General features: G+C 43.4%; 2 long non-coding RNA genes and 1 other non-coding gene across 3 annotated transcripts; all 3 read left to right on the top strand.

The window, feature by feature from the left end:
* The first annotated feature begins 37363 nt into the window (after positions 1 to 37363).
* On the top strand, positions 37364 to 94846 carry LOC144332814 (uncharacterized). The gene is made up of 3 exons (XR_013400952.1): positions 37364 to 37499; positions 38224 to 38282; positions 94708 to 94846. It is a non-coding gene; the product is annotated as an uncharacterized LOC144332814 (long non-coding RNA).
* Positions 87210 to 87315, top strand: LOC114671162 (U6 spliceosomal RNA). Its single transcript, XR_003721051.2, has one exon. It is a non-coding gene; the product is annotated as a U6 spliceosomal RNA (small nuclear RNA).
* A 14565-nt stretch (positions 94847 to 109411) lies between the features above and the next one.
* On the top strand, positions 109412 to 120916 carry LOC114671049 (uncharacterized). Its single transcript, XR_003720946.2, has 5 exons — positions 109412 to 110495; positions 110587 to 110781; positions 117890 to 118064; positions 119151 to 119314; positions 120775 to 120916. It is a non-coding gene; the product is annotated as an uncharacterized LOC114671049 (long non-coding RNA).
* The last annotated feature ends 23263 nt before the right edge of the window (positions 120917 to 144179 follow it).

The raw sequence follows: 144179 nt of genomic DNA, 5'->3' as shown, positions 1-144179 counted from the left end.
TGGTGCGGTTTTACAGAGTGCTGATTGGTGCGTTTACAATCCTTTAGCTACACACAGAACACTGATTGGTGCATTTTTACAGAGTGCTGATTGGTGCATTTACAATCCTTTAGCTAGACACAGAGCACTGATTGGTGCGTTTACAATCCTCTAACTAAACAGAAAGGTTCTCCAAGTCCCCACTTGACCCAGGAAGTCCAGCTGGCTTCATCTCTCACCAGGAGTTCAAGACCAGCCTGGGCAACATGGCAAGACCTGGTTCTACAAAATTAAAAAAATTAGCCAGGCATGGTGGTGCATGCTTGTGGTCCTAGCTACTTGGGAGGCTGAAAGAAGAGAATTATTTGAGTCTGGGAGGTCGAGGTTGCAGTGAGCCGTGTTCATGCCACTGTTCTCCAGCTGGGGCAACAGAGTGAGCTGGGGCAAAAAATAAATAAATAAAATAAAAATTTTAAAAACATACATGCATACATACGTGCTTTAAAAAATAGTGGCTAAAAAACACCCTGGAGATAGACAGCCTGGGATTACATCTCAGTTTCACTACTTGATAACTTGTTGGGCAATTTACTTGAGTTCTCTGTTTCTGTATCTATCCCTAGTTCCTTATCTGTAAAATAGTGATAATAAGCCTCATAAGGTTTTTTTGACTATTACATGAGTATAACTCAAGAGTTGGCAAACTACTAGCCACAGGCCAAATCTGGCTGCTACTTTTTTGTTGTTGTTGTTTAATTGAGATGGGGTCTCTCTCTGTCACCAGGCTGGAGTGCAGTGGCCCAATCTCAGCTCACTGCAACCTCCGCCTCCAGGATTCAAGTGATTCTCCTGACTCAGCCTCCCGAGTAGCTGGGACTTAAGGCGTCCGCCACCACCCCAGCTAATTTTTGTATTTTTAGTAGAGACGGGATTTCACTATGTTGGCCAGGACAGTCTCCATCTCCTGACCTCGTGATCTGCCTGCCTCAGCCTCCTGAAGTGCTAGGATTACAGGCATGAGCCACTGCACCCGGCCCTGTAGCTTGTTTTTATAAATAAAGTTTTATTGGAACATAGCTGCATCCATAGTTTACATATATTCCCTATAGCTGCTTTCATACTACAACAAAGTGTTGAGTAGTTGCAACAGAGACCAAATGCTCCACAAAGGCTAAAATATTTACTATCTAACTTTTACATAAAAAATTTGCTGTCCACTGAATTAACGCATATAAAGTGTTTAGGAGAGTACTTGACACATAGTAAATGTTCAATGTTTATGATGCTTATTATATAAACATGGAAAATTTCTGCAAGGATTCCTACTTGGGAGTCTGGGACACCATAATTGACACCATTTGACTTTTTCTTTTTGTCATATACCTTTTTTTTTTTTTTGAGACGGAGTCTCGCTCTGTCGCTCAGGCTGGAGTGCAGTGGCCGGATCTCAGCTCACTGCAAGCTCCGCCTCCCGGGTTTATGCCATTCTCCTGCCTCAGCCTCCCGAGTAGCTGGGACTACAGGCACCCGCCACCTCGCCCGGCTAGTTTTTTGTGTTTTTTAGTAGTAACGGGGTTTCACCATGTTCGTGAGGATGGTCTCGATCTCCTGATCTCGTAATCTGCCCGTCTCGGCCTCCCAAAGTGCTGAGATTACAGGCTTGAGCCACTGCACCCGGCCCTGTCTTATACCTTTTTATGTTTGATTCTCCATAACTGATTTCTTTAGTTAAAAAACCAATTAGCAGGCCGGGCGCGGTGGCTCAAGCCTGTAATCCCAGCACTTTGGGAGGCCGAGGTGGGCGGATCACCTAAGACCAGGGGTTCAAGACCAGCTTGGCCAACATGGTGAAACCCGGCCTCTACTAAAAATACAAAAATTAGCAGGCTTGGTGGCGCTCGCCTGTAATCCCAGCTAGTCAGCAGGCTGAGGCAGGACAATCGCTTGAACCCAGGAGGCAGAGGTTACAGTGAGCCGAGATCGTGCCACTGCCCTCCAGCCTGGGTGATAGAGTGAGACTCAGTCTCAAAAAAAAAAAAAAAAAAAAAAGAATTAAAAATAATTTTAATTGTCATTAATTATAGAATTTATATTTAATGTCCTTTTACATTAAGATAAGCAGAACTGGGAGGGATCTCGTGGTTTGGCACACTATAAACCCTAAACTGGGCCATGAGCAGTGGCTCATGCCTATAATCCCAACACTTTGGGAGGCCAAGGCAGGTGGATCACCTGAGGTCAGGAGTTCAAGACCAGCCTGGCCAACATGGTGAAACCCTGTCTCTACTAAAAATACAAAAAATTAGCACGTGCCTGTAATCCCAGCTATTTGGAAGGTTGAGGCAGGAGAATCCTTTGAACCCAGGAGGCAGAGGTTGCAGTGAGCCAAGATCAAGCCATTGCACTCCAGCCTGGGCAATAAGAGCGAAACTCTGTCTAAAACAAACAAACAAAAGAACAAAAAAACCTAAACTGTAGATTCTAAGATTTATGTGGTTTTGAAAGATACAAAGCTATCTGCGATCTTTAAGGGTCCATCTGGGATGGTTTGTCATATCCAGAGCAACATTTGAGGGCTGGTTCATTTGCAAGTTCACTGGAAGGCAGAGAGAACATGAACTGGTATTTTCCACAGCAACTTGTAAAGAGCTTTATCTTTTGTCCCATCTGTCTGGATTGGATACTTACAGCTCTACAGCTGCTCTTTGGAAGAATCTTACAAATTCTGAGGAGAGAGCACTTTGTCTGGAAATCATGCTAAAGTGATCTTTGTAGCTACTTCAGTTATCTATTGCTAGATAATGAACCACTCCAAACTGCTCCTGTTTCTGTAGGTCTGGGCAGCAGGCAGGGCTTGGCTGGATGATTCTTTTAGTTCATGTGGTGACAGCCATGGTCACTCACTAGGAGGGCTTCAGTGAGAGGCTGGACTGGGCTTCTGACAAGAAAATCCACAATGGAGATGGTTATGTTGGAGGTATCTAACTGTTGAGTTGAGTTGAGAAGGCATAAAGAGTTGGACCCCCAGATGAAATTTGACTGGAACTGGACCAAATTGTAAAACCAGCTGCATTTGATTTGAACTGTTTATGCTTTGCCTGATCATCAACCTGAAGAGTGTAAACCAAAAATTACATCCTAAGCCCCCAACCAACTGAAGAGATGGCTGTCTAGGCCGAGGGGACCCCAGAGCAAGCTGAAAAACTAAATTCCAGGCCATGATGGGAAGGAAGGGTTGTACGTACCTCATTATACTCTCTCCCTTTTAAAGTTAGGTACAACAGAGCAGCATTAACCTTAAAATAGAGATCATAAGACTGACAAAACAGACCCTTTGGTAATAAGATACCAAATTCTAACCTGACTCTGGTATAATATCACATGACAGATAACAGACCTTGAAGAAAATTAAAATATTTTGCCCCAAAATATATTTCTTTGGCATATTTTGAAATGGTCCTGAAAAGCCATCTTTTGAGGAAGAAATTTTGCATTGTAGAGGATCTTTATGAATGCAGCTAGGCTTTTCCCAGATCTAGCAGAGATTAACTAAGAGTCTGACACCTGTTAAATTCCAAAAGAGACGTTTACCATCTATTCTCTCTGAAGCCTGCTATCTGAAGGCTTCATCTATATAACAAGAACCACAGCCCACCCCCCTTATCTCAACCCAAGCATTTCTTTCTACTGACTTTAAGTCTTTAGCTTAACTCTTTTGACCAATTCCAAATCAGAAAATCTTTGAATCCACCTATGACCTGTAATGCTCCTTCCTTAAGATGTCCTGCCTTTCCTGGCCAAACCAACGTATACCTTAGATGTATTGACTTGTCTTTGCCTGTAACTTCTGTCTCCCTACAATGTATAAAACCAAGCTGTAATTCAACCACCTCAGGCACACTTTCTCAGGACCTCTTTTAGACTGTTCCCTGGGCCATGGTCACTCATATGGGCTCAGAATAAACCTCTTTAAATATTTTGCAGAGATTGGCTTTTTTTTTTTTTTTTTTTTTTACTGACAAGAGACAGCTATGCTGAACTAGATTGATCATCAAAGACGTCCTAAATTGTTAACCAGTCATCATCCATCATGAACTGTGCTAAAACCTTCCAGATGTGTAAACTCACAGTAGCCCTTCTAAGCCTCTGCCTAATCTCACCAAGATGGAAGATGACGTTCCTATTTGCTGGATCTGTGTCTCCCAAATTGCAATTCCTGAGACCTAGATTAAAATGCATTTTCTTTTGTTTGTCACTCCATAGTGTTGGTTTTATTTGTTATTAGTTGGCTGGCTCGAAAGTCCAAAGAGGCTTCACTCACATGCGTGCAGCCCCAGTGGTCCTCCATGTGGCCTTTCTCTCTCCATGTAGTCTCTTCTCTTTTAGTTGTCTTAGCTGAGCTTCTTTACATCATAGCATGTAGCTTCCTGAAACAAAAATGGAAGCTTCCTGGCCCCTGGAAAGCTAAGCCTAGAACAGGCACATAAAACAAAACTATGTTGGGAGTAAAACCTTTCCATTACTAACTTAGGTTCAAGTGGTGGTAGCGGGCCTGCAAATTTCCTGACATTAGACAGATTAACTAGAGGGAAAAAAAAACATGCTTTATATTCATACATGTGACAGCATTTGAAAGAAGCAGCTTTCTGAAGAGCTAGGGGTAAGGGTATATTACAACAACAACTTAATAGGGAGAAGGACCGGGAAAGCTAGAGCTTCTGTGGGAAGTATAAATGGCCTTCTGGGAAACCAATGGCAGGTATTACAGTTTACGATAATGTTTGTCTATGCAATTTCTCACCCAGGTGCTAACAGTTAGGCTCCTTCCTGGCTGAAAGTTCCCCCAGAGAGGGGATTTATGGCAGCTTCATTCTCCAAAGGCCCTGCCTATAGTCAGATTAAGGGAAGCTCAGAAGAGGCTTCTTTAGGCGTCTATAACTCGAATGTCTTAAAAGAATCATTGTACCATAGGGTGGATTGTGATTCCCTATAACTTCCACCTCATTCTATTTGTTAGTCAAGGGAAGTCACAAAACCAGACGGAATTCAAGGGAAGGAAACCGATTCCACCTCTAATGGCTGCAACAGTATGCACATTCAGGGAGGAAAGGAATTAGTAGTGGTCAGTCATCTTTCTGGACTATCGACCACAGTGGCTAAAGTTAACACCTAGAGAGGAAGGTCCTGTTTGCAGCTTCCTTGACTGCTGCTCCAGGTGCCAAACCCTGAAGGATGAGCTGACACTAAAGCCTGAGTGGTTATTTTCTCCACAGGAGAAGAAAGATATTGAAAATGTGGCCGGCCAATTCTCCCTGATGATCACACAGACAGACCTGCATGACAGTCACACAGACAGGCCTGCATAGCACCCCAGTTACACAGACGAATTTCCCCAGAGCTGTCTTAACATTGAGCAAATAGTTAAACCTAGTGAAATTGGTGCCCAGACAGCAAAGCTAGACATGAAACATGTGATCAGTAGGAGCCTTGCATGGGCTTCTCCCTAACCTGGAGCAAACCAAAATAATAGACACAGCCTTACATTCCTAGTGCCAGGACCCGTCTCGGGTCAATGAAATCTGAGACAGTCAAGGTAACAGAGGCAGCTGTTTGAATAGATTCATTGGAGAGTCTAAGGCAGCTCTCTGGACCAAGCTGTAAAGGAGATAAGATAGAAATAATCACTCGGGTACCACAGTAGACCTAAGGCCTTGAAGGTACTGGGTCCCTCACAGCTTAATCCGACTTAGCAAGCATTTTTGCCTCTGACCTTCTAGTTGAAACAAAATTAGTTACCAGTAGACTTAGGCGAATGCTACACTGCACATAGGCACATAACCCCAACCTTTATAAGCACTACGAAAATCGTAACACTTTGAGTTGGCCTGGTGGGATTATCTCCGGCCTTCTCCCTGTATCTGGTTATAGCAATAAATTCCCTTCTTTCCTAGTCTGTCTGCTTCTCGTTATTGGGCCTCAAGAAAATGCAGCCGGACCCGGCTTGGTTCCGGAAACAAAAATGCATATTTTAGGTAGGATGTAATTACCGGGATTGGCAATCAAACACATACAATGTACTGAAACCATGGACTATGTGTAGCATTAGGCAGAAACAGGAAGCACCTAGGATAGGGAAATGGCTGCTTCCTGGAGTCTCTCCACTGCCACTCACCACCGCCACACTGTCTGCTCAGATATGTGGTAAAGAAGCCAAAGCTCACGTGCCCAAGAGTGTCCTGCCCAGGAGGGGAAAAATTCTTTTTCCTTCTACCCATCTTAGATTTATTGGCCGGGCCCTGTAAATTACATTAACAAAGGACAGATTAACAAGATAAAAAGTTTATTTTAATTTTATTTTATTTATTTTTAAATTATTATTACTATTATTATTATTATTATTATTATTTGAGACGGAGTTTTGTTCTTGTTGCCCAGGCTGGAGTGCAATGGTGCGATCTCGGCTCACCACAGCCTCCGCCTCTCGGGTTCAAGTGATTCTCCTGAGTAGCTAGAATTACAGGAGCCTGCCACCACGCCCGGCTAATTTTGTATTTTTAGTAGAGATGGGGTTTCTCCACGTTGGTCAGACTGGTCTCGAACTCCCGACCTCAGATGATCCACCCGCCTTGGCTTCCCAAAGTGCTGGGATTACAGGCGTGAGCCACCGCACCAAGCAGAGAAAAAGTTTATTAACATGTGCCACCTGTAAACACATGGGAGCACTCAGTGATGAGTAACTAAAAAGGGTGGCTAGAACTGGGGATTGTCTAGCATCTTAATAAAATGATGAAGGGAAACAGTGACGGGTTAGTCAAAGCACGTAAAATGGAGTTGGGAGGACATTTCGGTTTGAGCCTCAGGTCTGTCTTTTTAAAAAATTTTTAAAAATTGATTATTTATTTATAGAGACAAAGTCCTACTACGTTGCCCAGGCTGGTTTAGAACTCCTGGGCTCAAGCAATCCTCCTGCTTCCACCTCCCAAAGTGCCAGGATTACAGGCGTGAGTCACGACGCCCAGCCACCTCATGCATGTCTTAAGCAGAGAATACTAGAGGTCACAACTTCCTGGCTAAACAACTGCCAAAACATCTGTGACTGCTTCCTGCTGAGCTGGGAAGTCCCCAGGCACAGGCCACGTTTTAAACAATTACAGCTTATCTCCTGACTCCAAGACTGCTTTAGATACCATCACACTGATCACAATAATTGAAAAGCAACTTTTTTTTTCCCTTCCCTTTCCTCCTTGCCTTTCCTCACCTCTTCCTTCCTCTCTTTCCCACCACCTCCCCACCCTCTCCCCACGTTCTCACCCCCTCCCTACCTCATCTCCCATTGTCTTTCAGTACTGATGGAGTTGACATCTGACGGTGTGGGAGGCCTATGTGGATTCCAAGCCCTTGGTCCCTTGAAAAGTACAGCCTGAATCTTCATCCTGCCCCCCAGTGCAGCCCAGCCTGCAATCTCATTTATAAAGCAAGTTCAACCTTGGTGTCTCCTTCTCTTGTAACTGTCACCAAAGGTCTTGATCCAACAGGCCCTTTTGGCATCTGGTGGGCAGGGGAGGAGCCAATTGACTTCAAGAAGGTGTGTGACCCACTGTCCACCTCCAGCATCCAGTCTCAGTCCGTGGAAGTCCTTAAGTTCTTTTTCTTTCCAGACCCTGGGCTGAGGTGGTGAGTGAAGGAGCAACCGGAGAGAGAGCAATTGCTTTGCCCTCGCCTCCCCTTCCCTTGCCAGGTCCCACTGTGCTTTCACTCACCCAGTACCTGGTACTCTAGTGCCTGCCTTTCCAACCTCCTAGCTGGCCCCAGGCCTGTTTATCTGCAGGACGAGAACGCTCCCACCTGCCCTGCATCTCCTGTGCTTCTTGGAAGATTTAGAAGAGCTTGGAAATGTTAGGTGCCATGTACTTTTAAAGTTCCATTTTGCAAATGCGAAACCTACCTCCCCAAAGCCCCAGACCTAGCGAAAAACAATTTTTGTAGTCGTCCCTTTCCTGATTCATCCTTTTTTCTTTGAAAGCTGGAGTGTCTTTTTTTGATCTTTGGAGCACTTCTCAAGGTAACTTGGAAGTGTTTTCAGATTGCAGTCACTCACATTTGGCTCAGATAAATTATTTGAAGTTTAAATCATGCCTCAGTTTTTTCTAGGTTCATAAGGAAGAACAAGACATTTGTAGAGAAATGATAACACAAAGGAAAATGACTTTTAAGTTTCTAGGGTGATAAATTGTGGGAAAGTAAATATGTTTAAATGGAGGAACTAATAGATGATAAGAGCTAGTTAATGAAGTTTGAAATGCAGATTCCTCTGGTGTCATCTCTGGGCTGATAAGGATCTACAGTTGTCTCCAGTGATTAACTTTGGTCCTTCCTGGTAGAAAGGGAAGGGCAAACACCTTTAAAAATTTTTGTCCGGGCGAACCAGACGCGGTGGCTCACGCCTGTAATCCCAGCACTTTGGGAGGCTGAGGTGGGTGGATCACAAGGTCAGGAGATCGAGACCATCCTGGCTAACATGGTGAAACCCCATCTCTACTAAAAATACAAAAACAAAATTAGTTGGGCATGGTCGTGGGTGCCTGTAGTCCCAGGTACTCTGGAGGCTGAGGCAGGAGAATGGCGTGAACCCGGGAGGCGGAGGTTACAGTGAGCCGAGATCGCACCACTGCACTCCAGCCTGGGTGACAGAGCGAGACTCTGTCTCAAAAAAAAAAAAAAAAAAAAAAATTTGTGTCCTGACTTGCTGGCGTGGTGGCTCATGCCTGTAATCCTAGCACTTTGGGAGGCAGAGTCAGGAGTATTGCTTGAGCTCAGGAGGTTGAGGCTGCAGGGAGCCATGTTTATACCACTGTACTCCAGCCTGGTGACAGTGCGAGACCCTGTGTCAACAACAAAAAAGAAAATTATGTCCTGCTTTTAGGCAAATATGGAGGGCAGGTAGAGAAGTTTTCTTGTATCTGCATCTGCTTCTGATATGGACAGGAGACAGGGAAATACTGGGTAGAAGAGGGTGAATCCCTGGCAAAGACCCCACCCTCAAGCCTGAAGACCGGCGGCCCTAAATGAGTACAGATATTCCTGTTTTCACCCCAAAGAAGTTGCCTTTTCACCCGCCACACCCTCTATCCTGCCCCCATGTAAACCGCAAACCCCAAGCTCCACAGCAGAGCAGCCCGTGAGGAGAGGAGGAGACCAGCAGACGGATGGCGGAACAGCACAGCAGGGAAAGAGAGAAGAGGAGGGACATCTGGATGCCAAGAGGAGTTCAGCTGGGGGTGGTAGGAGAGGAGTCCAGCCACTGGGCAGCCTGACTCCAGGGGAAGATCACCTTCCCACTCCATCCACCCACCATCTGGCTCTCCATTCATCCCTCTGAAAGTCACCTCCACCACTCAATAAAACCTCGCATTCATCCTTTGAGTCCATGTGTGACCTGATTTTTCCAGGACGCTGAACAAGAGCTCGGGATACAGCAAGCTATCCTGCTGGCCCTCTGCCCTTGTGAAAAGGCAAAGGGTCCATTGAACTGGTTAACATTCAAGCTGTCTTCGGGTGGCCAAGCTGAAAGAGATTTGGGGTTGCAACTCCTAGACAGTACGGCGGGGCCAGACTCCAGCTTCTACACCTGTCCGTCTGCATGCTCTCTGTCTCACAAGGGGATTGAGCAGTGAGGCAGCTGAACAGGTGAGCTACACCTCTGTTGCATGTCCTGCAAGGGGAATCAGGGAAGTCTCCCATTTCCCTTCCTTTCAATTGTCTTCGTCTCAAAATAATCAATATGCCAAAGTGGCATGTTTGGAGTGGCATGTTTTGCTACTCTTCAGTTCACTTGAAGAATTCATTTGTGGGACTTACCCTTTAAGTTGCTTTTCTATTTCCTTTTTTTTCCTTCATTAAACGTCTCAAGAGCAGTATAAAATATAATTTTCCTTCTCTCCACCTCCCTGCCCCATAACCTCCTGTAGTCTAGCCTTTACATTCACCACCCTACTGAGACTCATCAGTTGGGCCTCACAATGGCATTCTAATGAACAAATCCCATGGCTTTCTCTCATTGCTCACAAATCCTCTTATGGCATTTGAGAGTATTGATCACTCCGTACTTGACATATTATCTCTTCCTGGTTTTTCTGGTATTCAAAGCCCTGGTTCTCACCTATCTGACCCTTCTACTTCTCCTTCTGGTATATATGTATATGTATTTTTAGATTAACTTTTTGAAGGCCAGGCATGGTGTCTCACGCCTGTAATCCCAGCATTTTCAAAGGCCAAGGCAGGCAGATCACTTTGAGCTCAGGAGTTCAAGACCAGCCTGTGCAACATGGTGAAGCCCCATCTCTACAAAAAATACAAAAGTTAGCTGAATGTCATGGTGCACACCTGTGGTCCCAGCTACTTGGGAGGCTATTGATATAGGAGTTAAAAAGAAATTATTTAGGCAGATAATGAGGGTAAGAAAGTCCTCAGTAAGGTTTTCCTTTTAATGAAAAGCAGTCCCCAAATCATTTCTTTTCGAACAAAAGTCAGCCTGTAAAATAGAGCTGCAGACATAGATAAGCCAGCTGGAAGCTTGCACGGGTGAATGCCAGCAGCTGTGACAATAGGAAAAGGCTACCCAGGGGCTAGGCTAGGCATGTTCAACATGGCAGCTTCATCTTCCCTTTTCTGTGTCAACTACATGTACAGTAAGGAGCAGGCAACAAGGCTCTGGCTACGTAGAAAACCCATTCGCGTAATAAAAGATTAAGGTGGGGTGGCCAGGTCCTTCGTGAACTATGTAAATATCACACCTGGTCCAACCAATCTTTGGCCCTATGTAAATCAGACACTGCCTACTCAAGCCAGTCTATAAAACCCCGTGCACCTCACCATGGGACTGGAAGACCCACTCGGGCGCCCCTCTCTCTGCAGGAGAGAGAGCTATTCTCTTTTCTTTCTTTTGCCTATTAAGCCTCTGCTCTTAAACTCTTCTCTTGTGTATCCGTGTCTTCGATTTCCTTGGCATGAGACAATGAATCTTGGGTATTTTCCAAGGCAAACGACACTGCTTCACTGTGGTGGAAGATCGCGTGAACCCGGGAAGTGGGGGTGGCAGTGAGCTGAGATCGTGCCGCTGCACTCCAGCCTTTGTGACAGAGTTGAGACCCTGTCTCAAAAAAATAATAATAAATAAAAACTTTTTGAAATATATTACCTTATAGAGCAGTGTTAGGTTCACAGCAAAATTGAGTAGAAGACACGGAGTTTTTTCTATAAATCCTTGCCCCTACATATGCACATCTCCTCATTATCACCATCTCCGGGACATATTTTGAAAATCATTATTTTCTATCTTCTTGGCTAGCTCTTCTTGTTTCTTTTGCCCTACCCTCCATCTCCATTCCATCAGCCCCAGAGACTAAAAGAATTGGAAATAGACCCAGCCAAGTGGGCGCTGGGGGTGAAAGGGTGCTCAGTAAATAGTTTCTGGTCTCTGTTAGCAAGTGCACCTCAGTGTATGTGGAATGATATGAGACCCACTGCAAAGACCTAGCATTGGTCGGGCCTGGTGGCTCACACCTGTAATCCCAGCACTTTGGGAGGCTGAGGCAGGAGGATTACTTGAGGTCAGAAGTTTGAGACCAGCCTTGCCAACATGGTGAAACCCTGTCTCTACTAAAAATACAAAAATTATCTGTGTGTGGTAATGCATGCCTGTAATTCCAGCTACTCGGGGGGCTGAGGCAGAAGAACCACTTGATCCTGGGAGGGAGAGGTTGCTGTGAGCCGAGATCACTCCAGCCTGGGCAACAGAATGAGACTTTGTCTCAAAAAAAAAAAAAAAAAGGGCTGGGTGCAGTGGCTCACACCTGTAATCCCAGCACTTTGGGAGGCCGAGGCGGGCGGATCACAAGGTCAGGAGATCGAGATCATCCTGGCTAACACAGTGAAATCCCATCTCTACTAAAAATGCAAAAATTAGCTGGGCATGATGGCAGGTGCCTGTAGTCCCAGTTACTTGGGAGGCTGAGGCAGGAGAATGGTGTGAACCTGGGAGGCGGAGCTTGCAGTGAGCCGAGATCATGCCACTGCACTCCAGCCTGGGCAACAGAGCAAGACTCCGTCTCAAAAAAAAAAAAAAAAAAAAAAGACGTAGCATTAAGAGCTCTCTTCACCAGACATACCTTCAAGTAAAATTCTCCCAGAAATGGGAGTATCTAAGTCAGGGCTAGGAAATGGGACAGTAGAAGGAATGGTCAATACTGCACAGTCTGTGTTCTGGAGAGGCTGACAATCTTACTGGAAGGAGAAGCTGAACAATGGAATTAGAGACTGTGATATTATGAAATATGTATTTGGCCTTTGTTCTGTTTCCTGGCATAAGAACTCCTACAATCTGTGAAATCTGCAAAGTGAGAAATGTCTTTTTGTATGCGAATAAATTGATTTGTGGCTGGCAGCCGCTAGGCTTCAGAATGGGGGCTGGTCACCTGAAAGACTAAGCTAGGATTTGCTGGTTTGAACTTTTACCCCTACTCCTCAACCTCCTGGGAGGGGACAGGGGCTGAAGGTTAAGTTGATCACCAATAGCCAATGGTTTAATCAATCATGCTTATGTAACAAAGACTCCACAAAAACCCTGAAAGCCAGGGTTCCGAGGTTTTTCGGATGGCTGAACACGTGGAGATTCTTGGAGGGTGGTACATCCAGAGAAGGCCTGGAAGCTCCATGCCCCTTCCCTCCCCCCATGCCCTATGCATCTCTTCATCTGGTGTTCACCAGGATTCTTCGTAATATCCTTTATAACAAACCAGTAAAGGTTAGTTAAGTGTTCTTCTGAGTTCTGTGAGCTGCTGTAGCAAACCAGTCAAACCCAAGGAGGGGTTTGTGGGAAACCCCGTGTATAGCTTGGCAGTCAGAAGCACAGGTAAAAACAACCTGGAGCTTGCAATTGGCATCTGAATGGAAAATGGGGCAGTCTCGGGAATTGAGTCCTCAACCTGTGGAATCTGATGCTATCTCCAGGTGGATAGTATCAGAACTGAGTTGATTTAGAAGAAACGCAACTGGTCAGGATTGATGGATCAGTTGCAGTTGAGGAGAAACCCCTACACATTTTGGTGATCAGAGGTCACGGGGGTCTTCTGCATTGATTTTTAGTGAGAGACTAGGGGAAACTCCCTTCTTTTTTCTTTCCTATATTCTCAGAGATCCCAACCTGAGAGGAGAAATTTGAGTGCTGGAACACAAGGATTGCTACCAGCTGCTCCTGGGCAAATGGCCAAATCAACATGCCGGGGATCTGACTGTGACCTTGCCTCCTCTGTGTGTGTGTGTGTGTGTGTGTGTGTGTGTGTGTGTGTGTGTGTGTGTGTTTCCAAACTACTGGGGTTCCCAAGAGATAACCACCTAGAAAACAAAAGCAAAGCAAGCAAAACCATAAATAATCAGTCTGGTCTGGTGGCTGGAGGGGACTAATGGGCAGTGTTGTAAGAAAGCCATAATGACTGAATCATAGCTATATTTCTAGTTGTATCTTCTTAAATGCTAAAGATTTTACTTAACGTATTAATTAAACGAGAAAAGTAGGAAGATGCTATAACCTGTTCAAAGGAGTCAAAGAAGAAATTTATGTGGAGTAAAGAAATGTAGAAATGGTTGTGCAAACTGGCTTGGGGTGGGGCAGGCGGGTTGGCCTCCCCCTGATAGACCACTGTCATATATACAGATAAGAATTACTTTACATAAATTCTTATATCTTGTTATTGATTATAGTATTAATTACTTTGCATTGCTAATAAACCTGTAGAGTTATAAAGTAACTCTCTTAGAATCAGATAACCAGGAAGGATGTAATTTAGAAAATGCAGTTTTCAATGGAAGCACAAATTTCTCCCTAAAATGTAAAAGTCTGAAAGAATACATAACAAAGTCTTTGCCCTGTACAAAGGTGGAGGGGGCCGGCCGGGCCCAGTGGCTCATGCAGGCAATCCCAGCATTATTAGGAGTCTGAGGTGAGTGGATTGCTTTTAGTTCATGAGTTTGAGACCAGCCTGGGCAACATGGCAAAACCCCATCTCTACAAAAAAAATTAGCCAGGCATGGTGGCATGCACCTCCCAGCTACTCGGGAGGCTGAGGCAGGAGGACCACTTGCATCCAGAGGTCAAGGCTACAGTGAGCCATGATCACACCACTGGACTACAGCCTGGGTGACAAAGTAAGACCCTGCCTCAAAACCAACAACAAAAAATCATTGGGGATATCTAAGTGTTTTCCTTTAAACACTTATGTAAAGTTAAGCGCTTTTACAAGAATATATTCATTGCAAAATTTGCTCTAAAAGAAAGAAACCATGTTTAAAAGTTGACGTGAATTGAGTGCCATATAATCTAAAAGATGAGCACAGCTCTGTAGTCAGTGGCTGGGTTTGCATCCCAGATTCACCCTTTACAGCTGTTTGATCTTAAGTTACATTGCCTAAGTCAGTTTCGTCAGCTGTGAAATGGAATGATATCAATACTGCCCGTTAAAAACATTTTAACTGGGGGCCAGGCATAGTGGCTCATGCCTGTAATCTCAGCACTTTGGGAGGCCAAGGTGGGCAGATCACCTGAAGTCAGGAGTTTGAGACCAGCCTGGCCAACAAGGCGAAATCCCATCTCTACTAAAAATACAAAAATTAGCCACACGTGGTGGCACACACTTGTAATCTCAGCTGCTCAGGAGGCTGAGGCAGGAGAATCACTTGAACTCGGGAGGTGAAGGTTGCAGTGAACTGAGATCGCGGCATTGCACTCCAGCCTGGGTGACAGAGGGAGACTCTGTCTCAAAACAAAACAAAACATTTTAACTGGGAGGCCATTAGGCTGAGATGATCCCAGCTTTTTGGATTCCTATGTAAGCAAACTGAGGCCCAGCGTAAGCAGTAAAACAAAACTAGAGACTTAACCGGAAACTGTCAATTCAGTTCTAATTAGGGGCTTTCCATGGGTTTCTACCCAAATAAGGGCAGTGTCTACTTGTAGCCAATCAGGAGATCTTTCCTCATTTGAAGATCCTGGAACTCTTGTTAAAAATGTTGACCATAAACATGTGAGTTTACTTCTGGATGCTCAATTCCATTCAATTAGACTACAACCACACAGGTTTCAGTACCACAGCTTTTCATTAAGTTTTTTGTTTTTTGTTTTTTTGAGATGGAGTCTCACTGTGTTACCCAAGCTGGAGTGCAGTGGCACAATCTCAGCTCACTGCAACCTCTGCCTCCCGGGTTCAAGCGATTCTACTGCCGAGTAGCTGGGATTACAGGCACCCACCACAATGCCCAGCTAATTTTTGTATTTTTAGTAGAGATGGGGTCTCACCATGTCAGCCAGGCTGGTCTCAAACTCCTTACCTCAGGTGATCTGCGCACTCGGCCTCCCAAAGTGCTGGGATTACTGGCCTGAGCCACCGCTTCCAGCCCTCATTAAGTTTTTACATTGCTTAAGTGTGAGTCCTCCAACTTTGTTCTTGATTGAGCATCTAGGTCCCTTGCAATTCCATATGAATTTTAGATCAGTTTGTCAATTTCTATAAATAGCTGGAATTCTGATCAAATCTTCAAATCTGTATCTGTAGATCAATTTGAGGAGTATTGCTTTTGTTTTGCTTTTGAGACAGGGTCTCACTCGTCACCCAGGCTGGAGTGCAGTGGTGTGATCACAGCTCACACTAGCCTTGGCAACCTTGACTTCCTGAGCTGGCAACCTTGATTTCCTGGGCTGAAGCCATCCTCCAATCTCAGCCTCTTGAGTGGCAGGGACCACAGGTGTGCACCACCACACTTAATTTATTTTTGTTTATTTAATTTAAATTTTTTGAGAGGGAGTCTTTCTCTGTTGCCCAGGCTGGAGTGCAGTGGCATGATCTCAGCTCACCACAACCTCTGCCTCCCGGGTTCAAGTGATTCTTGTGCCTTAGCCTCCTGAGTAGCTGGGACTACACACATGTGCCACCATGCCAGGCTAATTTTTGTATTTTTAGTAGAGATGGGGTTTCACCATGTTGGCCAAGCTGGTCTTGAACTCCTGACCTCAGGTGATCCACCTACCTTGGCCTCCCAAAGTGCTGGGATTACAGGCATGAGCCCCAGTGCCTGACTGGGCTAACTCTTAAATTTTTTGTAGAGATGGGGTCTTCCTATGTTGCCCAGGCTGGTCTTGAACTCCTGGGCTCAAGTGATCATCCTACCTTAGCCTCTCAAAGTGCTGGGATTATAGACATGCACCACTGCGCCTGGCTGAGTATTGCTATCTTAACAATATTGTCTCCCAATCCATGAACATGGAATGTTTTTCCATTTATTTGGATGTTTTTTAGTTTCTCTCAAGAATGGTTTGCAGTTTGGGGAGTATAAGTTTTGCATTTCTTTTGTTCAAGTTATTCCTAAATAATGTATTCTTATTGATACTGTTGTAGATGAAAATGTTTTATTAATTTTATTTTTGAACTGTTCATTGCAAGTGTGTAGAAACATGATTGATTTTTGTGTATTGATCTCATATCTTGCCATCTTGCTAAACTTATTTATTAGTACTAATCTCCCCTCTTAAGGCTTAAACTCTAGTTGGAAATCAAGGTTAGGGGAGGGGTACAGCCAAGGACTTACATTTCTTATTGCTCACACTTCACTTTTTGTTTTTTCATTTTTTATTTCTGTTTTTGTTTGTTTGTTTGTTTTTTCTTTTGAGATAGGAGTCTTGCTATGTTGCTGAGTCTGGTCTCAACCTCCTGGGCTCAAGTGATCCTCCCACCTCAGCCTCCCAAGTAGCTGGGATTACAGGCACATGCCACCATGTCCAGTCACTTTTTGACATATAAAACTATGCACTTGCATTGCTTTCGTAGAGATAAAAATAATATAAAAAGTATCCTGGCACAGTCCCCAGGACAACTCTTTACAGCTGCCACTCATCAGCTTAGTGTCTTGACAGTTAAGGCCAGGCCAAGTCCCACTGTGACCTTTTCTTCTCCCTAAAGCTGCATTAGGGCTCTTTACCCTAAAGGGGTTAAAAAGAGGGAGAAATATTTATAAATTCTAAAAGTAACTTAAGATAATATTTTGAAGTACTTAGCCATTAAAAGTAGGAACTTTTATTTATCAAGATACAATTAGGTATCTGGCAAAGATGGCATGTCAAATCACTGAAGTAAAGAAAAACTTTGAAAAAATGCTAGAACAAGTGGATAGGCACTTGGAAAATATGTATAAATGAATACTTCACACCATATATAAGAATCAACTTCTAATGGATGAGAGATCTATATGTAAAAAATGAAACTGTTCAAGCACCATTAAAAGTAATAGCAGGGCTGGGCACAGTGGCTCATGACTGTGATCCCAGCATTCTGGGAGACTGAGGTGGGTGGATCACCTGAGGTCAAGAGTTCAAGACCAGCCTAGCCAACATGATGAAACCCCATCTCTTCTAAAAATACAAAAAGAAAGAAAAAAAAAAGCTGAGCATGGTGGTGCACACCTGTAATCCCAGCTACTCGGGAGGCTAAGGCAGGAGAATCACTTGAACCTAGGAGGCGGAGGTTGCAGTGAGCCAATCGCGACACTGCACTCTAGCCTGAGCAACAGAGCGAGACTCCATCTCAAAAACAAACAAACAAACAAACAAATACATAAATAAATAAAATGACAAAACCTCAATCACTTTTGCACCAACATATTAGAAAAAATCATGGGTAGATTCCTCTTTAACTTCAGTATAGGGAATGGCTTTTGAACTGGGGCTCAAAATTCAGAGGTAATAAAAGATTGTTAAATGTGATGATATGTAAATGCTTTAATTTGCATGACAAAAGTACCCTAAAGAAGGATAAAGGATAACTGACAAAAATGGGAGAAAATATTCACACATGTGCCAAAGACAAGGAGTGATATCCTTAAAATACAAAAAACGCTTAAAATTTAAGGACAAAAATGGGAGAAAATATTCACACATGTACCACAGACAAGGAGTAATATCCTTAAAATACAAAAAACGCTTAAAATTTAAGGACAAAGTGTTATGCCCAGACCGTTCATTCCCCAAAGAAGACCACCAGAGTCCAGTGTCAAAGCCAAGCGGCAAGGATCTTTACTACAAGTTCGAACCTGGTCCCTCCATTCCACAGTATACAAGAGGGCCCCGAACAATGTGAGCGTTTGCTTTTTATAGCCCGAGAGTTACAGGGGAACAAAGGAATTCTTTTGGTTCCCGCGCTTTCAGTAAAACCTTGAACGGCTGTCTCCTTATTGGAGACTAGGTGGTGTTTGTACTGGGCTCAGGGAGTTTAGGGAGTTTGAGAGATATATGGCGATATGTGGTGGGATGGGAGGATGGGATGTGTTTGTACTGGGCTCAGGGAGTTTTTAGCCGGGGGCTGAGGAATGTGCCCAGCTCCTTTCATTACCCCCTTCCTTTCAGGCATCTCTAGAGCCAATCTTGGGTCTTATAAGTCTGATTCTGTTTCAGCGTTTACAGGTTGGTATTGGGCTCTGAGGACCATGAGTTGTACGGTGTCAAATCTCTCCCTGACAAATTGTAAAATTCTGTTAACAACACAAGGTCCTACGGTAAGCAGAAATAGTAGACTTAGCAGGGGTCCAAGGAAGGGGGCTAACAGAGAAAACATAGAGGAATTCCACCATTGGTCTGCAGCTGAAGCAAACTGCCGTGTTTTTACTTCAGTGCTTAACTTGCGTAACTGTTGGACCCGGTCCTCTACAAGCCCTGATTCATTTATGTAGAAACAACAGTCTTCTTTCAGAAATATACATGTACCACCTTTTTCTGCAGTGAGTAGGTCTAGGGCCCTCCGGTTCTGCAAGGTTACCTGAGCTAGGGACGTGAGCTGCTGCTGAAGGTAGGCAAGGGACTCAGCCGACTCCTCCATAGCAACAGCAAATTGTTGGTACAACTTGTTGCTTTCTATGAGGGTGTGACCTAGGGTTCCCCCGCCAGTCCGGCCGCCATGAGGGATGCGGTGAGGGAGATTCCCGCAATGAGGGGGAGAAATATGGCTCGTGCAGGTCTCGGTCTAGGGACTGGGTGAATAGCAGTACTAGTCCAGTTACCGGTGTACCCTAGGAACTCACCAGCAGTTGGTAGAGTCAAACGGGGAACTAATGTGACAGGAAGACACAGTAGGTTGGTAACAGAGGGACTAGGTAGGTTCTTAGATAATGTTCCATTACACCAGAAGAATATGCCCGGCGGAGCCTTTAGGGTGATATTAGGGGGCATTGCAGTGATGCTGCAGAGGCTGGAATTGGTTCCTGAGAAACAGTAGGGAAACTTCTCCTGACTGGGGTTTAGGTATAAGGGCACGTTTAGGATAGGAGCATATGAGAGGTTTCAGAGGTTGTTAGCTTGGGCAGAGATAGAGGATCCCCATGGCAGAGGGACAGCGGTTAGCAGTGGACGCCCTAGAGTGGCACACAGAAAGCAGCCAGACAGGCTGTGAAGTCCTGTAAGGTTAGCAAGTTCTAGTCCTTCTTGTAATAATTTTAACCAGGAGAAAGGACGTAAGTCTTGTGTTAGTCTGTTTTCCTGTCATTGGATATTCCCGTGGACCAGGGGCAGTACTTGCACTAGGCCTCGCCACAGATAGGGGTGACTGCTAGGCCATGTGGAGGAGGGGGAGTAGTATACAGCCCCATGTTGAGGCGTGGTCCAGCGGGAGTTCCAGGGGTCTCTAACTATCCATGTATATGAAAAGTCTCTATCCCGTCTATGATGGAAGGGCCACTTAGGGTCTAACTGTTTTTTCTCTCCCCAATAACGGGGTCTATGGATGTTACAATAGTTATAAGGACAGCCACGCCGGGTGCGGTGGCTCACGCCTGTAATCCCAGCACTTTGGGAGGCCGAGGCGGGCGGATCACAAGGTCAGGAGATCGAGACCACGGTGAAACCCCGTCTCTACTAAAAATACAAAAAAAAAAATTAGCCGGGCGCGGTTGTGGGAGCCTGTAGTCCCAGCTACTCAGGAGGCTGAGGCAGGAGAATGGCGTGAACCCAGGAGGCGGAGCTTGCAGTGAGCCGAGATCGCGCCACTGCACTCCAGCCTGGGCTGGGCGACAGAACGAGACTCCGTCTCAAAAAAAAAAAAAAAAAAAAAAAAAAAAGGACAGCCGGCATTTTGGTGCCACCAATAGTGTTTACAATTGTATTTAGTCTGATCAAACTCAAAGCATATTATTGGTGTCATAGGTTTGGATATCTGAAAACCAGTAAAATTTAGTAGAATTGGGCTGTTGCACCCTGAGGAGGGGCAATCAGCACTGGCCAATAATTTCCCGGGCTTATGAGGTTGCCTAGGGTGGGTTCGGTTTTCATAAAGCCAGAATCTCCAGACAAAGGGATTAAGAGCTGGTTTTGTGATTTCTCCAGCGGCCACTAGGGCGACTAACGTTAGGGTTAGACTACCTAACTGCATGTTTGCAGTGAGCTATGCTGCCGGCGCAGGGTGAGTTTTAAGGGGTTGTTCCTAGCTCTGTCCACAGTCCACATGTCCGGTGCTTCAGCCGCCGCTGTGATTGGTCCCAGGAGGTCGGAGGTTGGGTCCACCGGCTTGACGTGGGTGTAGTGGATCCATGACGTGATACCTTCTACCTTTAGGGTGGTGGGTGTGGTTAGGAGTACCTGGAGTGGTCCTTTCCACCTGGGTTCTAGGGTCTCTTGTCGGTGTCGCTTGACCAGGACCCAGTCTCCCGGCTGGTATGGATGGGGTGTCGGCGGGGGACCGGTCTCATATAGTTCTTTCAGCTTGGGCCAGATTTCTTGATGAATTTTCTGCAAGGCTTGTAGGGAAAATAAGAGTTCAGAGACATTTTCTGTTTCAGACTTGAGCAGATCATCTTTTAGGCTAGGAACTAAGGGTGGGGGTCTGCCATACATAATTTCATAAGGGGTAAGGCCTAGTCTGTAAGGGGTATTATGGGCCCGGAACAGAGCGTAGGGGAGAAGGACCACCCAATTAGTGCCAGTCTCCATAGTTAATTTAGTTAAGGTCTCCTTTAAGGTCCGATTCATCCTCTCTACCTGTCCTGAACTCTGGGGCCTGTAAGCGCAATGTAGTTTCCAATTTGCCCCAAGGATGGAAGCCAAATCCTGACTTACCTTAGCGACGAAGGCCGGCCCATTATCTGACCCTATCTGGACGGGGAAGCCATACCTGGGGAGGATATCTTCCAGGATTTTCTTTGCTACAACCTGAGCAGTTTCCTTTTTGGTGGGGAATGCTTCAGTCCACCCTGAAAAAGTATCTACAAAGACAAGTAAGTACCGATACCCGTATTTTCTTGGCTTTATCTCAGTAAAATCTACTTCCCAGTAGGTACCGGGCCTGGTTCCCCTGAGCCTTGTTCCCGTTGCAGCCTGGGATTGGGGGTAGGCATTGTTAAGCTGGCAGACTTTGCAACTTGTCACAATGTTGCTGGCCGTCTCGGCTGTATGCCTGAATTTAAGCTTAGAGCGTCTGATCAGGTCTACCATCCGCTGAGCACCCAGGTGGGTGGTTCGGTGGATGTGTTTTAACACTTGTTGTCCTAACTTTTCTGGTAGGATGGTTTGGTCATTGGTATCAGTCCACCACCCATTTTGGATCTGTTTCAGGGGAAGCTTGTCAATCTACTGGAGATCTTGGTCTGAATAATCAGGGAAATATGGCAAGTCCCGGGGGCCCGGGTCAGGGAGCTGGAGTGCAAGGAGTTGGCTGGGAGCCTTCGCCACCTTTCTTGCAGTTTGGTCCGCCAGAAAGTTGCCTTGAGCAGTTGGAGTAGTTAGTTTCTGATGCCCTGGGCAATGCACAATGGCTAACTTTTCTGGCCTCCATAGGGCTGTTAGCAGGGCTAGGATTTCTTGCTTGTTTTTTATCTCTTTTCCTTCAGCTGTAAGTAACCCCCACTCCCTGTAAATGGCCCCATGTATATGCGCCGTTGCAAAAGCATATCGGCTGTCTGTATATACCATCAGCTTTTTTCCCGCCCCTAAGGTAAGAGCTTGGGTGAGTGCTATCAGTTCGGCCTTCTGGGCCGATGTCCCCGGGGGCAGGGGTTCCGCCCAGATTACCTCAGTCTCTGAAGTCACTGCCGCTCCAGTGTACCTCTGGCCTTGATGCATGAAGCTGCTCCCATCAGTGAACCAGACGAGGTCGGCGTCAGGAAGTGGACAGTCCTGCAGGTCTTCTCGAACTCCATGCACCTGAGCTAGTATCTCGGTGCAGTCATGGAGTGGGGCGTCTAGGTCCGGGTTGGGCAGCAGCGAGGCAGGGTTTAAGGTCGTTGGGGGCAGGAAAGTTATCCTGAGAGGATTTAGTAGTAGCCCTTGGTAGTGGGTGAGCCGGGCGTTACTCATCCATTGATTAGGTGGCTGTTTGAGTACCCCTTGGATGGCATGTGGAGTAACAACCCGCAATTCTTGCCCCATGACAAGTTTATCAGCATCCTGCACCATCAGAGCCGTGGCTGCAATCATTAGGAGACAAGGGGGCCACCCGGCAGCCACTGGGTCTAACTTCTTTGACAGGTAGGCAACTGGCCTCCGCCAGGGGCCTAAGTTCTGAGTTGTTACTGCCTTGGCGACACCTTTATTCTCATCTACGTATAAGTGGAAGGGCTTGGTAACATCAGGTAGTCCCAGTGCAGGCGCGGAGAGTAGGGCGGTTTTAATCTGTTGGAAAGCCGACTCGGCTTCGTCTGTCCACTTAAATGGCTGCTGCCCCCGTGTTGCCTGATATAAGGGTTTAGCCAGTTCTGCGAACCCAAGTATCCATAGTCTGCAAAACCCCGCCGACCCCAGGAATTCCCTCACTTGTCAGGTGGATTGCGGCCTGGGGATCTGCAGAACAGTTTGTTTCCAGGCATCTGTTAACCAGCATTGCCCTTCTTTAAGCAGGTACCCTAGATATGTTACCTCTGGCTTGCAGATTTGAGCTTTCTTTGCCGAGGCTCGGTAGCCTAGATTTCCCAGAGCTTGTAAGAGACCCTTGGTCCCTTGGATGCAAGCTTCTTGGGTCTCAGCAGCAATCAGGAGGTCATCAACATACTGTAGTAAGGTTATTTCAGGGTGTTTGAGTCGGTACTCACCCAGGTCTTCATGGAGGGCCTCATCGAACAGGGTAGGAGAGTTTTTGAATCCTTGCGGCAGTCTGGTCCATGTCAGTTGGCCACTTATGCCCCTATTGGGGTCATTCCACTCGAAGGCGAAGAGCTTTTGGCTCTGAGGGGCTAAAGGCAAACTGAAGAAAGCATCTTTCAAATCTAAAACAGTGTACCATTGATGTTTAGGGTTTAGGGTACTCAGGAGGGTATACGGGTTAGGCACAGTTGGATGTATGTCCACAACCCTCTTATTGATTTCTCTTAAGTCTTGTACAGGTCTGTATTCTCCACTATTAGGTTTTCGTACAGGCAATAATGGAGTATTCCAGGGTGAGTGACATGAGCGAAGGACCCCTTGCTCAAGGAGCCGGCGGATATGCGGGGCAATTCCTTTCTTGGCCTCTAGGGGCATCGGGTATTGGCGTACCCGCACGGGGTCTGCCCCAGGCTTAAGTTCAACAAATAAGGCAGGACGGTGTTTTGCTAGACCTAAGCCTCCCGTTTCCACCCAAGCTTCTGGATATTGCTGGAGCCAGGTTGCTATGTCCTGGTCAGGGGCTGTTTGCTCCTGGTGGAGCCGGTACTCATCTTCTAGGGTTATAGTCAGGACGGACACGGGTCGATTGTGGGAGTTGGTCACGATGGGCCCCTTAGGGAGGAAATGGATCTGTGCTCCCATTTTAGTTAGCAGGTCTCTCCCCAATAGGGGACAGGGGCTCTCAGGGATGACCAGGAAAGAATGAGTTACATTCTTGGCTCCGAGGTTTACTGTTCTTTGTGTTGTCCATGGGTATTTCTTAACTACTGTGGCCCCTTGTACCCACGAGGACTTGGAGGATAATTTCCCATTAGTTTCAACTAAGACTGAGTGCTGTGCTCCCGTATCGACCAAGAACTGGACCAGGGACCCCTCCACTTGCAAAGTTACCCTAGGTTCGGGGAGGGGATCTGAACCCCGTCTTCCCTAGTCTTCATCTTGAGTGACTAGTACGGGTGTAGACCTAGGGGGTCCCTGTCCTCGTTGTTTCTTTTTGGGGCAGTCTCTTACCTAGTGGCCAGCCTCCTTGCAGTAGGCACATTGGTCTTTTCTCAGATTATCATGCCTGGGGGGCCGCCTAGGTTGGGTGTACTCTGGCTGTAGATGCTCTTTCTGTACTACTGCTGCCAGGACCTTGGTCATTTTTTCAGTGGCCTTAAATTGCCTTTCCTCTGGAATATCTTTGTTATTATAAACCCACTGGGCTATCTGAAGGAGGTCCTGAATCCGCTTTCCTTCCAAGTCTTCTAATTTCTGGAGTTTTCTTTTAATATCTGGGGCTGCCTGATTTACGAAAGACATTACAACAGCTGCCTGACTTCCTGGAGCCTCTGGATCTATGGGGATGTACTGTCTAAAAGCTTCCATTAATCTTTCTAAGTAGGTAGCTGGGCTCTCTGTCTTTCCCTGTAGAATAGAATATACTTTAGCCAAATTAGTGGGCTTGTGAGCAGCTGCCCGGAGACCTGCCATTAGAGTCTGGCGATAAAGGTGTAGCCGTCCCCTACCTTCTGCCGTGTTGTAGTCCCACGCCGGCCTGGTCAGAGGAAAGGTCGCGTTTATGAGGTCGGGGTTGGCAGTCGGTTGACCGTCGTCCCCCGGGACCAGCTTTCTAGCTTCTACCTGTATTCTCTCTCGCTCTTCCATGGTGAACAAGATTCGGAGGAGCTGCTGACAATCATCCCAAGTGGGCTGGTGGGTGAACATGACACTATCCAGTAAAGCCAGTAAATCTTTGGGGTTGTCTGAAAACTGAGCACTCTGAGTCTTCCAGTTATACAGATCACTGGTGGAGAATGGCCAGTACTGGAGCCTGGGGATTCCTGTGTCATCTGGGGGTCCTATTTCCCGAAGGGGTAAAGTCACCATGGAGTCAGTCGGCTGGGGGGGGCTAGTCCGCGAAGTGCGCCCTCGCGTCCACCCCGCCGGCCCTTCAAAGTTACTTTCCCTTTCAGCAGGCCCGTGTGTGTCGGCCGCCTCCCGTCCGCCTGCTCCCTCCCGCGGCTCAGCCCGGGGGTTTGGGGCCTGGGGCCCGGAGGGGTATGGAGGGGGTTCTGCGAACAGTGGGTCCCCGCTGCCAGGTAGAACAGGATTGGGGGGGGCAGTTGGTTGCTTGGATTTTAGTGGTCAGGCAACCAGTGCCTTACAGGGTTCAGAGGCTAATTGGAAAGGGGACAGCCAAGGAGGCGGGTTTTCAACAAGGTCCTGCCATATGAGGATATATGGGATTTGATCTAAGTGGCCCACACGCCCAGGTAGGAAAATCTTGGATTTTACCCTAGTAATGACAGCAAGCCGGAAGGTCCCTTCGGGTGGCCACCCCACATCAAAGGCAGGCCATTCGGAGTGACACAGAGTAATTAGCTTTCCTTTCCTGATTTCCATATCAAGATCATGGCCCCTTGCTCTAACTTCTTTGAAATTATTTGTAAGGAGAGATAGAGGAGTGCTCTGGGTATTACCCATCCTGTAATGATTTGTAGTCTCTTCCTGTAAAGGAATGTGGGTTAGAATCCCTGTAAAGGAAATCTGATCTGACTTATTAATGATATCTAGTCGCAGGCGCGCTTCGGCAGCCTGGGAACCGGGGCCGCAAGCGCGCACCAGAAGCGCAGTTCAGATCGTGAGCGTGCACCAGAAGCTGGTAGCCCGTGAACCAGGGCCGCAAGTGCACACCGGAAGCGCGGATCAGATTGCGAGCGCACACCGGAAGCCGGTAGCCCGGGAACTGGGGCCGCAAGCGCGCACCGGAAGCCCGGGTCAGAGTTAGCTGCCTGGGTCGCGATAGTGCTGGGGCGGCCCAGACCAAAGACAGCTGCTGCCCCAGGAACCAAGGCAGTTCGGATCGCAATTTAGATCAGAGGAGAGCCAGGGGACGTCTCCCACCAGTCTCCACTGGCTGTCCTATAGCGCGTCCGCCAGGACTGTGCCAGCTCCAGTTTCAGACCTCGCGAGTCACAGATTCAGATTCAGAACAGACACACAGACACAGACAGACAAACGGAGACGAGCCAGCTCACCTATCAGTAGATCGATCCTAGCAGATCCGTTGACCAGGGGTCTGGTGGGCTTGGGGAATCCCGGACGGGCCCCCAGATGTTATGCCCAGACCGTTCGTTCCCCAAAGAAGACCACCAGAGTCCAGTGTCAAAGCCAAGCGGCAAGGATCTTTACTACAAGTTCGAACCTGGTCCCTCCATTCCACAGCATACAAGAGGGCCCCGAACAATGCGAGCGTTTGCTTTTTATAGCCCGAGAGTTACAGGGGAACAAAGGAATTCTTTTGGTTCCCGCGCTTTCAGTAAAACCTTGAACGGCTGTCTCCTTATTGGAGACTTTCCAGGTGGTGTTTGTACTGGGCTCAGGGAGTTTAGGGAGTTTGAGAGATATATGGTGATATGTGGTGGGATGGGAGGATGGGATGTGTTTGTACTGGGCTCAGGGAGTTTTTAGCCTGGGGCTGAGGAATGTGCCCAGCTCCTTTCAAAAGGACCAAAAACTCAACAGAAAAATGGGAAAAGATGTGAACAGACAATTAACACACAAAAAAAGATAGAAAAATGTCTCTCAAATGTATGAAAAAATGTCAGACTCATTCATAATTAGAAAAATGCAGATTAAAACAACACTGAGATACCATTCTTACATGGAAAAATTTAGACTGACAAAAATTTATAAATATAGCCTGACAGTATATTCTGTTGGAGAGACTGTAAGGGAAATACACAGTGTCATTCATTACTGGTGGGAATGAAAATTGATTCAACACTTCTAGAGGGAAATTTGATAATACCTGAATAAACGGCATATGCACTTACATTTTGACCCAGAAATCTCATTTCTAGAAATTTACCCTGAAGATAAACTTCCAACTATATAAACATACATATACACAAGGTTATTGCAGGTTTGATTTTTTTTTTTTTTTTTTTTTAAACGGAGTCTGGCTCTGTCGCCCAGGCTGGAGTGCAGTGGCGCCATCTCTGCTCACTGCAAGCTCTGCCTCCCAGGTTCACGCCATTCTCCCGCCTCAGCCTCCCAAGCAGCTGGGACTACAGGCGCACGCCACCACGCCCGGCTAATTTTTTGTACTTTTAGTAGAGAAGGGGTTTCATCCTGTTAGCCAGGATGGTCTTGATCCACTGACCTCGTGATCCACTGTCCTCAGTCTCCCAAAGTGCTGGGATTACAGGCGTGAGCCACCGCGCCCAGCCGGTTTTTTTTTTTTTTTTAAAGACAGAGTCTTGCCCTGTCACCCAGCCTGTAGTGCAGTGGTGCGGTCTCGGCTCACTGCAGCTCACTGCAACCTCTGCCTCCAGGGTTCAAATGATTCTCCTGCCTCAGCCTCCCAAGTAGCTGGGATTACAGGCATGTGCCACTACGACCAACTAAATTTTGTATTTTAGTAGAGACAAGGTTTCACCACATTTGCCATGCTGGTCTCAAACTGCTGGCTTCAAGTGATCCATCTGCCTCGGCCTTCCAAAGTGCTGGGATTACAGGAGTGAACCACTGGCCTGACAAAGGTTTGATTTTCATTGTGAAATATTGGAAGCAACCCAACTGCCCATACATAGAAGAATAGTTGAATAAATTATGGTGCATTGACACAACAGAGCAGTGTGCATCTGTACAAAAGAATGACACAACAGAGCAGTGTGCATCTGTACAAAAGAATGACACAACGGAGCAGTGTGCATCTGTACAAAAGAATGAGGAAAATCTCTACAAATGGCTATTGAGTGATTTCCAGGACATATAGTTAAGTGGGGGGAAAAAAAGTCCAAAGGAATATCTATAGTATGGTCCTCTTAACATGGCTTCTAAAAGTGTTGGGATTACAGGCGTGAGCCACTGCATCTGGCCTGTATTTTTATCTTGAATACAACTACCATATCATTACTTTTATTGATTCAAGTAGGTTTTTTTTCTGTCTTTTTTTTTTTTTTTTTTTTTTTTTTTAGCTGGAGTCTCACTCTGTCGCCCAGGCTGGAGTGCAGTGGCATAATCTTGGCTCACTGCAAGCTCCGCCTCCTGGGTTCATGCCATTCTCCTGCCTCAGCCTCCCGAGTTGCTGGTACTACAGGTGCCCACCACCACGCCCGGCTAATTTTTTGTATTTTTAGTAGAGATGGGGTTTCACCATGTTAGCCAGGATGGTCTCGAAATCCTGACCTCATGATCCGTCCACCTCGGCCTCCCAAAGTGCTGGGATTACAGGCGGGAACCACCGTGCTGGCCACATAAATCTGATAATTAGCTGAAAGGGATCATTTTATCTTTTCTTGTCCAATATATATACCAGTTGTTTCACTTTTTTGTGTTACGTATTCTTATGTATTTATCATAATATTTTAAATAATATAGTTCCAAGTTCTAAAAGTCCATCATTTAAAACAGGAAAAAGAAGAAAATCATATAAAGGGAAAGATTGATAAATTCTATTATATTAAAATTAAGAAGATACCACAATAAAAATGAAAGTATAAGCTTCAAACTGGGAGACATTTGGCACATAACTGACAGAGAATTATAATTGAGAAAAATATAACTAACTTCTACAAGTAAGAAAGAAATACCAAACAACTCGGCTGGTCACAGTGGCTCACACCTGTAATCCCAGCACTTTGGGAGGCTGAGGTGGGTAGATCATTTGAGGTCAGGAGTTGGAGACCAGCCTGGCCAAGATGGTGAAACCCCGTCTCTACTAAAAAAATACAAAAATTAGCCAGGCGTGGTGGCATGTGCCTGTAATCCCAGCTACTCAGGGGTCTGAGGCATGAGAATCACTTGAGCCCAGGAGGTGGAGGTTGCAGTGAGCCGAGATCACCCCTGCACTCCAGCCTGGGCAGTGCAGTGAGATTCTGTCTCAAAAAAAAAATTAGAAAAAAGAAATACCAGACAACCCATGAGAAAAATGGAAGAAATGCACATACAGACATTTCATGAGTATACAACCCACAGAAACACGAACAGAAGCACAGTCTCACTACTTAACAGAGAAAGGCAAATTCAAACCATAGTGAGATAGTTTTATACCCACCATATTACAAAAAAAAGTAAGAGTTAAGTTTTATGCAATCAAAAGATGGCAAGGATGTGGAGCAATAAGCAACCTTACGCACGGCTGATGGGACTCCAAATTGGTGTATTGATTTTGGAAACCAATTTGCTATTATCTAGAAAACCTGAAATGGATGTGCCCTGTGACTCAGCAATTCCATTTACTGGGCATGTGCTCAGGAGAAACTCTTAAATGTGGGCACAATGAGGCAAACAAGAATGTCCAAAGCTGTATTATGTATCATAACAAAAAACTAGAAAGAGCCCTTATGTTCTCAAGTAGAATGGACAAATAAATCCTGATATAACAATATAATAAAATACTGAAAGCAATGAAAATAAACTGCAGCTACGTGAATTAAAATCTATACATTTCATAGACACAATGTTGAGTAAGAAAAAAGCTTGCTGCCAAAAATATATTTATAATATGGTTTCATTCATATTAAGTTAAACATGTAAAAATAAAACTATATGTTTAAAACTATATGTTTTAAGGATACATGCATATTTGATTAAACTATGATTAAATTAAATTAAACTTGATTAGAGAATGAGGAAAACTAAAATCAGGTTGGAGAAATTTGCAGGCAGGATCAGGGAAGAGTCTACTGCATATTTCTTAAAACTAGATATTTCTTGCCATGACACCTCAGCAAACAAACAAAACTGGGTATTTCTTAAACTGGGTGGTGGGTACATTGGTGTTCATTTGATGGTTATTGTCTGTACTACTTGTTACTAAACTTAGCTGCAAATTGGATCGCTTAAAGGGCTTTAAAAAAATACCAATGCTTCATTCCCACCTCAGAGGTTTTTATTTAATTTCATGAGGTCTGGCAAATATTATCCTAAATGGAAACCCTAAAGATTCCTTAAAATGTATTACTCTAAAGATAAATGGCCTCATTCCTGATGTTTTTTAAACCTTTTCATTTTGAAATAATTTTAGACTTAACACAAAGTTTCCAAAATAGTAGAGTTCCTGTAATATCTTTTACCCAGCTTCCTCTAGTGTTAATACTTTATGCAACCGTAGTGCAATGATCAAAACTGGGAAATTAACATTGCTAAATACTGTTCATCAGCCGTTATTCAAATATTGCCAGTTTTCCCACTAACATTCTTTCTCTGGTCCAAGGTCTAATCCAGGATCCTACATTTTTCTAAGTCATCATGTCTTCTTAGTCTATTCCGATCTGTGACAGTTCCTCAGTCTTTCTTTGTCTTTCATTACCTTGATACTTTTGAGGGCTGCTGATTAGTTATTTTACAGAGAGTAGCTGAATTTGGTGTGTCTGATATTTTCTTATAACTAGATAGAGGTTATGCATTTTTGGCAAGAATTCCACAGCAGGTATGTTGCCCCCTTCTTGGTGCATTATGTAAGGGACTACATTATGTTGATATATCTCATTACTGGTGATGTTAACTCTGATCACTTAGTTAAGGTGGTGTCTATGAATTAATCAAGTTATCAAATCTCTCTTATTTCATTCTCAAAGGAAAGCTCATCAATTATAGAGGACCTTTGACTTTGCCTGACTTTGACTTGCATAAGTAAAGAAGTGTTGGATTAAAATACGTGGGCATACAGATATACATGCACATATGTGCACACACACATTAAAGGCAAGCTATTTTGACCCCGTTATATTCATCAGTGATATGGTTTGGCTGTGTCCCCACCCAAATTTCATTTGGATTGTAGTTCCCATAATTCCCACATGTCGTGGGAGGGGCCTGGTGGGAGGTAATTGAATCATGGGGGTGGATCCCCCGTGCTGTTCTCATGATAGTGAATGAGTTCTCATGAGATCTGATGGTTTTATCAGGGGATGTCCCCTCTTTTGCTCAGCACTTCTCCTTCCTGCTGCCGTGTGAAGAAGGAAGGTTTTGCTTCCCCTTTCACCCTGATTATAAGTTTCCCGAGGCTTCCCCAGCCCTGCAGAACTGTGAGTCAATTAAACCCCTTTCCTTTAAACTACCAAGTCTCGGGCAATTCTTTATAGCAGTGTGAGAATGGACTAATACAGTCAGTTATTACCACAATAATGCTTCGTAACACACCTCCTTATGTCTCAGGCTTACAACAACAAGTTCATGGACCTTTGCATGGGCTGGAGCAACTTTGCTTTAGGCTATAGGTTGCCTGAGTGTGGCTCCAGGCTTCTACTTGGGTTCAGGACTGCTCAATATGTTTCCTCAGTTCTTTGGACCAGCAGCTAACTGGGGCATGTCCTTTAAACTTTTTGTTTTGAAATAATTTTAGACTTACTACAGTGTTTCCAAAATAGTACAGAGTTCCTGTATATCTTTTACACAGTGTTCCCTAGTGTTAATGTCTTACACAATCACAGTACAGCGATCATAACTGGGAAATTAACATTCATACAATACTATTCTTCAGCCATTATTCAAATATCACCAGTTTTCTCACTCAAAGGAAAAACTCATAAATTTTCGCAAAAAAAAAAATCACAGGAACAGCTGTGTGCAGTGGCTCACGCCTGTAATCCCAGCATTTTGGGAGGCCAAGGCAGGTGGATCACGAGGTCAGGAGTTTGAGATCAGCCTGACCAATATGGTGAAACCCTATCTCTACTAAAAATACAAAAATTAGCCAGGCATGGTGGCACGCACCTTTAATCCCAGCTACTCGGGAGGCTGATGCAGGAGAATCGCTTGAACCCAGGAGGTGGAGGTTGCAGTGAGCTGAGATGGTGCCGCTGCACTTTAGCCTGGGCGACAGAGCGAGACTCTATCTCACAAAAAAAAAAAAAAAAATGCATACATACATAAATAAATAATCGCAGTAACATATCTGAAATTATTGTCTCTTGAAGCAAGAACTGCCACACTGTTCCTTTGACTCATAGTTATTTTCTTTTTTTATTATTTTGTTTGTTTGTTTTTTGAGACAGAGTTTCGCTCTTGGTTGCCCAGGCTGGAGTGCAGTGGCGTGATCTCGGCTCACTGCAACCTCCGTCTCCCGGGTTCAAGTGATTTTTCTGTCTCAGCCTCCCAAACAGCTGGGATTACAGGCACCTGCTACCATGCCCGGCTAATTTTTGTATTTTTAGTAGAGACAGGGTTTCACCATGTTGGCCGGGCTGGTCACGAACTCCTGACCTCAGGTGATTCACCCGCCTTGGCCTCCCAAAGTCCTGGGATTACAGGCGTGAGCCACCATGCCAGGCCTCAACTCATATTTCACTAGTCAAAGTAACTCATAGCAGATACATTCCTTCCCTAGTGGGGAGAACTGCAAAGTCACATGGCAAAGGGTGTCAAGGTAAAATTTGGATACAGAGTATGAAAAACTAAGAATCCTCATCCAGTCTACCTAACTGACCTTGTGTTCTTAAAAAAGTGACAAGTTGTGAATAGTGTTGCAATGAAAAGATAAATAAAATCAAGTGACATGATCTTTGACATACCGTAGTAGCCCCTAAAGTAATTGGAGAAAAACATGTGTGTCTTACGGAGTGGATAGATCTAAGGGCTATGGCTAGATTAAAAGCATACCAAAAGAACTCTTAGATAGTCATATAGTTTTACATAATTCAGTCATCCCTTCTCTCTGTTAAACTTAACTTTTTCTCAGTACATCTAAAATAACTTCAAAAAGATATGTTCTTCCTCACCTACTTCTAACTTGTTTTAAAGAACATAATTTCAGACGTAGTGTAAATATTGACCTTTAAACATAGAATTTATATTACTTTGTTTGGCTGGGTGCAGTGGCTCACACCTATAATCCCAGCACTTTGGCCATGAAGTCAGGAGTTCAAGACCAGCCTGGCCAACATGATGAAACCCCGTCTCTACTAAAAATACAAAAAAATAGCCAGGCTTGGCCAGGCGCAGTGGCTCACGGCTGTAATCCCAGCACTTTAGGAGGCCGAGGTGGGCGAATCGCGAGGTCAGGAGATCGAGACCACCCTGGCTAACACCCCGTCTCTACTAAAAATACAAAAATTAGCCAGGCATGGTGGCGAGCACCTGTAGTCCCAGCTACTCAGGAGGCTGAGGCAGAAGAATCGCTTGAACCCAGAAGGCAGAGGTTGCAGTGAGCCGAGATTGTGCCATTGCACTCCAGCCTGGGTGACAGGGTAAGACTCTGTCTAAATAAATAAATAAATACATAAAAATAGAAGGTATATTACTTTTTGAAGTGTATCTACTGGAATCTAAATAGCATAGGGTTTTGGTATATTCCATCATTCATCAAACAACAGAGAAAAATAACACTCTTCTTCAATAGACAGACATTTTATGTAATTTATTTTCTTTGAAAAAATTTTTCATTCCTTTTACCCATAAAATTGGATTTTAATGTGTGTTCAAAAGTCTTTTATTAATCATCTTATATTTCTATCCGCAAAAATATGTCTATGAAATGAAATTATTTTAAATTGTTTTTATTTCCTGTAATCTTAAAGTTCTAAATGGTCAATGTTTCTTCTGGATTAAATGATCACTACAGTTATTAGTAGTAAACAAACAATCACAAAAAGTAAATATACTTAAAAAAAATAATTCTTAAACGTTGTAAGGAAAACAATTATGAGAGAATTGAAACTCTTGGTCCAGGTCCAGGGACACCTGGAAGCTGACCCTGAATTTACTTTCTTGCAAAATTAGTTCTCAAAATGTACTAAGTTACAGTAAGTGTAGAATGTTGTGTGGACCATGCTTTTTGCACCTGAAGTGTATCTGGTTGTCTAGGCTATTTGTTGTATAACCTTTCATTGATGTGGTATAGCTGCCCCCAAATAATGTTATTTATGGCTGGGCGCGATGGCTCATACCTGTAATCCCAGAAACTTGGGAGGCTGAGGCGGGAGGATAATGAGGTCATGAATTCGAGACCATCCTAGCCAACATGGTGAAACCCCGTCTCTACTAGAAATACAAAAATTACCCAGGTGTGGTAGCACGCACTTGTAATCCCAGCTACTCAGGAGGCTGAGGCAGGAGAATCGCTTGAACTTGGGGTGCAGAGGTTGCAGTGAGTCAAGATCAGGCCATTGCACTCCAGCTTGGGCAACAGAGTGAGACTCTGTCTCAAAAAAAAAAAAAAAAAAGTTATTTATTAAGTTATACACACCCTGAGGAACAATATGACTAATAGGTTATAAAAAGTCAAAGAGCAGATAGTTGAAGAGCTTCCCAGTGTCAAGGTGGTCCATCTTGCTTTACCTTCATCTCTTGTAACTGAGCATGACCCATGAAATGACAAGTCTTGGAAGCTATGCTTGGGATATTGTAAGGCCTTTTGCTCAAAACAGTGCTTGCTTGCATGCTGAACTACCTGTCCTGCGTCCTTTGAATAAGATAAGTAAACTGGTATTGAAACTGCATTGTTTGGAGCCAGGTGAGGTGGCTCACATCTGTAATCCCAGCACTTTGGGAGGCTGAGGTAGGTGGATCATCTGAGGTCAGGAGATGGAGACCAGCCTGGCCAACATGGCAAAACCCTGTCTCTACTAAAAATACAAGCCAGGTGTGGTGGCGGATGCCTGTAATCCTAGCTACTTGGGAGACTGAGGCAGGAGAATTGCTTGAACTGCAAAGGTGGAGGTTGCAGTGAGCCGAGTTTGCACCATTGCACTCCAGCCTGGGCAACAAGAGTGAAACTCTGTTGAAAGAAAGACAGAAAGGAGGGGGGGGGGGTGGAGGGTGGAATGGAGGGAAGGAAGGAAGGAAGGAAGGAAGGAAGGAAGGAAGGAAGGAAGGAAGGAAGGAAGGAAGGAACTGCATTGTTTTGTTAGTCTTTCCATCAATCCAGATTTGTATCAAAAGTGGCGATTGATTCCAATGCTTTGGGAGTAATGAAAAAGAAAAGTTAAATTAAAAATAAAGTGGCGATTGATACGAAGACCTCTTACCCCACAGAGGCAAAACTCTCATGTTGTAAGAAGATGAACAGGGAACAGATAATTTTGATGCCTGAAAGATTGCTTAACCATCATGTTGTTTGATATGACTCCATCCAAGAATTGCTCTTATCAGTGAAATTTAAAAAAACTTTGATCTGATTCACTAAGAACTGATTAAATGGGTTGAAAAAAGAGAAGCAAGCGAAGCAGGGAAAAACTAGAAATACTATCCCGTGGTCATTTCTTATGGCTTTGTTGGAAATGAAAGCATTGACAAAGAGAAGGGAAAAGAAAAGCCAAGAGCTCTAAGCCTAGGAAAATCTGATCTTCATAGCGGCCCTAGTACCTGTAAGGGGCAGGGAGGGACAACATAGTTAAATCACACTGCCACCCCACTGAGATCCTTCCCTAATCAAACTAGCCAAGATCCCAATAGGGGCATGCAAGGCATTACAGAAGACCAGCATTACAGTATAAAGAAGCTGAGTAATTTTGTTGAAAAATACCAGCAACTGCTTAAGAAATCCTTGTGATCTTGGATCCTTAGATAAAATGATCAGGATGCCAAAAATGTAATTGTGGACTCTGCATAATGAAGCAGTTTGCATGGAATGAGCATCTATATTATGGAAACAAATTGGATCTAATGAGTCCTTCTGTCATTCCTGAACTTAACACTAGCAGCTGAGTTAGTGGGTACTCCAATATGGAAGTAAAACATTACCAGAAATACTTACCTTAGTGAAATGGATGTTGTGTGGATGCTGATGGCTTTTTAATAAAATGCACAGGGTTCAACATCAAATCCATGTAAACCTTTGGCAATGGGGCCAGTCGCGGTGGTTCATGCCTGTAATCCTAGCACTTTGGGAGGCCGAGGAGGGTGAATCATCTGAGGTTAGGAGTTCGAGACCAGCCTGGCCAGCATGGTGAAACCCCATCTCTACTAAAAATACAAAAAAGTAGCCAGGCATGGTGGCAGATGCCTGTAATCCTATCTACTCAGGAGCCTGAGGCAGGAGAATCACTTGAACCTGGGAGGTAGAGGTTGCAGTGAGCTAAGATGGCACCATTGCACTCCAGCCTGGGTGACAGAGCAAAACTCCATCTCAAAAAAAAAAAAAAAAAAAAAAAAAAAAAAATTTGGCAATGTTGAACTTTACCTGGGCATCATACTCCTGGAAAATAGCAATAGTTTAAAAATCCCTCCACTCTTTTGTGGTCCTGGAAATGGCTAACTGCAAAAATCCACCCTTCCCTAAATGTCTTATTTACCTAAGACAAAGACAATACAGGCTCTCCAAATTATCCCATTATTTTGTCTCATAAATGATTAGATGAACTGTTTGCACTGACCAGTCTGGACAAAATGCCTGCTAATCTGACTTGACCAAACTCTAGTTAGGCTTCTCTTTTCCCCTCAGGCTCCTGAACTTTGGCCTATCGTTGAGTTTAAACAAGCATTAGAATGTGGAACAACTTCCTTAATGACCCTTCCAGAATTAGCTGACTGCAAAGAAAAATTGTCCAATGTGCCACTCTCTGATTCCATTTCCCCCATACTTTGTTCCTTCTAACCTTGTTTGCTCCAGTGGAGTATTCTTTCACAATAGCTTTCCCCCTGCCACCCCCATTACATAAGTCTTTTTGAAAAAGGCCTTTCTTTAAGTATGGATTTGTTCTTATTTGACTCCTTGTAGCAGAAATAGGTAGAATGGAATAGAGGGAGTTTTATTATAGTGATTTCATTCAATTATGTGAACTCTTTCTGAAGTATATGCCAAAACCCACATAGTTACTGATTATCAAAAGTTGATTTTTAATGAAATTTGATGTGTCAACTTTTTCAGCTCTCTTTCAGTTTTGTTGAAAGCAAAGAATTGGAAAACATCTAACTTGCAAAAGATGCATTACTCCATCATCAGAGTCATCCACTTCCTCATTGGCCAACACTAATATTTAGAAATGTATCCCTCCTGGAGCCCTGGAGGTTTCTCCTCCCATAAGCGATGCACCATAGTGGGTGTATATAAGTAGCAGGAGCTTGGATGTAAATGGGAAGCTGAAAGAGTAGGACTGGGTAACATCCGAGAGTTAGCATGATAGAAGATCTCTTTTAAGAAAAAGCATAGACAGAAGTTGAGAATCTAGAAACTCATTTGCTTAAAACTAACTGCCAATGGTCTCCATTCTCTGTCTGCATCAGAGCTGCCATTTTGCTGTTGCCACTGGCTGGTGTTGAAAGAGCCTCCTGCTTCAGGTTCACCATCAGCATGAATCAAGAAAAGGTGGCCAAATTTCAGGCTCAGATCCAGAACGGAGATAAGGATACCTTCTCTTGCAGAAAGAAGATAACGTATAGAATAGCAACAGCTGATGTCAAAAAACCTGTTTTCTTTTTTAAAATAGCGGTAAGTAATTATTACTGGAATGGAATAGATAAACCTAAATAGATAAACTTAAATAGAGGTAAAGGGGTAATCCCAGGACTCAGGTGTGCCTCTCTTATAGCATTATAATTACTCATCATGCAAAAGCCAAAACAGTCTCAGCAGTGCTCCCTGGAATATTAAAGCAGCTGGACACTGACAATGTGACAAGTTCTAGGAAGTTAGACAAATAGTAAGTAATGAATAGCAAAACATGAAAACTAGGAGACTAGTGGCTCTGTCCTCAATTACTGGCTTTGCATTTCCTTTATTATTTTTTGGATTTTAAGCTTGCATACGCTTACTTAATAATTACATGTCAACCTTATCCTGTGTCCTAACTCCTCTTACTAGCACTGCAGAATTGTGTCTTTTCAGCAAGGTTGAAATTGTGAATGCCCTTTTTGCCCCTAACAACTATGTCAAGATATAATTCACATGCAATACAATTAACTCATTTCAATATATTTTGGCTAATTCATTATTCATTTACAAATTGCGGTAAAGTATATATAACACAAAATTTGCCATCTTGGCTATTTTAGGTGTATAGCTTAATTAATGATATTCACAATGTTGAGCAGCCATCACCACTATTTACTTCTGAAGTAAGTGCCCAAAATAAACATGCCCAAAATAAACTCTAATTATTAAGCAATAACTCCCCAACCTCTGATAATCTCTAATCTACTTTTGTTACTGGAAGGGGTCCCGATCCAGACTCCAAGAGAGGATTCTTGGATCTCATGCAAGAAAGAACTCAGGGTGAGTCTAAATTAAAGTGAAAGCAATTTATTAAGAAAGTAAAGGAGTGAAATAATGGCTACTCCATAGGGGCTGCTGGTTGCCCATTTTTATGGTTATTTCTTGATGATATGCTAAACAAGGGGTAGATTATTCATGTCTCTCATTGTTGTACCATATAGAATAACTTTCTGATGTTGTCATAGCATTTATAAGTTGTCACAGCGCTGGTGGGCGTGTACCAGTGAGGATGACTGGAGGTCACTCTTGGTACCATCTTGGTTTTGGTGGGTTTTAGCTGGCTTCATTACCATAACTTGTTTTTTATCAGCAAGGTCTTTATGACCTGTATTTTGTGCTGACCTCCTATCTCATCCTATGAATCAGAATGCCTTAACTGTCTGGGAATGCCACCCAGTAGGTCTCAGCCTTATTTTACCCAGCTCCTTTTCAAGATGGAGTTGCTCTGGTTCCAACGCCTCTGACATTTCCCACCTTCCTTTTGTAAGAGAACCCTTAATCCTAAAGGCTGCAGAGGGACAAAGATCCATTTTCTGTAACTTCTTTATGCTGAATAGGGGCGATCATATTCCTGCCTAACTATTAGGGTCTTTTGTGTTTAGGGTAGAGAGGAGTTTAGTTAGAAAGCATTGGACTGGGCATGGTGGCTCACACCTGTAATCCCAACACTTTGGGAGGCTGAGGCAGGTAGATCACCTGAGGTCAGGAGTTTGAGACCAGCCTGGCCAACATGGTGAAACACTGTTTCTACTGAAAATATAAAAATTAGCCAGGCATGGTGGCAGGTGCCTGTAATCCTAGCTACTCAGGAGGCTGAGGCATGAGAATCGCTCAAACCGGGGAGGCACAGGTTGCAGTGAGTTAATATTGCACCACTGCACTCCAGCCCGTGCAACAGAGTGAGATTTTTGTCTAAAAAAAAAGAAAAAGCAGTGGTATGTTGAGGGCCATTTATAACTTTTGAATTCCAACAAAAGGTGATATTTGGAAGATTAATAAGTGTTTCAGAAAATGTTGAGTAAGCTTATTTTGCATTGCTGTACAAAGAGTACAAGAGCAATATATTTCACAACAGTAAAGCAACATAAGCAAAATTATCCCAAGTAAACTAAGTTAGAAGGCTTTCTATGAACTGGGCAACTGTTAGAACCAAGCTGATATGGGGTTGCTAGATGATTCCAGTATGTGCCCAGAACTAGATATTGATTCAGATTTTGACATTACCCATCCCTCTTGTTTCTTTTGAGAAGCAGTTAGAGATTACTGGTTGATTTTCAGGAATAAGCAGAGTCAGTTTAACTTGCAGGAAAAAAAATTTTAAAGTGACTGATGAGACTAGAACTTAATAACAAATGTACCACAGTTCTTGAAACATAAGTTTTCTTTCTCCAGTTTCCCATTTTTATTAAAGACAAATTATGGTAAGACCGACTTGCTTTATTATACTTGGCCTGATTATTTGTATAAAGTGTAGCAAGAATAATTATTTTTCACATAAGCTTTTTGTAAATTGGCTTTGATGGAAATCTGTTCCATAGAAGGAATCTTAGATAAGAATTTTTTTTTTAGAGCCGAGCCCTGCCATGGGTTTGTATCCTTAAATACCTATGAGTTGGGTAAATTCCTCTCCTCTTGAGGTTCCAGGATAACTTGGGGCTCCTGGGCCTGTTAGAAAGTGACATTCTTCACTTACCACAGGTCAGAAACCCTACAGGGGCTGTGTAGGTAAGGTTTGAGGCCGCTTCTCCCAAGGGATTTTATTGGCTCTATAAGTTAAGTTTAATTCCTTAAAGGAAAACACACCATTCCAGTTAAAGCCTTGGTAAAATAACCAGTTTTTCCAATTGCGTCCTGTTACAAAAGAAAACGGATTTTTATTGCACTTATGCAAATAACTATATTTGTCCCCTATTGCATGCCCCTATTGGGATCTTGGCTAGTTTGATTAGGGAAGGATCTCAGTGGGGTGGCAGTGTGATTTAACTATATATTGCCATAAATTAAGAATACTTACAAATTGTTTCCATATTTTGGAGAAATCAGGTAGAGAGAAACAAATATGCCCCACATTTTGTTTACAGGAGTATACTTAATTGTTAAAAGCTGTAAATAGCTTCTATTAGTTTAGTCTATGCAGTTAATTCCTGTTTGATATTTATGAACATTTCAGCTTTCCATGAGTCCTGAAAGTTTTTTCCTCTATTTTAATATTACAGTATTCACAGTTACTAGAAACCTGAATTTAAGAGCACCTGTTAGAGTCCTATAGCTGATTATAAACCATTTTTTAAAAGAGGAATTAAACAAGACAACAAGTGTCTATGGATGACAAAATGTCTTAGGACAGCCACAGTTAAAAACACAATTGACAGAGAAATTTAGTTACCTCTGTGGCATACAATGATTTTATGTAACAATTATAATTATTAATAATATACGCTAAGTTATATTAGAATTATTTTGGAGCACATACCAATAACAGATTTATACAAATATAGCCCAAAGAAACTAAACATTATTTTATATTTGACAGTGCTTCCTGTATGATTTTTATACAAAATAAGCCAAATGTCACTTTTACATTAGTATACTATTACTGTCAAATCCAGTTTTTAATAAAACCTTATAGACAAATGTATTTAATTTTAGTCAGTTTGATCATAAGGTAAGATTTTTATAAACCTCTTTTATAACCCTTTACAATGTTTGTTAAACAGCAGAGTATAAGCGGGTTTTTGCTTTAAGAGAAACCTGTTGTGCTTTTATTCCAATGTTTAGTTTCCCAAAAAAACTGCATAATATCCCTTTAACTTGAGCCAATATGTTCACACACAGATTTTTTTAATAACTTTTTTAAAATAAAATGTTTACAACTTGTTTAAACCTTTAGAACTTTCCTATTTCACTTAAAACAATCCTTTAAGGCCGGGCGCGGTGGCTCAAGCCTGTAATCCCAGCACTTTGGGAGGCCGAGACGGGCGGATCACAAGGTCAGGAGATCGAGACCAGCCTGGCTAAATACGGTGAAACCCCGTCTCTACTAAAAAATACAAAAAACTAGCTGGGTGAGGTGGCGGGCGCCTGTAGTCCCAGCTACTCGGGAGGCTGAGGCAGGAGAATGGCATAGACCCGGGAGGCGGAGCTTGCAGTGAGCTGAGATGCGGCCACTGCACTCCAGTCTGGGCGACAGAGTGAGACTCCGTCTCAAAAAAAAAAAAAAAAAGAAAAAAGAAAAAACAATCCTTTAACACTTTAGGCAAAAAAAATGTACATGCCCATGTCTTTTAATAAGCTTTTACTAAAAACAAAGTTCACTTTTCTTACACACCTTGCATGTAAAACTGTTTCTTCAGTAGTCACAAATACACATTACACTGTTAACTCTTAGTGACTTTTACTTTTGGTGAAAACTTTGGTAAGTTCAGGCTTTTAATTAGGTATGGAACCTAGGACAGCAGACAGAAGTGCAGATAAGGTCTGATTCTTTTTTTTAGCATTTAATTTTATGTGTCCCAGGCCTTACCTAGCTGTAAAGCAGACAAGTTGTACAGTTACAAGTTATAGTGGCATTTTATGATGCATTTAGGAGGCCTAATTACCTTTAAATTATACAACTTTTTTGCATAAATTATCTTTTATAATTTTTTACAACTTACACAGACCATTTATAACATGCTTGGACTTTCTGACTTGTCCTAAACATTCCTCTTGTCAAACAACCATTTTACTTTAGGATAAGAATTTACCATACAAGATCCTTTGTTATATAAAATCTTTTTCTTTATAACCTTCTTTGCATAGCTGGGGGCATGGCTAATCCCACATGTCCCCAGGCCTCATCTAGAATGTAATGCTTTAAAATGAATTGAGGCTGGACATGGTGGCTCAGGCCTGTAATCCCAGCACTTTGGGAGGCCAAGCAGAGTGGATCACTTGAGGTCAGCAGTTGGAAACCAGCCTGGACAATGTGGTGAAACCCTGTCTGTACTAAAAATGCAAAAATTAGCTGGGCATGGTGGTATGTGCCTGTAATCCCAGATACTTGGGAGGCTGAGGCAGGAGAATCACTTGAATCTAGGAGGTGGAGGTTGCAGTGAGCTAAGATTTTGCCACTGCACTCCAGCCTAGGCAACAGCACAGAATTCTGTCTTAAAAATAAATAAATAACATAAAATAAACTGCACAATTTTTAAATGTTAAGCAGTTTATGACCTGCCACTCTGCTTAGCACCCAGTATCAAACTGGCAAGGCTCAAACTTGCCCCCTGTTGGGCCCCATCATCATTAATCCAACCTCTGACCAGGAGTTTCAACTTGTGATCTCTGGGCCAGGTGGTGACCCTGAGTAATAGAAAAAATAAGAAAGGGAAAGGAGAGAGAGAAAAGCCTTGCTGTGGCTGGATGGGGAAGATGAAGATCTCAGAGATTTCAGAGAAAGACCCACCCATTCCAGTGACACTGAATCAAAAGTTCAGGTGGCCTCTTGTCAGCTGTGAAGGGATATTTCTCAGCAGTCCCATTCACTCTTAAGTTTCCCCTTTTAGGGAAGAAAAAGCTCCTGTTCATGCCTAATCCTGTCACCCATAGCTGTCAGCAAAGAGTGCAAGGAAGATTATTTGAAAGAGAATAGCAGTTAATAGTGTCAAACCCATTCTTAACCAAGAAGGACTTTACTGAGAGAGGCCTCTAACTCCCTAAATCTTAGAAGGGATAACTCCTCATCTGGGCCTCTAACCCAAGGTTGGTTAAGAGTTCTTGCCTTTTATTAAGATGGGTCTCTAACCCACTCTGTTTTAGGAGAGACTCTAACTCCCCTAAGTTGTACCTCTAACCCAATCCCATCCTTTACTTGGGTTTCCCAATTACCAAAGCTGGCCAATTAGTGCTAAAGTCTATTTCCTTTGGGTTGAGAAGTATTTTCAGTATTGTCCCTTTTGTGGTTCATGAGAAAGATGTTATCAGACCCCACCACTTACCCAGAGTTAGCCTTTGGGTTGGGGGTTTCCACACTAGGTCCCATCTGGGTCACCAGAAAGATGTTACTGGAAAGGGGTCCCAATTCAGACCCCAAGAGAGGGTTCTTAGATCTTGCACAAGAAAGAATTCAGGGCAAGTTCATAAAGTAAAAGCAAGTTTATTAAGAAAGTAAAGGAATAAAATAATACTCCATAGACAGAGCAGCCCTGAGGGCTGCTGGTTGCCTGCTTTTATGGTTATTTCTTGATGATATGCTAAACAAGGGGTGGATTATTTATGCCTCCCCTTTTTAGGGCTTGGCACAGTGGCTCATGCCTGTAATCCCAGCACTTTGGGAGGCCATGGTGGGTGGATCACTATGTCAGGAGATCGAGACCATCCTGGCTAACGTGGTGAAACCCTGTCTCTACTAAAAATACAAAAATTAGCTAGGCATGGTGGCGGGTGCCTGTAGTCCCAGCTACTTGGGAGGCTGAGGCAGGAGAATGGCGTGAACCCAGGAGGCAGAGCTTGAGGTGAGCCAAGATTACACCACTGCACACCAGTCTGGGTGACAGAGCAAGACTCCATCTCAAAACAAAACAAAACAGCAACAACAAAAAAACACACATACATCCCAAAACCAAGTGGCTTACAACAAGAATTCCTCTTTTATTTTTTTTTGGGGGGGGGTCTTGCTCTGTCTCCCAGGCTGGAGTACAGTGGCATGATCTCAGCTCATTGCAGCCTCTGCCTTGCTGGTTCAGGTGATTCTCCTGCCTCAGCCTCCCGAGTAGCTGGGATTACAGCATGTACCACCATGCCCAGGTAATTTAAGAATTTATTTTTCTTTTATTCTGAGATAGAGTTTCACTCTTGTTGCCCAGGCTGGAGTGCAATGGTGCCATCTCAGCTCCCCACAACCTCTGCCTCCTGGGTTCAAGCGATTCTCCTGCCTCAGCCTCCTGAGTATCTGGGATTACAGGCATGCCCTACCACGCCCAGCTAATTTTATATTTTTAGCAGAGATGGGGTTTTTCCATGTTGTCAGGGTGGTCTTGAACTTCTGACCTCAGGTGATCCACCTGCCGCAGCCTCCCAAAGTGCTATGATTACAGGTATGAGCCACCATGCCTGACCAAGAATTTATTTATCTTTCTGGCAGGCCTGTAGGTCAGCTAATAATTGTGCCTCAGACTGACACTCAGATGCCTAGGCTCCAGGGTTCAGGTTGTGCTCGTACCTGTTTCTTGAGTTTTATTCTGGGGCCCAGGCTGAAGAAGCGGTGGGACATGGTGTTCTTATGAACAATGGCAGGACTAGGAGAGCTCTGTCAAACCAAGAGCCAAGTCAAATATATTCAAGGTCTCTTTCCTGTCTATTCCATTAGTATTCCATTGGCCAGAGCAAGTCGCAGGGCCAGGCCCAAGAAGTATAATCTCCTCACAGTAGAAGGGAGAGGGGAGTGGATATTCACTGAACAATAAGCCAAACTACTGATAAACCTATCAATCATGCTCGTGTTATTAGGTTGGTGCACAAATCTTACATTGGTATTTTGGTTATACTTACATCAATGTTATCCATACGCAAGAAATTACATATATATTCTCCCTTCACTCCCTTTTCAACACATAAGGTAACATTCAATACAAATACCTAATGTAACAGGTCATCTTTAAAATAAATTGTTTCCTGCCAGCAGACGTGTGCTTAATAATAATAATAATAATAATTTATGAGAGATTTGGGGCTTTCCCACCTTCTTCTTTAATTCAAGATTGCTGTCCCATACATCATTGATAATTGTGCTTTCTGCTGACATAGTCTGATTCAACACTTCAAGTTTGTCACCACAGAGTTTTGATATTGAACACTTGATTTGGAAATTCTCACAATTGAAATTGTTGGAAAGGATGAGATTTTTAAAAGGAAAGTGAACGGGAATGTCCAAAAGGAGAAATTTAAGGGGGAAAAAAAAAACTTCAGAGATGTTGAGATGACTGTGAATCTTCAGCACTCCTACATGTTTTACTCCTGTGCGCCAGGATTATCTTTCTAGGAATGCCTGATGCAAGCAGACAGCCCTGGAGAGCTAAAGACAGGGACTTCCCCTGAAGCAAATGTATTTGCATTCCTAGATAAATAAAGATCAAAACGGTAACTTTCACCAAGAGATTTATAGACATCATTCCCCAGAAATGTTTGCTCACATTCCAGTGTAGAATGTTTCTCTCTGAAAGGGAGGATGGGCAGATTTGCCTGCAGCCCTATGCAAAATGTGAGCCTCCTAAACTCAGACTTCACCTCCTGTATTGCACCTGAAAGCATCTATAAGTACCATCTGGCCCTCCCTATGTTGCCTTATGGGAATTGGGGCTCAGGGAACCCAAGCTCTGAAGTCATCTTGGCTGCTGCTTTTGCTGTGAGTACATGTCTTTGTCTCTGACTCAGAGGTCTCCTGTTTTCTGACATGATGTATATAAAAATTTGTGGGCCAGGCATGGTGGTTCATGTCTGTAATTCCAGTACTTTGGAAGGCCGAGGTGGGTGGATCACCTGAGGTCAAGAGTTCGAGACCAGCCTGGCCAAATGGTGAAACCTCATGTCTACTAAAAATACAAAAAATTAGCTGGGCATGGTGGCAGATGCCTGTAATCCCAGCTTCTCTAGAGGCTGAGGCAAGAGAATTGCTTGAACCCAGGAGGTGGAGGTTGCAGAGAGCCGAGATCACACCATTGCACTCCAGCCTGGGCGACAGAGCAAGACTCTGTCTCAAAAAAAAAAAAAAATTGTGGCAGGGTAACTTGTTAGCTTGCAAGTAGCAGAAAATCTCAGACTTTTCAGTTTCTGACTTAACAAGAAGGACTTAAGAAGAGTCAGGAAAAAATGTGAATAAGCTGAGGTATCTGTCCCATCCTAGAGTGACCGGGTGACTCTCTTAGTTTAAGAGGATTTATGGAACTGAAGGCAGAAATGTGAGAGGGCAGGTAGTTTGCTGTGTTTCTACTCAGTGACATAATACATAAAACATACGTCCTAAATTAAAAAATAAAGCATGGTCCCTGCCCACATAATGGTTTTATTCAGATAATACAAGGGGCAAACACTTATAAGAAAGAAAAAAAAAAGGCTTTTGAAACTTCCAGGGAGATAGAGACTCCAGTGCCAGGTTGCTGCTGGGGGAAGAAAACAATGAGAGGAAGCAGCTGGCACCAAAAATAAACCAGTACTCACTAAAAGGAATAATTTCCTTTTCATTGGAAAAATGGCCCATTCCAGGTCTGGGGCAGAGAAATGTCCAATAAAAATAAATCTGGACTTAAGGAGATCATTTTTTAAAAAATTATTTTATTTTATTATTATTATTATTTGAGATGGAGTCTCACTCTGTCACCCAGGCTGGAGTGTAGTGGCATGATTTCAGCTCACTGCAACCTCCGCCTCCTGGGTTCAAACGATTCTCCTGCCTCAGCCTCCCAAGTAACTTGGACTACAGGTACGTGCCACCAAGCCTGGCTAATTTTTATATTTTTAGTAGAGACAGGGTTTCACCATGTTGGCCAAGCTTGTCTCAAACTCCTGATCTCAGGTGAGCCACCCGCCTTGACCTCCCAAAGTGTTGGAATTACAGGTATGAGTCATCACACCCGGCCTATTTTTAAAGTTTTATTTATTTATTTATTTTTAAGACTGGGTTATGAGACTGGCTAATTTTTGTATTTTTGGTAGAGATGGGGTTTCACCATATTGCCCAGGCTGATCTTGAACTCCTGGCCTCAGATGATCCACCTACCTTCGCCTCCCAAAGCATTGGGATTAGAGACGTGAGCCACTGCAACCAGCCTAGGGAAATAATTTAACTAGAGAGAAAGACTATTGTAATAGTGTATTAGTCCGTTCTCATACTGCTATGAAGAACTGCCCGAGACTGGGTAATTTATAAAGAAAAGAGGTTTAATTGACTCACACTTCTGCATGGCTGGGCAGGCCTCAGGAAACTTATAATCACGGCAGAAGGCACCTCTTCACAGGGAGGCAGGAAGGAGAAGTGCTGAGCAAAGGGAGATCTCGTGAGAACTCACTCATTATCATGGGAACAGCATGGGGGAACCACTCCCATGATCCAGTTACCTCCACCTGGTCTCTGCCTTGACACATGGGGATTATGGGGATGACAATTCAAGATGAGATTTGGGTGGGGACACAAAGCCTAACCATATCAAATGGGGAGAGCACGCTGAACTCAGAAATGTATAAGCATCTCAAACTCAAACAGAAAAAAGTTTCTTTTTAGGGTAGAGGAGAGGAAGCAGATATAAAAGCCTCTTTTAAGGGGAAGCTAGATAAGTAAGAAGAAATGACCAGTAGATCTGACAGGAAAGTGGGCTCGATGTGATCAGCTGACTCCCAGGAGAAGCTGATAAAGGGGCATGTTCTACTTCTTTTTGCTTAGATCTGGAGGCAAGCAGAGTTCAGGAGCCCATAGGAAAAAGAGAAGGCTTTGGTTAAGACAAAGCAGAGGGTAGGAAATGGGCAATTGTGAATGCTTAGTTAGAAAATACAGGCTGGGCACAGTGGCTCACACCTGTAATCCCAGCACTTTGGGAGGCCGAAGTGGGTGGATCATGAAGTAAGGAGATCGAGATCATCCTGGCTAACGTGGTGAAACCTCGTCTCTACTAAAAATACAAGAAATTAGCTGGGCATGGTGACATGTGCCTGTAATCCCAGCCACTCTGGAGGCTGAGGCAGGAGAATCGCTTGAATCTGGGAGGCGGAGGTTGCAGTGAGCCGAGATGGTGCCACTGCACTCCAGCCTGGGCGACAGAGCAAGACACCATCTCAAAGAAAAAAAAACAAAAACAAAAAAAAAGAAAAGAAAATATAAGGTATGCCTGGAACATCTTGTTGTGTCCCTAAAATTAGATTTTCTAGTTACAAATGATGACTCTACCACTTGCAGTTTGTTAAAATGAGTCCCCTAAAATTACATACACATAGACAGATGTTAAGACAAATACTATGAAATTAACAGTGATTGAGTCTAGGTGAAGGACATGTAGCTAATTCATTGTATTATTATTTCATTTATTTATTTTTTTTAAATGAGGGTCTTGCTGCATCCCCCAGGCTGGAGTGCAGTGGCACAATCATAGCTCACTACAACCTTGAACTCCTGGGCTTAAGTCATCCTCTCACCTCAGCCCTGCAAAATTCTGGGATTACAAGAGTGCACCACTGTGCCTGGCTTCCATTGTACTTTTAAAATTTTTCCTTGCATTTGAAAGTTTATAAAAATAAAATGTTGGAGGAATATACACACAGAAAAGACATATTTTACAAGAAATGTCAAGTGCTTAGGAATAAACCTAACAAAAGGCATATAAACCCTTTTTTGGATAAAATTATAAAACCTTATTGAGCTGCATTAAAGAAAACCTAAATAAGTTGAGAGACATACCCTATTTTTGGATAAGAAGGATCAACATCTCCAGCTGATTCTAAAAGTATTGTGGAATTGCTCACAGTCTTTCTTTTCAACTTGAACCTGGCAGAATGGCACTGGCAAAGAAAGGAAGGATGAAGAAGGGCCATTTTGCCATCCACAGATGGTGACCTAAGAATACTGCCATCAGCATTGACAATTGCATCCATGCAGTGAGCTCCAAGAAGCATACCCCTCAAGCTGTCTAAGATATTCAGAAATTTGCCATAGGGTGATGGGGACTCCAAATGTGTGGATGGACAGCAAGCTCAAGGAAGCTGTCTGGGCCACAGGAATAAGGAGTGTCCCAGACTGTCCCCATATGCATTGTCCAGAAATGTTATGAGGATGAAGATTCACCAAACAAGCTCTCCACTTTGGTTACTCATGTACCTGTCACCACTTTAAAAAATCTACAGTCAATGTGAATGAGAACAAACTACTGATTGTCAAAGTTATAAAACCACCTAAATAAATAATAAAAATTGTTATACAAGAATAAAGGGCCAAGCACAGTCAAATACTCTGTTTGCAAAATTTAGTAGGCCGGGTGCTGGTGGCTCACGCCTGTAATCCCAGCACTTTGGGAGGCCGAGGTGGGTGGATCACGAGGTCAAGAGATCAAGACCATCCTAGCCAACACTGTGAAACCCCGTCTCTACTAAAAATACAAAAATTAGCTGGGCGGGGTGGCGTGTGCCTGTAGCCCCAGCTACTTGGGAGGCTGAGGCAGGAGAATTGCTTGAACCTGGGAGGTGGAGGTTGCAGTGAGCCGAGATCGGGCCACTCCACTCCAGTCTGGATGACAGTGCAAGACTCTGTCTCAAAAAAAAAAAAAATTGTATTAGCTGTTGGAGTTTTTTTTTTTTTTAAAAAAGTAGGTCTATGAAACAGAAATGAAAACTGAGAATGAAGTCCCACGCATACACAGAAACATGACTGGGGTGGAACGCCACCACAGATCAGAGGAGAAAGGATGGCTCTTGGGAAAATGGTTCTGCAACAACAGCAACAAAAACAGAGTTTGAGAGAATTAAAAACCTAAATGTAAAAGGCAAAATTATAACAACTTTTAGAAGCCAAAATAGGAAAATATTTTAAGATGCTAAAGGGGGAAAATATTTATTAAACAATGTGTGAAAAACACAGGACAAAGGAAAGGACTGAGAAATAGAACTGCAATAACTGAAGAGCATCTATTTATCAAAAGATACCATAAAGTAAATGAAAGACGATGCCAAAGAAAATGAAATGACAAACAAAAAGAAGATATCTGCATATCATGTCACTGGAAGGATTATTATCCAGAATATATTTTATTTAACTTCAAGAAAAATGGAAAAGTAAATACACAGAAAAAGGGGCAAAAGGCAATTCATAGATAGGACTCACAAATATATTTTTAAAAGTTCAGGTGGGGTGCGGTGGCTTACGACTGTAATCCCAGCACTTTGGGAGGCTAAGGTGGGTGGATCAGAAGGTCAGGAGTTCAATGTATTGTTGAGAAATACATATACACTATAAAGATTATAGTGTACACTCCAGATTGGTGGTGCAATTATAGTTCACAGCAGCCTCAAACTCCTGGGCTCAAACACTCCTCCTGCCTCTGCCTCCCAAGTAGTTAAGACTACAGCATGCACCATCATGCCTGGCCAATTTTTCACGTCTGTGTAGAGAATGGATCTTGCTATATTGACCAGGTTGATCTTGAACTCCTAGTGTTGTGCAGTCTTCCTACCTTGGCCTCCCAAAGTGCTGGGATTACAAGCATGAGTCTGGCCAGTTTATTTTCTTTCTTTCTTTTCTTTTTTTTTTTTTTTAGACAGGGTCTCACTCTGTTGCCCAGGCTGGAGTGCAGTGGCATGATTATGGCAGGTGCCTGTATTCCCAGCTGCTAGGGAGGCTGAGGCAGGAGAATGGTGTGAACCTGGGAGGCAGAGCTTGCAGTGAGCCGAGATCGCGCCACTGCACTCCAGCCTGGGCGACAGAGTGAGACTCCATCTCAAAAAAAAAAAAAAAACCAGATTTTGGAGGTTTGGCCGGGCGCGATGGCCCATGCCTGTAATCCCAGCACTTTGGGAAGCCGAGGTGGACAGATCACGAGATCAGGAGTTCGAGACCAGCCTGGCCAACCTGGTGAAACCTTGTCTCTACAAAAAACACAAAAAAATTAGCTGGGCGTGGTGGCGGGCGCCTGTAATCGCAGCTACTTGGGAGGGTGAGGCAGGAAAATCGTTTGAACCGGGGAGGCAGAGGTTGCAGTGAGCCGAGATCATGCCATTGTACTCCAGCCTGGACAACAGGGTGAGACTCCGTCTCAAAAAAAAAAAAAAAAAAAATTGGAGGTGAGATGTTTAATATTTTAGAACACTTTGAGGGATGACAAAGCCCAAAGTTGCACTGTCCAGCAGAAACAGAATGTGAACTACATTTGTAATTCTGAATTTTCTAATAGCCACATTTTCTTAAAAAAAAAAAAAAAAAGTGAAAAATCTAGGCAGGATGGCTCATGCTTCTAATCCCAGTACTTCGGGAGGCTGTGGTGGGAAGATTGCTTGAGTCCAGGGCTTCAAGATGAGCCTAGGCAATATACTGGGACCCAGTCTCTACAAAAAAAAAAAAAAAAAAAAAAAAAGTAAAGAAAATGAAAGAAAAAAAAATAGCCAGGTGTGGTGACGTGCAGCTGTAGTCCCAGCTACTTGGGAGGCTAAGGTGGGAGGATCACCTGAGCCCAGGAGGTCAGTGCTGCAGTGAGCCATGATCGTGCCACTGCACTCCATCCTGGGTGACAGATTGAGACTTTGTCTCAAAAATAATAATAAAATACAATAAATAAGGAAAAAGAAACATAAAATTAGTTGGAAATAATTTTAATAATTTATTTTCATATTATATATATATGTGTATATATATGTATGTATACACACAAAATATGCTTTTAACATGTACTCTATTTTATTTATTTTTTGAGACAGGGTCTTGCTCTGTTACCCAGGCTGGAGTGCAGTGGAACAATCACGGCCCACTGCAGCATTGACCTCCCGGGCTCAAGTGAGCCTCCCACCTCAGCCTCCTAAGTAGCTAGCTGGAACTACAGGTGCAGGCCACCATGCCTGGCTAATTTTTTTTTTCTTTTCTTTTTGTGGAGACCAAGTCCCACTATGTTACGCAGGTTGATCTTGAACTCCTGGGCTCAAACAATCCTTCTGCATCAGTCTCCCAACATGCTGGGATTACAGACATGAACCACCCCACCTGGCCTATAATCAATTTTTAAAATGGGTATATCTCAGTGATTGACAGCACAGACTCTAGAGTCACATAAAACTGGTTTCAAATCCCTGGTTCATCATTTGCTATGCTCCATCAAGGGCCCACCAACTTAAATCATTTATCCCTTACAATGATATCATAAAGAATTATTATTATCCTAACTTCACAAATGAAAAAACCGAAGCAAAGAGAACTTAAACAACCTGCCAAGGGTTCTAGAGCTAGTTAAGTGTAGAGCTGAGAAATCACGCAGTCAGCCTGGCTCCTGGGCACACACCAATGACTACTATCTCTGCTCTTCCGTACAGAGCCTGGCCTGGTATCCCAATGGAGATGCCCAGGAAGCCACTGAGAATCTGTAGCTAGAAAACATTGGTGTCCTCAGCCAGCAACCATTTTATGAGTCTCAACTCAGTGGGGAGTATATATGAAAATATTATTTTTCCTCAAATCAGTGCTTTCAACTATATTCTACTAAATCCCCTTTTCCTATACTTTAACAACATCCTGGACAAATTTCATGATTTGCCATTTGGATTCCTCACTTTCAGTTGTGAAAACTGAGTTCAGTCCAGCGGAAAACCACAATCGCATACCTAATTCAAAATATCTACTATGACCTGAATGTTGATGTCCCTCCAAAATTCGTATGTTGAAATCCTAACTGCCAGGGTGATGGTGTTAGGAGGGGAGAACTTTGGAAGGTGATTAGGTTATGATGGTGGGGCACTCATGGATGGGATTTGTGCCCTTATGAAAGAGGCCTCAGAGAGACCCTGGCCTTTTCTGCCATGTGAGGGTTCGTGGACCAGGGAGTGGGCCCTCACCAGACAGAATCTGCTGGCGCCTTGATCTTCAACTTTTCTGGAGAATTGTGAGGAACAAATTTCTGTTGTTTACAAGCTACTCTGTTTACGATATTTTGTTACAGCAGCCTGAATGGACTAAGACACTATCCTTCATTCCTTGCTTAGAGCTACAGCTTGAGGAACCAAACGAGGTGGCGGTCAGGAGGCAAGGATAGAATCAGCTTCATTATTTCCTCTGCCACACTGAGGTGAAATCTGGTTTTCATATTCTTGACTCCCATTCCACCCCACCCACACCCTGCCTAGCCTCTGACTCTTACTACTGGAGTTCCCTTACCTGACCAACTATGTCTTGGGGCCAGCTAAGGTCCAAGAAAACATATGTATCCCTGCCATGCCAACCAGCAAGCAGCAGCAACTACTCCAAGGTTGCCCGCTGTCTTGTGCTGCCATCTTGAAGCCAAGGTTCAGTTGAGGCAGGAAATGCCTGTCTGGCCAGGTGTGGTAGCTCACACCTGTAATCCCAGCACTTTGGGAGGCTGGGGGGTTGGGGGTCAGATCACTTAAGCTCAGGAGTTAAAGACCAGCCTGGCCAACATGCTGAAACCCCGTCTCTACTAAAAATATAAAAAATTACCTGGGCGTGGTGGCAGGCACTTGTAATTCCAGCTATTCGGGAGGCTGAGGCAGAGGCAGAAGAATCGCTTGAACGCGGGAGGCAGAGGCTGCAGGTTGCTGTGAGCCGAGATCGTGCCACTGCACCTGCACTCCAGCCTGGGTGAAAGAGCAAGACTCCGTCTCAAAAAAAAAAAAAAAAAAAAAAAAAAAAAAAAAAGAGAAAGAAAGAAAGAAAAAAAAAAAAAAAAAAGAAATGCAGCCGGGTGCGGTGGCTCACGCCTGTAATCCCAGCACTTTGGGAGGCCGAGGCTGGTGGATCACGAGGTCAGGAGATTGAGACCATCCTGGCTAACACAGTGAAACCCTGTCTCTACTAAAAATACAAAAAATTAGCAGGGTGTGGTAGCGGGTGCCTGTAGTCCCAGCTACTGGGGAGGCTGAGGCAGGAGAATGGCATGAATCTGGTAGGCAGAGCTTGCAGTGAGCAGAGATCGCGCCACTGCATTCCAGCCAGCACGACAGAGTGATACTCCATCTCAAAAAAAAAAAAAAAATGCCTGTCCACTTGTTGCAGGCACCCCCAGTCTCTACTGGAGCCTTCTCCCTCACTTGGTTTTTTTTTTTTTCCTTTGAGACTTGTGTAGCCCAGGCTGGATGGACTGCAGTGGTGAGATCTGGACTCACTGCAAGCTCTGTCTCCCAGGTTCAAGCAATTCTCCTGCCTCAGCCTCCCAAGTAGCTGGGATTACAGGCATGTACCACTATTCCCAGCTAATTTTTATTTATTTATTTATTTTACTTATTTATTTATTTTTATTTTTTATTTTATGTTTTCTATTTTTAGTAGAGACGAGATTTCATCATCTTAGCCAGATTTCATGATCTGATTCTGGTCTTGAACTCCTGGCCTGAAATGATCCACCCAGCTCAGCCTCTCAAAGTGCTGGGATTATAGGCATGAGCCATCACATCTGGCCACCCTCACTTAGTTTTATGAAGGAAAGAAATACCACATGGCCAAGGGCAACTCTCATTTCCTCTGTCTACTCCACCTCTCCCCAGCCTCTTTTCTATAGATGGGAGTTGAGGACAGGGTGAAAGCTGACATGAATAAGGCTCATTCTGCTGTTTGTTAGTAAACCCGGGGGTAGAATCTAGCTCCAGTGATGGGTGGCTCTCTTTAGAACATCTCTTTCTTGGTTCTTCTTTGCCTCGGCTTTTGACATTAGTCCTTGATTTTGATTCAACAGAAGCAGCCGCGTTCAGCATCTTGTTATAGAGGCACAGGTGGTAATTGAAGCCATGAGAGTTGACCAAAATATAAAGAACTACAGACGGCTGAGAAGGAGTGCTATCTTTGTCCTTTATTAAGAGTCAGCTATTGGCCACGCGCGGTGGCTCACGCCTGTAATCCCAGCAATTTGGGAGACCAAGGTGGGCAAATCACTAGGTCAAGAGATCCTGAACAACATCGTGAAATCCCATCTCTACTAAAAGTACAAAAAATTAGCTGGGCGTGGTGGCATGCACCTGTAGTCCCAGCTATTCAGGAGGCTGAGGCAGGAGAATCACTTGAACCCGGGAGGTGGAGGTTGCAGTGAGCCGAGATTGCGCCACTGCACTCCAGCCTGGTGACAGAGTGAGACTCCATCTCAAAAAAAAAAAAAAAAAAATAGAGTCAGTTATTAGCACCTTGGGAGGCTGAGGTGAGCAGATCACTTGAGGTCAGGAATTCGAGGCCAGTCTGGCCAACAAGGTGAAACCCTGTCTCGACTAAAAATACAAAAATTAGCTGGATGTGGTGGTGCATGCCTGTAATCCCAGCTACTCAGGAGGCTGAGGCATGAGAATTGCTTGAACCTGAGAAGCAGAGATTGCAGTGAGCCGAGATGGAGCCACTGTACTCTAGCCTGGGCAACAGAGCAAGACTCCGTCTCAAAAAAAAAAAAAAAAAAGAAGATTAAAAAATGTGATTATGCACTGGTGAAATAGCCATTGTAGAATCATGTCTTGAAATGTCCTATGTTGACTAAATGTATCCAGAATTGCCATGTGAAATGTATGAAGGACAAGATGTTCTGTGTTTGGTAAATGTGTATGAGGAAGAGAGAAACAATTAAAAGTTCTCTGTCATACAATCTACACACTACCAGGAAGTTATTCCAGAAAAAATAACATTCTCTAAAACAAACCATGCAATCTGACATCTGTCTTCCACCTCTCAGGGAAGAGAAACTTCAAAGGCAGGAGGCAGGGCCAATGCATGGATGTATTCTATTGTCCCAAGGAGACCTGACTGAGGCTTGACCCTAGTTTCTGATGGCTTTCCGTGTTGAGTGTAGCCTAAGAAGCAGAAACTGTGAATCTACTGGAACCTTTCTGAGTAGGGTTTATTTCATCACATGCACTGTTTCCTGCTTTAAAGCGTTTCCCAAAATGGCATAGTACCTCCTCTCCAATGGTGGTCAAATTGCGATACGTACCCTTGGGGGAACTTGAAGAATTTCTATGACGGACATGGGCAAAAACAGCTTGAAAGGACCAATTTCTTAGTCTCAGCTTCCATCTTCACTCTGTAAAACTGACCTCCCATGGAATGTGTCTATGGTCTGCTAGTATTCCAACAGTCACACTTCTCCCAGCATACAAAATAAGGCAGACTTCTCACCCATGTGTAGGGTGCAGGGGTGAGGGGCTATACAAACTCTCTGAAACACAAAATAAAGGTACTATTCAGCCTTATTTCATCCAGATACCCAGATTCATGCCTTGACTAATTAGCTATCTATCTATTGCTGCATACTGCATAGAAAATTAGCCCAGAACAGCTGGGTACGGTGGCTCACGCCTGTAATCCCAGCACTTTGAGAGGCTGAGGCAGGCAGATCACGAGGTCAGGAGATCAAGACCATTCTGGCCAACATGGTGAGATCTTGTCTCTACTACAAATACAAAAATTAACTGGGCACGGCTGGGCACGGTGGCTCACGCCTGTAATCCTAGCACTTTGGGAGGCTGAGGCGGGTGGATCACGAGGTCAGGAGATCAAGACCATCCTGGCTAACATGGTGAAACCCCGTCTCTACTAAAAATACAAAATTAGCTGGGCGTGGTAGCACGTGCCTGTGGTCCCAGCTACTTGGGAGGCTGAGGCAGGAGAATGGCGTGAACCCGGGAGGTGGAACTTGCAGTGAGCCAAGACTGCGCCACTGCACTCCAGCCTGGGCAACAGAGGAAGACTTCGTCTCAAAAAATAAAAAATAAAAAAAAATTAGCTGGGCATGGTGGTACGCGCCTGTAATCCCAGCTACTTGGGAGGCTGAGGCAGGAGACTCGTTTGAACCCAGGAGGCGGATATTGCAGTGAGCCGAGATCGCATCACTAAACTCCGGCCTGGCAACAGAGAGAGACTCTGTTTCAAAAAAATAAATAAATAAAAATTAAAAAATAAAAAAATTAGCCAGTAACATAGTAGCTTAAAACAACAATAAAGGCAAATTCCCCAGGGTCATTATGGTGGGATATACTTCATAACCAGATTGAACTATCAAGTGCAAGGAATCTTGGCTTCAGGAGAGGCTAACTTACTTCTGTGTAGTGTAGGGGGAAAAGAGAAAACACACACGCGCGTGCGCGGTAAAGCAGAAGTTTCCAGCTGGGTTTTCTGTCCCTCTGGCCACATAGTCAAGTCAGGCGATCTAACTTGTTAAAACCATTGGTAAAGAAATTGACCCTGGGGTTTCCCAGATTCTGATTTTATTTTTATTTATTTTATTTATTTATTTTTTTGAGATGGTCTCACTCTATCACCCAGGCTGGAGTGCAGTGGTGCCATCTCGGCTCACTGCAACCTTCGCCTCCCAGATTCAAGCGATTCTCCTGCCTCAGCCTCCTGAGTAGCTAGGACTACAAGCGTGAGCCACTACGCCTGGCTAGTTTTTGTATTTTTAGTGGAGACAGAGTTTCACCATGTTGGCCAGGCTGGTCTCAAACTCCTGACCTGGACAGAGGCCTGGCAGGAGATCCACCTGCCTCGGCCTCCCAAAGTGCTGAGATCACAGGCGTGAATGACTGTACTTGGCCCAGATTCAGATTTTAAACAGCACATGAGAAATCTCACTGCCCTTCTATCGGCTAAGGGTAAAAAAACAAACATCCATAATTCCCCAAAGGCAAAGATAGAGTTTTTCTAGTACAGATATAAGTCAGCCTATTATCCACACATTCTCAACAAATGGCCTTTAAGAGCCTTTGGTGCCAAATTCAACAAATGGCAGGGTTTTACACAGATTAGGAAGATCACTAGATGAGTCATGCTTACTTGAAGATCACTCGTTCATGACACATATTAAGTATTCTTAGTGCTTGCCTACTTGATGAAGCCTTATAGGTATTCTGTAAGTACTTATTGAGAAATAGGAAAGAAGAGGGAAGAAGAAAAAAATACAATCCTTGTGGGTTCTATTTTCCTTTCTGCCTCTGTGCTTTCCCTATACTAAGCATTTTTGCTTCCTCATCTACATTGTAGTTCTACTCTCAGCTGTTTACACTTCCCTTTCCTAAAAGCACCAGTGTGACTTTGATATCTAGCCCTAATTTAGCCTTTTGATGTCCATAGTTTCTGTTTTCTCCATCTGACACATGTTCATTTCCTTATTCTTGGATACCTAGGTTCTGGTCTCCTATTGGGTTATCTTTCAAGTCATCCCAAGATAGAAGATAGACTTCCTGCTGAGAGAGAAGGCAGTTAGAGGCTGGTTAGGCAGATAGAGAGGGAGGGTCTCCGGAGAAGGGCAGTGTTCACAGGAACACTAGCAGTACCGTACCTACACCACCTTCTGCAGCTAATGGGAAGAAATGTGGTTAAGAACTTCTCCTTATGCTCAGAAGGGACTGTCCTAACTTAGGCACAGGAGCAATAAATCAACCTAAGTGTCCTTGGCCCAGCTCATCATAGTGTTATTAACGTGACATTTTTGTGGTTTTAGCCCCCTGGTGGGTTTCACTTAGGCACTCATGGGTAACAACCAAGATAGAGTCACTCTGGCCAATCCCAGGCATGTGCAGATGCAACACCCTTAGGAGAGAACTTTACCCCTCCCATTTTGGGCAGAACCCACAGAAGACTTCCTTCCTTCTTCTTGCCACATAAAAGACCCAGAACTCAGCCCCATTTCTGAAAACTCGCTTTCAGGGCACCTCTCTTTGCTGAGAACTTTCCTTTTGCTTAATAAATACTACTCTACTTACCCTGTGGTGTCTGTGTGCCTTATTCTTCTTGGTCCTGGGATAAGAACTCGGATGTAGCTGAACTAAGGAGCGATTTAGACTGAAACACTGCTCCAAAAGATGGACTTCCTTCTCCAGAACATAGAAATGGGCATGATATCTTCTCCCAAATTCAAAATAAATGACAATAGTCGAGCATGGTAAATTATGCCTATAATCCCAGCACTTTGGGAGGCTGAGGCCAGCAGATCACTTGAGGCCACAAATTCGAGACAAGCCTGGCCAACATGGTGAAACCTCAACTCTACTAAAAATATAAAAAGTAGCTGGACGCGGTGGCTCATGCCTATAATCCCAGCACTTTGGGAAGCTGAGATGGGTGGATCACGTGACGTCAGGAGTTTGAGACCAGTTTGGCCAACATGGTGAAACCCTCTCTCTATTAAAAATACAAAAAGAATTAGCCAAGCATGGTGGCACATGCCTGTAATCCCAGCTACTTGGGAAGCTGAGGCATAAGAATTGTTTGAACCTAGGAGGCGAGATCATGCCACTGCACTCCAGCCTTGACAACAGAACGAGACTCTGTCACCCAAGAATAAATTAATAAACAAATGAATAATAAAAAGTAAAATAAAATAAAACAACTCATTGTGCATAAGGCCTACTTACCACTCTTTTTTCTAAGCAAATAGGTTAAAACAGCTGTGTAACCTTTCATAATTATGTGATACCTTTCACGATTGATGCCATTCACTTCTTTCTTTCTTTTTTTTTTTTTTTGAGACAGAGTCTCACTCTGTTGCCCAGGTTAGAGTGCAGCAGCACGATATTGGCTCACTGCAACCTCTGCCTCCCAGGATTAAGTGATTCTCATACCTCAGCCTCCCAAGTAACTGGGATTACAGGCGCGCGCCACCATACCCAGCTAATTTTTTTTTTTTTTTTTTTTTTTTTTTTTTTAGTAGAGAGGGGTTTCCTCATGTTGGCCAGGCTGGTCTCAGACTGTTGGCTTTAAGTGATCAATCTGCCTTGGCCTCCCAAAGTGCTGGGATTATAGACATGAGCCACCATGCCTGGCAACTTCTTCTTTTTTTCTTTTATTTCAATAGCTTTGAGGGAACAGGTGGTTTTTGGTTACATGGATAAGTTCTTTAATGGCAATTTCTGAGATATTGGTGCAACTATCACCTGAGCATTGTACACAGTGCCCAATGTGTAGTCTTTTATCCCTCACTCCCCTCCTATCCTTTCCCCTGAGTCCCCAAATTCCAAAGTCCATTTTATCATTCTTGTACTTTTGCATCTTCATAGCTTAGCTCCCATTTATAAGTGAGGACATACAATATATGGTTTTCCATTCCTAAGTTACTTCACTTAGGGCCTCACGCTCCATCCAAGTTGCTGCAAATGCCATTATTTCGTTCCTTTTTATGGTTGAGTAGTATTCCATGATGTATATAGACCACATTTTCTTTATCCAGTCGTTGGTTGATGGGCACTTAGGTTGGTTCCATATCTTTACAATTGTGAATTGTGCTGCTGTAACCATGCACATGCAGGTGTCTTTTTCATATAATGACTTCTTTTCCTTTGGGTAGATACCCAGTAGTGGGATTGCTAGATGGAATGGTAGTTCTACTTTCAGTTCTTTAAGGAATCTCCATACTGTTTTCCATAGTGGCTGTACTACTTTATACTCCCACTAGCAGTGTAGAAGTGTTCCCTTTTCACCACCTCCATGCCGACATCTATTAGTTTTTGATTTTTTAATTATGGGCATTCTTACAGGAGTAAGCTGGTATCTCATTGTGGTTTTAATTTGCATTTCCGTGATAATTAGTGATGTTGAGCATTTTTTCATATGTTTGTTGGCCATTTGTATATTTCTTTTGAGAACTGTCTATTCATGTCTTTTTCCCTCTTTTGGATGGGGTTATTTGTTTTTTTCTTGCTGATTTGTTTGAGTTACTTGTAGATTCCCAAAACTAGTCCTTTGTTGGATGCATAGTTTGTGAATATTTTCTCCCACTCTGTGGGTTGTCTGTTTACTCTGTTAATTCTTTCTTTTGCTGTGCAGAGCTTTTTTGTTTAATTAGGTCCCATCTATTTATTTTTGTTTTTGTTGCATTTACTTTTGGGTTCTTGGTCATAAACTCTTTGCCTAAGCCAATGTCTAGAAGAGTTTTCCTGATGGTATCTTCTAGCATTCTTTTTTTTTTTTCGAGACAGAGTCTAACTCTGTCGCCCAGGCTGGAGTGCAGTGGTGTGATCTTGACTCACTACAACCTCTGCCCCCTGAATTCAAGCGATTCTCCTGCCTCAGCCTCCCGAGTAGCTGACATTACAAGCTCCTGCCACTGGGCCCGGCTAATTTTTGTATTTTTAGTAGAGACGGGATTGCACCATCTTGACCAGGCTGGTCTTGAACTCTTGACCTCGTGATTCACCCACCTCAGCCTCCCAAAGTGCTGGGATTACAGTCATGAGCCACTGTGCCTGGCCTCTTCTAGCATTTTTGTGCTTTCAGGTCTTAGATTTAAGGTTTTTTTTGTTTTGTTTTGTTTTTTTGACAGAGGCTCACTCTGTCCCCAGGCTGGAGTGCAGTGGCATAATCTCGGTTCACTGCAACTTCTGCTCCCAGGCTCAAGTGATTCTCCTGCCTCAGCCCTCCAAGTAGCTGGGACTACAGGCATGTGCCACTGCGCTCAGCTAATTTTTGTATTTTTAGTAGAGATGGGGTTTCACTACGTTGGCCAAGATGGTCTCAATCTCCTGACCTTGTGATCTGCCCGCTTCAGCCTCCCAAAGTGCTGGAATTACAGGCATGAGCCACCACGCCTGTCAGGTTTAAGTCTTTAATCCATCTTGAGTTGATTTTTGTGTGAGGAGAGAGATGAGGATCCAGTTTCATTCTTCTACATGTGGCTTGCCAATTATATCAGCACCATTGGTTGAATAGGGTGTCCTTTCCCCACTTTATGTTTTTGTTTGCTTTGTCAAAGATCAATTGGTTGTAAGTATTTGGCTTTATTTCTGGGTTCTCTATTCTGTTTCATTGATCCTATGTTCCTATCTTCATACCAGTACCATGCTGTTTTGGTAACCACAGTCTTGGAGTATAGCTTGAAGTTGGGTAATGTGATGCCTCCAGATTTATTCTTTTTGTGTAGTATTGCTTTGACTATGTGGGCTCTTTTTTGGTTCCATATGAATTTTAGGATCTTTTTTATCTAGATCTGTGAAGAATGATGGCGATATTTTGATGGGAATTGCATTGAGTCTGTAGATTGCTTTTGGCAGTATGTTCATTTTTGCAATATTGATTCTACTGATCCATGAGCATGGAATGTGTTTCTATTTGTTTCTGTCATCTATGATTTCTTTTTTGCTTGTTTGTTTGTTTGTCTTTGAGACAGAGTCTTGCTCTGTCTCCCTGGCTGGACTGCAGTGGCACAATCTTGGCTCACTGCAACCTCTACCTCCTGGGTTCAAGCAATTCTCCTACCTCAGCCTCCCGAGTAGCTGGGATTATTGGCATGTGCTACCATGCCCAGCTACTTTTTGTATTTTTAATAGAGATGGGGTTTCGCGATGCTGACCAGGCTTAACTTGAACTCCTGACTTCAGGTGATTCATCCGCCTCGGCCTCCCAAAGTGCTAGGATTACAGGCATGAGCCACCACACGCAGCCTATGATTTCTTTCAGCAGTGTCGTGTAGTTTTCCTTGCAGAGGTCTTTCACCTCCTTGGTTAAGTATATTCCTAAGTATTTTATTTTATGTATATATTTTTTGTACCTGTTGTAAAAAGGATTGAGTTCTTGATTTGATTCTCAGTTTGGTCGCTGTTGGTGTATAGCAGTGGTATTGATTTGTGTACATTGATTTTGTAGCCTGAAACTTTACTGAATTCATTTATCGGATCTAGGAGCTTTTTGGATGAGCCTTTAGGGTTTTCTAGGTATACAATCATATAACGGGTGGATAGTAACAGTTCGACTCCCTCTTTTCCAGTTTGGATGTCCTTTCTTTCTTTCTCTTGTCTGATTGCTCTGGCTAGGACTTCCTCCATTAACTTCTTTACAATTATCTTTGCAATCTGAGTTTACTCCTTATTAAATTTGTTCTCAATTCTTTAGGAAGATTAAATTTTAGTGCATAAATCCTGCTGACAAATGAGGTTCTAGAATGATGAGAATTCTCTTTAAGAGACCATTTGTGCAATAAATCAACATAGCAAGTAGGTCTAGTTGCTCAGTCCTCACATCTCCAAGGGAGCCTGGAATCATGATTGACCCTTGGCAAACCCTCGGAAATGTTCTTAGGATGTTCTTTACGTCATTAATTGATGATTTTGTTGTGTACACTTGGAGCAATGTACCATGCCATACCGGCTTGCTAATTTGCTCTGCACAAACATTGAGATTGATGATGTACCCTGACGTCATTGTTGTGATCGTGAGTTTTGGTTGCTATGGCTAAACGCGTAACAGGATATGTCTTTGTGATCGGTCCCTGATAAAAGCCTTAGACTCTGAAACCTGAATGGGCTTCCCTGAGCAGAGACATTTCACATATGTTCACTTTGAGAGAGAAAATATTGTGTGACTTCAGATGAAAAAAGACTTGAAATACGTGTTGAATCTCTAAATACTGCTACAGTCTCATCAATGTATCATAATGTAGTAGTCTCTTATTGTGTGGTATCACTGGGAGTTCTTTGTCTTATGACCAAGAAAATTAAGGAGTGTGGATGCAACGGGTGAGCTTGGAGTGAAAGTTTAGTAAATGAAAGAAGAAAGCTCTCTGTAGTGGAGAGGGGAGCCCAAGTGGGTTGCCGTTTTTACAGTTTAATTTAAAAGTTGTTTTTTGTTTGTTTGTTTGTTTGTTGAGACAAAGTCTTGCTCTTGTCCCCCAGGCTGGAGTACAATGGTGTGATGTTGGCTCACTGCAACCTCCACTTCCCAGGTTCAAGCAATCCTTCTGCCTCGGCCTCCCAAGTAGCTGGGATTACAGGCACCTGCCACCACACCTGGCTAATTTTTGTATTTTTAGTAGAGATGGGGTTTCACTTTGTTGGCCAGGCTGGCCTCAAACTCCTGACCTCAGGTGATCCACCTGCCTTGGCCTCCCAAAGTGCTGGGATTATAGGCGTGAGCCACCGTGCCTGGCCAGAAATTTTTGTGTGTTTGTTTGTTTTTGTTTGCTTATTTGTTTGTTTTGGAGATGGAGTCTCGCTCTGTCACCCAGGCTGGAGTGCAGTGGCGCAATCTTGGCTCACTGCAACCTTCACCTCCCAGGTTCAAGCAATTCTTCTGTCCCAGCCTCCTGAGTAGCTGGGACTGCAGGTGCCTGCCACCATGCCCAGCTAATTTTTGTCTTTTTAGTAGAGACAGGGTTTCACTTTGTTGGTCAGGCTGGTCTCGAACTCCTGACCTCAGGTGATCCACCTGCCTCAGCCTCCCAAAGTGCTGGGATTACAGGCGTGAGGTACCATGCCCAACCTGATTTTAAAAGTTTTTATAAGAAACTCCTCTTATCTATTTAATTGTTGAGTAACTTATCTGTAAAGTTGCCTGCATAACTCCCCGCTATCTACGGTGTGAGCCACTGTGCCTGGCCCAGGATGATTCTTGTTAGGGACTAATGCAACCAATGACTTTAAGTTGAAGCCAGTGCTCACTGAGCATTCTGAAAATCCTAGGGTTCTTAAGAATTATGCTAAATCAGGCCAGGCGCGGTGGCTCATACCTATAATCTCAGTACTTTGGGAGGCTGTGGCGGGCAGATCACTTGAGGTCAGGAGTTTGAGACCAGCCTGGCCAATATGGTGAGACCCTGTCTCTACTAAAAATATAAAAAGTAGCCGGGTATGGTGGCATGCACCCATAATCCCAGCTAATAGGGAGGCTGAAGCTGGGGAATTGCTTGAACTCAGGAGGCAGAGGATGCAGTGAGCCGAGATTGTGGCAGTGCACTCCAGCCTTGGCAACAGAGCAAGACTACATCTCAGAAAAAAAAAAAAAAAAGAATTATTCTAAATCTACTCTATTGCTCTATAATTGTAATGCTAAAGTCTGGATGATAGCACATCTGTTTACAGCATGATTTACTGAATTATTATTATTATTATTATTATTTTTGGAGACAGGGTCTCCCTTTGTCATCTAGGCTGGAGTGCAGTGATATGATCTTGGCTCACTGCAACCTCTACCTCCTGGGCTCAAGTGATCCTCCCACCTCAGCCACCTGAGTAACTGGGACTACAGGTGCATACCACCATGCCTGGTTAATTTTTTTATATTTTTGGTAGAGTCAGGGTTTTGCCATGTTGTCCAGGCTGGTCTTGAACTCCTGAGCTCAAGCAATCCACCTGCCTCAGCCTCTCAAGTGCTGGGATTACAGGCATGAACCACCACACCTGGCCAACTGACTGAATATTTTAATCCCACTGTTGAGACCTACTGTTCCAAAAAAAAAAAAAAAAAAAAAACTTCCTTTCAAAATATTACTGCTCATGGACAATGTTCCTGGTTACCCAAGAGCTCTGATGGAGAGGTACAAGAAGGTTAATTTTGTTTTCATGCCTCCTAGCATATCCACTTGGCAGCCCATGAATTAAGGGGGAAATTCTGACTTTCAAGCCTTCTTATTTAATAGATACATTTTGTAAGACGATAGCTGTTATAGATAGCTGTTATAGATAGTGATTCCTCTGATGAATCCGGGAAAAATGGATTGAAAACCTTTTGGAAAGCATTCACCATTTTAGGTGCTATTGAGAACATCTTTGATTCATGTAAGTAGGTCAAAATATCAACATGAACTGGAGTTTGGAAGAAATTTGATTTTAATCCTCATGGATGACTTTGAAGAGTTCAAGAGTTAAGTAGAGGAAGTAACTAAAGATGTGGAAATAGCAAGAGAACTGGAATTATAAGTGGAGTCTAAAGATGTGACTGAATTTCTTTAATCACATGATAAAAAAACTTTAATGGATGAAGAGTTGCTTTTTATGAATGAGCAAAGAAATGGTTTCTTGAGAGGGAATCTATTCCTGGTGAAGATGCTGTGGATATTGTTGAAATGATAATGAAGGATTTAGAATATTCCATACATTTAGTTGATAAAGCACCTTTAAAAGGATTTATTACAATTTTGAAAGAAGTTATCCTATGAGTAAAATGCTATCAAACAGCATCACATCCTAGAGAAATCTTTTGTGAAAGGAAGAGTCCACCACAGCCAGCATTATACTGAATGGGGAAAAGTTAAAAGCAGTCTCCCTGAGAACTGGAACAAGACAAGGATATCCACTTTTATTGCTTCTATTCAACATAATACTGGAAGTCCTAGCCAGAGCAACTAGACAAGAAAAAGAAACAAAGGGCATCCAAATCAGTAAAGTGGAAGTCAAACTGTCCCTGTTCAGTAAAGTTTCAGAGTACAAAATCACCATACACAAATCCATAGCACTGCTACACACCAACAGCAACCAAGCTGAGAATCAAATCAAGAACTCAATCCCTTTTGCAACGTTGCTGGAAAAAAAAACAAAACAAAACAACCACCACCAAAAAAACCCAACACAAAATACTTAGGAATATACTTACCAAAGCAGGTGAAAGCTCTCTGTAAGGAAAACTACAAAACATGCTGAAAGAAATAATAGATGACGCAAACAAATGGAAACATATCCCATGCTCATGGATCAGTAGAAACAATATTGTGAAAATGAACATACTGCCAAAAGCAATCTACAGACTCAATGCAATTCCCATCAAAATACCATAATCATTCTTCACAAAACTAGAAAAAAAAATTCTAAAATTCATATGGAACCAAAAAAGAGCCCGCATAGCCAAAGCAATACTACATAGAAAGAATAAATCTGGAGGCATCAGATTACCCAACTTCAAGGTATACTCCAAGCCTGTGGTTACCAAAACAGCATGGTACTGCTATGAAGATAGGGACATAGGACCTATGGAACAAAATAGAGAACCCAGAAATAAAGCCAAATACTTACAGCTAATTCATCTTTGACAAAAAACAAAACCGTAAAGTGGGGAATGGACATCCTATTCAACAAATGGTGCTGGGATAATTGGCAAGCCACATGTAGAAGAATGAAACTGGATCCTCATCTCTCATCTCACACAAAAATCAACTCAAGATGGATCACAGACTTCACTCTAAGACCTGAAACCATAAAAATGCCCTAGAAGATAACATCGGAAAAACTCTTGCAGACATTGGTTTAGGCAAAGAGTTCATGACCAAGAACCCAAAAGTAAATGCAACAAAAACAAAAATAAATAGATGGGACCTAATTAAACAAAAAAGCTCTGCACAGCAAAAGAAAGAATTAACAGAGTAAACAGACAACCCACAGAGTGAGAGAAAATATTCACAAACTATGCATCTAACAAAGGACTAGTATTGGGAATCTACAAGTAACTCAAATAAATCAGCAAGAAAAAAACAACCCCATCCAAAAGAAGGAAAAAGACATGAATAGACAATTCTCAAAAGAAATATACAAATGGCCAAGAAACATGGAAAAAATGCTCAACATCACTAATTATCACGGAAATGCAAATTAAAACCACAATCAGATACCAACTTAATTAAGAATGCCCTTAATTAAAAAATCAAAAACTAATAGATGTTGGCATGGAGGTGGTGAAAAGGGAACACTTCTACACTGCTGGTGGAAGTGTAAACTAGTACAACCACTATGGAAAACAGTATGGCAATTCCTTAAAGAATTAAAAGCAGAACTACCATTCCATCTAGCAATCCCACTACTGGGTATCTACTCAAATTTATATGAAAAAGACACCTGCATATGCATGGTTACAGCAGCACAATTCACAATTGTAAAGTTATGGAACCAACCTAAGTGCCCATCAACCAACGACTGGATAAAGAAAATGTGGTCTATATACATCATGGAATACTACTCAACCATAAAAAGGAACGAAATAATGGCATTTGCAGCAACTTGGATGGAGCTGGAGGCCATTATTCTAAGTGAAGTAACTTAGGAATGGAAAACCAAATATTGTATGTTCTCATTTATAAATGGGAGCTAAGCTATGAGGATGCAAAAGCATAAGAATGATACAATAGACTTTGGACTTTGGAGACTCAGGGGAAAAGATGGGAGGGGAGTGAGGGATAAAAGACTACACATTGGGCACTGTGTACAATGCTCAGGTGACAGTTGCACCAAAATCTCAGAAATCACCATTAAAGAAAGTATCCATGTAAGCAAAACCACCTGTTCCCCAAGAACTACTGAAATAAAATAAAATATTTTAAAAATGCGTCCATCAATGCAGCAAACTTTATTGTTGTCTTATTTGAAGAAGTTGCCACACCCACTCCAGCCTTCAGCAACCACCACTCAGATCGGTCAGAAGCCATCCATGTTGAAGCAAGACTCTCCACCAGCTTTTTGCTAGTGACATAAGATGACAACTCACTTAAGGCTCAGATGATTGTTAGTATTTTTTCAGCAATAAAGTATTTTAGAATTAGCGTATTTATGTTGTATGTTTATGACATAATGTTATTGTACACCTAGTAGGTTACAGTATAGTATGAGCATAACTTTTACATGCATTGGGAAACCAAAACATTTGTGTGACTTGCTTTATTACAATATTCACTTTATTGTGGTGGTCTGGAACAAAACCTGATATAACAAAACCTGATATTTCTGATATACAGGCTTGTCTCCGAAGTATATCTGTATCTCAGTGAAGATGTTATGATTTATTTATTTATTTGAGACGGAGTCTCACTCTGTCACCCAGGCTGGAATGCAGTGGCACAATCTGCACTTACTGCAACCTCCACCTCCCGGGTTCAAAAGATTCTCCTGCCTCAGCCTCCCAAGTAGCTGGGACTACAGGCATGCGCCACCATGCCAGGCTATTTCTTTTTTTTTTTTTTTTTTGTATTTTTAATAGAGACGGGGTTTCACCATGTTGGTCAGGCTGGTCTCAAACTTCTGACCTCAAATGATCCGCCCACCTTAGCCTCCCAAAGTACTGGGGTTACAGGTGTGAGCCACCACGCCTGGACAAAGATGTTATTTGCTTTTTTGTTTTTGAGACGGAGTTTCGCTCTTGTTGCCCAGGCTAGAGTGCGATGGTGTGATCTTGACTCACTGCAACCTCTGCTTCCCGGGTTCAAGCGATTCTCCTGCCTCAGCTTCCCCAGTAGCTGGGATTATAGGTGCCTGCCACCATGCCCAGCTAATTTTTGTATTTTTAGTAGAGACGGGGTTTCACCATGTTGGCCAGGCTGGTCTCAAACTCCTGACCTTAGGCTATCATCCCGCCTCGGCCTTCCAAAGCGCTGGGATTACAGGCGTGAGCCACCGTGCCCAGCCAAAGATATTACTTTCTATAAAGGCAACTGTTAGAACCTTCAACTCATTATTTTTAGGCTGACAAAAACATTTGTTATTATCATATCATACTATGTATTGTGAGTAGTTTATTTTATAAGCATAATAGAGTATTTTGAAATTACATGCTACTAGAATCCCTTGCTAGTTGTTAATTTTACCTAGAAAAGACTCACAGATTCTTTGTTAAAATAAGAAATCTAGCAAAGTCAGATTTTTCTCCCTACCACCCCACCCCAACCCCATTATACACAAAAGAGAAGAGGAATAGTCCCGGTGCGGTGGCTGACACATGTAATCCCAGTACTTTGGAAGGTGGAGTTGGGCAGATCACTTGAGGCCTGGAGTTTGAGATCATCCTGGCCAATATGGTGAATTCTCGTCTTTACTAAAACACAAATATTAGCCGGGCATGGTGGCCCATGCCTATAATCCCAGTTACTTGGGAGGATGAGGCACGAGAATCGCTTGAACTCGGAAGTGGAGGTGGCAGTGAGCAACCCCTGCACTCCATCCTGGGTGACAGAGCGAGATCTGTCTCAAAAAAATAAAATAAAATAAAACAAAATAAAATAAAATATATAAACAAAGAGAAGAGAAACAAATGATCAGATTTGCAGAGCAATCTTACAAGAATTTATTCTATTTACACATGCAGAAATGTCAATTACTATCAGGGCATTACTTACAACATTACATACATTACTATCAGGGCAACAAATCATCAAGTAAAGCTACCAATCAGAATTATTATAAACTATGAGAAAGGAGTTCAGTCAGCTTATTTCCAGGAGGACCTGGAGTCATGGTACCAACGCTTAGCCAAACACTGGGGGCTAAGTCCTTGGAGTTAACATAGTCACCAATGAAGTTGTTTTGTGCTCCTGAGGCACTGAGGCATGATATGCTCAATTGCCAGCATTGCCTCACACAAATATCAAGATGTGCCACGAGCACCCGCCTCCTGGGTAAAGATCTGCACCATAGATTGTGACGTGGGAGTAATGTGCCTTGTGCAACCAGACTCCTGTAAGAACTCTTGTGTCCTGAGACCCAGATGGACTTACCTGGGCAGAGACAGACATCTCATATATGTTCGCATAATTTGCAGTCATGCCAAAAGCGTGACCTGCATGGAGGGAAAACCTAGAAGTCTGCACCTAATCTTTCCGGCCTTCATGTAGGCATAACTTTTTTCTGCTGATCCTGTATAATATCCTTTGCTGTAACAGGCTTTTAGCCATGAGAATAACCTATTACTCAGCCAAATGTGTCCTGACAAATCTCAAAAGTAGTATATTCTCAGGACCCGTAAAGCACAAGCATTTTTCCAAAGGTAATTTTCAGGGCCAGGGCAACTAAGTTTCTAAGTCTTGGTTTTATAAAACTCTTTTTTAAAAAAAACAGACTTATAATAAGAAACTGAAGATTCATACCACTCTCCATATTGCACAAAAGAGAAAAAAGATTGATATTTTTGTGAATATCAACCAGTTAACACTTTGTAAAATCAGATATTTTGAATATGTTTTACATCTCAGAAAGATATCCTCCTCTCTGTGCTATAGGGGAGATGAGCATACCCTTTACTTATTCCCAAGACTTCTGTTAATTACAAAGACTGACATTGATAAGCCAAGCTCTGGATTTTCATTAGTTAGCGTTGTAATCAAAAAGCAGGCTTGTGAGATCAATTTTACTGGCATAAATGCAGTAAAGAATGAATAAGATATAATAATAACAGTGAAATACAGAGCCTATAGCATTATTTTTCCACAGTAGGTATTCACATATTTATAAATCTGAAAATGAAAGAAATATCATTAGAATATCACTCTGTACAAATTTATGGCAATACACACAAAATACTCTAAAAGCTGCTTTATTTTTACACAGTCGCATGCTCACATATATGTTTCTGTAACAGACAATTTTACGTTGATGCGACAAGAGATAATTGACATTGAAGTTAAAGATAATAAATTTGGGTGTGACCAAGGACTATAAATTCCAGTTGATCTATATATATTTATAGCAAGATAGTTAAAATTTGAGGTTGCTCATCAGAGGCATAGAGTTATCTTAATATCTCTGATATGTAAATCATTTACTTTTTACAAAAGGTCCTCTTTCTTGCGTAAACACAAACAACCATAAATTGAAATAAATGGAAGATGACTAGTATGCTATTTTATTTTGCTTTATGCACAAAAGTAAACCTGCTTTGAAAACACAAATAATCTCTCTTGTAAGTAGGTACGTATCTGGCACTTTATTTATTACATAGAAGAGAGCGCCAGCACCAGATCCTGCCAAAATGAAACAAAACAAGAACTGGCAAAACGATTGTTTCTAATACAAGCTAGGAAATTGTTTCACAGGTCAAGAACGAGGAAAACTTTTTTTTTTTCCAAGGTCTTACCTCTTATTGTCTTTAGGAGTTCCTGTTTATTATTGAGGTCATGTGTTTTTTTTTTTTTTTTTTTTTTTACCAGGTCAATTAGCTTACTCCTGCACTGCTAATCCTAGAATGAAAGTTTTTTTACTGAAAGTCTGTTTCCAGCCAGGAATGGTGGCTCACACCTGTAATCCCAGCACTTTGGGAGGTTGAGGCAAAAGGATCCCTTGAGCCCAGGAGTTTAAGACAAGCCTGGGTAACATAGTGAGACCCCATCTCTACAAAAAATGAAAAATTAACTGGGTGTAATCTCATCTACTTGGGAAGCTGAGGTGGGAGGATTGCTTGAGCCCTGAAGGTGGAGGTGGCAGTGAGCTGTGATTGTACCACTGCACTCCAGCCTTGGGGACAGAGCAAAACACTGACTCAAAAAAAAAAAAAAAGGCCGGGCGCGTGATTCACGCTTGTAATCCCAGCACTTTGGGAGGCCAAGGTGGGCAGATCACAAGGTCAGGAGATCGAGACTATCCTGGCTAACATAGTGAAACCCTGTCTCTACTAAAAATACAAAAAATTAGCCAGGCATGGTGGTGGGTGCCTGTAGTCCCAGCTACTTGGGAGGCTGAGGCAGGAGAATGGCGTAAACTGAGGCAAAGGTTGCAGTGAGCCAAGATCGCACCACTGCACTCCAGCCTGGGTGACAGAGTGAGACTCCATCTCAAAAAAAAAAAGGAAAAGAAAAGAAAGAAATAAAGTCTATATCCAATAGCCAGAGGTACAGAGGTATATCTCTAAGGTCCTTGATCTTCCAAATATAATGCAAAACCCAGAAGACATTTTTTTAAATGATAAATTTGACTACTAAGCAAAAAATTATGCATGGCATAAGTCACAATTAACAAAGTCAAAAGAAAAATGAGACAAATATTTAATAAGAATATCTGGAAGCACTCAAGATCCATTAAGGTAATTGGAATGTAATATCAGGGAGAAAGAACTAGAATGTAACTGAACTCAATATACTGATTGGGTTTTAATCCTAAAACACTGATTTTTATACTGTCCAAAGAAATTTTGCAATCAAAACAAAGATCAGAAGAGATAAGTAAAGGCCAGCCAGAGAGCAAGATTTTGCAGTGATTAGCTCTCACTATCCAGAGTCCAGAGAAATTTACTATAGTGGACACAAATACTCTAGTTGTTCTATAGTTATATACTATTTTGGGATAATAATGCTTTATTTTAGTTTGGATAAAGTATCTCTTAAAACTATATAACTCCTGTTATTCCAGTTTCATTCTCCTTTAAGTAAACTGATTCTGTCAATACTTACCAGTTACTGGCCAGGCACAGCAGCTCACACTTGGATCCCAACACTTTGGGAGGTTGAGGTGGGTGAATCACCTGAGGTCAGGAGTTGGAGACCAGCCTGGCCAACATGGTGAAAACCCGCCTCTACCAAAAATACACAGATTAGCTGAGCGTGGTGGCAGGCACCTGTAATCCCAGCTACTAGGGAGGCTGAGACAGGAGAATTGCTTGAGCCCAAGAGGTGAAGGTTGCAGTGAACCAAGATCGCGTCACTGCACTCTAGCCTGGGTGAGAGAGACTCTATCTCAAAAAAAAAAAAAAGCAGATACCAGTTACCAAAAAGCGAACATGAAAAATATATGTAATTTTCACTATAAATTTTTCTGGTAGACATCCTGGTTTACATAGTTTCCTAAGAGTTTGGTTATCATTAATTCTTTGGTTATCTTGGTATTCATGGAATCTCATCAATTCTGGATTCATTCACAATTTTGACTTTTCACGCCTGGGAACTGGGACCCGACTATAAGTTGATGACTCTAACATTTTCACCTATGAGCCCTTACTCAAGTAGCCAAATGATCTCAAGGTATGTCTGTTTCAGTTAGCCTTTGTTGTATAACAGATCACCTCTAACCAGGCCCAGTGGCTCACGTCTGTAATCCCAACACTTTGGGAGGCCAAAGTGGGTGGATCACAAGGTCAGGAGTTCAAGACCAGCCTGGCCAACATGGTGAAACCCTATCTCTACTAAAAATATTTTTTAAATTAGCTGGGCCTGGTGGTGGGTGCCTGTAATCCCAGCTACTTGGGAGGCTGAGGCAGAGAATTGCTTGAACCCAAGAGGTGGAAGTTACAGTGAGCCGAGATCGCACCATGCACTCCAGCCTGGGCGACACAGCGAGACTTCATCTCAAAACAAAACAAAACAAAACAAAACAAAAAAAAAACCAAAAAAACAAAAAACAATTCACCTCTAAAATTAGTAGCCTATAACAGCTTCTATTTATTTCTCATATTTCTGTGGATTGAAATTTGGACTGGAATCAGCTGAGTGGAGATTCTGCTGATCTTCCCTGGAACCACTTGACTAGTCATCTCTATAAGACGGTCTTTTGTTTACATACCTAGCGCTTGGTCAACTTACATACTTGTATACTGTCTACAACTTGTATAATTCAGGTCATGGCCTCATCTTCAGTATGCTATACCGAGTTTTTTTATACAATAGTCTCAGGGCAGAATTCTAAGAGCGAGAGCAGGAGCCAGAAGACCTTTTCAAATTGAAATTCAGAATTCATCACTTCTCCATTTTATTGGTCAAAGTAAGTCACAAGACCAGCCCAAGATTCAAGAGGTGGGTAAATAGATTTCACCTCTTTTCAGGAGGAGATACAAATAATCTGTAGCTTTATTTATTTATTTATTTATTTATTTAGAAGACAGAGTCTCACTCTGTTGCCCAGGCTGGAGTGCAGTGACGCGATCTCGGCTCACTGCAACCTCCACCTCCTGAGTTCAAGCGATTCTCCCGCCTCAGCCTCCCAAGCTGGGATTAGCCTGCCACCATGCGTGGCTGATTTTTGTATCTTTAGTAGAGACGGGGTTTCAGCATGGTGGCCAGGCTGGTCTCAAACTCCTGTCCTCAGGTGACCTGCCCACCTCGGCCACCCAAAGTGTTGGGATTACAGGCATGAGCCATCTTGCCCAGTTCCCTGTAGCTATATTTAATTACCCACAATTTGTAACACTGATTCACAATAGTCCCAATAATGTTCTTTATAGAAAAAGAAGATTCTCTGGTCTGGGATCCAATCTAGGTTCATACAGTACATTTAGTTGTCATGTCTCTTTGGTCTCCATTAATCTGCAAAAATTCCTTAGCTTTTCTTTGTCCTTCATGATGTTGACAGTTTAAAATTTTGTCTTTTGGATTATGTGACATTTTGAATTTTGTAACAGGTCCCTCAATTTGGCTTTGTTGGATATTTCCTTTTGATTAGATTCAGATTTTTCATTTTTGGCAGAAAAACTATATAAGAGCTATTACGACCATCTCACTGCAGTACAGCAGGAGAAAATGATGTCGGCTTGCCCCAGTATTGGTGCTATTAACTTTGATTAATTGGTGCTTTCACTGTCAATTACTATTTTTCTTTTGTAGTTAATTAATAGTAATTAATTGTGTTATGATAAGATGCTCCTTATCGAACTTTCACTGACTAGTTGTAGTATCAATTAATTACGTCTAAAAATTTAAAGAAGTGCCAGGCGTGGTGGCTCACACCTGTACTTCACCCTGGGCGACAAGAGTAAGACTCTTGTCTCAAAAAAAAGAAAAAAATTTAAAAAGAAACATTGTTTTAAACTTAGATTCAAACATCAGTTTGCTACTTATCAGCTGTGTGACCTTAGGGCAACTCACCAGATGGCTCTGAGCCTCAGTTTCCTCATGTGTAGATTGTAGATAATAATACTTTTCTCATAAAATTAATGTGGGTAATACATGTAAAGTACTTAGCAGAGTGATTACTATTCATTTTATTTCACTAGTTTTTACTGAAATTCTTTAAATTTTAGTAGTGTGTAAGAAAAGATCATCTTTGTCCTAACAGAGATTATAGTCTAGTCTAGAGTAGAGGTCAGCAAACTTTTTCCTGTAAAGAGCAGCTGGTGGCTGGGCACAGTGGCTCGCGCCTGTAATCCCAGCATTTTGGGAGGCCAAGGCAGGCAGATCAGCTGAAGTTAGGAGTTCAAGACCAACTTGGCCAACATAGCAAAACCCCATGTCTACTAGAAATATAAACATTAGCTGGGTGTGGTGGTGCACATCTGTAACCCCAGCTACTCAGGAGGCTGAGGCATGAGAATCACTTGAACCTGGGAGTCAGAGGTTGCAGTGAGCTGAGACCGCGCCATTGCACACCAGCTTGGGCAAAAAGAGCGAAATTCCATCTCAAAACAAAAAAAAAATGCAGATGGTAAATATTTTAGGAGCCATATGGGCAATACATAAATGAATGAATTTTACTGTATTCCAATAAAACTTTATTTATAAAACAAGTGGTAGGCTGGACTTGGCCCATGGGCTGGAGTTTGCTGATCTCTGGTCTAGAGCAAACAGACCAACAAGAAAATATAATTACAAACAAACAAAAAAAAAACCCAGCCAAACAAAAATAAATAAAAATAATTACAAATCATAAGTGCTATGAAGGAAAAAGATAGGTTTTAGAGGATTACATAACAGTGACCTCACGTTCTCTACAATGTTAGGAGTAGCAAAGCTAAAGCAGTAGCATTTACACTGAGACCTAGAAAGTAGGTAGTCATTAACTAAATATGTGGTGGCAGGGAGCTTATCAGGCAGAGCAAATAGCATATTCTAAGGAAGTGAAAGAGAAAGTTACATAACTTTTTCTTTTCTTTTTTTTCGAGACAGGGTCTCATTCTGTTGTCCAGCTTGGAGGGCAGTGGCGCAATCATGGCCCACTGGAGCCTTAAACTCCTGGGCTCAAGCAATCCTCCCACCTCAACCTCCTGAGTAGCTGGGACCACAGGTGTGCTCCATCATGCCCAGCTATTTTTGTATTTTTTTGTAGAGATGGAGCTCTCACTATGTTGCCCAGGCTTATCTTGAACTCCTGGACTCAAGTGAGCCTCCTGCTTCACCCTCCCAAAATGCTGGGATTATAGATATAAGCCACCGTAACAGCTGAACTTTTTTTCTTTTTTTGAGATGGAGTCTGGCTCTGTTGCCAGGCTGGAGTGCAGTGGCGAGATCTCTGCTCACTGCAATCTCTGCCTCCCAGGTTCAAGTGATCTCCTGTCTCAGCCTCCTGGGTAGCTGGGATTACAGGTGCCCACCACCACACCCAGTTAATTTTTATATTTTTAGTAGAGACGGGGTTTCACCATGTTGGCCAGGATGGTCTCAATCTCTTGACCTTGTGATTGCCCACCTCGGCCTCCCAAAGTGCTGGGATTACAGGCGTGAGCCACCGCACCGGGCAAGCTTTGAATTCTTAAAAAATTTTCAGCTGAGGCCAGACGCGGTGGCTCACACCTGTAATCCCCAGCACTTGGGGAGGCCAAGGTGGGCGGATCACGAGGTCAGGAGACCAAGACCACCCTGGCCAACACGCTGCAACGTTGTCTCTACTAAAAATACAAAAAATTAGCTGGGCGTGGTGGCGGGTGCCTGTAGTCCCAGCTACTCGGGAGGCTGAGGCAAGAGAATCGCTTGAACCTGGGATGCGGAGATTGCAGTGAGCCGAGATGGTGCCACTGCACTCTAGCCTGGGCGACAGAGCCAGACTCAGTCTCAAAAAAAAAAAAGAATTGAAAGCCAATGTAACTAGAAGGCAAAAAAGAAAGAAAAATGATGTGGGAATCTTTGAATGAATAAACATTTGTTAAAAGATTCCCCACATCATTTTTCTTACTTTTCTTGCTGCGTGCTAGGCATTATTCTAGCTGAAAGGAATACACTGGTAAACAAGACTAATAAGGTCCCTGCCTCTATGAAGTTGACATTTGGGATAGAGGTGGGTGTTGGAGATGGATAATAAACACATGAATACATAATTACATGTTTAATATGTAATCGTATAGACGTATGTGCATGTGTAAATAGATGTGTTTACAGATTACAAGTACCAAGAATAAGATGCTTTTTGTTCTTTGAAACAGGGTCTTGCTCTGTCACCCAGGCTGAAGTGCCGTACTGCAATCCTAGCTCACTGCAGCCTCAACCTCTCAGGCAATCCTCCCACCTCAGCCTTTTGAGTAGCTGAGACTACAGGTGCACGCTACCACATCCAGCTAATTTAAAAAAAAAATTTGTAAAGATGGAGTTTCACCATGTTGCCCAGGCTGGTCTTGAATTCCTGGGCTCAAGTGATCCTCCCACCTTGGTTTCCTAAATTGTTGGGATTACAGGTGTGAACCACTGTGCCCAGCCTGGAGAGGGCTTTTTGAGAAAGTGATTTTTTTTTTTTTATTATTATACTTTAAGTTCTAGGGTACATGTGCATAACGTGCAGGTTTGTTACATATGTATACTTGTGCCATGTTGCTGTGCTGCACCCATCAACTCGTCAGCACCCATCAACTCGTCATTTACTTCAGGTATAACTCCCAATGCAATCCCTCCCCCCTCCCCTTGAACACTGAGAAAAGGCCAAATACATGAAAGCAGAAAGAAGAATGTTAACAACTGTGAAACGACAAAAGCAGATGCCCTGAGACAATAAAGAACCACTACTGAGGAAGAAACCTACAGGCAGCCAAAGGGAGAGGGCTGTGAAACAAGATGGGAGAGGCAGGCAAAGGCCAGATCACACAGCCTTGGAGTCCACGGTGAGAACTTTGGACTTCATTTGAAATGCACTGAAAATCAATGGCAAGATTTTACTGAAGGGAGTGACATGACATTTTAAAAAGATTATTCTGGGTGCAGTGTGATGAATGCAATGGAGAAAAAACAAGATTGAAAGCGGAAAGAAGTTAAAAGGCTTTTGGACTAATCCAGGTGAGAAACTATGAGGTAGTTAAAATGAGGGTGGTGACAGTAAAGATGGAAGGAAATGAACAGTTTAGAAAGATACTTAAATGATAAAACTGATGGAACTGGTGATTTGTTAGATATGAGTACTAAAAGAGAAAGATGGTCCCCAAGCTCCTGAAAGGAGAAATTGGGTGAATGTTGGTGCCATTCACTGGGATATCCAAGTGGAAATGTTAAATGTGCAGTTGAAAATAGGCGCTCAGGCCGGACGCGGTGTCTCACACCTGTAATCCCAGCACTTTGGGAGGCTGAGGTGGGTGGATCATGTGAGGTCAGGAGTTTGAGATGAGTCTGGCTAACATGATGAAACCCCATCGCTACTAAAAATAAAAAAAACTAGCCGGGCATGGTGGTACATGCCTGTAGCCCCAGCTACTTGGGAGGCTGAGGCTAGAGAATGGCTTGAACCCAGGAGGCTTGAACCCAGGAGCCGAGATCGCGCCACTGCACCACAGCCTAGGTGACAAAGTGAGACTCCGTCTCAAAAAAAAAAAAAAAAAAAAAGGAAAGGAAAATAGGAGCTCGGAGGGTGGGCACCGTGGCTTGTGCCTGTAATCCCAGCACTTTGGGAAGCCAAGGCAGGTGGATTGCTTGAACTCGGAAGTTTGAGACCAGCCTGGGCAACATGGCAAAACCCTTTCTCTACAAAAAAAATACAAAAATTAGCTGGTGCTTGGTGGCTCATCTCTGCAGTCCCAGCTACTTGGGAGGCTGAGGCAGGAGAATGACTTGAGCACTGAAAGTCAAGGCTGCAATGAGCCACAATGGCACCACTATACTCCAGCCTGGGTGACAGAGTGAGACCTTCTAAAAAAAAAAAAAAAGAAAAGAAAAGAAAGAAAAGAAAACAGAAAAGAAAAAGAAAATAGGAGCTCAGAGGAGAACTGGGGATGTATTTATCCACATGTGGTAATCAGAGCCATGGATATGGTTAAAGAGAGAGGAGATAAGAAAAGCCTGCCTAAGTCTGAATCTTGAGAAATGTGGACGTGTAAAGACTGACAGAAGCTATAATCCCAGCACTTTGGGAGGCTGAGGCGGGCGGATCACCTGAGGTCAGGAGTTTGAGACCAGCCTGGCCAACGTGGTCAAACCCCGTAGCTACTAAAAAAACACAAAAATTGTCTGGGCGTGGTGGCTCACACCTGTAATTCCAGCACTTTGGGAGGCTGAGGCGGGCAGATTACCTGAAGTCAGAAGTTCGAGATCAGCCTGACCAACATGGTGAAACCTGTCTCTGCTAAAAATACAAAAATTAACTGGGCACGGTGGCGCACAGCTGTAGTCCCAGCTACTGGGGAGGCTGAAGCAGGAGAATTGCTTGAACCCAGGAGGCAGAGGTTGCAGTGAGCCGAGATCATGACACTATACTCCAATCTGGGCGACAGAGCAAGACTCCATCTCAAAAATAAAAAATTAGCCAGGCATGGTGGCACACGCCTCTAACCCAACTTCTCAGGAGGCTGAGGCAGGAGAATAACTTGAACCTGGGCGGGGGAGGTTGCGGTGAGCCAAGATTGCGACACTGCACTCCAGCCTAGGGGATAGAGAGAGACTCTGTCTCAAAAAAAAAAAAAAAAAAAAAAAAAGAATTAGCTGGGCCTGGTGGCAGGTGCCTGTAATCCCAGCTACTGGAGAGGCTGAGGCAGGAGAATCGCTTGAACCCAGGAGGCAGAGATTGCAGTGAACTGAGATCGCACCACTGCACTCCAGCTTGGACTAATCGAAACTCTGTATCAAAAAAAAAAAAAAGGCCAGAGCACCGTGGCTCACGCCTGTAATCCCAGCACTTTGGGAGGCTGAGACAGGCGGATCATGAGGTCAGGAGATCGAGACCATCCTGGCTAACACAGTGAAACCCCGTCTCCACTAAAAATACAAAAATTAGCCGGGCACGGTGGCGGGCGCCTGTAGTCCCAGCTGCTCTGGAGGCTGAGGCAGGAGAATGGCGTGAACCCGGGAGGCGGAGCTTGCAGTGAGCCGAGATGGCCCCACTGCACTCCAGCCTGGGGGACAGAGAGACAGAGGCTATAATCCCAGCCTCCCAAAGTGCTGGGATTATAGCTTCTGCCAGTCTTCACATGTCCAAGTTTCTCAAGATTCTGTCTCAAAAAAAAAATAAAAAAATAAAAAAAGATGTAGGCAGAACACCAGGAGAGCATCATGTCACAGAATGCTGCTGAGAGTTGAGGAATACGAGGATTAAAAAACAGCCACTGGAGGGAAAGACAAAGGAGTCATTGATAGCCTTGGGAAGAGTCATTTTGGGGAAGAGGATGAAGCTAGACTGCAGTGTCAGAGGAATAAGTACAAGGTGACAGGGAGTGTAGATGACTGTGAGAAACATAGACATAAAAGGGAAGAGAGATAGGCCACAGACTCATCCCTCCATAAATAACAGTTTTGTTATTACTATTTACTTGTCATTTTTAAAAAGCAAAACTTTGAGACACATTTACTTCCCCACCTTACCAGTCAATTATTACATCATAATTCTCAGTGGCTGTCTTATATCTTCTCAGAAAAAGTGCACTATTGAGGGGCTGGCATCTTATAGGGAGCTTCCCTCTTTGGTCATAGCATTAAGAGCCCTTGGCTTCACAGGTCATTCAATAGACTGTTTAGGTACTTACACTTAAGATTTTCACCTGAGTATCCAACTTACTTGTTTAGTGGATTTTTTGATTATTATTATTATTTTTTTTTTTTGGAAACAGAATCTCACTGTCACCCAGGCTGGAGTGCAGTGGTACAATCATAGCTCACTGCAGCCTTGCTCTCCCAGGCTCAAGTGATCCTCCCACCTTAACCTCTCAAGTAGCTGGGAATACAGGCATGCACAACCACACCGCTTAATTTTTTTTACTTTTTGTAGAGATGGGGTTTCACCATATTGCCCAGTCTGGTTCTTGAACTCCTGAGCGTAAGTGATTCACCTGCTTCGGCCTCCCAAAGTGCTAGGATTACAGGTGTGAGCCACTGTGTCCAGCCTTAATTAATTATTTTAACATTAATTTTATTTTTTTAAAAAAATAAGCAGGCCAGGCCGGGCGCAGTGGCTCACACCTGTAATCCCAGCACTTTGGGAGGCTGAGGCGGGCGGATCACGTCAGGAGATTGAGAACATATTGGCTAACATGGTGAAACCTCGTCTCTACTAAAAATACAAAAAATTAGCCAGTCGTAGTGGCAGGCACCTGTAGTCCCAGCTACTCGGGAGGCTGAGGCAGGAGAATGGTATGAACCCGGGATGCGGAGCTTGCAGTGAGCTGAGATTGTGCCACTGCACTCCAGCCTGGGCGACAGAGTGAGACTCTGTCTCAAAAAAAAAAAAAAAAAGCAGGCCAGGCGTGGTGGGTCACGCCTATAATCCCAGCACTTTGGGAGGCCAAGGCGGAAGGATCACCTGAGGTCGGGAGTTTGAGACCATCCTGGCCAACATGGTGAAACCCCGTCTCTACTGAAAATAAAAAAATCAGCCGGGCATGGTGGCACACGCCTGTAGTCCCAGCTACTCAGGAGGCTGAGGCAAGAGAATCTCTCGAACCCGGGAAGCGGAGGTTACAGTGAGCCGAGATCTCGCCACTGTACTCCAGCCTGGTGACAGAGCGAGACTCCATCTTAAAAAAAAAAATGCCATACATCCAAATGCTTCAAAATTCAGAAAGAGGCCGGGCACAGTGGCTCACGCCTGTAATCTCAGCACTTTGGGAGGCTAAGGCAGGTGGATCACCTGAAGTCAGGAGTTCGAGACCAGCCTGGCCAACATGGTGAAACCCCATCTCTACTAAAAATACAAAAATTAGCCGGGCGTGGCGATGCACACCTGTAATCCCAGCTACTCAGGAAGCTGAGGCATGAGAATCACTTGAAAACAGAAGGCGGAGGTTGTGGTGAGCCGAGATCGTACCACTACACTCCATCCTGGGCGAGGGGGACACTCTGTCTCAAAAAAAAAAAATTCAGAAAGAACTAAAAGTTCAGTGAAAGTTTACTTTTCACCCTATTCCTGAACCCCTAGTTTCCTTCCTGGGGCAGCTGTATTTTATTTAACCAGGAGCCTAGTGATGAACATCTGCTTGTTAACAGTCTTTTCCTATTATGAATAATAAAGCAATGGATAACCTTGTATATGTTATTTTGTGCATGCGTGAGTGTCTTCAGTCTATTTCCCTAGAAGCTGAGACTGGTGGAGCTTAGTAGGCAAGTGATTTATTAGGAAAGTAGTCTAGGTAGAAATCTAGGAGACTGAGGGAGGGAAGCAGGCCAGGGGAGGGGAAGAAGGAACGCAAGGATGGTTTCAGGGGAAGTCTAGACTCAGCCTGTTCCTACCGGGAGCCCTGAAGCATAAAGTGCAAGCAGAATCTCTCTGTCCTTAGGCAAGAGACCAGAACATTTGTACCCCACCATAGACAGTCACTGGTTAAAGCAGCACATGACTCCCATGAACCTCATGTCCAGATGGCTCTAATCATGCAAGTCCAATCCCCTGGGGTTGTAGGTAGAAACCATTACCAGCAGTGCCCACAGCTCCTGGGGGAATGGGCACCACAAAATGGTAGCAGGGATCCCCAGGGATTGAGGTGGGGACACCAACAGATTCTGCCACGGTGGATATGTTGATGAAAAGCGTCAAACTCTGTTAACTATTTGAAGAGATTTATTCTGAGCCAAATATGGGTGACCATGGCCCATGACACAGCCTGCAGGAGGTCCTGAGAACATGTGCTCAAGGTGGTTGGGGCACAGCTTGGGTTTATACATTTTAGGGATACATGAGACACCAATCAAATACATTTAAGAAATACATTGGTTTGGTTCAGAAAGGCAGGACAACGCAAAGCCGGGGCTTCCACGCTACAGGTAAATTTAAACACTTTCTGGTTGATAGTTGGTTGAGTTTATCTGAAGACCTGGGATCAGTGGAAAGAAAATGTTCAGATTAAGATAAAGGATTGTGGAGACCAAGTTTTATTGTGCAGAGGAAGCTCTCAGATAGCAGACTTCAGGGAGAGCAGTTTGCAAAATGTTTCTTATTGCACTTAGAAGGGTGCCTGGCTCTTAGCTGATTATCTCCTGGATCTGGAAAGGAAGGAAGGAAAACAAAGGAGGAAGGGGATTCTCTACGGAATGTGGATTTTTCCCACAAGAGGCTTTGCAGGGCAATTTCAAGGCATGCCAGAGAAACACGTATTGTGGTAAAAATATTTTGATTTTCTTCCTTGTTATGCCAGAGTCAGATTGGAAAGTAAGTCACAACATACAGGATTAAATAAAACCCATCTGATGAGAATTGATCATTTGTAGGGCATGACTCCCCAGACCCCTTAGGTAGGAATTTGGGGGAAAAAAATCAGAGCTTAGTCCTCAAATATCACTATAGGATAAATGCCTGGAGGTAAAATTGCTGGATGGAGCTAACGCTATTAGTTTCCTATTTAAAAAATATCCCCTCTACACACACACACACACACACACACACACACACACACACACACACACACACAGAGAGAGACACCATTTTTCATAATACAACCCTGCTTTTATTTGAAATAGCCATGTGTTCAATTTAAAAACTCACTTTCCCATCCTATTTGCACTTGTGCTAGTCATGTGGCGCCGCGCTTAGCAGTAAGATGAAGGTGGTGGTTTCTGAGGGTAGTATCCTTTTCAGAATAAAAAGACAAGCTTTTTTGCCTCTTCATCCTTTACTTTATATTCCTCTTTCTGCCAGGAATGTAAATGTGAGTCTGTGGTATCACGCACGTCCGTGTGAAAAGACCACCAGACAGGCTTTGTGTGAGCAACAAGGCTGTTTATTTCACCTGGGTGCAGGTGGGCTGAGTCCAAAAAGAGAGTCAGAGAAGGGAGATGGGGTGGGGCCATTTTATAGGATTTGGGTGGGTAGTGGAAAATTACAGTTAAAGGGGGTTGTTCTCTGGTGGGCAGGGGCAGGGGTCACAAGGTGCTCAGTGGGGGAGCTTCTGAGCCAGGAGAAGGAATTTTACAAGGTTAATCGCTCAGTTAAGGTGGAGCAGGAACAAATCACAATGGTGGGATGTCATCAGTTAAGGCAGGAATGGGCCATTTTCACTTCTTTCATGATTCTTCAGTTACTTCAGGTGATCTGGATGTATACGTGCAGGTCACAGGGGATATGATGGCTTAGCTTGGGCTCAGAGGCCTGACATGTGGGTGCAGCAGCTATCTTGTGGTCATGAAACAGAGGCAGGAAAATGAAGACCTATGCCCTAAAACGCAGGAAGTCAACACAATTTGTATTAAAATACACTGCAATAAGTGTCTTCTCTTTCCCAGGTCTGGGTGCATAATTATGTCAATGAAAAGAGTCAAACTGTAAAATATTTGAAGAAATTTATTCTGCCAAACTTGAGTGATCATGGCCCGTGACACAGCACTCAGGGCATCCTGAGAATGTGTGCCCAAGGCTAATGGGGCGCAGCTTAGTTTTACACACTTTAAGGAGACATGAGACTTCCATCAAATACATTTAGGAAATACATTGGTTCGGTTCAGAAGGGCGAGACCACTGGAAGGGGGGGTTAGAGGAGAGGCTGCCAGGCTGCAGGTAGATTTAAAATTTTTCTGCTTGACAATTGGTTGAGTTTATCTAAAGACCTGGGATGAATAGAAAAGAAATGTCTGGGTTAAGATGAAGGATTATGGAGACCAAAGTTCTGATTTGCAGAGGAGGCCTTCAGTTAGTGGGCTTCAGAGAGAATAGGCTGTAAAATATTTCTTATCGGACTGAATTATGTGTTGATGTTAATGCCAGAGAGGTATAACAAGGCATGTCTGACCCCCGCCCCCACTTTTCCATTATGGCCTAAACCAGTCTTCCCGGTTAAATTTTAAAAGTGCCCTGGCCAGGAGAAAGTCCATTCAGATGGTTGGGGGGCCTTAGAATTTTATTTTTGGTTTAGAATTATTACACAAATCTACTTTCATTTATACGGTATTTTATGTATTACAAGTATACTTTCACAAACTTTTTTTTTCCACCTCACTTTATTTTTACAGTATCTCCCATCCACATGACAAGTATTGGTACTCTTGAAAAAAATATATCTCCTGCAGTAGTAAAAGCTAATAATTCACTGATGACTAATTTTGACTTAGTTTGCTTTCCTTCTAACAACTAGCTGAGATGAGCTACTCTAAAAGTATGGGATTTAAAATATGGGAAAAGTAATCTTGTAACAGAGTCTTTGGGAGGGGATCCATACCCCAAAATAGAAGTACAGGGTAGAGTCCCGTGAGAGCACCAAAGATCAAAGAAAAGATGCAGTAAATGTGGGGGAAGGAGGGCAGAAGGGATGTCCGTGTGTTACGAAAGTCAACTTTTATCTATTCTGAAGTTTTGCCCTGTAGTCTGTGGGAAATACATTTTCCCTGTATTACTCAGTGTTCCTGCAAAACTTCAGCCTCTTGAACCACAGATACTGATCTACTATTAAAATAAGAATGCTTACTTTCATTTCCCCTGTAAATATTTGTTCTCTACAACCTTCATTATGGAGCCATTGGCTTCCACTTAAAGGATAATAAAACTTCTCTTATCTTACCTGGAGGCAGAGCCTTACATTCCAGGATAGGGAACTTCCCCTCCTCCCTAGAAAGACTTCTGAAAGAATGTAGAGAACTCTCTCTCCATGACTTTGCATGTCAAAAGTGGAGAAAAGCCTCAAAGAGGCTGGTTTTATCTTCCCAGTAGAGATAGAGATTTAGATTCCAAAAGGTGAGAATCTGTTCCTAAGGAAAATATGTTTACCTTAGGGAACAAAGCTTTTTCCCTCTCCTTTGAGGAGAGTCTCTTTCCCATATGAACTCTCAGGCTTGAGGACAACTCAGCAAAGTCACTGTGGCTACTCTTATTGCTGGGAGTAAAGCTCTGATCTTTGACTCCGAGACCTGATGTTTCAGCTAGTATCTATTTATTTATCATCTCTATGTGCTTATTTATGACTATACAAGTAGGATAAGGTCTCACACCCATCACAATTTCCTTTTTTTTTTTTTTTTTTAAGAGACAGGATCTTGCTATACTGCCCAGGCTGGTCTGAAACTCCTGGCCTCTAGCAATCTTCCCACATTGACCTCCCAAAGTGTTGGTATTACAGGCATGAGATACCTTGCCTGGTCCCATCACAGTTTTTGATTTGACATAATTCTCCTTTAAAAAATTGGTAAATTGTGCTTGCTTCAGCATATATATACATATACATATATATAATTTTTTTTTTTTTTTTTTTGAGACAGAATCTCACTCTGTCGCCCAGGCTGGAGTGCAGTGGCGTGATCTTGGCTCACTGCAAGCTCCGCCTCCTGGGTTCACACCATTCTCCTGCCTCAGTAACTGGGACTACAGGCGCCTGCCACCACGCCCAGCTAATTTTTTGTATTTTTAGTAGAGACAGGGTTTCACCGTGTTAGCCAGGGTGGTCCCGATCTCCTGACCTCATGATCTGCCCGCCTTGGCCTCCCAAAGTACTGGGATTATGGGCGTGAGCCACCGCACACGGCCTAGCATATATATTAAAATTGGATGATACAGCCGGGCGTGGTGGCTCAAGCCTGTAATCCCAGCACTTTGGGAGGCCGAGACGGGCGGATCACAAGGTCAGGAGATCGAGACCATCCTGGCTAACATGGTGAAACCCCGTCTCTACTAAAAATACAAAAAACTAGCCGGGCGAGGTGGCGGGCGCCTGTAGTCCCAGCTACTGGGGAGGCTGAGGCAGGAGAATGGTGTAAACCCGGGAGGCGGAGCTTGCAGTGAGCTGAGATCCGGCCACTGCACTCCAGCCTGGGCGACAGAGCGAGACTCCGTCTCAAAAAAAAAAAAAAAAAAAAATTGGATGATACAAAGTAGATTAGCATGCCTCCTGTGAGAGGATGACATGCTGAAATGGAAATTCGTGCTCCATATTTTTTCTTAATTGATAAATTACTCTTTAATAGTGAATTACCCAACATTGTGGGGTTTTTTGTTTTTGTTTTTGTTTTGAGACAGAGCCTCACTGTCTCTCAGGCTGGAGTGCAATGGCATGATCTTGGCTCACTGCAACCTCCACCTCCTGGGTTCAAGCGATTCTCCTGCCTCAGCCACCTGAGTAGCTGGGATTACAGGCACATGCCACCACACCCAACTAATTTTTGTATTTTTAGTAGAGATGTGGCTTTGTCATGTTGCCCAGGCTGGTCTTGAACTCCTGGCCTCAAGTGAGGCTCACCTCAGCCTCCCAAAGGGCTGGGACTACAGGCATAAGCCACCGCTGTGGGCCTGTATTTCTAATATATACATACAAGATCATTTATGTAGTTTACTGCCCAAAATGGAAGAAACCTCATCACAAAGAGACATTTAGAAAACCTAAATTGATGAACATTCTAAAAACATATTTGTCTGTAAAGACTAACTTCTGATTTTTATTTTTATTTTTATTTATTTATTTATTTATTTATTTTCTCTTGCCCAAATTCCTATCTTAAGGGTCTGGAGAGTCATGTCCTACAAACTATAAATTCTCATCAGAGGTGTGATTTAACCCTGTATATTGTGACTTACTTTCCAATCTGACTCTGGCATAACATTACGTGACAAAGAAGAAAGGCAAAATATTTTACCCCAAAACATGTTTCTTTGCCATATTTTGAAATGGCCCTGCAAAGCTGTCCTTTGAAGGGGAAGATTCGCATCTGTAAAGAATCTCTATTAACAAAGCTAGATCTTTTTCTTCCAGGCTCTCCCAATCCTGAAGAGATTGTTATATATATGTGCTGCCGAATGGAGCACTCCAGAAGAGATTAACTAAGACTCTAGCACCTTTTAAGGTCTGAATAGGAAACATCTGTCATTTATTCTCTCTAAGGGTAGCCACTATAAGACTTCAAAAGGGCCGGGCGCGGTGGCTCACGCCTGTAATCCCAGCACTTTGGGAGGCCGAGGCGGGCGGATCACAAGGTCAGGAGATCGAGACCACGGTGAAACCCCGTTTCTACTAAAAATACAAAAAATTAGCCGGGCGCGGTGGCGGGCGCCTGTAGTCCCAGCTACTCAGGAGGCTGAGGCAGGAGAATGGCGTGAACCCGGGAGGCGGAGCTTGCAGTGAGCCGAGATTGCGCCACTGCACTCCAGCCTGGGCGACAGAGCGAGACTCTGTCGCCCAGGCTGGACGACAGATACCATCTCGGCTTGTAGCGGGATGAGCCACAGAGAAGGAAGAGGTTTTTTATTCGGCCAGGAGCATCAGTAGACTCGCGTCTTAAGAGCCGAGCTCCCCGAGAAAAAATTCTTGGCTTTTTTAAAAGCTTACAACTTTAAGGGGTCCATGTGAAAGGGTCGTGATAAATCAAGCAAGCGTGGGAAACGTGACTGGGAGCTACATGCATCAGCTAACAGAACAAAAAGTTTTACAGTGCTTTTTTCATACAGTGTCTGGAATTTACAGATAACACAAGTAGTTTAGGTCAGGGTTTGATGTTATTATTATTACTTTTTTTAACTTCTAGGGCTGAGTGGTGGTGTCAAGGTTGTCTGGCTATTTATTTTACTTTTGTTTCTTTTTAACTTTTTGCCTTCTCTTTTTTCTTCTGTCTTGTGAACTAGGCAAGGTGAGGGGAGGAGGGCAGCAGGAGTAGTAGTGGTCTCCTTCCAAAGGCTCACTGCAACCTCCACCTCCCAGGTTTAACTGATCCTCCTGCCTCAGGCCCCCTAGTAGCTGGGATTACAGGCATGCATCACCATACCCGGCTAATTTTGTTTGTTTGTTTTGAGACGGAGTTTCACGCTATTGCGCAGGCTGGAGTGCAGTGGCGCGATCTTGGCTCATTGCAACCTCTACCTCCTGGGTTCAAGCCATTCTCCTGTCTCAACTTCCTGAGTAGCTGGGATTACAGGTGCCTGCCACCACGCCCGCTAATTTTTGTACTTTTAGCAGAGAATGGTCACCATGCTGGCCAGGCTGGTCTCGAACTCCTGACCTCAGGCGATCCACCTGCCTTGGCCTGCCAAAGTTCTGGGATTACAGGCATGAGCTGCTGCTCCCGTTCTAAGGGCTGGGATTACAGGCGTGAGCCACCGGCCCTGGCCAAGTCTCCACAATCTTTTTTTTTTTTTTTTTTTTTTTTGAGGCAGAATCTCTCTCTGTCGCCAGGCTGGAGTGCAGTGCTGCTCTCGGCTCACTGCAACCTCTGCCTCCCAGGTTCAAGCAATTCTCCTGCCTCAGCCTCCTGAGTAGCTGGGACTACAGGCGCACGCCACCACGCCCAGCTAATTTTTGCATTTTTAGTAGAGACAGGGTTTCTACATGTTGGCCAGGATGGTCTCCATCTCTTGACCTCGTGATCTGCCCACCTCAGCCTCCCAAAGTGCTGTGATTATAGGCGTGAGCCACCGTGCCTGGTCCCCATAATCTTTTATCTTAACCTTAACATTTCCTTTCTATGGATCCCAGGTCTTTAGACAAACTCATCCAATTGTCATCAGAAAATGTTTAAATTTACCTATAGCCTGTAAGGCCCCCGACTGCCCCCCACCCACCCTATCTGCTTTGAGTTGTCCCGCCTTTCTGGACCAAACCAATGTATTTCTTAAACATATTTATTGATGTCTCATGCCCTCCCTAAAATGTATAAAACCAAGCTGCACCCAACCACCTTGGGCACATGTTCTCAGGACCTCCTGAGGGCTGTGTCACAGACCATAGTCACTTATATTTGGCTCAGAATAAATTTCTTCAAATATTTTACAGAGTTTGACTCTTTTTGTCAACACTGTGCACTTCAAAAATGTTCGTGTCATAGAAAACAAAGTTTGAGGATCTGTTCCAGATTAAAGGAACCTAAATAGACACAGGAACTAAATGAAAGGTGTGAAGGGAGAAGGATTGTTACAGAAGGCATTATTGGGACAATTGGCAAAATTTGAATATGGACTCTATATTGATAATCATAGTGTATCAATGTTAAATGTCCTGAATTTGGTGATTGTACAGTGGTTTTGTAAGAGAATGTCTTTCTTCAAGGATAGACAATAAATTATTTAGGCACGTCGGGTCGTGATATCTATAACTTAATTTCAAATGGAGAGAAAGAGAAAAAAAGCAATTGTAGCAAAATGTTTACTAACAATTAGTGATCTAGGTGAAGGGCGTTTCAGTTCATTGCGCTACTATTCTTGCAACTTTTCTCTAGTTTATATTGTTTTCAAAATAAAAGGTTTTGTGAAAGAAGGAGAAACGTTCCCATGGAGAAAAGCCTAGGTCTGACGCTATGGCTCGCATCTGTAATTCCAGCAATTTGAGAGGCCGAGGCAGGCAGAATACTTGAGGCCAGGAGTTCAACACCAGCCTGGCCAACATGGTGAAACCTGGTCTTAACTAAACTACAAAAATTAGGCCAGGCACAGTGGCTCATGCCTGTAATCCCAGCACTTTGGGAGGCTGAGGTGGGTGGCTCACCTGAGGTCAGGAGTTCGAGACCAGCCTGGACAACATGGAGAAACCCCATCTCTACTAAAAATACAAAAATTAGCCAGGCATGGTGGCAGGCACCTATAATCCCAGCTACTTGGGAGGCTGAGGCAGGAGAATCGCTTGAACCCGGGAGGCAGAGGTTACAGTGAGCCGAGATCATGCCACTGCACTCCAGCCTGGGTGACAGAGTGAGACCCTGTCTTAAAAATAAATTAATAAAATAATAAAATAAAATAAAAAATTAGTTGGGCGTGGTGGTGGGCGCCTGTAATCCCAGCTACTCTGGAGGCTGAGGCAGGAGAATTGCTTGAGCCCGGAAGGCAGAGGTTGCAGTGAGCCAAGATAATGCCATTGCACTCCAGCCTGGGTGACAGAGCAAGACTCCATCTCAAAAATAAATAAATAAATAAATAAAAGGAGAAAAGTCTAACATGTGTCAGGCACTGAGCTAAGCATAAGCTCTAGAGATGAGTAATGGATGTGATATATTACCAGGCCACAAAACCTAACAGTCTAGTGAAGGAGATATAAGGAGATATACAAGTAAATTAATATCATGTGACAAAATAAAAAAAAAAAGGGAAGGCTTTTTTTTTTTTTTTTTTTTTTTTTTTTTTTTTTTTTTTTTAAAGACAGAGTCTTGCTCTGTTGCCAGGCTGGAGTGCAGTGGCATGATCTCGGCTCACTGCAACCTCCACCTCCTGGGTTTAAGGGATTCTCCTGCCTCAGCCTCCTGAGTAGCTAGGACTACAGGCACCCGCCACCACACCCAGCAAATTTTTGTATTTTTAGTAGAGACGGGATTTCACCATGTTGGCCAGGATGGTCTCCATCTCTTGACCTCATGATCTGCCCGCTTGGCCTCCCAAAGTGCTGGGATTACAGGTGTGAGCCACCGTGCCCTGCCAAGGAAGCCTATTATTTTAGAGTATGATTATGAACGTTTTCTTCACTTGGCCTCTGCAACATCATCGTCTCTTTTCATTTATTTATTTATTTATTGAGATGGAATTTTGCTCTAGTTGCCCAGGCTGGAGTGCAATGGCGTGATCTTGGCTTACGGCAACCTCCACCTCCCGAGTTCTCCTGCCTCAGCCTCCAGAGTAGCTGGGATTACAGGCATGTGCCACCACGCCCGGCTAATTTTGTATTTTTAGTAGAGACGGGGTTTCTCCATGTTGGTCAGGCTGGTCTCAAACTCCTGACCCTAGGTAATCCGCCCGCCTCAGCCTCCCAAAGTGCTGGGATTACAGGTGTGAGCCACCGCTCCTGGCCGTCTCTTTTTATTTTTTAATTTATTTTCATTTTTTTATTTTTGAGATGGAGTCTCGCTCTTGTTGCCCAGGCTGGAGTGCAATGTTGCGATCTCGGCTCACCGCAACCTCCACTTCCCGGGTTCAAGCAATTCTCCTGCCTCAGCCTCCTGAGTAGCTGGGACTGCAGGCACACAATACCACATCTGACTAATTTTGAGTTTTTAGTAGAGACAGGGTTTCTCCATGTTGGTCAGGCTGGTGTTGAACTCCTGACCTTAGCTGATCTGCCTGCCTCAGCCTCCCAAAGTACTGGGATTACAGGCGTGAGCTACCACGCCTAGCCCATCGTTGTCTCTTGATTCTCCTCCTACTTCCCCGGCTGCTGCTTCTCAATATCCTTTGCTAATTCTTCCACATCACTCCCAACTCTTTTCTGGGGAGGCCCAGAACTCACTCTCTGGACCTCTTCCCTTCTCTGTCTACTCTTGCTCCTTAGGTGGATTTAACTAGTCATATGGCTTTAAAGATCATCTACAAGCTGATAATCCAATTTAGACCTCCAGCCTGGGTCTCTCCTCTGAACTCCTGTGGATTCAGCATCTCCACTTGGATGTTAGATAGGTATCTCTAACTCTTTTTTTTTTTTTTTTTTTTTTTTTGAGACAGGATCTCGCTCTGTTACCCAGGCTGGGATGCAGTGGCTCCATCATAGCTCACTGCAGCCTCGACCTCTCAGGCTTAAGTGATCCTCCCCTCTCGGTCTCCAGAGCAGCTGGGACCACATATGTGTGCCATCATGCCTGCCCAGCTAATTTTAAAAAAATTTTTTTCTGTAGAGATGTAGTCTCACTATGTTGCCCAGGCTGGTCACAACTCCTGGGCTCAAGTGATCCACCTGCCCCAGCCTCCCAAAGTGCTGGGATTATAGGCATGAGCCACTGTGCCCGGCCAAACTCAATTTATCTAAAAGAAAAAAAAAAAGCCTCCTAATTTTCTTCCTAAAGCGTTCCCCATCTCAGTGGAGAAAAGCTTTTCTTTTACATGCTAAGGGTAAAACTCTTGGAGTCATCTTCAGCTTCTCTCTTTCTCTCATACTCTACATGAATCATTTAACAAACTTGATTAACTTTAAATTCAAAACAAAATACTCATAATATGACCACTTCTTTTTTTAATTAGTAATTTACTTCTTTTCTTTTTCCATTTATTCTTCATGATGGTATATAACTGACCACTTCTTACCACTTCACTTCTACTACTGTGGCCTAAACCATCATCATTTCTCACCTCAACGATTGCGATAACTTCCTAATGCTATACTTCTCTGTGTCTGTTCTTCCTATGGTATTCTGAGGGATCTTATGAAAATGCAAGTAAGATTAGGTCACATTTTGGCTCAAAACCTCCAGTGACTTCCCATCTCACTCATGATTTTACTACCCACACCCATCGCTGGCCTCCCTGACCTCCTCTCCTTATGTTCTCCCTCTTGGTCCCTCAGCTCCAGACACATGGGCTTCCTTTCCGTTCCCTGAGCATAGCGTGCTTCCACCTCAGGACCTTTGAACTTACTCATCCCTTTACTCGGGACACTTTAATCACATATCCATATGGCTTGCTCTCTCACTTCTATTCAGATATCACCTTGACGGTGGAGCTGTCCAGACTACCCGTGTGTAAAGCAGTATTTCCACACCCCTGCCTGTGGACTACCTGTCCTCCTTACGCCGTAATAATTTTCTCCCATAACACCTATTATCATTTGTCTAATAGACACATTATCTATTAGACAAGTGGGACTTCCCGAGCATGTCCTGGTTACTGTAGAAGTGTCTCCTCCTCAAGGCAATGTTATGATGAGAAGTGAGGGAAATAGTCAACAAGGGCTGCAAAGCATGTTGGTCTAATTAGTGCCCCCTTGCACAGAGATCTGGGGAGAAGTCTGAGGAGGGAGTATCCAAAGATGACATAACCTGAGTGCAGATTTTCCACTGTAAGTGAAAAGTGAGCTGAGCCTGTGCTCAAGGACTTCCTGTGTGCTGAGCACCCGTGCCGAGCACTGTCTCTCACTAGCTTGCTGATGGGGGTTTGGGTTTATAAATTTCATGTTTCACTCACCAACACTAACTCATTTTATATTTCAATCAAAACGGAATGTGTGAATCCAGGCTCGGTGGCTCATGCCTGTAATCCCAGCACTTTGGGAGGCCAAAGCAGGCAGCTGGCTTGAGCTCAGGTGTTGGAGACCGGCCTGGGCAACACAGTGAAACCCCATCTTTACCAAAAATACAAAAAAATTAGCCAGGTATGGTGGCATGTGCCTGTAGTACCAGCTACTCCGGAGGCTAAGGTAGGAGGACTGCTTGAGCCCAGGAGGCGCAGGGTACAGTGAGCTAAGATCGCGCCACTGCACTCCACCCAGACTCTGTCTCAAAAAAAAAAAAAAAAAAAAAATTGTGTTTTTTTTTTTTTTTTTTTCTGGAAGGAAATAGAACATATTCTCTAATATTCTCTAAGTGGTTTGTGTGCTTTGGCACACAAAAGAATGCAATGATGGTGGCCTTTCTCACTGGTTGGTTTGCTGTTCCCACAGGTAGAGGAGACTGCCCACATAGGGAGAGTGGCACAGAGGAGAGCAACATCAATCAACAGCGAATATGCATGTGATCGCGGTCTAATTAGCACCAGGCACCTCAGGGCAGCAGTATTGTCAGAGGCATTGGAACAAGAGGGACTCCATCTTGAATAAGGTCTGGGTAAAATGAGGCTGACACTTACTGGGCTGCATTCCCAGGAGGTTAGGCATTCTTAGTCACAGGACAAGATAGAGGTCATAAAGACCCTGCTGATAAAACAAGGCAACAAAGAAGGCAGCCAAAACTCACCAAAACCAAGGTGGTGATGAAAGTGACCTCTGGTTGTCCTCACTGCTCATTAAACGCTAATTATAATGCATTAGCATGCTCAAAGACACTCCCAGCAGCACCACGACAGTTTACAAACGCCATGGCAACATCAGGAAGTTACCCTATATGGTCTAAAAGGGGAGGAACCCTCAGTTAGGGTAAATCCCTGCCCCTTTCCTGGAAAACTCATGAATAATCCACCCCTTGTTTAATATATAATCAAGAAATAACTATACGTGTACTCAGTCGAACATCCTATGCCACTGCTCTGCCTATGGAAGTAGCCATTCTTTTATTCTTTTACTTCTCTAATAAACTTACTTTCACTCTACTTTATGAACTCACCCCAAATTCTTTCTTGTGCAAGATCCAGAACCTTCTCTTGGGGTCTGGATCAGGACCCCTTTCCTGTAATAGTATTAGTCATAACTATTATCTGAAAAAGTATATTTATATGGCACTTTACAAATTCAATTGTGCATGATAGACTCTGACCCATGTCATTCTCACAATCACCCCATAATGTTAATCCTTCCATTTCACAATAAAAAAACTGAGGCTCAGGCTGGAGATGGTGGCCCACACCTATAATCCCAGCACTTTGGGAGGCTGAGGCAGTGGGATCATTTGAGGATTGGAGTTTGAAACCAGCATGGGCAAAATAATGAGATTCCAGTTCTACAAAAAAATAAATAAAAGTTTTTGGCCAGGCACGGTGGCTCACGCCTGTAATTCCAGCACTTTGGGAGGCCGAGGCGGGTGGATCACGAGGTCAGGAGATCAAGACCATCCTGGCTAACATGGTGAAACCCCATCTCTATTAAAAATACAAAAAATTAGCCAGGCATGGTGGTGGGCACCTGTAGTCCCAGCTACTCGGGAGACTGAGGCAGGAAAATGGCATGAACCTGGGAGGCGGAGCTTGCAGTGAGCCGAGACTGCACCACCACACTCCAGCCTGGGCGACATAGTGAGACTCCATCTCAAAAAAAAAAAAAAAAAAAAAAATTGTTTTTCATTAGTTGGGCTTGGTGGGGCAATTCTAGTCCCAGGTATGAGGGAGGCTGAGGCAGGAGGATTATTTGGGCCCAGGAGTTTGGGGCTGCTGCAGTGAGCTGAGATCACACCATTGTACTTTAGCCTGCATGACAGAATGAGACTATGTCTCAAAAGAAAAAAAATAAAGAAGAAGAAGAAATTGAGGCTCAAGGAGGTTAGGGTGGATTGCTCAAAGCCATTCTGCTGTGACCTAAACCTAGAGTGAACATATGTCCTGATGCGTCCAGGACAGCCCTCAGTTTATGCCTGTCGTCCTGGTGTAATTATTAATAGCACCTTCTCACTCTCCGGAGTATCCTGGTTGGATAGTAAATTATATGGTCACTCTACCAAAATCTGTTTCTTTCATTCACTTAAATGCAATCTTTTATTTCATTACTGCCTTATTTCCTCCACTTATGGCAGCTTCAGGATGATTATAACAGCTGAAAAGGCTGGCTTCAGACCATGGTATCGCTTCTATAAGAAAGGACATTTCAAGTTGCAAACAAACAATTCAACCAGTGATTTTAAAGTTGAAAACTACCGATATAGTACGGCAGTGAAGAGATCAGGGTCTCAATCTCTTCACTGTGTGGGAAGTTGCGTGGCTTTGGCGAAATTAATGTGGAAAAAAAAAACCAGCCAGAGCACCATCAGCATAGACATTATTCAAAATGTCAGGCCTGAGAAGGAGCTAAAATACGGCCTGTCTTGGGGAGGAAACAGCAAGAATTTTATGAAACTTTAGCTGGAGTGGGAGAGGGGATTGTCAGCCAGAATGCAGCTAGTTTGGGGACGAGTTGGGCAAAGAGATTCTTGAAAGAGGGAGGAATCGTGGTTGCAGATGAGCAGCCATTGGGCACTTTGGATTTATCAGCCTGGACAGGATGAACTGTTAGGGGCTAAGGTCCTGCGCAGGAAGAGGTGGAAGGAACAACTGCAGGCAAAGGGGACCTGCAGGTTCCATGTGGAAAATGCTAGGACTTCAGGGTCTCTTAGGTTAGTTAACTCTTCCGAGCCTCATTTTCCTCATCTGTAAAATGAGGATGGTAACAGTTTATAAGGGTGGTTCTGAGGATGGAATGTTCTCAGTACATAGATGTTCAGCAAACAGTGGCTCTTATTCTTTGAGTCTCTTCCCCACCCTGTGCCCCCAGTGTAGTAGTAAGGGTACGGATTTTCTTTATGCTGTATATAAAACTTTGAGAAACTATCAATTGTTTGTAATAAAGAATGAAAACTCCAAAAGGCATCTGGGGTGAAGTGGAGGTCTGCACAGAGATTATGGAGGGAGGGGACCCCCAAAGCTGTCGTTGGCTTCAGGCACTCAACAGATTGGAACACAGCGTGGAGATTTATGGTAGTGTGAAGGTGCTTTATTTGTTATGAATTACTCAGAGATTTTACTATATTTTAACCTAGGGTAGGGAACCCTTCCTTTTTTGGCCTTTTGAAAATAAGGTAGATTTCTTCAGATGTGGAAAGTATCAATAACCAATCTGATAGCTTTTCATTATTTTATTTTTTTATTTTTGGAGGCAGAGTCTCACTCTGTCTGTTACCCTGGCTGGAGTACAGTGGTGCAATCTGGGCTCATTGCAACATCTCCCTCCTGGGGTTCAAGTGAGTCTCCTGTCTCAGCCTCCCGAGTAGCTGGGACTACAGGCGTGCGCCACCATGCTTGGCTAATTTTTGTATTTTTAGTAGAGATGAGGTTTTGCCATGTTGGCCAGGCTGGTCTCAAACTCCTGACCTCATGATCCACCCGCCTCAGCCTCTTGAAGTGCTAGGATAACAGGCTGAGCCACCATCCTTGGCTCACTTTGTGACCTGTTTTTAAAAGTTAAAAAACTCACCTGACAAAAGAGATACTTTGTGGCCAAGCACGGTGGCTCACTCCTGTAATCCCAGCACTTTGGGAGGCCAAAGTGGGTGGGATCACTTGACGTCAGGAGTTCGAGACCAGCCTGGCCAACATGGTGAAACCCCCGTCTCTACTAAAAATACAAAAATTAGCCAGGTGTGGTGGCAGGCACCTGTAATCCCAGCTACTTGGGAGGCTGAGACAGGAGAATTGCTTGAACCTGGGAGGTGGAGGTTGCAGTGAGATAAGATCGTGCCATTGCACTCCAGCCTGGGTGAGGAGAGTGAAACTCCATCTCAAAAAAACAAACAAACAAAAAACAGAGACAGAGAAACTTTGTGATTTACTCCATGGAACAAATATCATATAGAACTGTAACATTTATAAAGTCAGATTTCTGTTTCTAAACTTTAGGTTTATACCTTTTGGCAGATGACTAGATGATTGTTTCCCCATCCCAAGAGTAACAGATATTCAGCCAACTTGTGTGTGTGTGTGTGTGTGTGTGTGTATCACATGTGATTCAACGTTTCAGTTTGTTTCTCAATACTTTTTGTATTTTAAATTGGACAAGTATTACTTTTATAAGAAAAAAGATAATTACTAAAAATGAATGAGAAATACATATACATATAGAATTTGCATAGTGTCAAGTAAATGATAAGGTTAGAAAGAGTGCAGAGAAAAAAAAAGATTAAAACGAAGGTGGCTGAAGAACACGTTGTGAAGGAGGTGGGATTGAAATGTGCCTTGGAAGGCCGGGTGGGGCGGCTCACACCTGTAATCTCAGCAAATTGGGAGGCTGAGGCGTGCAGATCACCTGAAGTAGGAGTTTGAGACCAGCCTGGCCAACATGGTGAAACCCCATCTCTACTAAAAACACAAAAATTAGCCAGGTGTGGTGGCAGGTGCCTGTAATCCCAGCTACTCTGGAGGCTGAGGCAAGAGAATCACTTGAACCTGGGAGGTGAAGGTTGTAGTGAACCAAGATCACACTACTGCACTCCAGCCTGGGAAACAGAGCGAGACTCCGTCTCAAAAAGGAAAAAAAAAAAAAAACCCCACCAAAATGGGCTTTGAAGAACGGAAGGGATGCAGATAAAAGAGAGAGAGAAAGAATCAGAAGTATTGGAGAGTAGAAATGCAACAGAGAATTGTAAAGTTTATGTTGGGGGAAAACAATTAGTTTGTCTCAAGTGTAGTATTTATGCAAAGGAGAAAACTTTAGAGATGTAGGGCACACATTGTAAAGAGCTTGGAATTAGGATTTAAGGAATGTTATACTCTATCCTGCAAAATTCAGAGACAAATTTGAGAACCGACTAGCACTTTAACTTGCAAAAAAAGACAAGTTGGTACAGAACTAGCACATCTAATTTTTAAAAAAGTATTTGAATTATAACATGGTGAAACCCCATCTCTACTAAAAATACACAAATTAGCTGGACATGGTGGTGGGTGCCTGTAATCCCAGCTACTCTCAAGGCTGAGGCAGGAGAATCGCTTGAACCCAGAAAGTGGAGGTTGCAGTGAGCTGAAATCGCACCATTGCACTCCAGCCTGGGCATCAAGAGCAAGACTCCGTCTAAAAAAAAAAAAATCACAAAGTCAGGAGATAGCTCAGATTGTTATATATTAGTCAATAATTCTGATTGGATAACTTTGGGGTCAGTTTTGATAAAAAGAAAAATAAAATGTTTCTGTCTTTTGCATAAAAAATAACTTTATGGTTTATCTTGGAATTCAAGGCTTTCCAAATATTTCTGGTTTTCGTGGCTTATCTTAGAGTGCAAAATTTTTAGGAATGTCAGCCTTTTCCAGACTATGGTACAGGATGGGCTTGATTAGTCGATATGGTGGGCAGGGCTAGATAGGACATTAGTTTTACAGACTAGAGTTCACACTAAACGTCCATAGGCTTCCATAGGGCCACCGGGTAGAGTTGTACTGATTATATAGGTTGTGCACTGCACAACTTTAGATGTTATGTGCACAGTTATAAAATGCAAAGTCGGCTGGACGCAGTGGCTCATGCCTGTAATCCCAGCACTTTGGGAGGCTGAGGCGGGTGGATCACCTGAGGTCAGGAGTTCAAGACCAGCCTGGCCAACATGGTGAAACCCCATCTCTACTAAAAATACAAAAATTAGCTGGGCATGGTGGTGTGCAACTGTCATCCCAACTACTCAGGAGGCTGAGGCAGGAGAATCGTTTGAACCCAGGAGGTGGAGGTTGCAGTGAGCCAAGATTGTGCCATTGTACTCCAGCCTGGGCAACAGAGGGAGACTCCATCTCAGGGGGGGAAGAAAAAAAGGAAAGTCTACTCAACCATACCTGGAAGCCTAGAGGCCAGGCAGGTAACACAAATCAGTGAAACCTACGGCCCACTGAAAGGATTCCAACAAATTTAAAAATAATGGTCAGAGCACTGTGGAGTTGTAGTAAAACAAATTTGTAGACTACGTTCAGCCTTGGAGCTCAAGTTTGGGACCTCTGCTGTATAAGGTAGAGGCAGTCAATATTTTTGTGCAGGGTAATGATGCAAAGAGATATGTAAAATAGATTACCATAGAGAAAAGAGGCTACAAAGAAATAAAAAAATCAGAAAAGTACTTCAATAATCTGGGTTGAGGAAACAGGGGCCTGGCCGGGCCAGAGCTATGTGGATAGACATAGAAAGAAAAGAATTAATAGAATTTAGTGATCAGATTCAGGTTTAATTCTGAACCGAATCAATTCAGACTTGATTTCTCATAAGACAAAATAAAAAGAAAGGGAGACCAGAGTAATGCAAGGTTTTGAACTTGGGTCCTTAGGAAAATACCTGGAAGAAAAATATTTACCTTGGAAATAATTTCAGATTAAAAAAATAATCTTTTGGCTGGGCACGGTGGCTCACGCCTGTAATCCCAGCACTTTGGGAGGCCGAGATGGGCGGATCACGAGGTCAGGAAATCGAGCCCATCCTGGCTAACACGGTGAAACCCTGTCTCTACTAAAAACACAAAAAATTAGCCGGGCGTGGTGTTGGGCACCTGTAGTCCCAGCTACTCAGGGGGCTGAGGCAGGAGAATGGCGTGAACCTGGGAGGCGGAGCTTACAGTGAGCCAAAATCACGCCACTGCACTCCAGCCTGGTCGACAGAGCGAGACTCCATCTCAAAAAAGAAAAAAAAAAAAAAAACCTGTTAGAATATGATAGTAAAAATCATGTTTTGAAAGCTTATGTAATGCTGGCTGGGCATGGTGGCTCACGCACTTTGAGAGGCCAAGGCAGGCAGATCACTCGAGGTCAGGAGTTCGAGACCAGCCTGGCCAACATGGCGAAACCTCATCTCTACTAAAAATACAAAAATTACCCAGGCTTTGTAGCGGGCGCCTGTAATCCTAGCTACTGGGGAGGCTGAGGCAGGAGAATTGCTTGAACCCAGGAGGCAGAGGCTATAGTGAGCAGAGATTGAGCCACTTCACTTCAGCCTGGGCAACAAAGTGAGAAGCCATCTTAAAAAAAAGAAAAAAGCTTATGTAATGCTATGGTACTGCTCATAATAAAAAATATGTGGGAAAAAAGCTGACAAGATGAAGATAAAAATTGGAAAAAAAAACTATGCAAAAACATTAACAAAATGTTATCTCTCAGCAATGTGATTATAAGTTACAAAAATTTTCTTTATACTTGTACTATGTTTCCAAAATTACTACAATGAATATGTTATATTTAAAAATAGAAAAAATATTTTTAAAGATCCTAGAGGCTTCCCTTTTAAGCCATAAATTCAACCTTCATTATTTTGTTTTTGTGGCAACCATTTGTGATAGTAAGTGCTAACAGGCTTGGCTTTTTGGTTTTGGAAAAATTGGTCCTTTTCTGGTATACTAAATAGAAAGTCTTTGTAATCTTGAGGAGATAAAGATTTAATGTTGCCTAGTGATATAGAGTTGTTATAGCCATTATTTTCTTATTCAAAAACTAACTTCAATTGTTTTAATGATTTTTAGAAAAGATGGTTTTCCTTTTTTTTTTTTTCTTGAGATGGAGTCTCACTCTGTCACCCAGGATGGAGTGCAGTGGCGGGATCTCAGCTCACTGCAACCTCTACCTCCTGGGTTCAAGCAATTCTCTGCCTCAGCCTCCCAAGTAGCTGGGATTACAGGTGCCTGCCACCATGCCCAGCTAATTTTTGTATTTTTAGTAGAGATGGGTTTCACCATCTTGGCCAGGCTGGTCTTGAACTTCTGACCTCGTGATCTACCCTCCTCGGCCTCCCAAAGTTCTGGGATTACAGGTGTGAGCCCCTGTGCCAGGACTCTTTTTTTAGAATTAGCTATTAGCCTTTCCCAAGTTGTATTCATAGCTTAAAGCCTATATGAGCTTTTGTCAAGAACATAAAGATTCAAGCATAAAGGAATGATAACAGTATTATTCTGTTTAAGGTCGGGTGAGGTGGCTCACAACTGTAATCCCAGCACTTTGGGAGGCCGATGTGGGTGGATCATCTGAGGTCAGGAGTTTGAGACCAGCGTGGCCAACATGGTGAAACCCCATCGCTACTAAAATATAAAAATTAGCCGGGCATGGTGGCACATGCCTGTAATACCAGCTACTCCGGAGGCTGAGACATGAGAATCACTTGAACCCAGGAGGCAGAGGTTGCAGCGACCCAAGATTGTACCACTGCACTCCAGTCTGGGTGGCAGAGTGAGATTCTGTCTCAAAAAAAAAAAAAAAAAATTCTGCTTATAGGAGTGTTAAGTTTTAAAAAATGGCTTCACATAGGCCTGGCACAGTGGCTCATGCCTGTAATCCCAGCGCTTTGGGAGGCTGAGGCAAGTGGATCACCTGAGGTCAGGTCACCAGGCTGACCAACATGGTGAAACCCCATCTCTACTAAAAATACAAAATTAGTTGGGCATGATGACGCATGCCTGTAATCCCAGATACTCAGGAGGCTGAGGCAGAATTGCTTGAACCCGGGAGGTGGAGGTTGCAGTAAGCCAAAATCGTGCCATTGCACTCCAGCCTGGGCAACAATAGCCAAACTGCATCTTTAAAAAAAAAAAAAGACTTCACAAATATTTGATGCCAGGCTCATTTGACCTTTAAGAAGAAAAACAGGATATAATTACAGCTGATTTTTTTCAGCTGTATTTTGTTGGGGTCCACGTATTTCCTAAACAAAGGAATGAACACACAAGACAACACAAGACAAGACAAACATGGCGGCCACCTCGAATGGTGCGCTCTGCTTTATTTTATACAGTCGTTTGTGGAATGTTGCCAAGTCACAAGACACATTGTTGTTTTGCTGACCTTTCCCTGACTTTCTGGATTTTCAAGATGTTTACACATAAACAAGCCCCCAACGCACTGCTTCGTTTGCAAGAGCAGGACTTATTGGGAATGCCCTGCTTCGTTTGCAAGAGCAGGACTTATCAGGAACACCTCGTTTGCAAGCACATAGTCCTCTACATTTCCCCTTTCCTTATTTACAAGTTTCAATTTCTTTTAAAACCATCATTACATATTGGGCTCACTGGGATTCGGTGTTTGCCCTTTGGCACCATCTCCAGCAGACTGTGAAAATGACAAAGGCAAGAACAACAATCAATACATTACTAGAAAGAGAGGTCAGCAAAGTTTTTACAGGGCTTATAGGGTTCAAAGATGTCAAACTTTGTGCAATACCAGTCATCAAATCTGCACCAGTCAGCAATGGTAACTGATTGCAAAATGTTTCAGAAATGTTCTGTGTTAATTCTTGTATTTCTAGGGAAAGATTATTATGACCAATTAAAAGTCTCTTTATCTCAGTCCAGTTATGTACAGTGCTGTTAAAAGGAACAGGAGTAATACAAAATTGGGTAGTGTTCCAATCACATTTCAACAAAGCTCGGGTATTCAACACTGTTAGCTGATCTCCCAACCAAGAAACCACTTGCTCCAGATTATCCACTCATTCAGTCAAATGAGCATCTGTCTCGTTGCTGCTGCCACAACAAATGTGATTGTTCATGCCATTGTTGCACAAATTCTGCATTTTGTATACTCTGGTGTAGAGCTAATCCAGCAACAGCGGCAGTGGAAGCAATTGCTACAAGTCCTATCACCGCAGTCACGAGGATTCCAACCATCCTCCGACTGCAGTAGACAAGATCTTGCATAACCTTGTAAATTTGAGTAACCCCAGCAGATTCACTCCAAGTGTGTGTTAAGTTTACAGGTAGCCAGGTTTCTTTTCTGGCTCTTAGTATATATAAATCGGAATGAGACTCATTCCAATTATTATTCCACCAAGTAGTATTTATACAACTTAAGAATGTACAATTGTCCATACAGTTAACTACTCCTGTATTATTATCCCATTTAAAAATTCCTGTCAACAACAAGTAAGGCTTTCTTACACATGCAATAACATATCTAGAACTATTTCGATGCAAAGATATATGGAAAGGGTTAGCAATATTAGTAAGATTTAAGGACATGTTTCCCGTGAAAGTGAACATTGGTTTACCAGCAGCTAGCAACTTCCAAATATGACCTTGTATTTGTGAGGTATTAGCCAAATGTGGCATAGGGGGTGATAGACCACCATCATGCCAAATAATAGTTTCATTGTCATCTGCAGAAATGCTATGATTACCTTTATGCCAATGCAGGTTGACATGGCTGAATTTAGTCTGAAAATCTCCATGTACACTCCAATCTGTAACAAGGTATTTACAACTCTTCCCTTTTACTTCTAACAACAATCGTGGCCCACTACCTCTACATCTAGTCCACTCTAGTTGGGAAACACCTCCGGACACATCAGGGATGGGGCATAAAGATAATGTACTTGGCAGAGTATCATTAAGTACTGCAGTATGATTATACTTAAAACTTTGAGCCACAATAATCATAGGAAAGGCAGAGATATGACTATGGTTATAGCGAACAGCCCAAGCCTCATGAGAAAGATGCAGACAATGTGGACTACCCCCAAGACATATAGGTAACCCTTCAACCCGAAATTGATATGAACTATTTACTGTGCCAGTGTTTAATTCAGGATCCTGGTTTTAAAAAGGCAATGGCGGCCGGGCGCGGTGGCTCAAGCCTGTAATCCCAGCACTTTGGGAGGCCGAGACGGGCGGATCACGAGGTCAGGAGATCGAGACCATCCTGGCGAACACGGTGAAACCCCGTCTCTACTAAAAAATACAAAAAACTAGCCGGGCGAGGTGGCGGGCGCCTGTAGTCCCAGCTACTCGGGAGGCTGAGGCAGGAGAATGGCGGGAACCCGGGAGGCAGAGCTGGCAGTGAGCTGAGATCTGGCCACTGCGCTCCAGCCTGAGCGACAGAGCAAGACTTCGTCTCAAAAAAAAAAAAATAAATAAATAAATAAAAAGGCAATGGCATCCAAGCAGTATCATTAGTAAATACTGGGACTTCTCTGTCTCCCCAGGCCACACCTTGATATAAGGGTGGAAAAGGAATATAAGCCCAGTATGTAAATTCTCCAGCTGTTACCTGACAATTTACTACAGTCAGCATAGCCAGGAATAAAGTCAGTGGGGTTTTGGGCTGCCCAGCTTGTTGAACAACCCCTTCAGCTTCTTAACCTTTTCAGTTGTCCCCATGTCGGGGCCTCCGCACGTCGAGTTCCAAAGGTGAATGTTCTCTGAGCGCTCATATTTAGCTCCTGGAATTCCTTCAGGAACTCTTCGGATCAGCTCCTCTTCGCCATGGCACTGTTTCAACCGTCGAGATGGAAACCACTCGTCTTCGGCACCTGTACGGACAAGAGCATAGCCTCGGCCCCGTTGTAAAACTTTTCTTTTAAATATTTCCCTTGTAATGAAGGATAATACACCCACAGATTACTGTTTTGCAGCTTTTCTAAAGGCTGTTGAAAATGTTTCACCGCTGCAGACTGCTGTAATTGGCGCCAATGGTTGAGAAAATTTAAAGTAAAAAGGGCTTTCAGAATTTGATGTTTTGGGGAATCTCGCCCATCTCTCCCTTTTTGTTTTAAAAGTTGTAATTTTAAGGTAGTATTGGCTCTTTCAATAATTGCTTGACCTTGACTGTTAAATGGAATACCAGTGGAATGATGAATATGGTATAAAGAGGGAAAGCAGCCAATTTGCGAGAGCAATAAGCAGGGGCATTATCAGTTTTTAATTCAGCAGGGACTCCCATAACTGCAAAACAAGTAAGTAAATGAGTAATAACAGAGTCAGCCTTTTCAGAGGGTAATGGCATAGCCCACTGGAAACGTGACCATGTATCAATAGTATGATGAACATATTTTAAACGACCAAAGGAAGGAACATAGTTACATCCATTTGCCAAATGTGATTTTGTTGAGTGCCTCAAGGATTAATACCTGGACTTAAAAAAGGTGCAATAATAGGAGCACAAGATGGGCAGGCTCTGACAATAGCTCAGACTTGACGGCGTGTTATAGAAAATCACCATTGTAATCCTAAACTATTAGTATGATGTAGTTGGTGCTCATCCTGAGCCCACTGGACACTGTCAATAAGTAAAGAATCAATCTGACTATTGCCAAAAGATAAAGGTCCTGGCAAAGCTGAATGAGAACGAATATGAGTGATAAAAAGGGGGGCAGTGCGGGAAGTAAGAGTTACAAATAATAAAGAAAATAATTTTTGTAAAGGAGTTTGAGGAAATAATGGTCATATTGGGAATCACTAACTATATTACAAGGGGTTTGAGACCAATCTTGTAGAACCATAAGAATGGCAAAAAGTTCCCCTTGGTTGTACTGATTCAAATGGATAGTGAGAAATTTTTGAATTGTCTGAAGTCCAGTATCCAGCCTTTCCATTGCTTGAAGCATCAGTAAAAAAGGTGGGACCTTTAACTGGAGTGTAAGAGATAGGATTATATGGTAGTAAAGAATATTGTTGCAGAAAAGCAAATAATTTATTACTAGGATAATGCTGAGAAAAAGAACCAGTATACTCAGCGCAAGCCACTTGTCAACCCTTATGAATTTCCAACAGAGATTCAATGTATTGATTAGATAATGGGGTAATAATTTTTATAGGGTCAGCAGCAAGCAACTGACAAGCTCGATGTCATCCTTTAATAATTAATTCAGCCAATTTATCAATATATGGGTGAATTTTCTTAATGGCTTTATTAGCCAAAAACAGCCACTCCAGAATATTATTATCTTGGTGTAAAACGGCCATTGGCAAATGGGGAGTATGAAAAAGACACAACAAAAGTGGAAGATTGGGTGCAATATAATCAAGGTGAGCTTCACTAATTCTATTTTCTATAATTGACAATTCTTCTTCTGCTACAGGGGATAAAGTCCCCATAGGCTGAATACAAGTATTTACAGCTCTAAGATCAGTTAATAAGTGCCATTTTCCCTTTTTTTTTTTTTTTTTTTTTTTGACAAGACAAACACAGGGGAATTCCATGCAGAAGTACTTGGTTCAATATGCCCCTCGGCCAATTGTTCCTTAACTAAATTCTTTAAAGCCTTAAGTTTTTCTTTAGATAATGGCCACTGTTCCACCCAAACAGGAGTTGTAGTTTTCCACTTCAATTGTAAAGTTTGAGGCTTGTGGACGGTGGCTAAGAGTTTAAAGGACTGTAGCCCATTTTGGACATCATATTTTTGGCAGCTGAAGAAATATGAGGAATGCTTAAAAAGGCACCAAATTGTTGTAAAAGATCACGGACCCAAAGGTTAATATTAATGGGAACAACATAAAAGAACACTTTTCCTTGTTGTCCTTCAGGTCCTACACAGCTCAGGGGCTCGACACTTTGGTAGACTATAGAAGCAGTACCTAGGCCGGATAGAGTAACTGATACTTGTTTCTTTTTCCAATGATCAGGCCATTGAGCCAAGCATATAACAGATACATCTGCTCCTGTGTCGACTAATCCCTCAAAAAGCATCCCATTAATTTGCAATGAACATAAAGGTTTTTGATCAGAAACTAAAGTTTCCCAGAAAACAGTTTTCCCAGTACTACCGAAACCTCCTTGACGAGACACATCTCTAGATAAGAAAGGGGAAAAAAAAGGCAATAAAAGCAATTGTGCAATACGTTCCCCTGCCTCTAGGAGCATAAATTGTGAAACTTGTAGCATAATAAGGATTTCATCAGTAAAATCAGGATCAATAATTCCTGGGACTACCATTAACCCCCGCATAGCGCTGCTGCTTCAACCTAGTAAAAGTCCTACATGTCCCTTTGGCAAAGGACCACACACTCCGGTAGCCAACTTATATATTCCTCCATTAGGAGATAAAGTATAAGGTTGGACAATAGCTAGGTCAGCAGCGGCACTCTGCTTAGTGGCAGCATAAAGCTGAGAAACTGGGGTAGGGTAAGATGTCTTTAAGGAGGACTCGAGGTCATTCCTTGATGTTGTAAGCCACTGCTCACTGGGTACTGGGGTAGGCCTGCATTGTAGTTGTTGGGGCCCCAAGCCTGTGGGCCCTGGCTCCCATTTCCTGAGAGGGGTGACAATACATTCCCACTTTTATCAGTTTTTGAACGGCATTCATTGGTCCAATGTTGACCCTTGCCACATCGTTTACACATATCAGATGGTAACCTTTTTTCTTTTAGAGCAGAAGAGCCTAATTTTTTCCGGCATTCCTTTTTAAAATGACCAGGTTTCCCACATTGATAGCATATACCTTATTTAGAATTGCCTTTTAAAGCCTTAGAAAGTGCCCCAGCAAACAATTGAGCATTGTAAATAGCTCCTCCAACACCTGCACAAGCCCGAATGTATTCAGCTAAATCAGCTCCACTAGCTTTTAGAGGACGCAGCAATTTTTGGCACTCGAGATTAGCACTCTCAAAAGCCAGAGTATCCAAAAGAATTTTAGCAGCAGGGCCTGAACCTACAGTCTTTAATACAGCATCTTGAAGATGGGCTACAAAATCTGGATACGGCTCAGTGGCTCCTTGTAGGATCTTTACAAAAGATAAAGAAGTTTTACCCGCTATTTCAACCTTAGTCCACGCTTTTATATACAAGGCTTTAATCTGAGTGAGAGCAATATCATCTAGGCCTGCCTGAGCATTAAGAGTGGCCTATTGTCCTGAACCCATTAAGCTGCTCTTCAGTAGGTTCTGGGGGATTTCGGGTAGCATTTTTTCTAGCTTGTACTCTTGCTTCCTCCCACCACCAACTTTTTAATTGAAGCCATTGCAAACGATCAAGGACAGCCTGTCCCAACGTTTCCCAGTCAATAGGAATCATCATATGTTCTAAAGAGAAGGAATCGAGAAGACCAAGAACAAATGGTGACTGAGGTCCATAATTAGAAATTGCAGCTTTCACTTCTTTCAAAAATTTAAATTGTTGGGCTGTAAAAGTCACATTCTGGCCACCGTTTGGGAACTGAGCTTTGGGGCTGAAAGCAGCCCGTGTTATTGGGAATAAATCTAATTCCTCGAAATCATCCTTCTCCTTCAATTCCTTATTTTCTCCTACAGGAGGAAGAGGCACAGAGAAAACCTGACCTGACATAGGCAAAGAGGTTGTAGGTAGAGGCAAAGGGAAATCCTTTTCCAAAGGAGCAGAAGGGAAGGTAACAGGGAAGGCTCATGGTGGAGAGATAGGAGAAACAGGAGCAGCGGTACCTTGCAATTTTAACAACTGTTGTAACATCTCTAAAATGCGCTGCAAATCAGAATTTCCTTCAGATGAAGGAGGCATTAGCTCTTTTTCCAATTCCTTGTCCTCAACAACTGGGGCTTAAATATGTTCCTCTCTAGGATCATTCCTCTCTAAAGGTTCAGATGCCTCACCTCCTGTGGCCGTATTACCACGCTCTGAGTCCATTTCAAGTAACTCTAATGCCTGAGTAATGGAACTACACAAAGTCAGAGGCATCGTTTGCCCTCCCTGATGAGCTCGACGCAGGACTTTAACCACTTGTAACCATTCCTTTCGATTTAACTGCACTTTGGTTTGATATTGAAACCAATAACAATGTTGTTCAACATGGGCAAACAATCGCTTCAAAGTCCTATGTTCCTTAACTAACTTCTACTCCTATAGACATCAACAGTCCCTGGAGTAACCGCAAATATTCAGAGGCCAGAGAGGTGGAATTCCCCATAATTTTCCCGTGGGTCCCCCTTTCTTTATTTACCTGCCCAGGGTGTTCCCTCTCCAGTTCCTTGCTCTCGTGGAGCCACGGACCCTGCTCGCTGCACCAGATGTTGGGGTCCGCATGTTTCCTAAACAAAGGAATGAACACACAAGACAACACAAGATAAGACAAACATGGCGGCCGCCTCGAATGGCTGGCTCTGCTTTATTTTATGCAGTCATTTGTGGAATGTTGCCAAGTCACAAGACACATTGTTGTTTTGCTGGCCTTTCCCTGACTTTCTGGATTTTCAAGATGTTTACACATAAACAAGCCCCCAAAGCCCTGCTTCGTTTGTAGGAGCAGGACTTATTGGGAATGCCCTGCTTCGTTTGCAAGAGCAGGACTTATTGGGAACGCCTCGTTTGCGAGCACGTAGTCCTCTACGGTATTTTGTGGAGAAGACATCGAGGTTCACAGAGGTAAAGTCTCTTGCTCAGTATCACAGAGTTATTAAATGGTAAAGCAAGAATTTAAGTCAAGGTCTTTCAAGTAGTACAATTTTTCTTACAGATGATGAATTGCAAACCGTGAGGACTGTCCCCGGCCCACAGGATTGGACCTCCTTGCTATGCTGACAGCTGGATCTGTTCATCAACTCACCACCTCTGCCCAGGCTCCATGACCTGGCCAAGCCCCAGGCTATCACTGTGGTACAGCGGCTCCAGCACCCAGTAAAACCCAAAATACAACAAAGGAGAACAGAAGGTGACTAACAACTCTAAATTATTTTTTATTTTTTTATTATTATTATTATTTTTTCGAGACAGAGTCTTGCTCTCTCTCCCTGTCTGGAGTGCAGTGGCGCGATCTGGGCTCACTGCAAGCTCGGCCTCTGAGGTTCACGCCATTCTCCTGCCTCAGCCTCCCGAGTACCTGGGACTACAGGCACCCGCCACCACGCCTGGCTAATTTTTTGTATTTTTTTTTAGTAGAGACGGGGTTTCACCATGTTCGCCAGGAAGGTCTTGATCTCCTGACCTCATGATCCACCCGCCTCAGCCTCCCAAAGTGCTGGAATTACAGGCGTGAGCCACTGCCCCCAGCCTAACAACTCTAATTTCTTTAAGGCACATTTGGTATTTCAAACTTTGCACCATTGCACACAAGTCCTTCCTGAAAAGAATACAAGAGTCAAAGTCTGAGATAAATAATGAAAATGATAGAAAATTTTACAAGTTTGACGTAATCGTTCACATTCCACCAGCAGAATAATTTTTCTGTGTGAAAATCTTATACTTATCATAAGTGGTTAAATTACGGGAGCACAATTCCTGATAACCTGAAGCAGAACTTGAAGAATTAGCTTCAGTTCCACATGGTTACAGCCTCAAAATTAGTTTTCCCTTCATACTTCTTTTATATTATCCCATTTGGCAGTTATGCCCACTTGCTGCAGGAATTTCTCATTGTTTTGTGATCAGGGGTATTCATTTGTTTTAACTCATGCTATACAGTTCATCATGCAAACATGATTTTCACTTTGAATATAATTTTGGCTGGATACATTCTCACACTGTTCTTCACACATTCTTGGGTTTTTTGTATGTATCATTTTCTTCTGCCAAGATGATTAACTTCTCATGTATACTGTTTGGGTATTTGTTTATACTTTTATGCTATTACCCATACTTCTTTGTTCAGTAAACCCTTATTATTAGATAACTTGGATACACTAGCAAATAGCTCATTTATCATCCTACTAATCACTTTAAAAGCAACATTGCTTTCTATACAGTTAATACTAATGTCACATACAATAAATATTTATCAAATGAATGATTAAATGGATATCACCTAAGAAAATAGGTATTATAGCCAACTTTGAGTAGGCTGTTACAAAAAGTAGGAAATGCTAATTTTATATATGTATTTATATATAAATGTATACATTCATATCAACATATATTTATTTAAAGATATATATTTAAATATATATATATATTTGGAGAGAGGGAGTTTCGCTATGTTGCCCAGGCTGGTCTTGAACTCCTGGCCTCAAGCAATCCTTCCACCTCAGCCTCCCTAAGTGCTGGGATTTTAGGCGTGAGCCACTACATCCAGTCTAAAATATTTTTTGATGAGCAATAAAAATGGCTTAAGTCTAGTCGTAACTTAGAATTTGAAATATTTTAAGATACCAAGCCTAAGCAATAAAGGGTAAACTTGAAGAACAAGATTTTACAAAAATGACCATACATGGTAACTTCTCAGAGGAAGCAGTCTATCCTCCTGTTCAAAACCAATCCCTCCTGTGTTATCTATTTTTATATAATAAATTACCCAGACTTCACAGCTTAAAACAACAAACGTCCATTATCTCACACCATTTCGGATTTGAGGAATCTGGGAGCAACATGGTGGAGTGGTTCTGGCTCAGAATGTCTCATGAGAATTACAGCCAGATGTCAGCTAGGGCTACCATTGTCTGAAGACTTAACTGAACTGGAGGATTCCCTTCCAAGCTCCCTCACATGGTTGTTGGCAAGAACCCCCTAGTTCCTCACCATATGTGCTTCTCCGCAGATGGCAGCTGGCTTCCCCCAGAGCAAATGATCAGGGAAGAGAGAGAAAGCGAGTGAGAGAAAGTCACCAAGACAGAAGCCACAGTATATTTTATAACCTAATCTCAGAAATGACATAATGCTATCTCTGCCATATTCAATTAGTCACTCGGACAATTGTGGGAGGGGCTGACAAAAGGGCATGACTACCAGGAGGAAGGATCATTGGAAGCCATCTTGGAGGCTGACTACCAAACTTCCCTTGTATTCTTTATGATCTTCTCCCATCTCTTCAGGAACTTTGCTGCATCCATTACCCTCTTGCTCTTACAATTTGACTAATTCCTCTTTACTAATTATTTCCCTATCTTGGTTCTGGATACTCTGAAACTATATTCTGAGGTTTCACTCTATACCTTCTTGTTTTCCTTGACTCTCTTTTGCCTTGACTAGTGTGACACCATTCTTCCCTGGCTTTTATCCACTGCCGACCTTCTTCCTTTAGTTCTCTATAAATGTCAGTATTTTTCACAATTTAGTCCTCATCTCTTTTTTCTTATTCTAAACACTCTCTCTTTCTAACTTTTTCTGTCATTGCCCTTAGCTGCCATCTCTGTATGCTGATGACTTCCAAATCCAAATTCCTAGATTTGTTCTCTTTTTTCAGTTCCATTATTATATCCAACTCCTTGCTCAAGAGTCTGAAAGTCCCACAGGTTTCCCAACTGATAGCTGTGTTGGCTCTATTTGAGGGGATTACTTCTGGGAGCTTTTGATTAGGAATAGAAACATTTTTTAATAACAGTATTCCAGGCCGGATGTGGTGGCTCATCTGTATAATCCTAACACTTTTGGAGGCTGAGGTGGGAGGATCACTTTGGGCCAGGAGTTCCAGACCAGCCTGGACAACAGAGGGTGACCCCATCTCTACAAATAAATAAACGAACAAATACTTTAAAAAGTATTTAACTCCGAAATGAGTTGTGTCTGTTTGGTACAATCCCTAGGGCAAAGGCAAGATGGAATGTGGAAATGGCAAAAGCTTCCCTTTTTTTCAGAGGAAGCCACTGATATGTCCACCAAACCATTATTTGTAGTTTTAGCTCATCCTAAAAGCAGAAGGCTCACCCTAATTACCAGTTTAAGCAGAAAATATAAAAGGAAGAGCTGCGCCCAGTCTCATAATCCACTTCTGTCTGCCATCACCTTCTTCAGGTACTTCATGGTGCCTATCCCAAGACTCAGAACCTTACCAAATCCACTCCTACACAAATTGTTCAAGACCAACTCCTCCCTGGAATGCTCTAGATTTCAGACCTAAATTTCTCTGAAACTAATGTTATGAAACCAAGTTCTAAGAGCTATGTCCCCCAGGGCGTCTCTAGTACAGACACTCTACCTCCTGCAGCTCTTGTCCCCACATATCTATGATGTAACTGTGCTGTGAGCAAGAGTTCATAATGCAATACAACATTTGCATATAATGCAATAATTACGCACTAAATATTATAATTATGGAATAACATCATAAGGCCCAATCACAAGCTACATGCAGCAGCAGCCTGCTCATACACATACAATATCAGAAACTGTTTTCACTTGCAAGTTGATATTGAAATGGGAAAGGTTCCCTGTCCCCCTCGCAGAGCATGCAATGGAGGTGTGGCTCACTTTTTCAGTGCCTCACTGCTCAAACCTCTAAGGGAGCATACGGACAGGTAGGCTGTGGGGGTCCGACCCCATGGCAGTGTCTAGGGGTGAATGTTTACGGCTCCTGAAGCCCCCATGGGCATGTGTTACAGGATGCTCTTAGTTTGTCATCTTGTATTAACCAGCTCAATTAGACCCTCTACCTTGTTGCAAGGACAGAAGGCTTTCTGTATCCTGGGTTCTTGCCTTGGTGTACTGGAAGAATCTGATCACACGTGGGCTTGGAGAATGAGTGCAAAGTTTTACTGAGTGGAAGTAGCTCTCAGCCCATGGAGGAGCCAGAAGGGAGATAGTCTTCCCCCGGAGTTGGACCACTCGGCAGCCCCAGCTCTCCTCCGACTGTCCTGGCCAACGTCCACCTCATCCTGCCTGCCGGTGGTGTCCCACCAGTTGGTGGCCTGCCGGTGTGCTGGTGCCTGCTGGTGTGCTCTTCTCCTGGTGTGCTCCTCTCAACGACCAGCCACTTGCGTCTTCTTCCACCAATGTGTTTCTCACAATGTCCAGCCACTGTGTCTGCCTGCTAAGGTCTCTGGTTTTTACAGGCCCAGGATGGGGGTTTGGCAGGCCAGGGTGGTCTTGGGAAATGCAACATTTGGGCAGGAAATGCAAGATTTGGGCAGGAAATGCCTGTCCTCATCTAGGTCTGTGGGGTGGAGCCCTAGGCAGAGACGATGCCTTTCTCTATCCAGCACTTCCCTTCCTCCCTTTTGTATTATTTAAAGGGACCACACTCTTCCCTTTCCAGCACTCCAGTATCAATATGTACCCTTAATCAGGAACGAAGCCTGATGTCAAGTGGATGGATGTTTCCTCTTATTCAAGCTATGAACCTTATTTTCACCAGTGAAATGATTGGCATTGAGATTGAGCACCCAGAACTTCTCCACATGCTTGAATCTCTAGCGCCTCCATTCTCAGGCTGATGAAATCATTTCTGTACTTCAAACCCATCTAGCAGGAGAGGCTGCCTAGAAGCCAGTTAGTAGTGCTGAGAGGTGACAACATGCTAGCAATCCTCGCTGGCTTTCAGCGCCTCCTTGGCCTCCGCGTCCACTCCTGCTGCACTTGAGGAGCCCTTAAGCCTGCCCCTGCGCTGTGGGATCCCCTCTCTGGGCTGGCCGAGGCCGGAGCCAGCTCCCTCTGCTTGCAGGGAGGTGTGGAGGGGGAGGTGCCGGCAAGAACCGGGGCTGTGCCTGGCGCTCGTGGGCCAGCGTGAGCTCCAGGTGAGTGCGGGCTCAGCGGGCCCCACACTCCGAGTGGCCCCAGGTAGTGAAGGGCTTAGTACCCGGGCCAGCAGCTGTGGAGGGTGCACCAGGTCCCCCAGAACTGCCAGCCTGCCCACGCTGCCCTGGAACTCTCTCAGGGCCTCAGCCGCCTCCCTGCGGGGCAGGGCCCAAGACATGCAGCCCACCATGCCCAAGGCCCCCCCACCTGGTGGCCTCCTGCACAGCAGGAGCCTCCCCGACGGGCACCGCCCCCTGCTCCTCAGCGGCCAGTCCCATCCACCACCCAAGGGCTGAGGAATGCGGGTGCCCTGGTGTGGGACTGGAGGGCAGCTCCACCCACAGCCCCAGCACAGGATCCACTAGGCAAAGCCAGCTGGGTTTCTGAGTTGGGTGGGGAATTGGAGAACTTTTATGTCTAGCTGGAGGATTATAAATACACCAATCAGCACTCTGTATCTAGCTAAAGGATTGTAAATGCACCAATCAGCACTGTGTGTCTAGCTCAAGGTTTGTAAACATACCAATCAGCACCCTGTCAAAATGGACCAAACAGCTCTCTGTAAAATCGACCAATCAGCTCTCTGTAAAATGGACCAATCAGCAGGATGTGGGCGGGGTCATATAAGAGAATAAAAGCAGGCTGCCTCAGGTCCTCTTCCATGCTGTGGAAGCTTTGTTCTTTTGCTCTTTGCAATAAATCTTGCTGCTGCTCACTCGTTGGGTCTGTACCACCTTTATCAGCTGTAACACTCACTGTGAAGGTCTGCAGCTTCACTCCTGAAGCCACTAAGACCACAAACCCACTAGAGGGACAAACAACTCCAGATGTGCCACCTTTGAGAGCTGTAACACTCACCACAAAGGTCTGCAGCTTCACTCCTGAAGCCAGCGAGACCACGAACCCACCAGAAGGAAGAAACTCTGGACACATCTGAACATCAGAAGGAACAAACTCCGGAGACATCATCTTTAAGAACTATAACACTCACCACAAGGGTCCGCAGCTTCATTCTTGAAGTCAGCGACACCAAGAACCCACCAATTCCAGACACAGTGCCACAGTTCTAAAGCTTAAAACTGGTCAGGGACCACAAGAAGAAACACATTTCATCCAAGGAAACACGAGCTCCCTGCCCTGCCTTCCCCTCCCCTCCCCTGCCTTCCCCTCCCTTCCCCTGCCTTCCCCTCGCATCCCCTCCCCTGCCCTACCCTGCCCTTCTTTTTTTCTTTCAACTGTAGAGTGAGGTCTCACTGCATTGCCCAGGTTGGTATAAAGCTCCTGGGCTCAAGCGATCCACCAGCTTAAGCCAGCCAAAGTGCTGGGACTACAGGTGTGTGCCACCACACTCTGCTAGAAACGTGAGTTTCTAAATGTTAAGATACGTGGTGGGTCACACCTGTAATCCGAGCACTTTGGGAGGCCGAGGCAGGCGGATCACCTGATGTCAGGAGTTTGAGACCAGTCTGGCCAACATGGTGAAATCCCATCTCTACTGAAAATACAAAAATTAGCCAGGCGTGGTGGCAGATACTTGTAATCCCAGCTATTCGGGAGGCTGAGACAGGAAAATCGCTTGAACCCAGGAAGCAGAGATTGCAGTGAGCCAAGATCGTGCCATTGCACTCCAGCCTAGGGGACAAAAGCAAGAATTTGTCTCAAAAAAAAAAAATTTCAGGGCTCAGGCGTGGTGGCTCACGCCTGTAATCCCAGCACCCCAGCACTTTGGGAAGCTGAGGCAGGCAGATCACTTGAGGTCAGGAGTTCAAGACCATCTTGGCCAACATGGTGAGACCACCCCCCATCTCTACTAAAAATACAAAATATTCGCCAGACATGGTGGCTCGCACCTGTAATCCCAATTACTTGGGAGGCTGAGGCAGGAGAATAGCTTGAACCCAGGAGGTGGAGGTTGCAGTGAGCCGAGATTGCACCACTGCACTCCAGCCTGGGCAACAGAGCGAGGCTCCATCTCAGATAAATAAATTAATTAATTTTAAAATAAATATAAAATTAATTTTTAAGCAGAAAGAAAAATTGAAATATTTGTACTGAGAAAAATGCCATGTCCAACAAACTTAATGCTAGTTCTAGATTGTTTAGGTAGCTTTATAAAGGCAGGGAGGAAGGAAGGGAAAGAAAGAGGGTAAAAAGAAAAAAATACATAAAGGAGGCCTCCTTATCCAGAAATCAGTGAGAAAGGTTAGAGGCTTTGGTTCTATATACCCCAAAACTATCTTTTCAAGTTGATCAACGTTCCTTCATCTCGTAGTGCTATTTTATATATATTGAGATTGCAGAAATGTATAGCTGATATATTTGTAGTTTGGTATGTTGAGAATGCTTTCATAATTAAGACATACATACATTTTTTGTAGTGCAAGTAATCTCGATGTTTGAATGTTTGAATGATCGACTGAAAAGAAGACACAAACAATTTCAAACAGTGTCTCTGGTACCAGGACAAAGCAGGAACATTCTGATCCTAGAGTTGTTTAAACAAAGGCTGGAGAGTACTGCCTTCTTTGGCATACCAGAACCCACAGTAAGATGGTAAGTTACTGTGTAACCAGATGTGACCTTCAAGTCCAACAAGTCCAACACTATCAAATTATAAAGAAGGATTTCAGTAGCAGCTCAGATTACAACCTCACTCACTCCACTGAGCCACTCCCTGAGTATTGCAAAACACTTATTATAGGATGCAGGTATTGGTAAGGCGATTCTAATCAATGTCCTAATGTGTTTTTTCAAAAGTGTATTCTTGTAAACCGAGTTTTAAGACATCATGACCCTGGCATGAATCACAAGATCAAAAAAGTCTTCTGAGATTCTGCAAACATGGTCTCTCTATCTCCTTGACATTCTCCTGTAACATTCCAGACAGGCTGTTGAGATTGAGGTAGAGATAGAATGGGCAGCCTGAAGAAAATTGTAAATGTTTGTAAAACCCTCTGAGGGGATTTGGTGAAGCAGATGGCCCAGACCAAATAAAAAGACTGCGGAGCTGTGTTGGAGGTTCACCTGAGTTTAAAGGGCATGGATTTATTGTGGCTATTGCATACTAGACCCCTTGAGTTTGTTTTCACGTTTGATCCTCATGATATCTAAATGTGTAAATATAATTTTCCTGATTATGCAGGATTTAAGTCACTAATACAAGCTGCCACCACTAGTTAGGGTTTTGTGGTTGCAAACAACAGAAAATCACTTTTATCACAAGATAAAAGAGATTTCCTTGGAAAAATATGTGGAAACAAGAGGGACAAAACAAAAGGGGAGGTTAATGAATCAGTATGTAAAAAACAAAACCAAAGCATTTCAAAGGCCTTAGTAGTAGAAATGAATAGATTGATTATTTAGGACATAGCTGCCTGTGTATTGCTTAATACCTTTGGATCACTCCACCCCAGAGTCCAATTCCAGAGAGAGGAGATGGTGCGGAGACACTGTCTGCCTTAGCCAGAGTCATATTCTTAGTTGAGGAGCTGCCTCCAGGACTGGAATACAGCATTGTGCACATTAAGATGGTTTTGCCAAAGAAAGGAGGCTGGATAATAGTGAGCAAAAGTCCACTGCAGATCAAATAGCAGAATCTATATTTGTCAGATGTGAAACCTAACGTTATATGCTTTTTAGCTAGGTCTGTTGTCGTCTGGATGATTATAGCACAAGTGAAACAGAAGAATAAGAGATTTGAAGGCGTTAATGCCGGAAATAGTGATGGATAATCACTATGCTTCTGAGCTAGGGAAGAAAATGAAGCCTGAAGATAATTTGGAAACCAGGAGAACTGAGACAAGGTGGGTTTAAATCAAGTTTAGCCTAAAGCTGCCTTCTCACATATTTAAGTTTGGCCTAAAGGTTTTTCTGTACGTCATGAACCGTAAAAAGTGGAGGTGTAAACCGACCCTAGCCCACACCTGTGCCAGTCACTGAGTTTTGGCCAATCAGACTTAGGCAAATGTTCAAACCGTGTTCAAATAAGGCAAGTGCCAAGCTGTAACCAATCCAGTTGTTTCTGTACTTCACTTCTGTTTTCTGTATATCACTTTCATTTTGCTGTCCATAAATCTTCCACCACGTAGCTGAGCTGGATTTGCTATGAATCTGCTGTGATTCTAGGGGTTGCCCTGTTCACAAATTGTTCATTGCTCAGTTAAGCTCCTTTACATTTAATTCTACTGAAGTTTTTTATTTTATTTTATTTTAACAGTGGTAAGAAATTTCTAAGAATCTTCTGAGATTTTCTTTTCTTTTCTTTTTCTTTTTCTTTTTTTTTTTTTTTTTTTTGATACAGAGTCTCCCTCTTTTTGAGACATCATTTCACCATGTTGGCCAGGCTGGACTAGAACTCCTGACCTCAAGTGATTTGCCTGCCTTGGCCTCCCAAAGTGCTGGGATTACAGGAGTGAGCCATTACAGCCAGCCAAATCTTCTGAGATTATGCCAGAAATTATTATTATTTTTTGAGATGGAGTTTCACCATTTTGCCTAGGCTGGAGTAAAGTGGTGCAATCTCGGCTCACTGCAACCTCCGGGCCCGGGTTCAAGCAATTCTCCTGCCTCAGCTTCCCAAGTAGCTGGGCTTACAGGTGCCCACCACCATGCCTGGCTAATTTTTGTATTTTAGTAGAGTTGGGGTTTCACCATATTGGCCAGGCTGGTCTCGAACTCCTGACCTCAGGTGATCCACCCACCTCAGCCTCCCAAAGTGCTAGGATTACAGGTGTGAGCCACCATGCCTGGCCTATTATGCCAGAAATTCTATGATGTAAACCAAGCAAGAGGCATGCCATGAGAAACTGAGGTGTTACGAAAGGTCATCAAAGAGCAAATAAAGTTCCAATTGTATTTTCATTTCATTTATTTATTTATTTAAAATAGAGCCAGACACAGTGGCTCACTCCTATAATCCCAGCACTTTGGGAAGCTAAGGCTTGAGCCCAGGAGTTTGAGACCAGCCTGGGAAATATAGCGAGACCCTGTCTCTATAAAAAAAATTTTAAATTAAATTAGCCAGACATGGTGGCACATGCCTATAGTTCCAGCTAGTCTAGAGGCTGAGATAGGAGGATCACTTGCACCCATGAGATTGAGGCTGCAGTGAGCTATGTTCACGCCACTGCACTCCAATCTGGGCAACAGAGCAAGACCCTGTCTCAAATGAATAGAATAGAATAGAATAGAATAGAATAGAATAGAATAGAATAGAATAGAATAGAATAGAATAACCATACTGTCATTTATTTCCATTTACTAGGGGAAAAGAGGGAGAAGCAGAATCATCACTATCCAGCTCCCCAAGTAATATGAGATCCAAAGCTGGCTGCTGTGGTGTATGCCTGTAATCCCAGCTACTCAGGAGACTGAGTTGGAAGGATCTCTTGAGCCCAGGAATTTAAGACCAGCCTGGGCAACATAGCAAGACCCTGTCTCAAACAAACAAATAATATGAGATCCTTTGAGGTAAGCTTTACAGTAAACATACATTTCTAACATTCTATTCTTACCCAGTGAAAATCTACAAAATAAATCTAAAATTACCCACAAACCTGTTGTTTTCTTTAGTTTTTTTGTTTGTTTTATTATATATGTGTGTGTGTATTTTTTAAATACAGATGGGAGCATGGTGGCTCATGCCTGTAATCCCAACACTTTGGAAAGCCAAGGCAGAAAGGTCCCCTGAGGTCAGGAGTTCAAGACCAGCCTGGCCAACATGGTGATACACCATCTTTACTAAAAATACAAAAATTAGCTGGGAGTGGTGGTATACACCTGTAGTTCCAGCCCCTCGGGAGGCTGAGGCAGGAGAATCACTTGAACTTACGAGTCAAAGATTGCAGTGAGCCGAGATCCCATCACTGCACTCCAGCCTGGGTGACAAGGCAAGATTCTGTCTCCAAAACAAACAAACAAACAGACAGACAGACGGAGTCTCACTATGTTAGCCACGCAGGTCTCTAACTACTGGCCTTAAGCAATCCTCTTGCCTTAGTCTCTCAAAGTGCTAGGATTACAGGCATAAGCCACTATGCCCACCCATTTTTATGAGACAGGGTCTGACTTTGTTGGCCTGGCTAGAGTGCAGTGACAAAATCTAAGCTCACTGCAATGTCTGCCTTTTGGGCTCAAACCATCCTTCCACCTCAGCCTCCTGAATAGCTGGGACTACAGCTGTGCACCACCATGCCCAGCTAATTTTTTTTTTTTTTTTTGTATTTTTGGTAGAGATGGGGTTTTGCCGTGTTGCCCAGGCTGGTCTCAAACTCCTGGCCTTAAGTGATCCTCTCGCCTTGGCCTCCCATAGGCCAAGGATTACAGGCACGCCTGGGATTACACTGTCCAACCACTGGCTCAAGAGAAGCAGAAAGTCTTCTCAATGGTTCAAAATTCATTTTATGTTCAAACACAGGCCTTCTGCAAATTTAGACTCTGAGTTCTTTAGGGTAGTGACTATAATTCTTCCTAGACACACAAGGCCAACAAGGTGATTGTCACAACAGCACTGAGCAAAAGCCATTACATATTAGTAGCCAGTAAGAAACAAGATTCAGGACCCTATAGAGGAGAGCACTCTCATATGTGGCAAGCAGAGTGGTGGAAGGGGCGTTTGGGTGCATGCTCATCCATTACAGCCAGTCGGCGGCTCTGAAGTCTAAGTAAGATGAACACACACTGCTGTACTGGTAGGCACCTAGGCAGTAAGTAACAATTCACCAGATAAAATTTTAGGTGGAACTACAGATTTGAAAAGTTCCAGGATGCAATACAATGTCTATAGGAGCATGACTATTAACATGAGAAGTCAGTATCTTGGAAACAAGTAGGGTCCCTTTCCCTGGAATATTGAAGAGATCTGAAGACCACATCTTCAAGTACCTGAGGGGAGACCTAATACAATGAGTTCTGTGGCTTTTTGCCAGACCCAGTGCAGGGAATCCATGAACTCATCAGGCCTCCTGCTCTGCTTGGGGACTCATGGCCAGAAAATGTGTTTTAGGTTCTAATACAGTCAGAAGTACATTAATTATTTGGTTTACTGAAAACTCAGGCCAGGTGCAGTGGCTTACATCTGTAATCCCAACGCTTTGGGAAGCTGAGGCTGGAGGATTGCTTGAGCGCAGGAGTTGAAGACTAGCCTGGGCAACATAGTGAGACTTCGTCTCTATAAAAAGTAAAAAATTAGCCAGGCATGGTGGTGTGCACCTGTAATTCCAGCTACTCGGGAAGCTGAGGTGGGAGCATCCCTTGAGCCCAGGAGGTTGAGGCTGCAGTCAGCTGTAATCACACCACTGCACTCCAACCTGGGTTGGAGACTCTGGGAAAAAAATAATAAAAAGAGAGAGAGAAAGAAAGAAAGAGGAAAGAAAGATAGTTTAAAAAAAGAAAGAAAGAAAGAAAACTTAAGCAAGAGAGAGACAGCTCATTACCATAGCCTTTTTTTTTTTTTTTTTTTTTTTGAGGCAGAGTCTCCCTCTGTTGCCCAGGCTGGAGTGCAGTGGCTCAATCTTGGCTCACTGCAAGCTCCCTCTCCTGGATTCAGCAATTCTCCTGCCTCAGCCTCCTGAGTAGCTGGGACTACAGGCGCCCTCCACCACGACCGGCTTATTTTTTTGTATTTTTAATAGAGACGAGGTTTCATTGTGTTGGCCAGGATGGTCTCGATCTCCTGACCTCGTGATCCGCCCGCCTCGGCCTCCCAAACTTCTGGGATTACAGGCATGAACCACCGTGCCTGGCCAATTTATTTTACTTGAAGTAAGAACAAACATAGTGTTTAATTATAACCATTATTATTTTTACTATTAATTTATTTGGATTCTAGTAGATCAATGCCAAGTGGCTATTTAAACCGGAAGAACTATGTATTTTCTCTCTTTTTTTTTCTTGAGACGGAGTCTCGCTCTGTTGCCCAGGCTGGAGTGCAGTGGTGCAATCTCAGCTCACTGCAAGCTCCGCCTCCCAGGTTCACGCCATTCTAACACCTCAGCCTCCCGAGTAAGTGGGACTACAGATGCCTGCCTTAACGTTCATTTAATTTTGTTTTTGTAGTTTTAGTAGAGACGGGGTTTCACCGTGTTAGCCAGGATGGTCTCGATCTTCTGACCTTGTGATCTGCCCGCTTTGGCCTCCCAAAGTGCTGGGATTACAGGCGTGAGCCACGGCGCCAGGCCTTTTTTTTTTTTTTTTTTTTTTTTTTTTTAAATCTGGGACAGAGTATCACTCCGACTCCCAGGCTGGAGTGCAGTGACATGATCTCAGCTCACTGCAACCTTTGCCTCCCGGGTTCAAGCAATTCTCCTGCCACAGACTCCCAAGTAGCTGGGATGTCTTGCTCTGTCGCCCAGGCTGGAGTGCAAAGGCAAGATCTCGGTTCATTGCAACCTCCGCCTTCCGAGTTCAAGCAGTTCTCCTGCCTCAGCTTCCCAAGTAGTTGGGATGACAGGTATGCAACACCAAACCTGGCTAATTTTTGTATTTTTAGTAGAGACAGGGTTTCACCATGTTGGCCAGGCTGGTCTCGAACTCCTGACCTCAGGCGATCCACCCACCTCAGCCTCCCAAAGTGCTGGGATTACAGGCGTGAGCCACTGTGCGTGGCCTCTGCCATAACTATTTAAAAAAAAAAAAAAAACAGCCACTAAAGATACATGATAGGTTTTTGTTGAGCAAAGAAAAAATGAAAACTCTATGGATTATGGCAATTATAAATAAGAATGTCTGAAGATTATTTTACGAACTGACATTATTTTTTCTACCCATCCCTTTCTTCCCAAGGAACTGCCCTTCACGACTCCAGGGAACGCTCTCAAACAACAGCGCTAGCAAGAACCTAGAGGCAAACTCTCTAAGAGAGTTCCAAAAGATAGCCTGACTGCTAAAAGAAATTGAAAACAGGTGTTTTCATTTGCTTTGTATTAAAAGAATTCAAAGGCCGGGCGCCATAGCTCATGCCTGTAATCCCAGCACTTTGGGAGGTTGAGGTGGGCAGATCACAAGTTCAGGAGATCAAGACCATCCTGGCTAACACGGTGAAACCCCTTCTCTACTAAAAATACAAAAAATTAGCCAGGCCTAGTGGCGGGCACCTGTAGTCCCAGCTACTTGGGAGACTGAGGCAGGAGACTGCTTGAACCCAGGAGGCGGAGGTTGCAGTGAGCCGAGATCCTGCCATTGCACTCCAGCCTGGGCGACAGAATGAGACTCCATCTCAAAAAAAAGTAAAATAAAAATAAATAAAGGAAAGTATCTCAGAGGAAATCTGCCATTTATGAGAAAAGCAGAGCATAGTTAAAATGAATAGTCCAAGTTATGGGGAAGAACAGTATCTCCATCCCTTATGTTTCCAGATGCAGCAACTTCAGGTAGGTGAGTGGCTTTCTACCTCACTACACATTGATTCCCTGGGTGGCTTTGAACTGTGAGATTGGCTGAGAATCACTGAGTATCTCCCTGATCCTCATTCACCCCTCCCCAGGGAAATAGGAGTGAGCAGTGAGACATGTGAGTTGGGAAGAATAGACTGAGCTCAGCCCTTCCTCCACCTTTCTAGACCTGTATGTTACAGGGAGTGGATCTGCTTCCTATGACCCTGCCTTTGCTGAGAAGCCTGTGTTGTTCAGCTGTGCCAGCAACCAGGTGGGGAAGTCTGGGGAAAGTGTGAGCCTGCGCACTTGGCCACATCTTCCAGTTGACTTCATAAAGCTGATATTTTGATGCTCACCTATCTGACTCCTGTATTTCTCTCAATTGATTCTGAATTCAAGAGGAAGAAAGATACTGTTAGCCCACCAAGGAAGGAACTTTTGGCTGGTATAAACTCTTGCCCTAGACCCAGGGACCCTGGCGATATGACCTTAGATTTACCTTCAAGCCACTCTGCTCACCAGAATGTATTGATACAAGATAAACTTGGAATGTTAGCAGGTCAGACTGCCCCTGGCTTACAGAAGCATTCATTGTGAAACCCCTGATTGATGAGTTGCAGCTGCCCTGTTAGGCATGTGATTTAGCACTTTCTCCCAGAGGCTATGCAACAAGCATGGACTATGCATAAGTAGAGGATAGAAAGGGTGGCTGCCCAGAGGTCAAATCTTCTGCACGTGCTTCAGCCTCACCTCTTGCAACTGAGCATGCTGTGTGGTGGAGGGGCATGGAAGCTGCACCCAGCATTGCCAGACATCAGAAGGTCTCTGCTGTTTAGCGGTGTGCATTATTTACAGTGTACCTTTTAAGGCTAAGTAAACTGGTATAGGGAACATACTGTGACTTGTGAGACTTTTTTAAAAAATCAATTTTGATCTTAGGACCAACAGATATTGAGTAACACATGTAGCAAATAGTCCACTAAATTCCTACACCTGAAAGAAATCAGGCATATTCCTCCATATATCTCTCTCACCTTCCTGAGCCCAGCACAAACACATTCCTCCATATACCTCCCAACTTCCTGAGCCCAGCACAAACACATTCCTCCATATACCTCCCAACTTCCTTAGCCCAGCACAAACACAACCCACCATATATCTCTCTCAACTTCCTGAGCCCAGCACAAACACATTCCTCCATATACCTCCCAACTTCCTGAGCCCAGCACAAACACATTCCTCCATATACCTCCCAACTTCCTTAGCCCAGCACAAACACAACCCACCATATATCTCTCTCAACTTCCTGAGCCCAGCACAAACACATTCCTCCATATACCTCCCAACTTCCTGAGCCCAGCACAAACACATTCCTCCATATACCTCCCAACTTCCTTAGCCCAGCACAAACACAACCCACCATATATCTCTCTCAACTTCCTGAGCCCAGCACAAACACATTCCTCCATATATCTCTCTCACCTTCCTGAGCCCAGCACAAACACATTCCTCCATATACCTCCCAACTTCCTTAGCCCAGCACAAACACAACCCACCATATATCTCTCTCAACTTCCTGAGCCCAGCACAAACACATTCCTCCATATATCTCTCTCACCTTCCTGAGCCCAGCACAAACACATTCCTCCATATACCTCCCAACTTCCTTAGCCCAGCACAAACACAACCCACCATATATCTCTCTCAACTTCCTGAGCCCAGCACAAACACATTCCTCCATATTTCTCTCGACTTTAGAAAAACACCACCTGGGAAAGCTCCGATAAGGACACAGCGGGAACCAATAAAAAAAATGCTAAATGTATAATGTTAACCAATTGTAATGCTGTAACCAAAAGAATTCCCTTGTTCCCCTGTAACTTTACGTATCCTATTTACATCGGGCTATAAAAGGCAAGCATTCGCATTGTTCGGGGCCCTCTTGTATGCTGTGGAATGGAGGGACCAAGTTCGAACTTGCAGTAAAAGATCCTTGCCGCTTGGCTTTGACTCTGGACTCTGGTGGTCTTCTTTGGGGAACAAACGGTCTGGGCATTACACACCTGAGTCCTGCCCTTCAATAATTGGATTATTAAAGTTGTTTGCTCAGTCACTTACTTGTAGTCAATTCTGTAGGTTAGCTCACCTATCACTCATTCAAACTCTTATTTCAATTTTCCTTTCTTCTTTAGATAAGGAGGAAAGCCAAAAACTTCCCTTCTCAGATTTCCTTGTAGCTAGGGGTGGTCCCATGACTCAATTCTGGCTAACAAAATGTCAGCTGAATTTTGCTGGTACTGCCGCTTCCATTTCTTTTTTCCTGCCTGGAACCTGTGAGGATGCTTGAGGCTCAGTAGTCATTGCTAAGCATGGTAGTGAGCAGGACACTAGGGGTCAGTTTCCTTGATGGCATTGTTGAGGCCATCACAATCAGCCTTGGGCTTCCCGTTCCCAGATTTCCTGCTATAGGAGACAAAGAGATCCCCTACTTGTTTAAGCAGTCAAGTGCAATTCTAACGGATATATTTATAAATTCAATTTCCACGTGTGGTAGGCAGAATAAAGTTCCCCTAAAGATGTTCGTGTCCTAATCCTTGTGACCTGCAAATATGTTACCTTACATGGCAAGAGGGACTTTGCAGGTGTGACTAAATTAAGTCCCTCAAGGTAGGGAGAGTATCCTTGATCCTCCAGGCAGGCTCAAGGTAATTGTAAAGGTCCTTAACAACTGAAAGAGGGAGGACGAAGGGGTTGTCAGAGAAAGAGATGTGACAACAGAAGTAGGGTCAGAGAAACATATGTTGTTCGCTTTGAAGAAGGAGAAAAGGGGCTGTGAGCCAAAGAATGGGGGTAACCTCTGGAAGCTGGAAAAAGAAAGGAAACGGATTCTTCCCTAGAGCCTCAAGAAGGAATTCAGCTCTTCCAGTGTCTTGGTTTTTAGCTTAGTGAGACCTGTGTCAGATTTCTAATCTACTGAACCATAAGATGATAATTTGTATTGTGTTAAATGACTAAATTTGTGGTAATATGTTATAGCAGGAAGAGAAAATTAATACACTATATTATAGCCTTTTAATATAAAATTATGATAGGTCAAAAGAAATTACATTTTTTCAGTGCCAGATTCCTCTAGTTTTTAAAATCAAGACCAAGCAAAAAAAGACATAACTCTTCTTTAGAATAAAAAACAAATCCCCACAAACTTAGAAAAAGACTGATTTTTATTTATTTATTTATTTATTTTTAAGACGGAGTCTCATTCTGTCACCCAGGCTGGAGTATATTGGCATGATCTGGGCTCACTAAAACCTCCGCCCCTTGGGTTCAAGCAATTCTCCTGCTTCAGCCTCCCAAGTAGCTGGGACTACAGGCATGCACCACCATGCCCAGGTAATTTTTGTATTTTTGGTAGAGACGAGGTTTCACCATGTTGGCCGGGCTGGTTTTGAACTCCTGTCCTCAGGTGATCCACCCGCCATGGCCTCCCAAAGTACTGGGATTACAGGCATGAGCCACTGTGCCCAGCCGAGACTGAAATTTTTATAGCATAGTAACAACTAAACACCAGTGCTGGTTTTAAACCTATTATAATTGATCAGTGATAGCGCCTTCAGCAAACACATCAAGGTAACAGAAAATGAATTTCTGTAACCCATGCTTTTGTGACTGATTTTCCAAACTACTCCTACCTCAATAACCAATACTTCCCAAAAACAAACCCTTCCCATAAAGCCTGTATTTTTTTTTTTTTAGATGGAGTCTCACTTTGTCACCCAGGCTGGAATGCAGTGGCGCAATCTCGGCTCACTGCAAGCTCCGCCTCCTGGGTTCACGCCATTCTCCTGCCTCAGTCTCCACAGCAGTTGGGACTACAGGCACCCGCCACCATGCCCAGTTAATTTTTTTTGTATTTTTAGTAGAGACGGGGTTTCACCATGTTACCCAGGATGGTCTCAATCTCCTGACCTCGTGATCTGTCAGCCTCAGCCTCCCAAAGTGCTGGGATTACAGGCGTGAGCCACCGCGCCTGGCCAAAGTGTATATTTTCTGTTTTCAACAAGACTGATCAGCATAGCTTTGGGGTGGTGATCTCATCCTTTGATATACTGTACATTTTTCCTAAACAAAGGGAGACTTCATTTAACAAGGGTCAAGTCTAATACAGAATATCTAGTAGATAAAAGCAGAGTATACCAAGTTTTGTACTATTCAATGAAGGGAGGTAGGAAAGTGGTATATGATAATTTGTTTTGATTATGTGAAGAAATAACTTTATGTATTGGTTTGAAACTCTTGATTTTTTCCTATGTTTTTATTTGAAAAAAATGCTAAAAATGAATAAAATCCTTCATGATCCCACCATCTTCATATTTGAAATATTTAAAAAAGTAAAAGTCTTCCCCTTGTCTCCTTTCTGGCAATCCCATCCAACAGATGTAATTGCTATTAACAATTCTAGCCAGCTGTAGTGGTGCACACCTGTAGTCCCAGCTACTCAGGAGGCTGAGGCAGGAGAACTGCTTAAACCCAGAAGGCGGAGGCTGCAGGGAGCTGAGATTGCACCACTGCACTCCAGCCTGGTCGACAGAGTGAGACCCTGTCTCACCTCTCTTTCTCTTTCTCATCTAGGACTTTCTTTCTTTCTTTCTTTCTTTCTTTCTTTCTTTCTTTCTTTCTTTCTTTCTTTCTTTCTTTCTCTCTCTCTCTCTCTCTCTCTTTCCTTCCTTCCTTCCTTCCTTCCTTCCTTCCTTCCTCCCTCCCTCCCTCCCTCCCTTCCTTCCTTCCTCCCTTCCTTCCTTCTTCCTCCTTCCCTCCCTCCCTTCCTCCCTTCCTCCCTCTCTCCCTCCCTCCCTCCTTCCTTCCTTCCTTCCCTCTCAAAAAAATTTTTTAAAAACTTGTGTGTATCCTTTCAGATGTATACTTAGGCACAGGATGGTATAATAAACCTATTTTAACCAACTGCCATAGTGTTGCTGGAGCCTTTAGAATCTATTTTATATAATTGGATATAGTTTAGTAACCAGCATGCTTGTGAGCATCTCGAGAACAGCAGCCAGGATACATTAATCTCTGTATAACAGATAATATTAAATAATAGGTTTCCAGCAAATACTAACTAATTGAATTAAGAATTAGGAGTTTCTCTAATAAGATCCCACTTAATCTCTGGTATAAGAATATAATTTGTGGTCCTAAAGAGATGTGAATTCAGATACTGGATCCAACTGTAGTAGCCTCTCTGGCATCTGAATGTTTAAAGTTCTGGGACAGCCTTGCTCAAAGAATAGTCAGCTGGTGGTCTATCAAGTAGTCAAGAGAGTTGGGCCATTTCAGAGGAAAAGAATAAATTTAAGTATAATAATTTTGTTCAAATACATTTTATGAATGTGAGATTAAGATTAAGAATTATTTTTGGCTGGGCGTGGTGACTCACGCCTGTAATCCCAGCACTTTTGGAGGCTGAGGCGGGCAGATCACGAGGTCAAGAGATCGAGACCATCCTGGCTAACATGGTGAAACCCTGTCTCTACTAAAAATACAAAAAATTAGCCAGGCGTGGTGAAGGGCACCTGTAGTCCCAGCTACTTGGGAGACTGAGGCAGGAGAATGCCATGAACCCGGGAGGTGGAGCTTGCAGTGAGCTAAGGTCATGCCACTGCACTCCAGCCTGGGTGACAGAGTGAGACTCCATTTCAAAAAAAAAAAATTATTTTTACAAAAATTCTGCTATATTGTCAGTGTATTATTTATTTTTATTTTTTTGAGACAGGTCTCACTCTTGTCCAGGCTGGAGTACAGTGGTGAGATCATGGTTCACTGCAGCCTTGACCTCCCAGGTTCACTCAATCCTCCCACCTCAGCCTCCTGAGTACCTGGAACCTCAGGAGTGTGCCACCATGCCCTGCTAATTTTAAAATTATTTGTAGAGATAGGATCTCGCCATGTTGTCCACGGTTGCCTTGAACTCCTGGGCTAGAGCAATCCTCCCCTCTTGGCCTCCCAAAGTGTGGGATTACAAGCGTGAGCCACTGCACCCGATCCATTATTTATTTTTAAATCAGATATGACTTTCATAAGACTCAAAACTCTAACCACATCCCCTAAGCCAGTATTGATCAGCATGTGTATCCCCTTATAGAGATATTTTACAATATACAAGAAAACACACACACATACACAAAAACACATTTTGCCCCTTTTTACACAAGCAATATAAGCTATACACTTTTCTGCACCTTACTTGTTCCATGAAACAGTATATCTAGGACAATGGTCTCCTACCTTTTTGACACTAGGGACTGGTTTTGTGGAAGACAACTTCTCCATGGACCAGGGTGGAGAGGGATGGTTTCAGGATGATTTAAGTGCATTACGTTTATTGTGTACTTCATTTCTATCACTATTATATTGTAATATATAATGAAACAATTATACAACTCACCATAATGTGGAATCAGTGGGAGCCCTGAGTTTGTTTTCCTGCAACAAGATGGTTCCATCTGGGGGTGATAGGAGACAGTGACAGATCATCAGGCATTAGATTCTCATAAGGACACACAACCTAGATCCCTGAATGCTCTGGTCATGATAGGGTCCATGCTCCTACGACAATCTAGTGCCACCGCTGATCTGACAGAAGGTGGAGCTCAGGTGGTAATGTGAGTGATGGGGAGCAGCTGTAAATACAGATGAAGCTCTGCTTGCTTGCTCACTGTTCACCATCTGCTGTGGGGCCCACTTCCTGACAAGCCATGGACCAGTAGGGTTGGGGACCCCTGGTCTAGGACTCTCCTCCCTCCCTCCATTCCGTCCCTTCTCTCTTCCTCTCTCTCGCTCATCTAGGACCCTTTCCTTTCCTTTCCTTTCTCTCACTTTCGCTGTCTCTCATCTAGGAATCTTTCTTTCCTTTCTTTTTAATTTTCTTCCTTCCTTCCTCCCTCCCTCCCTTCTCCCTTCTCCCTTCCTGCTTCCTCCTTCCTCCTTCCTCCTTACTCCTCCTTCCTTCCTTCCTTCCTTCTTTCCTTCCTTCCCTCTCTCTCTTTCTCTTTCTTATCTAGGACTCTCTCTCTCTGCCCCCCCCCCCTTTTTTTTTTCATTGAGACAGAGTCTTGCTGTTGCTCAGCCTGGAGTGCAATGGTGTGATCTCAGCTCACTGCAACCTCTGCCTCCTGGGTTCAAGTGATTCTCCAGCCTCAGCCTCCCAAGTAGCTGGGATTACAGGCAAGCACCAGCACGCCTGGCTAATTTATTTTTTAATTTTTTAATTTTTTTATCTTTAGTGGAGATGGAGTTTCACCATGTTGGCCAGGCTGGTCTCAAATTCCTGACCTCAATTGATCTGCCCGCCTTGGCCTCCTAAAGTGCTGGAATTACAGGTATAAGCCACTGCACCCGGCCTCTTTCTCTCCCTCCCCTCCCTTTTCTTTTAATTTTTAGTAGAGGTGGGGTTTTACCATGTTGGCCAGGCTTGCCTTGAATTTCCGAACTCCCAAAGTGCTAGGATTACAGGCATGAACCACCACGCCTGGCCTAGGACAATTTCTGTATCAGTAGACAAAGACCAGCTTCATTCTTTTTCATAGGTGCAGCGAATTCTTGAATGGATACAAAGATTGTTTTCTTAATTACAAAGAAGATTTTAGTAAATAACTTTGGGCCAGGCATGGCTCAAAGACTTGCATTTTGGCTTTGGCACCACAAGAGATACTTTGATTCCTAGAACTCTACTGATTTTTGGATAATTTTGCTCCTAGTGACTTTTGCTTATTAAATAGTATAAATATTTTACATATGCAGCAGGTTTTTGGAATCCCACAGTATAATCCCTAGCTACTTTAAACAAATACAACTGATTTTTGTGTATTGATCTTGCATCCTTGCATCATTCTGAGCTTGTTTATTAGCCCTAATGGATTTTTTTGTGGATTGTTTAGGGATTTTTATCTCATCTGCAAAAAGAGATAGTTGTTCTTCCTCTTTTCCAATCTAGATGCCTTTTATTTTATTTTCTTGCCTGACTGCATTGCCTAGAACTTCCAGTTCAATTTTGAATGCAAGTGGTGACAGCAGGCATTGTTGTCTTGTTTCCAATAACTTTTAACTTCTAATTTTCCCCCAAATATAAAGACAACTACATTAGAAAAATATTACTGATAATGGTAGTCATCATTATTTAAAATCTTTTGCTAATGGGAATGCTTCTAACATTTTCCTTTGAACATAAGCTGTCTTGAGGTTAAAATGGATTCATATTAAGGAAATGTCTTCTATTCTTATTCTTTTTTATTTTTCAAATTTAATTTTAAAAATGTATTTTTTATTTACTCATTCTTGCTGTCATCTTATATTCTTATTCTTTTATGATCATTTTTGATTGAAAAGTAGATGGGCCAGCCTTGGTGGCTCACATCTGTAATCCCAGCATTTTGGGAGGCCAAGGCAGATGGATCATTTGAGGTCAGGAGTTTGAGGCCAGCCTGGCCAACATGGTGAAACCCCATCTCCATTAAAAACACAAAAATTAGCCAGGAATAGTGATGCACACCTGTAATCCCAGCTACTTGGGAGGCTGAGGCAGGAGGATCACTTGAACCCAGGAGGCGGAGGTTGCAGTGAGCTGAGATTGCACCACTGCACTCTAGCCTGGGTAACAAAGCGAGACTCTGTCTCAAAAAAACGAAAAAAAAAAAAAGTAGATGTTAAAAGCTTTTAATCAAGTTATTTTTCAAAGTCTGTTGAGTTGATTGTCCTTGGGTCTATTTATAAAATAGATTTCCTAATACTTTATTATTATCCTTGTATTTCTGAAATAATCCCATTTTTGTCCTTTTATTTTTTTAGGGTTTTACAGGATTCTTTTTCCTAGTACCTAGTATTATTTCATCAATATGTATAAATGAGATTAGTGCTCATGTTTTTTCCTACACTTCTTGTTAGAGTTAGTGTCAAACTATTCTTGCTTCATAGAAGTATTTTAGATGGTTTCTTTCTTTTTTTATGTATTAGAAAAGTTCAAGTAGCTTTGGAATTGTTTCCTTAAAGGTGGAATATAACCACCTATGAAAATATCTAGACCTGATACTCCTTTTCTGGAATAGCTCTTTGTACTTCTTTTATGGTAATTATTCAGATTTTCTGTTTTTTTTTTTTTTTTTTTTTTTTGAGATCCGTTTTAGAAATCATACTTTCTTTAAAAAAATTCATTTTATCTAGGATTTCCAAATTATTACATCAAGTATATTTTAGCTGTTTTTTGTAATTAACTTAGCTAAAAGCCTATCTTTTTTATGTTTCAAGTAACGAGCTCTTGGATTATATATTTAATTCTACTTTTTTCTAATTAAGTAGTTTCTATTTTTAGTTTTTCAATCTCTTTGCTTTCTTAGCTTTGTTTTGCTTATCTTTAACTTCATTCATTTGGATGCCTTGTTTCTTTCCTTTCTTTTCTTTCTTTCTTGATGGAGTCTCTCTCTGCAGTGCAGTGGTAAGATCTCACCTCACTGCAACCTCCCTCTCCCGGGTTCAAGCGATTTTCCTGCCTCAGACTTGTAACTGGGATTACAGGCACCCGCCACGTGACCAGCTTTTTTTGTTGCTGTTGTTTTTGAGATGGAGTCTTGCTCTGTTGCCCAGGCTGGAGTGCAGTGGCACGATCTCAGCTCACTGCAAGCTCCGCCTCCCGGGTTCAAGCAATTCTCCTGCCTTAGCCTCCCGAGTAGCTGGGATTACAGGCATGTGCCACCATGCCCAGCTAATTTTTTTTTTTCTTCTTATTTTGAGACGGAAGTCTAGCTCTTTTGCCCAGGCTGGACTGCAGTGGCGCTATCTCGGCTCACTGCAAGCTCCGCCTCCCAGGTTCATGCCATTCTCCTGCCTCAGCCTCCCGAGTAGCTGGGAGTACAGGTGCCCACCACTGGGCCTGGCTAATTTTTTGTATTTTTAGTAGAGACAGGGTTTCACCGTGTTAGCCAGGATGGTCTCCATCTCCTGACCTCGTGATCCGCCCACCTCAGCCTCCCAAAGTGCTAGGATAGGTGAGCCACCATACCCGGCCCCCACTATTTTTTTAGTAGAAACAAGATTTCACCATGTTGGCCAGGCTGATATTGAGCTCCTGACCTCAAGTGATCCACCCATCTTGGCCTCCCAAAGTGCCAGGATTATAGGAGTGAGCCACCGCACCTGGCCTATTCTCTTATTAACTAATACAGTGAAGTTTTCCAGCTGCCTTATGATTTGTTCACCTGTGGATGTGACCTACTTTGAATATTTGAAGAGCCAGATTCTAAGATGTTTGTGTCAACATGACTTGGAATATATGCAATTTATATCTGCTTAAAAACCAAAATCATTTAGGTGTGCACTGATAGCCCTTAACAAGGATGGTTAAACTTAGTGCTTCATGTCAACTTCAGTCTGCTTTGACAAGGACAGCTAGGCCCTAAACTTTTCTCTTTCCACAGCTGCCTTTGCCACAGTTTCCGCTCACATACCCTTTCCCTGGGATGTTTCTAGCTTAGTCTTTGAGTGTCTTCCTATTGTCATAGCCTCCTTTGATAAAGTCTTGCCTTGCTAAGGTCTAGACTTGCATTTTTGCTTTGGCACCACAAGAGATACTTTGATTCCTAGAACTCTACTGATGTTTGGATAATTTTGCTCCTAGTGACTTTTGCTTATTAAATAGTATAAATATTTTACATATGCAGCAGGTTTTTGGAATCCCACAGTATAATCCCTAGTGAAGGGGTGGCCTGCCCCTCCACACCTGTGGGTGTTTCTTGTTAGGTGGAACGAGAGACTTGAGAAAAGAAATAAGACACAGAGACAAAGTATAGAGAAAGAAAAGCGGGGGCCCAGGGGACCGGTGCTCAGCTTACAAAGGACCCATGCCAGCACGTCTCTGAGTTCTCTTAGTATTTATAGATAATTATCTTTATCATCTTAAAGATAAGCGAGTGGCAGGACAATAGGATCATTTTTAGGGAGGAAATCAGCAGTAAGACATAAGAGCAAGGATCTCTGTGACATGAATAAGTTTAAAGGAAAATCCTGTGCCTAGAGATAAACCTTTTAGCGGCATTGTTTCATCCTATCACATGGGGATAAACCTTGGACAATACCTAGCTTTTCTAGGAACAAAGACACACCCTGCACAACCAAAATCCATTAAACCTTGAGTTACCACAGCACATGTCTCTTGCAAGGACAAGGTTGGGGGTAGGGTCACAGATTAACAGCATCTCAAATACAGAACAAAATGGAGTCTCTTATATCTACTTCTTTCTATATAGACACAGTAACAGGCTGATCTCTTTCTTTTCCCCACACCTAGCTACTTTAAACAAATCCAGGTCAACATACCTGTCATTATGGCATATTATTAAAGTATTTATTGTTAATTTTTGTTTTGTTTCTTCCTTTTTTTTTTTTTTTTTGGAGACAGGGTCTTGCTCTGTCACCTAAACTGGAGTGCGGTAGTGCAATCATGGCTCACTGCAGCCTCGACTTCCCAGGCTTATGTGATTCTCCCACTTTAGCTTTCTCAGTAGCTGGTTCTACCTGCGGTCACCACCATGCCAGGCTAATTTTTTAAATTTTTTTTGTAGAGATAGGGTTTCACCATGTTGCCCAGGTTGCTCTCAAACTCCTGGGCTCAAGCAATTTACCACCCTCAGCTTCCCAAAATGCTGGAATTATAGGCATGCGCCACCATGCCTAGCCAAATTTTTTGCTTTGTTTCTTAATATTATTATATATAAAGTTTCAGTGCCGCAAAAGAAATACCACTCAAATATAAAATTTTCTTTTTAATTCTCAACAAGGCAAGGTACTTCTATAGAAGGGTGTGCCCTTACAGATGGAGCAATGGTGAGTGCACACTTGGACAAGGGAGGGAAAGGGGTTCTCAGCTCTGAGGCATGTGGCCCCCTGCTTCTGTGTCATTCCCCTATTGGCTAGGGTTAGACTGCACAGGCTAAATTAATTCCTATTGACTAATTTAAACAGAGTGATGGGGTGAGTGGTTTGGTGGGAAAAATGGTTATGACAGAGCAGGTAATCGGAATGAGTCAGGGTGGAGCAGGTCATCAGAATGAGTCAGGCTGGAGCAGGTGATTGAAATGAGTCAGGGTGGAGCAGGTAATCGAAAAAAGGTTGCTTTATGAGGAAGTTATGTTTAAAAGTAGAAGGTAAAGAATTAGACATACTGACATAATGATTCTTGAAAAGAAATTTAGAACTCATGTCTAACAACCCCTCTCCTTGTATTTCCTTATAGCTTTCTTTTCAAACTTTTTAAAAACATGTCTTGGCTTAGTTGTTTTGCTTGATTTTCTAAAAGAAGAAACTTCTCTGGATAAGGTGGAGGATAGTTAAGGGCAGTTTTAGTAAGTGCCATGTTTATGAGCTTCTGCATCAACCTATGGATGCATGATATGACACAGCACCTGACAAGAATAAGTACGCCCATTACAGCTGCAAGAAAAGTAATAACTGAGGCTATTATTCCTTCCCATTTACCAAATCACTTTTCTAGTCAACCTGTAAAGGGGTCATTTACCTCTGGGTTGCTGGCTAACTCATTGGACAGAGCAGTCAGACCTTGCAGTGCCTTTGTTATACTTCCATTAGGGGTGGTGTTGTTTGGGATGAAGGTGAAACATTGAGTTTTAATCATGATGTAAACTTCTCCTCTTTCTGCTAATTATCATGTGTAAGGCTATCCTATTTTCCCAACCCATCTGGTTAGTAGCCCCTAATTGTTCAGCTATTCCTTTAACAGTATCTCTAGTGTAGTTAATAAATCACTGTTGGTTGTAGTAGATGTAGTTTATCCAATCTACATTCTTATTAATTGTCACCTACCAAAATATTGACTTAAATTCTGCAGCTATTTGATTTTGGGTTTGGTATTTCCTATGGGACTCCAGTTGCATCTAAATAGATGTGAGAGTCAAAAGACCCATAAGGGGATTCTCTCACTTTACAATGTCTTATTTTTCCTTCCTCTGGTTGATGAAATGCCAGGGTGAAATGGATAGCCAATTGGACTAAAGTACAAGTGCCACTCCAGTTATTCGGCAGAGTGTCCAGTAAAGGTGTACCACAATACCACCACATATCCACTCAGGGATGAACAAGGGCTGACTGATTGATAAGCTCTTGAAAATTCTTAAGCTCACTGCATCCCTTCAGGTCTCCAAGGAATGCTAAGTTTCCTACCTGTCGTGAGAGATATGAAGTGAACTTAGGGTTGGGAGACAGAAGCTGGATGGCCCTCGGGGGCTGACCCGCAGGGTGCTGGACTTTGAGATATAACACAGAGAGAGTTTGGCATGACTTATTACTCCAGGCTGTAGAATCCTGGAAAATAGCTACCATGCACCCCATGCCTGGTTGACTGGGGAATCACCTTAGCGGAAAGGGGACAATCTAGGTCTCTGACCTGCTGTGTGCACAAGTATAACAATTGTTTTTAATGTGCAGATGGAATATTTGATCCATTCCAACCAGGCATTTGCATCTTGATATCCTGTCTTAATTGCCAAAGCTTAAGTCTTTAACTTCTACAACCCTCTAGTAAAATGAATTTATGGTTTTAGGAAATTACAAAAACTGGGACAGTCCATCCTTGCTCTTTAGTGGTCCACAGAACATTGGACCAACTACGGCATAAAAGCTCTACATCAGGGGGCAAGACTCCTGGTTGACACTGGGGTCTTTATCGAAATCTCCTCAGGTTAAATGGTCCCAATTAACTAAGGCCCAGTCTGAGGAGAGTCAGGAGGGACAGAGGTACTTTTCTGAAGTAGAGAGCTGTCTTTGACTTGGCAAGTCCCCACAGGGTGTAACAAGGCAAGCATCAAATGCAATAGTTTGAGGAAGATTGACTTGGTTATGTTATCACTAGATGGTCAGCAATAGAGTGAGGAAAGAAGAAAGAATAATAGAATGGATGAAAGAGAGTTAAATTTTTCTTAGCTTTAGTTTGGTAGGGTTTTCTCTCGGGACCATGGTCCATAACTCTGGAGGGGACCGCGCTTTCTTGTCTCAGGTGTGATAAGTCCACTCCCTTTCTGCTGTACGAACATCAGTCTCAGTGGTTAGCAGCATAGGTAGGGTCCTTCCCAGGCTAGCTCAAGTTTTCTTTCTTTCCACCCTTTGATGAGAATGTAATCCTCAGGCTAGTGCTGGTTTACCGCAAGTTCTAGGAGTGGTACCTGTGCTAAAAGACTTTTAGTTTTGAGGGAAAGGAAAGTGGAAGATAAACCAAGTATATAGTTTCTAAGAAATTGATCTTTTGTTTTAAATGTGGGGACATCAGCAGTGGACTTTATCATCCTTGGTGTCTTCTTACTGAGAAATTTCCTTTAGCAACTATTTTTATTAGTTTTTTTGTTTTGTTTTGTTTTTTGTTTGTTTATTTTTTGAGACGAAGTCTCGCTCTTGTCTCCCAGGCTGGAGTGCAATGGTGTGATCTCAGCTTACTGCAACCTCCGTCTCCTGAGTTCAAGCGATTCTCCTGCCTCAGCCTCCCCAGTAGCTGGGATTTCAGGTGCCTGCCACCATGCCCAGCTAATTTTTATATTTTTAGCAGAGATATTTTTATTAGTTTTTAGACCAAAGAAAGCCAAACACTATTTTGTATTTGACAGTCCTTCCTGTATGATTTTTATATCAGATAATATACTACATTTTTATATTAGTGTGTTATTAATGTTAAACTCAATTTTAATAAAACCTTGTAAACATATTTATCTAATTTTAACATCTGACCATAAGGTAAGATTTTTATTGACTCTTTTTAACCTTTTATAATTTTTGTTAAAGAGCAGGTTAGTACTTTAAGAAAAACCCATTGTGCTTTTATTTTAATGTCCAGTTCACAGAAAAACTGGATGATACCCTTTTAACTTTAGCCAATATGTTTACACACATAATTTCCTTTACAATTAACGTTTTAAAACTTGCTTAAACCTTCAAAACAAAAATTTTTTAACCTTTTAATGTAGGTAAAAATCCACATTCTTATGCCTCCTTATAGTTACTTTTAAATTATACAACATTTCTTGCACAAATTCCATTTTATAACACACATTTTGTTTTTCATGGCTTTCGCAGATAATTCTTCAACATGCCTCAACTTTCTGACTTGTTGTAAACATCCCTTTCTTTAAACAACCAGTTAATTTATTTTAGGACAAGAATTTACCATATAACATTCCTTTTACAGAAATTCTCCCCCTCCTTTTTTTTTCCGAAGATGATAACCATTCTTTTCCAAAGTGAACTTCCTTCAAGTCTGTGGACTAGACTGCCTAACGCCACAAGATTAGAAGTTAGGATAATACATGTTAGACTGTTAACTTTTAGCAAACTTTACTTTTGTTGAAAACCTTTCAAGTTTGGGATTTCAATTATCCTTTGCTATTAATAAGACCTTGTTCAGTCCAAATTAACTTAGAATTGGTATAGATGGTTCCTTCCTGGTTCTGTAAGTACTTTAAGGCTTGGATGAGTGCAAACAGCTCCACGTTTGAGCAGACCAATTATTAGGCAATTTTCCTAACTCTGCTTTTACAAGAGTTTCCTTATCAATTACTGAATACCCATTGTGTCTTTTTCTCTCAATCACCCAGGAGGAACTATCTATTGTCCTGTCCTGAAGGAAGTTCCTCCTAGATCTGGTCAGACCTTTGTATGGTAATTAATTAAGATTTAGATCTTCTGTTAGGAAACCTGCTGAGTTAAGGGAATTATCAGTGGTTAATGCTAAATCATCTTTTTCTAACAGAATAGCCCCATATTATAAGATTTTTCAGTTAGTAAGCTACCGTTTTGCTTTTTTTTCTTTTTGACTTAGAATAGTTCTGAACTGGTGAGGTGTGCTCACAATGAGGATTCCTTTAAAAGTTATTTTTCTATTTTCTTTTGCTAGCAAAGCAGTTGCTGCTACAGATTCAATGCATTTGGGCAATCTGTGGGTTATTGGATTAAGGATTTTTGATAGGAAGACTACAGGTGAGAGGAGCCGGGCACATTCCTCAGCCCTGGGCTCAAAACAAACAAGCCCAGTACAAACACCACCTGGAAAAGTCTCCGATAAGGAGGCAGCCGTTCAAAGTTTTACTGAAAGCACGGGAACCAAAAGAATTCCTTTGTTCCCCTGTAACTTTCGGGCTATAAAAAGCAAACACTCGCATTATTCGGGGCCCTCTTGTATGCTGTGTAATGGAGGGACCAAGTTCGAACTTGTCGTAAAGATCCTTGCCGCTTGGCTTTGACTCTGGACTCTGGTGGTCTTCTTTGGGGAACAAACAGTCTGGGCATAACATCTGGGGGCCCGTCCGGGATTCCCCAAGCCCACCAGACCCCTGGTCAACGGATCTGCTAAGATCGATCTACTGATAGGTGAGCTGGCTCGTCTCCGTTTGTCTGTCTGTGTCTGTATGTCTGTTCTGAATCTGAATCTGTGACTCGCGAGGTCTGAAACTGAAGCTGGCACAGTCCTGGCGGACGCGCTATAGGACAGCCAGTGGAGACCGGTGGGAGACGTCCCCTGGCTCTCTTCTGATTTAAATTGAGATCTGAGCTGCCGGAGCGCGTTTGCGATCCGGCCAGCAGCTGCGCTGGCGATCTGAGTTGCCGGAGCGTGTTCGCGATCTGGGCAACAGCTGACTCTGACCCTGGTCCCTGGACGCACGCGTGCGGTCTGAATTGCCCCAGTCCCCGGGTGCGCGCGTGCGGTCTGAATTGCCCCGGTCCCCGGGCGCGCGCGTGCGGTCTGAATTGCCCCGGTCCCCGGGCGCGCGCGTGCGGTCTGAATTGCCCCGGTCCCTGGGCGCGCGCATGTGGTCTGAATTGCCCCAGTCCCCGGGCGCGCGCGTGCAGTCTGAATTGCCCCGGTCCCCGGGCTCCCGGCTTCCAGCGCCACGCTCCCGGCCCTGGTCCCCGGGCCCCCCCACTTCCGGCACCACGCGCCTCCGGCCCCGGTCCCCGGGCTCCCGGCTTCCGGCGCCGCACTTGCGGCCCCGGTCCCCGGGCTCCCGGCTTCCGGCGCAGATTTCCTTTACAGGGATTCTAACCCACATTCCTTTACAGGAAGAGACACAGAAAGTGAGACTGGGGAGAGGGAGAAAATGAGTGAGAGAGAGACCATAAGAGACAGGAGAGGGAGAAAGGGAGAAAGTGAGAAAGGAAATCGGAAAGAGAAAGGGGAGGAAACGGCAGACGTGGAGAGTCAGAGAGAGAGACAGAAAGAGAAAGAGACTGAGTGTAAAGGAGAAAGGACACAGGATGACAGAGAGAGAGCGTGCGCAAATGAGATAGAGACTTAAAGAAGAGACCCTGGGAGTCTGTCAATCAAAGATTTGGACAGAAACGGAAAGATTAGAGAGAAGAATAGAGGGAGGGAGCAGGCGGAGGGGAGGCGGCCGGCACTCATGGCCCGCTGAAAGGGAAAGTAACTTTGAAGGGCTGGCGGGGCGGACGCGAGGGCGCACTTCACAGACTAGCCCCCCCCAGCCGCCTGACTCCATGGTAGCTTTACCCCTTCGGGAAATAGGACCCCCAGATGACACAGGAATCCCCAGGCTCCAGTACTGGCCATTCTCCACCAGTGATCTGTATAACTGGAAGACTCAGAGTGCTCGGTTTTCAGACAACCCCAAAGATTTACTGGCTTTACTGGATAGTGTCATGTTCACCCACCAGCCCACTTGGGACGATTGTCAGCAGCTCCTCCGAATCTTGTTTACCATGGAGGAGCGAGAGAGAATACAGGTAGAAGCTAGAAAGCTGGTCTTGGGGGAAGACGGTCAACCGACTGCCAACCCTGACCTCATAAACGCGACCTTTCCTCTGACCAGGCCGGCGTGGGACTACAACACGGCAGAAGGTAGGGTATGGCTACACCTTTATCGCCAGACTCTAATGGCAGGTCTCCGGGCAGCTGCTCGCAAGCCCACTAATTTGGCCAAAGTATATTCTATTCTACAGGGAAAGACAGAGAGCCCAGCTACCTACTTAGAGAGATTAATGGAAGCTTTTAGACAGTACACCCCCATAGATCCAGAGGCTCCAGGAAGTCAGGCAGCTGTTGTAATGTCTTTCGTAAATCAGGCAGCCCCAAATATTAAAAAAAAAAAAAAAACTCCAAAAATTAAAAGACTTGGAAGGAAAGCGGATTCAGGACCTCCTTCAGATAGCCCAGCGGGTTTATAATAACAGAGATACTCCAGAGGAAAGGCAATTTAAGGCCACTGAAAAAATGACCAAGGTCCTGGCAGCAGTGGTACAGAAAGAGCATCTACAGCCAGAGTACACCCAACCTAGGCGGCCCCCCAGGCATGATAACCTGAGAAAAGACCAATATGCCTACTGCAAGGAGGCTGGCCACTAGGTAAGAGACTGCCCCAAAAAGAAACAACGAGGACAGGGACCCCCTAGGTCTACACCCGTACTAGTCACTCAAGATGAAGACTAGGGAAGACGGGGTTCAGATCCCCTCCCCGAACCTAGGGTAACTTTGCAAGTGGAGGGGTCCCCAGTCCAGTTCTTGGTCGATACGGGAGCACAGCACTCAGTCTTAGTTAAAACTAATGGGAAATTGTCCTCCAAGTCCTCGTGGGTACAAGGGGCCACAGGAGTTAAAAAATACCCATGGACAACACAAAGGACAGTAAACCTCGGAGCCAAGAATGTAACCCATTCTTTCCTGGTCATCCCTGAGAGCCCCTGTCCCCTATTAGGGAGAGACCTGCTAACTAAAATGGGAGCACAGATCCATTTCCTCCCTGAAGGGCCAGTCGTGACCAACTCCCACAATCGGCCCGTGTCCGTCCTGACTATAACCCTAGAAGATGAGTACCAGCTCCACCAGGAGCAAACAGCCCCTGACCAGGACATAGCAACCTGACTCCAGCAATATCCAGAAGCTTAGGCGGAAACAGGGGGCTTAGGACTAGCAAAACACCGTCCTGCTTTATTTGTTGAACTTAAACCTGGGGCAGACCCCGTGCAGGTACACCAATACCCGATGCCCCTAGAGGCCAAGAAAGGAATTGCCCCGCATATCCGCCGGCTCCTTGACCAAGGGGTCCTTCGCTCATGTCACTCACCCTGGAATACTCCATTGTTGCCGGTACAAAAACCTAATAGTGGAGAATACAGACCTATACAAGACTTAAGAGAAATCAATAAGAGAGTTGTGGACATACATCCAACTGTGCCTAACCCATATACCCTCCTGAGTACCCTAAACCCTAAACATCAATGGTACACTGTTTTAGATTTAAAA

The sequence above is a fragment of the Macaca mulatta genome, chromosome 11, assembly GCF_049350105.2.
Source record: "Macaca mulatta isolate MMU2019108-1 chromosome 11, T2T-MMU8v2.0, whole genome shotgun sequence".
NCBI lineage: Eukaryota > Metazoa > Chordata > Mammalia > Primates > Cercopithecidae > Macaca > Macaca mulatta.
This window is presented reverse-complemented; position numbering and strand designations above follow the sequence as displayed.